At 34.9% G+C, this 143,844-nt stretch overlaps 15 protein-coding genes across 19 annotated transcripts in view; 6 read left to right on the top strand and 9 right to left on the bottom strand.

Annotated features, from left to right (window-relative positions):
* LOC124536331 (mitotic checkpoint protein BUB3) overlaps positions 1-287 on the bottom strand; it is a 3,917-nt gene extending 3,630 nt beyond the window's left edge. Inside the window, exon 1 of the mRNA XM_047112856.1 lies at positions 1-287. This exon is cut by the window's left edge and continues 67 nt beyond it. Coding sequence (XP_046968812.1) covers positions 1-146 — 146 coding nt within the window. The 5' untranslated portion in view covers positions 147-287.
* A 342-nt stretch (positions 288-629) lies between these two features.
* On the top strand, positions 630-8,386 carry LOC124536138 (brefeldin A-inhibited guanine nucleotide-exchange protein 1). Its single transcript, XM_047112596.1, has 3 exons — positions 630-1,010; positions 1,426-6,302; positions 7,679-8,386. The coding sequence occupies exons 1-3, from the start codon at positions 887-889 to the stop codon at positions 7,817-7,819; spliced, it is 5,142 nt and encodes a 1,713-aa protein (XP_046968552.1). The 5' UTR covers positions 630-886; the 3' UTR covers positions 7,820-8,386.
* On the bottom strand, positions 8,154-9,959 carry LOC124536139 (actin-related protein 2/3 complex subunit 1A-B). The gene is made up of 3 exons (XM_047112597.1): positions 9,745-9,959; positions 9,531-9,612; positions 8,154-9,444 (listed from the first exon to the last, which is right to left on the bottom strand). Exons 2-3 carry the CDS (start codon positions 9,601-9,603, stop codon positions 8,402-8,404), a joined length of 1,116 nt encoding a protein of 371 aa, XP_046968553.1. The 5' UTR covers positions 9,604-9,612; positions 9,745-9,959; the 3' UTR covers positions 8,154-8,401.
* Positions 9,960-10,390: 431 nt separating this feature from the next.
* Positions 10,391-12,246, top strand: LOC124536140 (translin-associated protein X). The gene is made up of 4 exons (XM_047112598.1): positions 10,391-10,550; positions 10,621-10,846; positions 10,997-11,415; positions 11,955-12,246. Exons 1-4 carry the CDS (start codon positions 10,538-10,540, stop codon positions 12,137-12,139), a joined length of 843 nt encoding a protein of 280 aa, XP_046968554.1. The 5' UTR covers positions 10,391-10,537; the 3' UTR covers positions 12,140-12,246.
* A 1,555-nt stretch (positions 12,247-13,801) lies between these two features.
* Positions 13,802-20,693, bottom strand: LOC124536362 (aprataxin and PNK-like factor). The gene is made up of 8 exons (XM_047112893.1): positions 20,518-20,693; positions 17,522-17,593; positions 17,114-17,441; positions 16,553-16,834; positions 16,135-16,139; positions 15,689-15,774; positions 14,926-15,089; positions 13,802-14,030 (listed from the first exon to the last, which is right to left on the bottom strand). The coding sequence occupies exons 1-8, from the start codon at positions 20,611-20,613 to the stop codon at positions 13,834-13,836; spliced, it is 1,230 nt and encodes a 409-aa protein (XP_046968849.1). The 5' UTR covers positions 20,614-20,693; the 3' UTR covers positions 13,802-13,833.
* Positions 20,694-21,082: 389 nt separating this feature from the next.
* Positions 21,083-24,707, top strand: LOC124536409 (oxysterol-binding protein-related protein 11). The gene is made up of 5 exons (XM_047112945.1): positions 21,083-21,391; positions 22,052-22,213; positions 22,752-22,849; positions 23,200-23,278; positions 23,589-24,707. The coding sequence occupies exons 1-5, from the start codon at positions 21,206-21,208 to the stop codon at positions 23,697-23,699; spliced, it is 636 nt and encodes a 211-aa protein (XP_046968901.1). The 5' UTR covers positions 21,083-21,205; the 3' UTR covers positions 23,700-24,707.
* Positions 24,708-26,831: 2,124 nt separating this feature from the next.
* Positions 26,832-30,037, bottom strand: LOC124536180 (cytochrome c oxidase subunit 6B1-like). Of its 2 annotated transcripts, XM_047112659.1 has the most exons (4): positions 29,915-30,037; positions 27,696-29,690; positions 27,478-27,561; positions 26,832-27,091 (listed from the first exon to the last, which is right to left on the bottom strand). In XM_047112659.1, the coding sequence occupies exon 2, from the start codon at positions 29,635-29,637 to the stop codon at positions 27,736-27,738; it is 1,902 nt and encodes a 633-aa protein (XP_046968615.1). In that variant the 5' UTR covers positions 29,638-29,690; positions 29,915-30,037; the 3' UTR covers positions 26,832-27,091; positions 27,478-27,561; positions 27,696-27,735. The 2 variants fall into 2 exon arrangements, with proteins under 2 accessions (XP_046968615.1, XP_046968616.1); XM_047112660.1 differs by lacking the exon at positions 27,696-29,690.
* Positions 30,038-30,775: 738 nt separating this feature from the next.
* On the top strand, positions 30,776-41,281 carry LOC124536144 (histone-lysine N-methyltransferase E(z)). Of its 2 annotated transcripts, none has more exons than XM_047112605.1 (15): positions 30,776-30,988; positions 31,062-31,245; positions 31,398-31,613; positions 32,713-32,849; positions 33,264-33,424; positions 33,487-33,650; positions 35,573-35,673; positions 36,111-36,225; positions 37,066-37,158; positions 37,956-38,232; positions 38,890-38,996; positions 39,500-39,689; positions 39,755-39,945; positions 40,459-40,624; positions 40,780-41,281. In XM_047112605.1, the coding sequence occupies exons 1-15, from the start codon at positions 30,914-30,916 to the stop codon at positions 40,838-40,840; spliced, it is 2,238 nt and encodes a 745-aa protein (XP_046968561.1). In that variant the 5' UTR covers positions 30,776-30,913; the 3' UTR covers positions 40,841-41,281. The 2 variants fall into 2 exon arrangements, with proteins under 2 accessions (XP_046968561.1, XP_046968559.1); XM_047112603.1 differs by having other exon boundaries at positions 33,261-33,424.
* A 73-nt stretch (positions 41,282-41,354) lies between these two features.
* Positions 41,355-43,305, bottom strand: LOC124536145 (FAD-linked sulfhydryl oxidase ALR). Its single transcript, XM_047112606.1, has 3 exons — positions 42,947-43,305; positions 42,342-42,535; positions 41,355-41,848 (listed from the first exon to the last, which is right to left on the bottom strand). The coding sequence occupies exons 1-3, from the start codon at positions 43,055-43,057 to the stop codon at positions 41,686-41,688; spliced, it is 468 nt and encodes a 155-aa protein (XP_046968562.1). The 5' UTR covers positions 43,058-43,305; the 3' UTR covers positions 41,355-41,685.
* Positions 43,306-48,434: 5,129 nt separating this feature from the next.
* Positions 48,435-57,793, bottom strand: LOC124536450 (cytosolic Fe-S cluster assembly factor NUBP1 homolog). The gene is made up of 9 exons (XM_047112997.1): positions 57,633-57,793; positions 57,469-57,549; positions 57,065-57,225; positions 52,973-53,074; positions 51,398-51,488; positions 51,222-51,293; positions 50,366-50,559; positions 48,694-48,880; positions 48,435-48,622 (listed from the first exon to the last, which is right to left on the bottom strand). The coding sequence occupies exons 1-9, from the start codon at positions 57,661-57,663 to the stop codon at positions 48,585-48,587; spliced, it is 957 nt and encodes a 318-aa protein (XP_046968953.1). The 5' UTR covers positions 57,664-57,793; the 3' UTR covers positions 48,435-48,584.
* Positions 55,854-61,269, top strand: LOC124536449 (tektin-3-like). 2 transcript variants are annotated; one of them, XM_047112994.1, is made up of 11 exons: positions 55,854-56,067; positions 58,206-58,345; positions 58,490-58,741; positions 58,810-58,900; positions 58,960-59,101; positions 59,174-59,271; positions 59,696-59,815; positions 60,025-60,157; positions 60,226-60,356; positions 60,623-60,777; positions 61,029-61,269. In XM_047112994.1, exons 1-11 carry the CDS (start codon positions 56,023-56,025, stop codon positions 61,237-61,239), a joined length of 1,518 nt encoding a protein of 505 aa, XP_046968950.1. In that variant the 5' UTR covers positions 55,854-56,022; the 3' UTR covers positions 61,240-61,269. The 2 variants fall into 2 exon arrangements, with proteins under 2 accessions (XP_046968950.1, XP_046968951.1); XM_047112995.1 differs by lacking the exon at positions 55,854-56,067 and adding an exon at positions 57,994-58,131.
* A 593-nt stretch (positions 61,270-61,862) lies between these two features.
* Positions 61,863-64,100, bottom strand: LOC124536147 (cytochrome c oxidase assembly protein COX11, mitochondrial). The gene is made up of 4 exons (XM_047112609.1): positions 63,750-64,100; positions 63,258-63,413; positions 62,550-62,717; positions 61,863-62,071 (listed from the first exon to the last, which is right to left on the bottom strand). The coding sequence occupies exons 1-4, from the start codon at positions 63,981-63,983 to the stop codon at positions 61,928-61,930; spliced, it is 702 nt and encodes a 233-aa protein (XP_046968565.1). The 5' UTR covers positions 63,984-64,100; the 3' UTR covers positions 61,863-61,927.
* A 4,167-nt stretch (positions 64,101-68,267) lies between these two features.
* Positions 68,268-79,699, bottom strand: LOC124536146 (longitudinals lacking protein). Of its 2 annotated transcripts, XM_047112608.1 has the most exons (7): positions 79,461-79,699; positions 78,744-78,950; positions 78,087-78,341; positions 76,380-76,620; positions 76,220-76,291; positions 72,293-72,983; positions 68,268-70,411 (listed from the first exon to the last, which is right to left on the bottom strand). In XM_047112608.1, the coding sequence occupies exons 2-7, from the start codon at positions 78,915-78,917 to the stop codon at positions 70,042-70,044; spliced, it is 1,803 nt and encodes a 600-aa protein (XP_046968564.1). In that variant the 5' UTR covers positions 78,918-78,950; positions 79,461-79,699; the 3' UTR covers positions 68,268-70,041. The 2 variants fall into 2 exon arrangements, with proteins under 2 accessions (XP_046968564.1, XP_046968563.1); XM_047112607.1 differs by lacking the exons at positions 68,268-70,411; positions 79,461-79,699 and adding an exon at positions 79,095-79,323 and having other exon boundaries at positions 70,958-72,983.
* Positions 79,700-82,570: 2,871 nt separating this feature from the next.
* On the top strand, positions 82,571-100,000 carry LOC124536507. Its single transcript, XM_047113063.1, has 11 exons — positions 82,571-83,060; positions 83,151-83,249; positions 83,582-83,671; positions 92,277-92,411; positions 92,733-92,844; positions 94,272-94,420; positions 95,120-95,297; positions 95,371-95,547; positions 96,282-96,384; positions 97,704-97,803; positions 98,082-100,000. Exons 1-11 carry the CDS (start codon positions 82,989-82,991, stop codon positions 98,277-98,279), a joined length of 1,413 nt encoding a protein of 470 aa, XP_046969019.1. The 5' UTR covers positions 82,571-82,988; the 3' UTR covers positions 98,280-100,000.
* Positions 100,001-101,796: 1,796 nt separating this feature from the next.
* LOC124536108 (frizzled-2) lies at positions 101,797-126,979 on the bottom strand. Its single transcript, XM_047112556.1, has 3 exons — positions 126,574-126,979; positions 103,530-103,724; positions 101,797-103,395 (listed from the first exon to the last, which is right to left on the bottom strand). The coding sequence occupies exons 2-3, from the start codon at positions 103,698-103,700 to the stop codon at positions 101,938-101,940; spliced, it is 1,629 nt and encodes a 542-aa protein (XP_046968512.1). The 5' UTR covers positions 103,701-103,724; positions 126,574-126,979; the 3' UTR covers positions 101,797-101,937.
* Positions 126,980-143,844: the final 16,865 nt, after the last annotated feature.

The raw sequence follows: 143,844 nt of genomic DNA, 5'->3' as shown, positions 1-143,844 counted from the left end.
TCGTATAACCTCACTGAACAGTCCCAAGATGATACTAATAGAAATTGATTTGATTTTGGTGCAAATTTTACACTGGATATAGCATCTTCGGGCAGACTCTTTAATTTAAATTCCGTGCGGGACTCCGCCACCCGCGTAACAGTCATTGTGGAAGCAATTTTGTTGGTTGTTACAAAGCGAGTCCAAAATAAAACAGCCCTTTATTTTAAATGATATTTGCAAATTGTTATTTTGCGTCAAAGAGACGGGTAGCGGGAGGCCATCACAAATTTCCAGTATGACAGATAATAAAAAAATAGTAGTGTTGAGTTGATTTATTGAGTTGCTTGAGATAAAACAGAATATTTATTTAAAAATATTATTTGTTCTAAATTAAAAAAATAATAGCGTAAAAATTATGAGACGTAAAAAAAGAAATTCCGCTTGATATTACACAAATACATTTAGGTAATAAAGTAAAGACTAGCAAATTATCATTATCATTAATATATTTTAATCATACACAATTATCATTTTAACACTTCTAGTAATTCTAGGAACATTTTTTGCTTTTCATTATAATACGATTGAACTAGTAATTAACTTGAAAATAAATTGTCATTAAACTTACAACAAAAATGGTAAAACTGAACACAACTTTATAATTGACATGTTTGTGATGAGGTGTGAGTCGAGAGATCTCCGTTTCGCTGAAATGAATTCAATCAAATCGTTAGTTGCGTAAAGTTTTGTGATGTTACATTGTATTCTTAAGTAAATCGAAATTAATATTACCAATAAAATATACCAGTGCCTCAATGTGAGCTATCTAAATGTCTACGAAGTCACCGCGCACATAAGTCGATTCCGATTGGAACGAATGGAGTGATTAACATATAAACTAACGATGCAAACCAATCTTAAAACTAAAGAAATGTTTATAGTCAGAGCTTTGGAAAAGATACTAGCCGATAAGGACATCAAGAGATCCTATCACAGTCAATTGAAAAAGTCGTGCGAAGTTGCTTTAGGTAAGGCTCCATTTTGATATATCCAATATAGTATAATATTGTGACATTTAATTTGTATAACTTCACTAATTAAGTTACATCTGGAACCGCTAAAATCGTTAAAAGATCACATGAAATGGTGACTGGGTTTTGACCTTGAAGACTTGTAGTGGGGATACCTACTTTGTATTATCATGTTGCTTTGCATAATAATTGGTAGAGAATAATAATTAACAATAAATGAGTTGATGGTCTCAATCAAGCATGACATTATTTTATCTGAAGTAGTAACTTGAAGTGTATAATTTTATGGCCAATTAGTAAAATTTAAACTCAACTAGAAAGCAAGGATATTTGCATATGTTGCAATAAATTAAATATGCATTTTGATATTTTGATGATATGTGAAATTAACATTGTGGGTAATTTGTTACAGAGGATATAAAAGCTGAATTGAAAAATGGGGGTCAAGTTGAATCACCTGAAAGCCCAACATCTGGCACACTCCCTTTACCAAAAAATGACGCTTCCAACATTATTACCGCAGAAAAATATTTCCTTCCCTTTGAATTGGCTTGCCAAAGCAAAGCATCTCGTATAGTTGTAACAGCTCTGGATTGCCTCCAGAAACTTATTGCTTATGGTCATCTCACTGGTAACATTCCTGATTCAACCACACCTCGCAAACTCTTAATTGATAGAATAGTCGAAACCATTTGCAGTTGTTTCAATGGCCCTCAAACAGACGAAGGTGTCCAACTTCAAATAATCAAAGCCCTCCTAACTGTGATAACTAGCCAACATGTTGAAGTGCATGAAGGTACAGTGCTCTTGGCTGTTAGAACCTGTTATAACATTTATTTGGCAAGTAAGAATCTTATTAATCAAACAACTGCACGAGCTACTCTAACTCAAATGTTAAATGTTATTTTTACCAAAATGGAAAACCAGGCTTTAGAATCAGAAGCAAACAGCTCTAATCCTATTTGTGATAGTTACCATAAAATACCTAATGGAAATGTAATAATGGAGGAAACAGCCAATCAAGTCCACGAAGAAAGTAAGGAAGTAACACCAGTAACTGAAGTAGTAGATGAGGTGTTAGAAGCAAAAATTATAGCTCAGCAAATAGTTGACTCTGTTATTGATAATGCAGTTACAATTGCTACTAAGAAAACTTCAGAAGAACATAGCCAAAATGGTCCAGACAATAATGAAAATCCATCAGATTCACAAGATAGTGGCAGTGTTTCTCAAGAGAGCAACGGTCAAATTAATATTGAATCAACAATGACGAGGATTCCATCACAAGAAAGTGTTGATGTTGCATCAGAAAATGATAATTCAGTGACAGCTAAGTTCACACATGTTTTACAAAAGGATGCTTTTCTTGTTTTTAGGGCATTATGCAAACTTTCAATGAAACCTTTACCTGATGGTACTCCTGACCCAAAATCACATGAATTGAGATCCAAAATTCTCTCCTTACATTTACTTCTATCCATACTGCAAAACGCTGGTCCTGTTTTTAGAAATAATGAGATGTTTATAACTGCAATAAAGCAATATCTATGTGTTGCTTTATCTAAAAATGGAGTCAGTTCTGTACCTGAAGTATTTGAACTCTCCCTAGCAATCTTCTTGGCCTTGCTACAAAACTTTAAAGTTCATTTAAAAAAGCAAATTGAAGTATTCTTTAAAGAAATTTTCATGAACATTTTGGAAACCACTAGCTCATCATTTGAACATAAATGGATGGTGATTCAAGCTCTGACAAGAATATGTGGTGATGCCCAAAGTGTAGTTGATATTTATGTCAACTATGATTGTGATTTATCAGCTGCTAATCTTTTTCAAAGGCTTGTTAATGATGTTTCTAAGATAGCTCAAGGAAGACAGGCTTTGGAACTTGGAGCGACACCTAATCAAGAAAAATCTATGCGAATTCGAGGACTAGAATGTCTTGTCTCCATATTAAAATGCATGGTAGAGTGGAGTAAAGAATTATACATCAATCCTAATATGCAAACTACATTAGGAGAACGACCAATAAAAGAGGATACAGATCGTCAAAGCATTAAATCACATGGTGGGTCAAGCCTTAGTTTGGTTTCTACGGGATCCAGCAATATTGGGAATAGGGAAACCCTGGATTCACCAGAGCAGTTTGAAGTTTTGAAACAGCAAAAAGAAGTTTGGGAAACTGGAATCGAGCTCTTCAATAGAAAACCGAAAAAAGGAGTTTCGTTTCTACAAGAGCAAGGCTTACTTGGAACATCAACTAAAGAAATAGCTGAGTGGCTATTAACTGATGAAAGGTTGGATAAAATATTTATTGGTGAGTATTTAGGTGAAAATGATGATCATTCCAAAGAAGTAATGTATGCGTATGTTGATTCGATGAAATTTTCTAATATGGATATTGTTGCTGCATTACGGCATTTCTTAGAAGGCTTTAGACTGCCTGGTGAAGCTCAAAAAATTGACAGATTGATGGAAAAATTCGCTGCTCGTTATTGTGAATGCAATCTTACTAATACATTATTTATGAGTGCTGATACCGTCTATGTATTAGCGTTTTCCATTATAATGCTAACAACAGATCTGCACTCACCACAAGTAAAAACTAAAATGACAAAGGAACAATACATTAAACTGAACAGTGGTATAAGCGACAATAACGACTTGCCGCGTGAGTATTTATCTCAGATTTATGATGAAATAGCAGGTCATGAGATTAAAATGAAAAACACGAATAAGCCTGGTAAACATATGATCTCTAACGAGAAAAAACGTAAACTGATATGGAATATGGAAATGGAGCAAATATCAACCGCAGCTAAGAATTTAATGGAGTCTGTTTCTCACGTACAAACTCATTTTACTACAGCTAAACATGTTGAACACGTGCGACCTATGTTTAAAATGGCCTGGACACCTTTCCTTGCGGCTTTCTCTGTCGGTCTCCAAGATTGTGATGATCCAGAAATTGCTTCATTATGCTTAGATGGCATACGATGCGCTATTCGAATAGCCTGTATTTTCCATATGTCACTCGAAAGAGATGCATATGTTCAAGCACTAGCCCGCTTCACTTTGCTAACAGCTAATTCACCTATTACTGAAATGAAAGCAAAAAATATTGACACAATCAAAACCCTGATAACTGTTGCACACACTGACGGTAATTATTTAGGCTATAGCTGGTTCGACGTAGTGAAATGCATTTCGCAATTAGAGTTGGCACAACTTATTGGTACAGGAGTAAGACCACAATTCTTGTCTGGATCAGGAATCAAACCTCAACCTGACTCTTTGAAATTCAGTCTCATGACGTTGGATCCAAGTGTGAAGGAGCATATAGGCGAAACAAGCTCACAGAGTGTAGTTGTGGCCGTAGATAGAATATTCACAGGATCCACAAGACTTGACGGTAATGCAATTGTCGATTTCGTCAAAGCTCTCTGTCAAGTATCATTAGATGAATTAAGTCATCCAACAAATCCTCGAATGTTCTCTCTTCAAAAAATCGTTGAAATTTCCTATTACAATATGGGCAGAATTAGGCTGCAGTGGTCTAGGATATGGCAAGTGCTAGGTGACCACTTTAATAAAGTAGGCTGCAGTGCCAATGAAGATATATCATTTTTCGCTGTGGATTCTTTGAGGCAATTATCCATGAAATTCATAGAAAAGGGCGAATTTGCTAATTTCAAGTTCCAAAAAGATTTTTTGAGACCATTTGAACACATCATGAAGAAGAATAGCTCGCCGACAATAAGAGACATGGTTGTTAGATGCATCGCTCAAATGGTCAACTCGCAGGCGCCGAACATAAAATCTGGTTGGAAAAACATTTTTTCAGTATTTCATTTGGCAGCAAGTGACCAAGATGAAGCAATCGTTGACTTAGCATTCCAAACTACGGGCAAAATTATTACAGAACTGTATGAAAAACAGTTCCCCGCTATGATAGATTCCTTCCAAGATGCGGTAAAATGTTTGTCTGAATTTGCTTGCAATGCTAAATTCCCAGATACGTCCATGGAAGCTATAAGGCTAGTCAGATCCTGTGCGTCAGCGGTGGGAACATCTCCACAGCTGTTTGCTGAACACGCCGGGCTCGAAGGAGAACAAGGTGCACCCGAGGTCGACAGGGTGTGGCTGCGTGGATGGTTCCCCCTTCTCTTTTCGCTGTCATGTGTCGTCAGCCGTTGCAAACTTGACGTCCGCACTAGAGGATTAACTGTCCTCTTCGAGATTATTAAGACACACGGTGAATCATTCCGTCCTCATTGGTGGAGAGATCTATTTAATATTTTGTTTAGAATATTTGACAATATGAAGTTACCTGAACATCAGTTAGAGAAAAACGAATGGATGACTACAACTTGCAATCACGCGTTGTATGCTATCGTCGATGTCTTCACGCAGTATTTTGACATTCTTGGTTCGCTTTTACTCGAACAACTCTATGCACAGTTACATTGGTGTGTACAGCAAGACAACGAGCAGCTGGCGAGATCGGGAACTAATTGTTTGGAAAATCTAGTCATATCGAATGGAACGAAATACGACGAAGAAACCTGGAACAAGACTTGTCAGATAATGCTAGATATATTTAACAGCACTTTGCCTACAACATTACTTACATGGAAACCTGAAGAGGGTGAAGACGGTGAAGCACCTCAAGTGCGTCATGGTATATTAAAGAAGCCGCAAGGAGGAGATGAGGTGAAATCATCGAACCGGATTTTTAACAGTCTTCTCATCAAGTGTGTAGTGCAGTTGGAACTTATACAAACAATTGATAATATCGTATTTTATCCTGCTACTTCAAGGAAGGAAGATGCTGAAACATTGGCACTGGCTGCTGCCGAATTGACCGGTGGCACTCCAGGGACTGAACAGGAATGTCAACGTGAAGAACAAGGCATGTACAGATTACTTAGCTCACCGCATTTACTACGACTCGTTGAATGTCTTATGTGCAGTCATCGATTCGCTAAAACCTTTAACACGAATAACGCGCAAAGAAATGTACTTTGGAAGGCGAATTTCAAGGGCTCTGTCAAACCTAACATGCTGAAACAGGAGACCCAGTCACTTGCTTGTGTGCTGCGAATATTGTTCAAGATGTACAGCGACGAAGCGCGTAGAAGTCACTGGCCGGCTGTACAAAAAAGCCTAATAACTATTTCTTGTGAAGCACTCGAATACTTTGGTTCGTTGACGAATGAAGCTCACAGAGACGCGTGGACATCGATACTTCTTCTCATTCTTACAAGAATACTCAAGATGCCCGATGAACGAGTAAGTTTTTTTATATTATTTAATTTTAATTTCATATTTGAACAAGTGTGGGACATCGAGTAATACGTACGAAAGAAACATTTCTAACCATTTCCCGTGAGTAACATTTGATTATGGTCATGGTGATTGTTTTACTATTGTGTCCTGTATGGGCAGGGAAGTTGTTACTTATTGACATTGTAAAAATAGTTTGTTAGAACATTTGATAGTTTATCTTTTCGTTGTCTCAAATAAATACAATGACTATTATATATAAATAGTAAACACGTATGACATCATATGCTTACAAAAAATTTAATAACAAATTCCTAACAAACAGTTGTAAACAAAGCTGCCGGTTACGGCATCGGTTCATTGAATAACATATAATAGTCTACTCGATTTCAACCGCAAACGAACGAAACTATTTATTATTCTATAAGGATAGATCATCTAACTGTTTGTATAAAACCGACGCTCCATAAATTAAAATCGTAGCTAACGATTATTATCATATCTACATGTTGTGTACTGATAAGATGATACAGGATATCATTAAATACTTTACCGTAACTACAACGAAGTGTATACTTCAGATTAAATTTAAAAATGTAGTTATAATAGTTCCTTTTTTACACGTTATGTGATCAGTACGTTGAACGTGTACTATCAATATTGTAAATGATGTTGATATTCTATACATGAATCATTTTGCTAATCCTATGATAAGCATTCCAATAATATTTGCAATGTTATTTCATAAACTCAAGAAATCTCAAATTTCGTTGTCATATAATAAATGAATAAACATATAAAATCTGTAACGTCTGATTCCAAATTAGATAATAACATGAATTATACATTTCGCGTGGGTATTAAAATGCCTTATTTGATTTCATTTATTTTAATACAATATTATAATTGGTAGAATAAAAGGAAGTTATGAGAATAGAAAATGTTGCTGTACCTAATAGATTAGATAAGTGAAGGATTCTTCAGAAACAATAATGATAAAAATATATCATGTACTGCACAAGTATTAGCTTGAAATAGTTTCGAAACTATTGGAAACCCTCAGCCCAGCTTACCAACTTAACTTTATTGTTAATCTCAAGAGGCGAGATGGCCCAGCCACTAGAACGCACGCATCTTAACCGATGATTTGCTTTATTTATGTTTATAATTCATCTCGTTCTCGACGATAAAGGAAAACATCGTCGAGGAAAACTGAGTGTCTAATTCCATAGAAATTCTGCCACATTTGTATTTCACCAACCCACATATGTTCCAAACCTTCTCCTCATAGGGAGAGGAGGCCTTAGCCCGGCAGTGGGAAATTTATAGGTTGGTGTAGTTTTGTTGTCTCAGGGGAAATAAATGTACTTTCTCATTTGCAGTTTGCGGCGCACGTATCGAGCTACTACCCAGTGCTCTGTGAAATAACTTGCTTCGACCTCAAGCCGGAGCTGCGGTCGGTGCTCAGACGAGTATTCATTCGCATCGGACCAGTTTTCAATATTATCTCTAACACGCAATAAATTGCTTATTATTTACAAACGAAATGGCCTTATAGTTTAGTAGGTTAAAGTATGACTTTGATGTTAATATAACTATTTATAAAGACGAGCCGACCTCTACGGGAAAATATACAATAATCTGTTATAAGCTAAAGTCCCTAGGAGGAGGTATGTCTGTCGATGAATAAAAAACATTTGTTAATTTCATAAATTTTTAATGTTATGACAGCATCAGTACTTCAGTAGTATTAAAAGTGATCTATTATACATAGAGTGTAGTAGTCTTATTGTCTAATTTATATAAATTATTTGATTATCAAAGTTAAAATTTAAATTGTATAATAAAAATCATAGATGTTGTAACTATTATAGTTTATTCTGTATATTTGAGGTTTTTACAATATGGGGAGCTGAATTCACTCACCACAGATCGCTTTGTGTTTTCTTTCTTGCTAGACTGATCAAACTGTGATTGTGATGTATTTCACAGCTTTCCATGCCTTTTCATTTTCTAATTGAGTGATTTCAGAACTCAAAAGCAAACTGATTATATTATCACTTATAAAATAAATAAAATGATACATTTAGCTTATGCGTTTTCTTTTAGTGAATCCTCAGATCCTCAAGCGACTCGATAGACCTGAGGTCCCAAATGACTAGCTGACCATCTAGTCCTGAAGTACTAAACTTGACAGCATCTGCCTTAGTTCCTTTGTAAAGATTAATGCAAGTGATAGCATTTTGGTGGATAGAATCCAAATATGTGTCACTTGTCTCAATACGAGCTTGACGATCAAGCGATTGGAACTTCTTCATGGCAGACAAACCTCCCGACTCTTTTCTCTGAGTATTGTCTAATTTGGCAACAAATTTAATTTCATCGCCTTCATGGCAGTAAAGTAAAGGAATGCAGCTATGTCCTGCCACAATGAGAGTATTATTAGATATCCAAATACACCCCAAGAATGGCAAGTATTCAGTCTTGAGTTTAATTACAGTTTTGCCTTGAGTAGCATCAGCAACATTGATGGAACTATCATGTCCCACCCAGGCCACTTTATTACCATCAGCCGAAAAAGACACACTGTGCACCCAACCACTTCCAGCTGAAGGGAACTCGGCTAAAAGCTGACCCAATGGAAGTTTGGAACCCCAAACATTTGGTCCAGGTTGGTCTTCAATATCCTTAATATAAGCCGAGAATACCCTGACCTTAAAATCGGTAGATCCAGCCACTAGAAGGATATTATTTGGATGCCAGTCCAGAGTAGTCACAGTGGAGCGAATAGGTTTTTTGATATGCTTGGATACCCACCAGTTATTCTCTTTCTCAAAGTAGCAGATGGAGATCAATCGTGCCCCCGACCCTACGGCAAACTTATTTTCCATCGGAGACCACTTGACGCAAGTAGCGGCGCGGTTAATACGCAATAAAACGAGAGTTGTCGTCCACTTTCCATCATCTCCTTGAGTCCAAACATAAGCATTACGGTCAACAGAGCAAGTAACAATTCTATTGGTGTTAGGAGCCCAATCTATACCCATCACTCTCATATCATGCTCGACAAGATTATCTGTCTGCTTCCACTCACTTCCTTCTTTCTGGTATATGTGGACTTCATTGTTGTTAGGCGAGAAAGCTATTTCTGCAAATAGAGAAATATATATTAAATTCATATTAGTCATTAAGAAGCGATAGCTGTTTGACATGATGGAAACAGTCAATACTCACGGTTTCTATCCTTATTCCAAGCATGACATGTTATCGGAGCGCATGAGTCACCGAAAGTGAGGGTTTGAGACATGATGGAAACCTAAAATATTTACAATAAAAAGTTTTATAGTCTATAATAAGCAAAGAATGAAAGAAAAAAAGATATGGATCAGTGAATCTGATATGAATTTCTAGTTTACACGTAATTTAATTCGCTAAGTATAATGCTTACCCGATAAATCAGATGTTGAAAGTAAAAAGAAATTACTCGAAATTCGCGGACTCTGGGCAGTCAACACGAATTTCTTTTACAAATAATGAACAAGTATTAATAAAATCAAATCTCAAAGTATTATAATTATTAATATTTTTTGTAAATAGTAAACGGAATACCGACCACCAGCAACAAGAAACTGACAAGTGACAACTTTTTAACAGAACCTGAAGTATCTTAATTTTTTTATAAAATGTCAAGTAGGAGTTACTTCAAAGGAGCGGTTTGAGCTTAACTCTATGAGTTATAAAAAATGTAAATTTAATTCAATTTATTTGAGTCATTTTCAAAATTAAATTACTTTTATTGAAATTGGTATTGATCAGTGACTAGAAAATATTAATATTTATTAACTAGCTTGTATTAACTAAAATAGATTATCCGATTGCGCTGATCATTTGTCACAATGGTGTCAACCATTTAATGGTGGTAGGTATGAATTATGTACACGTAGATATGCCCGTAGCCACGTCGATAAATAACAAGGTTATTACGTTTCTAAGACTAAGTGAGCCAGTAATTCACATGCACATTCAGGGGAATTATTAAAATTTATAATGATTGTCTATGCGTAGAGAGCACTGACAAGCTAATTGTCAATGTCAGTTAGATTATTGTTATTTATCTATATACATAATACATGTAGTAAATACTGTAAATAGTTGCTCAAGTAAATAAATAATACTTTAAGAGTTTCTAATATTGCGATTAAAGGCAAATAAAGCAAATTATATAAATAATAATTTAAACCATGTCTGGACGAGGTAGATCGGCCACTCTGAATTGTATATACATATTTAATTTGTGTTTGTACTAAATAACACGTTTTTGTAGGTAAATATCGTGGCAACCGGCAAAGGCATTCCCAAACAACATTATCCAATGTAGCAAAAGAGACTGCTATATCTTTGCCAGCAGATAGTCCGGTTTTGGCGATGTTTAAAGAAGCAGCTTTGAAACTTAATGAACGTCAAGACAGACATGAGAGACTGGTTAAACTCTCTAGGGATATAACCATTGAAAGCAAGAGAATAATATTCCTCTTACATTCTGCTATTACGTAGGTTTTTATTATTTAATATTTACTCTTTTAACAATGAGTTCGAACTTTAATCAACTATTTCTATTTAAATCTTTCTTTTTTTTCATAAAAATTATAATGAAAACTACACAAATTTCAAATATTAATTTATCTTTTTTACTACTTTAGTGAAGAAGCTGCAGAAAAAGCTGTTAAAGAAGCAAAGGAACGGCTTGATAAGCTCACCAAAGGACCAATAAGGAGTATTGGTCTTGAGCTTGAAAATATACCAGCTTACTTGCATTCCCGAGCAGTCACAGCTGGGTTACAAGAATTTATCGAAGCTAGGACATTCTGCTCATTAATGGAGAGCAAAGTAATTATCACATGGTCAGAAGTACAAAAGGAATTTCAGTATTCGATAAAAGAAGGAGATGAAGATGAGAGGATTGTGGTCACATTATTAACTCAAACTGACTACATGCTAGGCATTGCAGATCTCACTGGGGAGTTGATGAGGAAAGCCATCAATTCAATATCAAGTGGTGAAAGCCAGGCTTGCTTTCATGCTTGTCAGGTCGTTAGAGATCTGTATACTGGGTATTTAGGTATACAATCATTTATTTTTATATTTAACTACTAATATAAATATATGGGGAGTTTTTACATACTATTTTTGAATGGAACATATTTAGTATGTTAAATGTATTATTATTAATAACTTTGGTTTTAGTACTATAGACATTTTATCCATACAAAATGTTATAAAAATGTTCATGATAATTATGATAATATTAGTATTGCTATTTTCTAAACATAGAAATACATATTACATGAATGTATTTTGTGGCCAGATTGACTTTATCAGATACATAATTGTGTTAATTTAAACTTAAATTCACATATAATTTTATCCAACCAAACAGATTACATATGAGCTACAAATTTAATAAATAAAATAGTAACAAAAGCTATGCATAAATTTCTCTTAGTAGCATAGTAATGATTATAAATTCAATTATAATATATGATCCAAATAAGTCTAAAAAAAATAAGACTTAAACCACAATTCACAGATAAAATCAATTTACTTCATCATACAAATTTGTCCCTATAGTTAATATTTATATTTTTTTATAAATTTCAGGACTGTTTTGCATGGGTAAGGAGCTAGCTCGTAAGATGTCCACAACTCGCAACAATGTCGCTAAGGTAGAGGCAGCAGTGTATGCTTTGAGAGTGCGGGGTGGGGAGGCGCCCCCACTGTTGTTGCTGCCTGTCAAACCTGAGTGGGAAACAATTGAACACTCAGACGATGAAGGATTTTATTAAATTATATATCTTTGACTATAAAACAATTGTTTATTTCGGTCCCTCAATGATTTTTTTTTAATGAAACAAAAAATATATGGCGTGAATAACTTGATAAGGCAACTTAACACGTTCACTGCCACCTAAATTTTTCCTATGCTTATAGCGATGCCGGCATACATAATGCCGTGAACACGCTAAGCGTGTCCCCGGCATCGCTAGATAAATTGTATGGACAAGCGTAGCGTGTCCACTGGCACAGGAACAAAAAAATTATTATTTTTTTGTTAAAACGGTCTTTGTTAGTTAATATTTCTTGTGTTATGCAATAATTAAGGTGTTTAGAATAATGTTGTCAGTGTTTTATCCTGGAATTATGACAAAAATCCGCTTTTATGTAAGTAAACATCATAATGTAATCAGTGGTTGTAAAACTTTTTAATACCCACATATCATATTTATATTAGTGTCGAATTTGATATATACTTTTTATCGCGTTATGATTTAGTTCGTATTTCAATAAAAAAAATGATATATACTGTTACCTGTTATCTACTGTTGTATCCCTGCAAAGGACGCGGGTCAGTTTGAAAGTAGCAAGGTATAATCAAATAAAATAAAATAGAACTTTCAATACAAATTAAAACAGAGTTTAAATTTCGCTTCATAAAGTGTCCATAAAAATCCACCTTCTTTTTTTGTTTTCTCAAATACATACTTATTAATTTCTAAAATCATTTTTTATCCCACTTGTTTCGTTCACTTTCTTATTAGTTGCTAGAAATGTTCAAAGGTCATAGGATATCGATTCGGTGCACATGTCTTGATACAACAAATAATTAAAAAATAATCAAGCTTCTTGTAAGCTAAACTCGTTTTATTGTTTCATTACTTCAATTCTTGTAACACGAATTTGAAGTTGACATGAGTTTACATTTTTAAGGTAAATCAGCCTTATTTAGTGTTTAATTTTATATATTTGGTGTATGTATGTGGTAGTTAATGATTAATCGAACTAACATATAGGTACTTGTAATACATAATCAGTATCAGTATCAACATAACACAAAGTAAGACAATTTAGTATAAACTTTGTCATTAAATAGGAATGGCAGAGTTACGGCTTGTATAGTTTTACTACAAAAGTGTATAAATTTTTATAATAATAGATATTTATACAAAAAAAAATGTAACAAAGTTCCGCAAATTTGAGAAAACAATAACAAAATTAGTTCAATTGTCAACAAATTGGTAATAAGCCATAAATAAAATGTGGTTTGTTGAAAAAACAGTTTGACAATCTATGATTATCCTTAATAAGTGAACAAGCCTAGCGTGTCGCCGGCATTACAAAAGACATTTTTTTCTAAAATAAAAAAAAATATTATTTTTAACGGGCCACTTAAAAACTCAGTAGCTTATCGCTTGAAGATTGCACACAATTAGTTTGAATGAATCATTTAGCCTAGTTTTTAAGATATCACTGAAATTCTTAGAACAAGCCTAGCGTGTTCGCGGCGTGGCTATAGAAATTCGCATGAACACGCTAGGCTTGTCGCTGGCACTGAACGTGTTAAAGAAAATTCTCTTATTCATTTTGACGCCCAAAACTTCATTAAATAAATTTACCTCCTTAATATTTTATCGTTAATCGTTCTTCAATTTGAAAAAAAAAAATAATCATAAAATAAAAACAATTTTATTTAAAACCAAATTTAAACATCTTCTGAATAATCAATACTGCCTGGCTCCCATTCGTCCGATTCGTCAGTACCAAACGGATCGGGTTCAGAGTCTGAGCCGGTATCACACCAATTTTCCTTCTGAACAGTTTTTCGAATCCTCTTCCCCGTCACTATATTTTGAACTGGCAACACATCGGGAACATTTTTCTTTTGTCTTTTCTTTTGACCTGTTAGACAATTTCTTCCCGTGAATAATAAAAAACCATTTATATAACGACATATTTATTGTTCAGGAACATGATTACTATAATATATTACACGTGCAGCTTAATAAGAGACAAAATAAATTAGAATTCGTAATCGTAATCGACGCTATCACCATCGTTATCTTCGACTTGAAAATGATCATCGTAAAAATTAACTGTATGTGCATTTATGAAGAATACATTGCCATGTCGTTCCACGACTTGCATACCTAAAAAAGAGAAAACAAAATAAAGTCCAAAGTCAAGCCAAAGCCTTGGGTACAAACGTGATATTACAATAATAACGTTGCAAGTACAGTGGACCCCTAATAAACCGACAAACGTTTTGCAAGGCAGCGTCATACTACTGAAATTATCGGATTATGGAGTACTCCAAGGCCTGAGAGTAAAACCTCCAATAGTCCGGAATTTTTTACAGAGAGTACCTTATAATCCGACAAATCAGTAATTATATAATATATAATGATAACATTCTAAATGTTATAATCAGAAGTATAAGCGAATAGTCAAAAAAAATATTTAAAAACAATAACCGTGTCGGATTATAGGTAGTTCACTGTAATAATATAGCTTTATTTATTCTATACATTACAAATAATAATAATAATAACAGAAATTAACAAATAGATCTTTAGTGATAAAATCAACTGTAAATACATTATAATAATAATTAAAGTGTAAAAAATTAGACATTTCATTTTCATGATCTCACATTCAATTTAATAATAAAAAAAAAAAAAAAAAAAAAACAAAAAAAAAAAATTAGTGAACATTAAAAAATCATTATCAAATATTGAAATATTGTCAAATTTTGTCCACTGTACACGAAGTTAAATCTGAACGACCGAAGGCGTACCTGGTGGCGGCGGCGGCAGCGTGCCGGGCGGGTGGTCGTGGCAGCGCCAGTGGCGCGGGTCGGGCTTGCGGCACGCGGCGCCGTACGGGCACGCGCCGCGCTCGCCCGCACCCCAGTCCGCGTCGCGCGGGTGGCTGAACTGCGACAGGTGCTGCGGGTTGCGTCTGCGAACACACATCGGTACTGGAGATGAAACGGACTCCAATAACTATCCGGTATCCCGCCGAATTAAATATGACATTCTGGATAAAAGAAACATATTTTTGAATAATAATTGGGTTTATTTAGTTAGTCATAATATCACTTGACTTAAAGAGTTTTAGTTTTAAATTTTTAATCACACAAGAGTACCTAAATTGATGTAACTCAAAGAAAATGAATGAATTAGTACTCGTACTGCACTGAAAGAAAATGTTGGTGAATAAATAATAATTTCTTTGCATTGAGAGGTAGCAAGCAGTTGCGTTTTTCATCATAAATAAGGCTAACTTCCGAAAACAGTCTTTCGGTTTTTTTTCCGGATAGCTATCTAGCCATTCGATTACCGGATACCAGCCGTTGGATACATATATACATCTCTAATTTTTACACTACCCTGACCCAGCCCACTAATTATACATATAAATTACAATCCTAAAAAAGAAACCTGAGCATTAAATATATATCATATTTATGTTCAATGGCGATAGGTTCTTTACTAATCTATGTTTAGAAATAATTTTAAATAAATTTAATGACATTTTTACTTATGACAATAACATACCTGTAACAATTCACACCGTATATACACCTTTCCCTCGGTCGATTTGGCTTATCTTTTGCAGCACCATCATTTTTATTTGCATCAGCCTATAAGACAAATAATTTTAATTCAAACTTCTTCGGAACATTCTCTTGGTTTAAAATTTTAAGCTACCCAATTTTTATGTAATGTCAGAGTAAGGAAACCTTCGTTAATTTTCAAATTCATTCCTTTATCAAGTCTTAAGCTCTTAGTACCTTTTGAATCATTGCGACGCAATATGTCATTCTCAATCGGTAAAGCATATTATCGCTCATGAGCACACGAAAGTAGAATTAGAGATATAGACCGAATCGCAAATAGAATTGAAAAACATGTATTGATAGAATTGAAAAACGGCTGAACGACAAACAAAGTATATCAAAAATTTTAAAGTGATTGACTGACATATAACGAAAGCCTAGAACCCATCCTGTAGATATAAAATAGGAAATGAAAGTTGAAACGAAATTCGTAACATTACGAATTTGGAAATCGGTATTGAGTTAAAGATAGTTAATTTCCCGAAGTACACGCGGATGCGTGTATCCGTTGTGCCGGGATAATTAGTGATTTAAATCTACATAAAATTTAATTTTGTTAAGTGCTTATTTTATAATTGTAGCAAATAATTTTTGTAATATCATGGGTGTGACGATGTAGTACTCTCGTCATTAAAAAGTTTAAAACTTAGTAAACAATCAACATTGGAAGTATTCAACCATTAAGCAATAGTATAAAAATTATATATTTTTTTAAATTGGTACAATTACAGTTTTGGCTAATTAAGGTAGTTAAAAGGGGAAACAGAACTGCCACCTTAAAACAGCTAGGTATGGGGAATACTAATTAAAAATATTATTACCGCTAGAACACTTGGTCCAGGTTTTACATCATCAGGATCTACTTTCACTGTTACATTTTCTGTTTTAACCTTTTTCACATCGAAACTCTCTGCGCTGTGTGACCGTTTTATTGTTGGACTTTTCTTATTTGACTCCTCATCATTGTTTATTTCTTCTTCATTAGATTTATTTTGTGAATTTGACAAGTTAGACTCACTGACTTCAGGTTGAACTAATCCTGTTATGTGTTGATTTATTTGTAAAGTGTTTTCATTGTGTGTACCTTGAATGAAGAAAAAATATCACTTTCCAAAAGATTAGGTTGTAAAGTTAGTGATATAATATTCATTAATATGCCAGCGTCTATAATCACAGTTGAATCAACAGTAGATGGGAAATACGCTGAAACTGTTTGACAATACAAAAAAATATAATAATTAAATGAATTTTAACTTATTTGTATATAACACAATTAAAGCCTGTATCTAAGCCACCAAACTTATTACTATATAAATTTCTCACATTTCTTTACTTATTTATTACAACTTTAGTAAATACTTACTTAACAAGGAAGGTGATTCTGGTCTGCTGTTATTATGAGTGTCATCATTATTGCAATTAGAGACACCTGAACTATCAGTATTAACTTTATTCAAATTTAATGTATTACTCTCACTAGAGACAGTTTCTGTAAGCGCATATTCTTCTGTATTTTTTTCTGACTCTGTCTTAGAATCATCACCATCTGGGCAATAAATTACTTCATACCAAAAATCCTCAGGTAAGAGACCAAATCGATCTCCACTATTCAGTGTTTTAGAAGATCCTAGATTTAAGATTTCTATTGCTTTTGAATCTTTTAGTTTAAAAAAGCAAGGATTTAGATGCAACTAAAAAAAAGTTACTATTCTAATAATTCTGTAAATTCTACATTAAATATTTGAAATAAAATATTACTTTTTTTTCTTACCGCTTTTATAGTAATTGTCTTATCGTCTACTAACAATTCTCCATGTTCACGCGATATACGTTTGTCGTTGCACTGTAAAACACAAACTGATTTCTGAATACTTCATTTTGGAGATTAATTTATATTTATTATGCAGAAATTTTTATTTTTTTAGAAATGATAATATTTTTTATAATGTAATCGAGACGCGCACATTGTATATTACTTTTAAAATTATAATAATAATAATAATAAAAGCCTTTATTCGCTGACCAAAATACTTACAAATAACTTACAACACTATTATAACTAATAACACTATAAATAATGGTTACAATAAATATGCTTAATTTAAGTGATATGTTCAATTCTTCAGCAACCAGTTCGTTGGTCAGGTTGTCTTTCGACATAGGCCTCCCCTAGTTTTTTCCATTCGTGTCTGTCACGAGCAAGTCTTCTCCAACCTTTTGGTAGGTCATCCTCCCATCTTTTGGTTGGACGCCCCTTTTGTCGTTTCCCATTCCTAGGATACCATTCCATTACGTCTTTCGTCCATTTTTCTTTGTTTGTTCTCATAATGTGGCCAGTCCAGTTCCATTTCAGGGTTTTGATCTTTTGTAAGATATCGCTCACTTTCGTCTTTTTCCTTATTTTTGTGATCGACCATCTGTCATGTAGCCTTATGCTTAGCATACTTCGTTCCATATTGCGTTGGCAAACTACAAGTTTTTGGATATTTTTTACTGGTGGCAGGCCAAGTTTGACACCCGTAGGTGAGACATGGGAGGATACACACGTTGAACAGTTTGCTTTTCACCGAAATTGGTATTGTTTCGTTCTTGAATATTTCTTGCAGGGACCAGTAACGTTTCCAAGTGTTGTTAATTCTTCTGTCTATTTCTTTTGAATATTGGTCTTTTATTGATATTAGTTGTCCTAGATATACGTATTCATCGACATATTTGATAATCTCCTGTCCTATTTCTATGTTTTCTTTTATCGCATTCGTCATTATTTTAGTTTTCTCTGGATTCATTGATAAACCAGCTTTTTTACTTTCTTTATCTAATTGTTGCAACATAGTTTGTAGTATATCTGGCCTGTCTGAGAATAGTACAATGTCGTCAGCGAATCTTAAGTGATTTAGGTTTTTTCCATGTACATTAATTCCAAAATCTTCCCAGTCTAAATTTCTGAATATATTTTCTAACACTGCCGTAAAAAGTTTTGGGGATAATGGATCACCTTGTCTGACACCTCTCTGGATACTAAATTCTTCTCCCAATTGTTCAAGTCTGACTTTTGCCGTTGAGTTTTTGTATGTTCCTTTTAGGATTTGTATATATTTTCTTTCTACGCCCTGTTTTTCTAGAGTTTTCCAGATATAATTATGACTAAGAGAATCAAAAGCCTTATTATAATCGATAAATGCTATGTAGTAATGATGGCCATATTCATTAAGTTTTTCAATAATTTGTTTAACCACGTGAATATGATCAATGGTAGAATAATCAGCGCGAAATCCAGCTTGTTCTCTCGATTGGCTTTCTTCTAAGCGTTTTGTTATTCGAGCAAGTATTATTTTAGAAAACACTTTGTATATATTGGACATTAGACATATGGGTCTGTAATTATTTATATCATTTTTGTCTCCCTTTTTATAGAGCAAGACAATAGTTGACTTCGTCCATTGAGTTGGTATTTGTTCAGTAGTAAATATATCGTTAAATACTTTCGTCAACGCTTTGGATATAACGGGTAAAGTGTCTTTCAGTAACTCGTTCGAAATATTATCGTCTCCGGGTGCTTTGCCGCATTTTTGTGTTTTTACAGCTCTTTCAACTTCGGCTTCTAGTATACAAGGCAGTGCTTCTTCATTAGTATATTTCTCTGTTTCTGTGGCTATTTTTTCTTCTGTCTCCGTGTATAGTTTCTTATAGAATTCAGTAGCCACTTTAGCTATTGATGATCTCTTTATAGCTACTTTATCATTATTCTCCTTATGTTTTATTTTTATGTTAGGTATCCATTGAGTGTATTCTTTTAGTTGTTTTAAACCTTTTTTAAGTCCACCTGTTTTCTCTATCTGTTTAATAAGTACTTTTAGTCTCTCTGCTTTCTTATGTTTTCGTATTGATACTTGAATCTTTTTGCTGATATGACAGATGTTATGACGGTTATCTTTTCGTTTCTTTAACATTATTTTCCTCTCGTTCATTAGTTTAATCGCTTCTTCTCCTAGTTTACTTTTCTTCTCTTTTTTAGTACACATTATTTTTACATTTGTCAGTGCCTTTTCCAGAAAATCATACTTTTCTTTCAGTGTATTGCATCTTTCGATTTCTTCTAATTTATTTTTTAACTCTTTTAGGACATCCTGTGGTATAGGCGATGTTATCATTGTATTATGAGTTGTTGAGGTAATGTGTTTTCTTGATTTCTTTTTTCCACATAATATAACTCCTCTTACCATTCTGTGATCTGTATTAAAATTTAGTTTATTTACTACATCGATGTCATTAAATATTTTCTTTTCTTTTGTTAGAATGAAATCGATTTCATTTCTGTCTCTACCATTTGGAGATATCCATGTCCACTTTCTTGTCTTTCTCTTTTTGATGAAGGTATTTATGATTTTCAAATTGTTTGCGAGGGCGAATTCTATGAGCCGTTGTCCATTCTCATTTCTTTCTCCACTACTGTAATCTCCTATGACAAATTCATCTTTATTTGTTTTCTTACCTACCTTTGAATTGAAGTCTCCCATCAAAATTGTTTGTTTGTTTGTTTTTTGCATTATTTCTGTCAGATCATTGTAAAATTTATTTTTCACCACCATAGTGTCTTGTTCTGTGGGTGCATGGACTTGGATGATCGACCATGGTTGTTTAAATTTTGGTAATTGTATATTAAGAATTGCAATTCTATCTGATACACCTTGAAAACTGATTATTTTGTCTTTTAAGTATTACTTTTAAAATTACTGGACATTAATAATAAAACAAAATATGACTCACATCTAAAAGTTTTCCTCTTCCTACAATGTGTTCACCATGAACTAATTGAACTTTTGTACAATTAGAGGCATCAATTCTTACTAACTTTATAGTCATTTTATGACTTAAATTTTATAATTCTATTTCTAATTAATCGAGTAACTAAAACTATATCTCAACATCAACTGTCAATAATAACAAAGTGTGGGATAAAACAAGTTTAAAAACATAGGTATTTGGATTTGAATTTGACAATTAATTGTCAAATTATAAAAACGTCATATTCAAAACAAATATATAAGAAAAATAAATAATAGTTTACCCAAAATTATAATATATTTATTAAACAAAACACTTCACAAACAAATTATAACACGTCTACTTTTTACGATAAATATTTCTCTAAAAGATACGACAACCATAATTAATTATTAACCATATAATTAAATCTAAAATTGTATATATTATATATATTTTTACAAAAAATATCAATTTATTTCTAACATCGTGTATTTTTTCAACTGTCATTGTATATTAAAATATTTCTGGGTTTTTTTTTTCAGGATTATAAAACTATTATGTTGTCCAGACTGTCGATTTGTCATTTTGTCAATAATTCAATACTCAGCAATTAATGTATTTTATGTAAATATTAAATAATGACACTACTTAGAAAAATAAAATCAAAATAAAATTTATTACACAAATCATGATTAAAACAACAAGCTTAGGATCAAATCGTCCGCTGTCGGGTCAACTATACAAATACACAAATGTTGTAAAAGGATGGCAGCAGAGGTGGTTTGCAGTAGATCCAGAAACTGGGGTGTTGTCCTACTATTTGTTTGATGGCCCCGGAGACACTGTTCAACCGGGCCAGCCGGCAAGAGGAGAGGTGATACAGTTACGACATATTGGTATAGTGATTAGTTCAGAGAATTATAATACAACAACAATGAAATATCAATTCATTGTTGATGTGTCAATATATCGAGTCAATAATCAATTATTTACTTTAAATTCAATTGCTATAGATGTGGTCAATTAATGGTTTTTTCTCATTACCATATACTTATATTACTAGTAAACCTGGTCATATGCTGTGGCTATCTAATATTTTGAATAATATTGTACAGCCTAAAACCTTTGAAACATGCAGAATATATTTGTAGTATACATTGAACTAATAGAATGAAAGGAGATATCATTATCAATTACATGTAAATAATTATCTTACCTAATTACAAATTAAACTATTTACCCCATTTCAACTAATTTTATATGCACCTATTTGTAATAGTATTTGTTGACTTTTATAACCTTTATTTAAATGATAATTTCTATGATTTTAGTTAAGTGTACATACAAGTAACTTATGCAATTGACAAGAATTTTAATATATATAATAAAAGAAAAATCAAAATTATAGGAACATGTTTGCTATGGTTTTTGAAGAGTACATAAATATGACGTCACTGTTGGCAGAGTGATTAGAATATTGTTTTACATTAAAAAGGCATTTATTTAATATAAAATACAAGTTCATAACTTCCAGGCACACCTAGCCGCTGCTGTGATATGTCCAAGTGATGAAGACTCCAAAACATTCACTATTAACTGTGCATCTGGAGACATGTTAAAACTGAGAGCTACAGATGCCAGGGCCAGGCAAGAATGGGTCAATGGACTAAGGGCTATAGCAGAGATACATACTAAGGTATTGTATTAATTATATGTTATTTCTACATAGAATAAAATTGGAGTGTCTGTTTGTAATTAAAAAAAACAGCTTTTCACTAACATAATACCACCAAAATAACTTTTTTTTGTAATTTTTTCTGTTTGTCTATCAAATTAATCTGGATAATTTCTGGATGGCTGGACAGGTTTTGATGGGACTTTTACTGACAGCTGATGTAATAAAGAGTAACTTAGGCTTCAGAAATAACTTAGTTCTTAAATTCAATTGTGCACATAGTCAGGCACAGCTAGTTTAATTTGTATATTTGTCAATTTATTTATTTTCACAGGATGGCAAGAGGTCGTAGTAGCTTGGCCCTTATGAACGTCTTACACAGAAAATATGTTGATGATGATATCTGCCTGGCAATATAGGACTCTTTTATCTGGCCACTGGATGAAAGAAACAATCAAATATTTTATTAATCATGCAATCTAAAATCTAAAATTTTTAACATAAAATAGAGCATTTGACGTTACGAAAAATTTAAGCAGATGTATTCATAATTTTTCAGGCTATGGGAGCAAATCCACCCTTGCAACCTCGTGAGCAGCTCGCTGTCCACGATGCCATGGCGTCAGCTCGACAACAATTGCAAGCTACTGAACTAAGGTAATATGGAACTTTAGGTATTTTAATCGACACACCTCTTGAGAGACCAACCATGCAGGATATATTACAGTACATAAATTGTACAGTATATTGTCAGTAATATTGTAAATATAAAATGATTATAATGTTGTATGATTTTGAGGTGAATTGAAAATATCTGTTTCTGTAGTTATTAGAATTTTTTTTTTCACATTATCACAGATTAAATATAATAATTGTAACTTATAATGTTTAATCTGTGTATTTAATACTTCAGTGTAGTTTTAAATAACCAATCAATGCCCATCAACTCTCGCTAGCTCTTCCTCACCTCACTACACTTTACTTTATTCTTTATATTATGCTTATAGTGATGCAGCATTAGCAAGATGCATCGAGTCAGCGGATTCTCCCTTTCCTCATACAGATCCAGATTTACTGCTTCTAAAGGTATGCATTTTGATATGACTACACAGACATAATCTTTGTGATTTTAGAACCACTTCCAAAATCAATTAAAAAATATGTTGATATCTTAGGTCACATATCTGATATTTCGATATTAATAATAAAACTAAAAATGTTTCACATGTTAAATGTATCGAACTTTAAATTAGTATAATGCCATTAATAGTGCCCACTTTGAGGCAGTATTTTCTTCGAATGAAATATTGGTTATAGTATAGTTAATTATTTAGACATCCATTATTTGTTGGAAACAGTGTGACTGAAACTTAATAATAAAAGCATATCTTTAAAGGCGACGTCAGCAGCCAGCATGCAGTGCCTACTGCAGTGCCTGGGCATATTACTCCGACAACAACAGTACGCGACTCTAAGCATTTCTAAAAACTCTAACAGTGACCATTAGTCCAATTTTATGTAATTTTATCACAATGAAAGATGAAAAAAGGAAACAAACCTATATATACATGGTAAATCAATTTTCCAATAGATCTGATATATTTTGTAAAACCAACATTTTAACAATAACATTTTTACAATAGCACACAATTTTAGTACAATTTCACTTTTAAAGTTCCGATTAAAATTAGGCACCTTTTTGCGCGAACTCAAATTTATATTTTGTATTAAACATTTCTGTAAAATAAATGATAATGTTTATTAATGGTAATCAGTGTCATCAAAATTTTCGTATAGAATAAAAACTTTTATTCCATACTAAATCAAACAACTCATTCCCAAGACTAAAACATTGTAATCTAAGAAAAATTCAAGTCGTTATTTGCGCCTTTTTTCCTCTTTCAATTGTAAGTAATGATAAAACATTATTTTAATTGAAATTCATTTATAATTCAATATGTAATTGCTAACCGAATATATAATGTCTAAAAAAATAGCAACCCTAAAATAATCTTAAATGATTCTAAATAAATACTGTCATTATTAATGACAGCTTAATATTTTTATTAATTTGTAAATAAAGGTTATTTAATTGTCATTAGGTAGTGTAATCATCTGATTTCATTTTGTAAATTTTATTGTTTAAGACATCAGAATTTATATAACAATTACGTATATCGGATTTGTGCTCGAAAAATCTATATTTTTTTATATTAGCTAGGTTGAAATTAATTTCATATTTTTGTATCTGTATTTGCTTGTTAATTTTAGTAAAATGAAAAAAAAACGAAATTCTAAACGGTTTTATTAAAATACGATTAGTTATAAAATATGTGCATCCATGTTTGTACTTGTGCACTACTATATATTGTTGGCTAGTCTTGAAAACGACCGCCGTGACTAAAATCGGTCAGGACAATTTATTATTAATTTTAAAATGTATAAATATAAATATATATTCCATTTCCTATTCAAGGTCATGCTTGTAAGTAAAAATAAATATCATTCAACAGTATTTGTTATTGTTTTAATTATTTTATTTTAATTAACCTAAATGTTAAATAGTTATTACTACTGAACTCGTACTGAACTTAGGTTCATTTTTAACCGACTTCAAAAAAGAGGAGGTTATCAATTCGTCTGTATTTTTCAATTAGTAGGTACTAATATCAGAAAAAAATATGTTCTTCAAATATTCTCTGGTGATTGAAATATCGGCATCTTATAACTTATTTATTAATTGGAAAATATATATGATTAGCAAAACTCGGCAATTGTGTCGATATTATACTAATATTCATGGAAGTAGAGAAGTATTTGTACTGTAGCGCCATCTAACGGCACCATCCACTGCTGGACATAGGTCTCTCCAAATGGAGTGATCTTTCTTCGGCTATTAGCATCCAGCCAGCCATCTTGCGCAAATCGTCAGTTCGTCACCCACCGTGAGAAATTTAACGTATACAAAATCTTAACCATTAAAAAAATTCTATTTACAAGGTAATTCACTTAAGTAGTGTCGAAGTTTACAACTTTATCTCAAACAAATATAGCGACACCGACATTAACTATACATATAACATTATTGTTATGAAAATATTGTAATATTTATTTTCACAAAAAATATTTCATTTAGTAGTAATAATTAATTAAACCTGTTACTACGGGATATGTCGAGTGTAGATGTACACGATCAAGAAAACATTTTTACAATTAGTGCCTACTATGTAATTTGAAAAATTTTAATGTATTTTATTTGTTTCTTTATTATAATAGGTTAAAAAGACGAATTAGAAGCCTTAGAAATGACAATGAAACAATTAAGATCTTTAGCTGCAGAGCTAAGCTCCGACACAGAAATCAATATTTACTTGGAACCGAGCCAAAACATCTGCATTATGACAGCATTTGTTTAAGTTTACTTCAACAAAAGAAAGGCTATATATAATCCTTGCCTTGATAATCATTTACGTATATGCAAGAAATATACAGTTTATTCTGTCGAAGTAGGTCTTATCAAACCAAATGTTTTATTTAAATTCATTTTGTTGGATGTTCAAGATTCTTCATAAAAAAAAATTATTACTATTTTTAAAATCAATGAAAGAAAACAGTGTAGAGGTTTATATAATGGTGATAAAATAATAAAAAAAATATTAAAAAAAGGTTTTATTTTCAGTAGTGTCGTCATATCGGCCATATAGATAATTTTATAGACTGTCATTTTATATTTATTATTTCCTTTTATGTATTGCCGGCGGCATAATTTTTTTTATTTTATTTATTTCTACATAAAGTTCTTGCAAAATGTGTGACGAAGAGTTTAGAACATTACGCATGGATCCACGATACCCGTTTCAAAATCAAACTAAGTTAGTACCTACTTAACTTAAATTCTATTCATATCGTGTTAATCATCCGTTTGCTCTTATTAAGAGTACTTAACACTACTTCCCGAGAAACCTTTACAAAAACTACCGTGTATTGGAATGGGTGAAATCTATTCTGTACAGCATAGGACTTTATTTTTGTTAACCTTTATTGTATATTTGGATTTGCCCTACATTAAACTATTTTTAAAACTGTAGTCTATATCGGCTGATTATTTTTTCACCCATTAAGTAAAACCCAAATTAGTTGTGAAATATTGACACAAAAGCTTATGTCTTAACTTCACGGGGAACATTTTAGGGCGTGTTACGACAACTACTGCGATTTCTATAAGTGCACTCGTTTATTGGGCGAAGTTGATGACTGTCAAATATTCAAGAGATATTTTCAAACCATTTGCCCCAACTTCTGGATCGAGCATTGGGACGAATTGCGGAAAAAGGGAGCATTTCCTGGACCAATTTAAGTTCTAGAATTACTGATTAAAAATTTTAAAGTTTGCATTTATCAACTTGTTTTATTTAGATGTCATCAAAAATCCAAATCCTTTATTACGAGATCTAAAGTAATCATAAATATACATAAAATTATATCAAAAATTATATATGTAGTAGTATAGTGTATAGTAAGGATTATAATAGTAAGTTTTAGGGGTAATATTTTTTATTATTATTTATATATATTTTTTTATATTGTCAAAGTCAAATAAATATCCTGAAAGACTTTTTTTTTAATGAAACATCAGAAATTTTAACTGTAACTCATTTAATCTATATCACGCAGCCTAAAGAAATTAAAAATATAAATTAATTTGACTGAACCGCTAGTACGGTCTAGAATTATATTCTGCCGGGGAAAGTGCCTTCGGCGCGTTGTCCGTCCCACTTCTCAACCCACTCATTGGGGCAGAGGGACCGGTACACGCGCTTGAAGTAGTTGCAGGGCTCGTACTTCTCGCCGCGGACCTTCTGGCATCGGTGGAAGTCTAGGTAGCTTTGATAGCAGTGCCTGGAATAACACGAATGAAAATTTAAAACATAAAGCCTTTAATAAAAACTCAAGTACATTTAAACATTCCTAAGATTATATTAGTTTATAATCCCTAATGTATAATACTTATTATATATTATAAAATTAGGTATAGTGTATAAATAAATGTTCATTCTTATCAGATTTTGTAAAATTTGATAAATATTTTTACGTCAATGCCATGTTAAATTAAGTATATAAGTTAAGTTAGTGTATATTTATGTTATTGTATTGTCATTTGCAATTAATTAATTGGATATAATATGTATATATATATACATTTTATTCCGCTATAGACTTACTGTCATATGTATCGAAGTCTGTATGATTTCTTCTTTCCTTATAAATAATAATAAAATTTTTACCTTGTCTGGTTCTGGTTAGGGAACCGCGGATCGAATGGAGCGGTTTTGATGTCGGCTGGTGATTTGATCATTTCGGGCATTTTACTGCAACGAAAGAACAAACAAATCATTCTCATAATCCTTTATTGGAAACATTTCTTCATATTAAAATATACTAAGGGATTAGACAAACATATGATTACATTATTCGTGATAAAATAAAAAATAATAATAATAACATTTATAAACTGTACGAATGCAGTGTTGGCGATAAGCTATTTATTTGACCAGTGGCCTCGTCTTTCTCTCTTCCTCGCATGATGTTTCTCTGTATTTTTTCACTTCCTGCATATAGAGGGACCATGCATCCTTTGGCGTATTATCTACAGTTTGTTCATCAATTGCCTTAGCTTTCTTAACTAGACCAGTTTTCAGTACTCTCCCACCACGTCGTTTGCCAATGAAAGGCAGAATGGGTTTTTTAATTACTGGTTTGTCTTCTACAACTTCGGCTTTTTTAGTCTCTTCCTGCATCTTTTTAAACATTTCTAGAAAACTCCCATCATTTTTTATAGGTATTGGTATTGGTTTGGACTTTGAACTTGAGGGTGCATGTAAAATTTGTTCAGGTGTTGGCAAAAGCTCTGCAAAATTGGGGCCTTCCAAATCAGGTGGATCACCATATTGAACATCATCGACAGTAGTAGATTCCACAGCCCCAGGTGGAGGCCTTACTTCTTTTGGCGGACTTCTACATCTTTCTGCCTTTTCTTGTCTACTCCTATGCATCTTCCAAAATCTCTTTCTGTCTGCTACCGTAAATTGCCCTCGACATTCATCTTCGCTCGGAGACGCACTGCGACTACGGCTATGTGATCTAGAACTACGAGATTTCGATCCCTTTGCGCTTCTTGACCTTCTGCTTCTAAATCGTGAACTGGAATGATGGCGTAAAGGCGATCTTCCCTTACTCATTGATCTGTCTCTTGACCGACTGTTATTACGAGATCCGTGTTTAGTTATTGATTTACGTTTTAAGCGTCTTTTGGCACCAGACCTAGAAGATGATGATCGACTAGAAGACGATGATCTACTTCGCCGTAATTTCGGAGTGCAAGACCTTTTATGCTTAGCCTTTGGAGTAACTGATCGAGAACGGGAACGAGAACTAGAACTCGATGAGGAATGCTTCCTGGCATAACAACGAGGTGGGGTAACAGAACTGTCTTTTGTTTTTCTAGGTGGTGTTAAAGATTGACGATCACGATATTTATTTTTTCTATGTGGAGAACGTTCTGATTTCTTATTGGTTTTAGGCGAAGATTTTGAAGACTTTTTATGCGGTTTCGGAGAATCGGAATTCTTTCTCGGTGGAGTATAAATATCTCTTGGTCGTCGTTCTTTTGATTTTGACCGTTTCTGGTGAGATCTTCTGTTGCTTTTTGATTCTTTTTCGAGACTAGAAGACCTACTTTTCAACCTTTCTTCATTATCATAAGATCTATTGCGAGAATGTGATGTTCGACCTTTTAATGGTGGTGTATGAGATCGATCGACTCTTGCATTAGTAGACTTCTTATAAGATCTGCCGGACCCTGATGACTGTGATGATTCTGATTGCCTGCGATTTTTCGTTTTCTTAGAGGGTGATCTCGAGTATGATCTAGATCTGTAACTCGACCGGTCACTGGATGAATACTTAGAGTGTTTTTGATTTGAGGCACTTCTTGACTTACGCCGTCTGCTACCTTCGTAACTGCTTTCTCTTTTCTTAGAATATTCTCGTTCTTCTCTATCATATGGTGACACGCTCCTTGATTTGGATCTATACAAAGTACGAGGACGTTCGTAATCGCGAGATCCGTGAGTAGATCGCGAACGTTCACGAGTGGCATCGTAAGTGCCGAGCTGCTGTGGGGGATACGCATTCCTAGAACTATCATAGTAGCCACCGTCAGGTCTCTGATAATACGTGGAATCGTAATTATAACCGTAACCGGGGGCACTGTAGCCTTGGTAGTCGTACTGAGGCGGCCCGTACTGACTGTAGCTGACCCCCGTCCAGGGATCGGTGGTGGGCAAGGGCGCGGCGTGTGGAGGCGCGCGCTGCGGCGCGTAGTCCGCCTCAGCGCCCGGAGGACCGCCGTCCCACGCGCCCACCTCGCCACGATACGAGGACATACTTATACGAGCCTCTTCGCATAACCTGCGGCAGTTTGTAGGTATGCACACACCTACAAACAGAACAACTTTTTGGTGTAGACAACAACTCTACGATCCCCGTTCGTGATATCGCTCGTACAACGTTAGTCATGTTTCGTTGTAAATAATTTGTGACGAGAAACAATAATTACGTAATACGCGTCCGTATTTGCAGATTGTGATTTGATAAGGCATGCGTAACAAAAAAAGCGTAATAAATAATAGAAATAAGAAATACCTGACTTTTTATGCTCACCTTTTGGCTTATTTCAATTTATATTTTCTTCAAAATTACTCAATAGAAAATGGCAGCGAACACATTCGCTTCCCAAATGTCATTGACAATGTAGAATGTATTCAAAGATAATTTACCCCTATAATGCGGATAAGTAAGAATGACCACTTACTATAAAAAATTGGGTCGTTTTTTTAATAAAGTTGGAAACAATATTTTATATTACAAATTAAACTAATAATTTAATTAGATGAGTAAGATTGGCTTTAAGTTAAACAATATGAAAGTTAAAAGTTATAAGCACCATTTGCTATGGTCTTTCTTCTTCTTTATAATCATGTTTTGATGCTTGAAGATAACTTAAGATCATTGAATATGCTATGAAAACTAAACACAAATAAACGATTTGTTTTGTCAATTACAGTAAGCGGCACGTTGTTAAAAGAATTGAATAAAAATAAAGAAATTACATTTTAGCTTACTTATTGCTTAAAATTGGAACACTATGAAAGCTATGCGGATAAAGTTTTCTCTTTTTGGTCAGCATTACCTATATTTGTGTCTTTAAAATACTGAACCATGGTGATAAATAGAAAAAAAATCTATACCCTATGGAAAAAATAATGTATGGTAATTGGGACCCGTTATAGAAAATCATATCTTTTTTTCCATAAGGAGTTGCTTTGAATGTATAGAATTCAATATTTTTTTAATAATAATAATAATATCATCTTTGATAATGTCATAGTATAACTCAATAATAAGTGTCATTATTTAAATAAATAATAGTCTGTGTGTGTAAAGCTTGTTAAATTTCAAACAGAAGTTAGAAATCAAAATATTTTTTTAAGTTATCTGTATTTTATAAACTATTATTCTTACTCTGTAACACCGGGGCGCGCAAGTTATTGTTTAATCAATAAATCATTAAAATAATATTTTTAAATAAGCGTTTTTATGTATAGTTGGGTAAAGCAAAAGTTTATTATAATTGCCAATTGATAAGAATAAATTTACCATATGAGCAAATCTAAAGTATCAGCAGAATGGAAGAAACGAGTGAAGACGGAATACATGCGCCTTCGACAAGTAAAGGTATAAATCGCTTTTTTTATTGTTATTAGCCACTCGTGTTTTTGTTTTTACTGATAAATGATAATTATTTTAGAGATTCAAGCGGGCTGATGAAGTGAAGGTGGCATGGGCTCGGAATTTGCGTTTAATGTCCGAGGCAATAGAATCTCGCGAAAATGAGTTTTCAGAGCGTGGACGAAGACCATTCTGGCCTCCTCCTGCACCAAGCTCAAGCCATGAAACTCTTATGAAGCGAGCTGAAATTACACATACTGATGGTAACATTACTTATTTTACATAAATTGAACTATTGTCTTTTAAAATTTGCTGTCAGAACTCAAAAACTTTTCCAGTCAGTCTGAAAACTAGCTATTTTAATTGGAAAAATATATATCAGGAGAAAAATTAAAACTAAGTCACATTTTCACAGGTACAGGAGTGGTAACAACACAGCAAGTGCCAATCAGAATCATTAATTCTGTTAATCCAATACCAACTATGTATACCTGGGCTCCAACACAAAAGAACTTTATGGTCGAAGATGAGACTGTACTCCACAACATCCCATACATGGGAGATGAGGTGCTGGACCAGGATGGTACATTCATCGAGGAGCTCATAAAGAACTACGATGGGAAAGTGCATGGTACATCGGCTTTGCATCATTTTACTATTTGTTTGTGGATTGAACCAAAGCCATCATTTTCAGATAACTCATGAGAAACAGTCTGTTTGCCATCAGAAATAATTATGTTGGTGTGTTTTGTCTCATTTGTTTATTTCCATACATATGGGAACACTTAAAAAAAATCAAATCAAAATATATTATATTCAAGTAGTCTTTTACAGGCACTTCTGAATTGTCATTTAACAAATTATATTAGGTGAAGTGACCACCAGTTTGGAATTTAGATTCTACCTAAAAAAACTGGCAAAAAACTCAGTAGTTACCCTAGTTAACATCATATAACAATACCTTAAAATATAATTAGTCTATTTTGAAAACAAGTCATAATTTTGTTAATAAAAAGGAGTTAAATCAATAAAAATATATTGAAATTATTTTGAAGTTATAATATATAGCTTAGTAGATTATATACAGTTATTTTTACATATATACTACTAATATTTATAGTAATTGAACTAATGAATGTAATATTAACTGGTAATACATTCAAAATTCTAACTAGGTACTTAATAAAACATTCATATTTTAGTTACTTTGATTACTAATTAAGTTATTGAGTAATGCTATAATATCTTAAAAAACCTAAATTATGTTTTGGTATAGTTGTCAGTTAGTTATATAGTGGTGAATTAGTTATAGCATTAAATTGGTCCCGTCCACAAACTTTACTGAAATAATCACATTGGTGTGTGGCTCTCATAAATGCTTCGGTGGATATCAACAAGTCAAATAATTGCATTTAGTGAAAAACACTTCAAGATCACGCTTACCGTGCTTCTTATAAACCCTTCGCAAAGTGATGTAAATATGAAATTTATTAAGATTATTTAATTTAAACTAATAACAATAATTTATGCATAAGCCATTTGATTAATAAACACATTCATCACAATTGTATGGAATAATTTAATATATAAAAAATGTTATTGGCCCAAATAATGATCAACACATCGTTTTCAATAAATGAAGTTGTACAAGATATTTAGTAAATGAAATAAATTACGCCAGTAATATTACTTCTGAAGAAAATTATTGTTAAAATTTCAATATATTTCAGGTGACAAAGAAGGTGGTTTCATCGATGATCAGCTGTTTGTAGATTTGGTTCATGCACTTGTAGCTTATCAGACGAAGGATGAAGTCGACGAGGAAAGAAAGGAGAGGGAATTGCGTAATTCAAAAGAGGAGAAAGAGGTAAATAGTTGGCTTAATAATATTCAATGAGATGTTTTGTTAATATATGGAGCTTTACTAGGTCTGAACTATAAAAATCGGGTTGCATATCTGATTTTTTTCTTCATTTTCTTCCATTTTGTTCACAATGCATGTGTTAAATGGTTCGAAATATGAAAAAAGTTATAATGATATCTGTAACAGAGAACTTGTATTATAGTATACTTAACAATTTATAATAAAATACAGCGTCAATTAAAGGATTTCAAAAGAATATTTTATTAAATTATAAATGAGAATCAAAAAAATAAATATAATGTGTGATGAAAACTAGAATTATACATTAAGAAAATCTCAATATGTCTTTTCTAAGACTTTCATATAATACCAGCATTACTTCCTAAACTGAAAATTTGATTACTATGTTTCCAGAAGGAAGCCCCTAAGGACCAAAAGGAAAAGGACAAGGACAAGGAGGAAGTCAAGGACGGCGAAAAGAAGATTATACACGAAAAGCAGTTCCCGATATTCATCATCTTCCAGGCCATCGGCTCCCAGTTCCCGGACAAGGGGACCGCCCAGGAGCTCCGCGAGAAGTACGTGGAGTGAGAGTGAGTGTGAGTGTGGGTGGGCCGCGCTGATGGGTGTGGTGTCCCAGGTACATCGAGCTGACGTCACGCAGCGACCCCAACGCGCTGCCGCCCGAGTGCACGCCCAACATCGACGGGCCGCTGGCCGAGTCCGTGTCGCGCGACCAGACCATGCACTCGTTCCACACGCTCTTCTGCCGCCGCTGCTTCAAGTACGACTGCTTCTTGCACCGTGAGTACTGCCCTGCATCCGCTTCACGTTTACACTGCATACACAAAATCAAAATCAAAATAAACTTTATTCAAGTAGGCTTTTATAAGCACTTTTGAATCGTCATTTTACAATTAAGTGAAGCTACCACCGGTTCGGAAAGTAGATTCTACCGAGAAGAACCGGCAAGAAACTCAGTAGTTACTCTTTTTTAACATTTAAAAAATACAACGTCATGTTAATTAAATACAATTATTTCAATTAATGTTACATCGACTATGTGCTACTTATTGTCAGAACTAATTTGATTATTTCCCTTGTGGTAATTGTATTGACTCATTCTCTACATGAAATATTTTTAGGAGTAAAGTGATTAAAATATATATGGCAAAATAAGTCTATTTTGAATCATCACAGTAAATATATTGATACATCAGTCTTGGCATCACAGTGTAGCACCAAAGTATTAACATGATTTCATATCCATATTATAGTGATATAAATATGTCTTCCCATATTTAGTTGTAATTGTAATGGAAATTTTTATATCTGGCAGGAACAACGTGGAGCATAGAAATCATTTTTGTTATGGATATCATGTAGTGAATATTCGAGTGCAAGCAACATTAGCCCAAATTATATATATCTAAATATATGTATGCATCTTAATAGAATCATTGTTAAATAAAGCATTTTACTCAGTACAAGATTATATAGATGATAAAATAGTGTTTAGTTATTGTCCATTTCAAGAAATAAGCTCAGAAATTTTCCCTTATTAGCACATTTGTTATTGACCATTATTATTATGACTAAAAATTGCCTTGGATTGTCTTACATGCTGGATTTGTCTCGCTTTTCCACCAATCAGTGAATAATTAGTTCGATAGCAGTTCAACTTGTGGAATAGACATTTGTAATTTCAAGCATAATCATTGAATTTAATTAACATTTGATAAAGAATAAACATTTGGTTTTCTTGCTACAATTAAATTCAAAACCTTCTATGTAACATTTTTTTTGGTGATAATAGGAGCCTTAATTATTGAGATATATTTTTATTTTGGTTATATAATTATGTACATATTTGTATTACCTTTTAATAGTTGAGTCATAATATTATGTGTATTATAATGATGATTTGAGTATATCATACGCCTTACCAGTTTATGTTATTCTGTTTGGCTGACAGGAAGTCAGGCCACAGGTAAGGTTAAATATATGAAAATTTCATCTTTTATTACCATTATTTTTGGCTATTTCGCAATTCCAATATCAGTAAATATCATCCAAGAATGATATTATATGATAAGACAATTGGCAGAAATAATTATATGATGAAAAAAAAAAAATAGTTCAAATTAACTTGTTTTAAATATAATCCTAAACAATTACACCTATTTTGCAGTTTATTTATGGTATATTTATTTATACGCCATTTTATTTTAATCATTGTGTAATTATGTTTCTTATTAAATAATTTTAATTGTTCATTTCATATGTTTATTTTATTCATATTACTTGTAATTCATGTATAAATTAATGTTTTAATTTTAAAATTGGGTCAGCTGTATGTTTTAGTAATTGGAAGGGAATCATTTAAAATATATTTATGAAAGGGATTAGGGTTGTCAAGTTTGCCTATCCACACTTTTTGATTTGTGACGTGTTTGGGCTTCCTGTCAATATTGTATTTTATAGTATGTGTATTATATCCATTTTCATAAGGCAACATTAAATTTAATTACATAATTATATTTCCAGTTAAAAAAATGTATTACCTAATTGAGTATCAATTCTAGAATTTGTACTTAAAAGCCTGGCAACCCTACTTACAGTAAAATCAAACAACTACTATATAAAGTGAAAATTTCTTAAAGACACTCTCGTTTGCACATATTAATTGCATGTGTTCTAATTATAATTGTAATCAACCCATCCAGGTCTCCAAGCGTGTCACCCGCGACCGAATCTGACAAAGCGGAAGGGCCCCGACCTGAAGCCCTTCTCCGAGCCCTGCAGCCCGAGCTGCTTCATGCTGCTGGTGAGCGAGAGACACACACACACGCCGATGTGTGGCGTGTGAGCGTGTGGGTGTGTATGTGTGTGTGTGACGTGACGTGACGTGACGTGTGGCGTGTGGGTGTGTATGTGTGTGTGTGACGTGACGTGACGTGTGGCGTGTGGGTGTGTGGGTGTGTATGTGTGTATGTGACGTGACGTGACGTCACGTGGGGCGTGTGGGTATGTGTGTGTGTTACGTGACGTGACGTGACGTGTGGCGTGTGGGTGTGTATGTGTGTGTGTGACGTGACGTGACGTGTGGCGTGTGGGTGTGTGGGTGTGTATGTGTGTATGTGACGTGACGTGACGTCACGTGGGGCGTGTGGGTATGTGTGTGTGTGACGTGACGTGACGTGACGTGTGGCGTGTGGGTGTGTATGTGTGTGTGTGACGTGACGTGACGTGTGTCGTGTGCAGGAGGGCGTGCGCGAGCAGCTGGCGCGCGAGGCGGCGGACGACAAGCCGCTGGCGCTGGACTCGCCGAACGACGCCTCCTCCGAGGACAGCAACGACAGCAACCGCTACCAGAAGGGTAACTATCGCCCCCCCCCCCCCCACACCTTTACTCACTAAAGTAACTTCATTGAATATCAATTTTAATATTTTATTTTTATTTTTTTCTTTAGTCCATGTAATCAAATTTTATTATGTTCTTGATATACCTACTGTTGTTATTGTTTAATACTAATACATAGTTATCCCCTGTATTGGAATTTGTTAACTGTAATAATTGGCAATCCCGTCATGTTGTGCATGCACCCTCAGGGTTATAATCTGTCCGATACCATTAATGTTTATGAAAAATTATCTATGTGATTGTAACCTGTTGTGTTTGCCTTAATAAATAAATAAAGCTGTCTGTTCGGTACCACCATTCCCACCATAATATATTCTATCACGAAGCAGCAATACTAGCAAGTATTGTCGTTCTCCGATTTTAGAGGCTAGCAACCCAGTGTAGCTACAGACAGTATTGACATAGTATCTTAGTTCCCAGGATTGGTGTCAATGTGGCTGAGTCATCTGATTTAAAGAAGTATCTAGATTGATACTAGATAATAGGAGTGGTAGAAATTCTGAAAAATCAATCACATGGCATACATGATCCTGGAAGTTATATATCTATATTCAAAACAAACTCTCTGATATATTATATATTATACTCGTTGAGAGTTTTTTTAGTTGGTAATTTCTGTTTAATTATTTTTTTGCTAACGCTCCTTCATGTGATAATCGAGACCTGACTTTTTCGATTGTTTACCTATAATATATAAGTTGTCAATTTAATTTAAAACTATAAGACCTATTTTAATTATTATTTTTTATTTTCTTTCTAGATAGCGATGATGATACGGTGATAAAATGCTTTCAGGTAGCAACAGTAACTCCAGCAATAGCAATTGGAGCACGAATGGAATCAACAAGCCCGCTGACTCTCCGGCGGAAGCCACCTATAATGCCCTCGGTATATATTTATACTGTCAATTTATTTATAGGAATTAAGTAGTAGGAAAGTCCAGCAGAGCTTTTCTGCAAGAAGTTCTTTTTAAAAAATATATTCAATAAATCATTAACGAAAAGCCCCGATTAATTATTCAACGACTTTTATAATATACCTCACATGTTTATAATATAAATAAATAAATAAATAAATAAATATGAGACAACATCACATACATTACTCTGATACCAATGTAAGTAGCTGAAGCACTTGAGTTATGGAAAATCAGAAGTAACGACGGTACCACAAACACCCAGACCCAAGACAACATAGAAAACTAATGGTAATCTACATTGACTCGGCCGGGAATCGAACCCGGGACCTCAGAGTAGCGTACCCATGAAAACCGGTGTACACACCACTCGACTATGGAGGTCGTCTAAAATATACCTGTAATGAGAATAAGAAAAAGTAAAATTTCAATAATACTTTTTTTTTTATGGTATAGGTTGGCGGACTAGCATATGGGCCACCTGATGGTAAGTGGTCACCATCACCCATAGACAATGACGCTGTGAGAAATATTAACTGTTCCTTACATCGTCACTGCGCCACTAACCTTGGGAACTAAGATGTTATGTCCCTTGTGCCTGTTACACTGGCTCACTCACCCTTCAAACCGGAACACAACAATACTGACTACTGTTATTTGGCGGTAGAATAACTGATGAGTGGGTGGTACCTACCCAGACGGGCTCGCACAAAGCCCTACCACCAAGTAAATTTAAATATGTACTAACAATTTTTTTTATAAATTGCAGGTCTGACCGTGGGCGACGAGTCCGAGTGGACTGGCTCTGACCAGTCGCTGTTCCGATCGTTGCACAAGGTGTTCCCAGCAAACTACTGCGCCATCGCGCAGGTGATGCTGTCCAAGACCTGCCAGCAGGTCTACCGCCACTGGACGGAGACGGGTCGCGAGAGCTGCGGCGTGCTGGCCGAGTGCACGCCGCCGCGCAAGAAGAAGAAGAAGCACCGCCTCTGGTCCGTGCACTGCCGCAAGATACAGCTGAAGAAGGATTCCGCCTCGCACCACGTGTGAGTCACTTCAGACCTTGAGACCTTGAGACCATTCATTATGATTCACTACTCTACTACTGACCTCGACTAACTTCATACAATATGATTCACTGCTACTTACTTACAAAGGACTTTATACCGTTTATCGACGGTATCTCACTACATACGGACCCCCAAAATATACAAGTGATGACCGAAGTGACGGCAAGATACACGTAAGCAGGTTGTGACCTCGGTTAACTTCATTCATAATGATTCACTACTCTACTACTACAAAGCACTTTATACCGTTTATCGACGGTATCTCACTACATACGGACCCCCAAAACGTACAAGAGTAATGACTGAATTGACAGCAAGATAAGGTAAGTAGGTTGTGAACGAAATGCCTATTCCAATGGCAGGAGGAGTAAAATTTAAATAATGTTAGGTTTTGATGCGCTGTCTTATTTTTTTATTTTTTTTATTAAGTTCGGATTAGAATTATATGTACTCTATAGAAAGGTTGTATAAAGTCAAAGAGAAGATATAATTCCTTTTTCTATTAATAGACATCTGGATTTAGTTTTAATAGTTATCTAACAGTTATATAATGGTAACAAATGACAATATTCATATAATGTTGGTAAGTACAAAATAACATTCATACATTAATTATTATTAAAATGTCTGCAGATACAACTATACACCTTGTGATCACCCTAACCAGCCCTGCGACAACATGTGCCCCTGTCTCCAGTCACAGAACTTCTGCGAGAAGTTCTGTCAGTGCAGTAGCGACTGTAAGTTTCTGTTACATTATTTTATACAAGTAGCAAAAATAACATACTAATACAATACATAATGTACATTATGACACAAAATAGATGTAGCATCGGAAAATGCAATGGAATGAAAATAAAACCGATTACTGCCGATTTACACAACCAATAGAAATAGCTCCCTATCGCGCCATTCGACGCTATTCGTCGCTATAGATTCACGCGTCAGAGAAAACAAGTGCATGTAAACCGATGCGTCAAATTGGCGAATATTTGTCAATTAGGTCATATGATATTACAAGTTATTACGTTTGTGCAAAGATCATATTCGTATGAGAAAATAAATATTGATAATTTTGTATAGCGTACTCAATTCGGATGTGATCGGTTTTACGAATTTTGCCGATGCGACATCTAAGTTGTGTCGTACTATACATATCTCCATTAACTGAATATCATATCACTCATATCATTCAATATTATACTGAGTAAATAACATTGAGCACTCGACTCGCCGCCCGCAGGCCAGAACCGCTTCCCCGGCTGCCGCTGCAAGGCGCAGTGCAATACGAAGCAGTGCCCGTGCTACCTGGGCGTGCGCGAGTGCGACCCCGACCTCTGCACGGCGTGCGGCGCCGACGCCCCCGCGCCCCCCCTCGCGCCCCCCCTAGCGCAGCGCCTGCCGCTCTACTGCCGCAACGTGTCCGTGCAGAGGTGCGCCGCCCCCCGCCAGGCCCCGCCCGCTATCGGGGCCCCAGCTAACGCCCCCTCTGCCGCAGGGGCCTGCACAAGCACCTGCTGCTGGCGCCGTCGGACGTGGCCGGCTGGGGCATCTTCCTCAAGGAGGCGGCCCACAAGAACGAGTTCATCTCGGAGTACTGCGGCGAGATCATCTCGCAGGATGAGGCTGACCGCCGCGGGAAGGTCTACGACAAGTACATGTGCTCCTTCCTGTTCAACCTTAATAATGGTAATGTAGCACTTATATACTAATGTCATTTAATTAGTGGATTTGTAGTCACTGTTGCAGCTATTATCGGTCTTCTCGATAACTTGTATATTTCATTTTTTTTCATTAATATAACCACTTCATTTATTTTGATAAAATTATTTTGTATGTCAACTCTACTGTCTCTCCTCTAAGGATGTTTTAAGGCTAATAATGGAATAAGGAGACTTATTCTGCAGTGCAGGTTGGTGCATACTTATTTGGAATTTCATCTCACACATTTAGGTCTTCTTACAAATATCTTTTTAACAGCAGAAAACCGAGATTAATTATATTTTAGTTATAAAAATTTTGTGAGCTTTACTGAGTTTCAACTTGTAATCCTCGGTAATACAGGAGGTATTTTAGTTACAGCCTTAGACTTTTCAGTATGACAAAGTAATAAGAATTTACAAAAAAGATGTCAAAAATGTTATGACTAATAATCAAAAGAATGTATAATTTATCAAAACTTTCATTTCATGTTAATATTAGATTTCGTGGTGGACGCGACCCGCAAGGGGAACAAGATTCGCTTCGCCAACCACTCCATCAACCCGAACTGTTACGCCAAGGTGATGATGGTGAACGGCGACCATCGCATCGGCATCTTCGCCAAGCGCGCCATACAGCCCGGAGAGGAGTTGTTCTTCGATTACAGGTTTGTTGTTTGAATTTCTCTCAATTGCTAATTGTCAATCTATGGGTATAACAAGTAAACTTGTGTTTGCACTTAACCTTTGCACCATATTGTCTCAATGTGTGATTTAGAAGATTTAATTATGGCAAGTTTCTAACCTGAAATTATTGTTTTAGATATGGACCAACAGAACAACTGAAATTCGTTGGTATCGAAAGAGAGATGGAATTTTTATGAGAACAAACCAAACAAAGACCAGAGTGACCTAAATCTTGGTCTAAAAGTGACTGATATGTCGTCTGGTTAAACTGTTGTGGTGAAAATTTCACAGTTGATTTGCATTTGTTTTCATGGACTGTTACTTTCAAGATTATAGGTAGACTTAACTATTTGTTAATCTGCAATGGGAGTATAGTTGGGATGTTTCATTATAAGGATTATTTCTTACTGATGTTGTATTGTAACTTATTGGATTATATAGATTAAGTTTTATTGTTAAGTATATACTGATTGTTATTTGCAATTAAAAAATAATTCGGATTTATCAACCTTTCAAATCTCAGAATTTTGTATGTAAATATTAAATCTGATTTTTATTAATTTGTCATCATTACTATCATTTGTCTTATAATCAAATAACTTGTAATGTAGTTTTTTTTAATAAAATTTAATAAAGCAGTTGGTTTTTTATTTTTTTTAATTTAGTAAATGTCAATTATTACTCAGTTTGGATGTATAAATAAAATATCAATAAAGAATCAAAATAGTTCTTGTAACATGTAAAATATTTATAATTCTAATGTCATTATCACATTTTAACTACAGATGGCATTAAAACAGACAAAATAGTTATATCTTCATATTAAAACAATGCTTAATCTTTAATATTAAAAACGTAAGGCGTCACAGTGAAAATACAACCTATGTGTATAATATTAGAAAGGCAAATTGGGTTATATAAATGTTTTAATTATATGGATAATTTTAAAAAACTTGGTTGTACAATTTGAGTATATTTAAAATATGGAACAGTGTGATCATACAAATTCATTTGGCAATATTTTCACTGTGATATTGTATTGCTAATCACAAGAGCCGTCCAGCCAGCCGTCTCGCCACCTCTCGTGAACTTTGCTGCAGTCAAACACTGGCTTGCCTAGTTTAACATTCACTGTGTTATGTCTCTCGCACAACCACTGTGCGAGTTCATCTTTGGATTTTGTTTTTGGTGGATGCTTTTTAATGCTGTTAACAAAAAAAATATATTTCAATTATCATTTTATAGTAGTAATAGAAGTTGTGGAGATTGAAACATTATGGAGGGTAAATATATAAATTGATATTCATTGTCTAATGTGTTTTTTTTTTAAATAAATAAAGAAACTGTTTAACTGTGATCACTTTTTTTTTAATTAGACCTGTGATTCAACAGAGTAGCAATCGTTATGAGAAGATGTGCAGTTCTTTACTTCTGACATTAATTGATTTTCTTCGTCTAACTCAGAAATATTCTTATCATTATTTTCAATAACAAGGGTGTGAACTTGTATGTCTTTGTGCAAGCCCATCTGGTTAGGTGCCACCCACTTATCAGATATTCTACCGCCAAACTACAGTACTTGGTAGTGTTGTGTTCGGGTTTGAATATTTTTATGGTCTTTTATAATCAATTAATGCTGCTAATAAATGTTGTCAGGCAAAACTATACAAATTCTATATATATTTGCTAGTTACTTACTCTTCTTGAAAGTCCAGAGCGCAAGGTTCACATGGGTAGAATTGAGCGAATATATTGAAAAACTTAGTCATGTTATCAGATTCAGCTTTGGTGGGCTTATCTGGATAGTATGCAGTCATTGAGTGGAGAAAACTCCACGTGGACTTGCCCAGCTCATCTTTATCCAGTGGACACTCCTTGGCTTGTTTAGGTGGCTTAAAAATAATAAAAATATACTGTTATATAATGATATTGATACATAATAATTAACAGTTAATGGTCATACATATCATCATACTGTTGAAATTTGTATATGGAGTTTGCAATTAATAATTACATGGCTCGGTTATTGTAACAAATTATTTTTTTTATTATATATGATAATTTTGGACGATTGATAACGTTCATTCTTATTGAATGATATCTAAAAATATTACAAAGATGATTACGATGTATCGACCTATATTTCGCGATATGAAACTTTTACCCATGCCACAGATTTATAAATGAAAAAAATAAATTTACAAGTACTTAACTGTCTCGAAGGGACATAATTTTTCACTTTACGAAATAGTTATCTAGTCGAATCTTATAAGTAATGGTTATGAAACTTAATATAACCTTACCGGTTTACTCGGCGTAGTAATTTTTGACTTATTCTGCAGTTTTGTCCAAGTCTTGAAGTCTGAACAAGCTCTGCAGGGTTTGTCTTCTTCTTCATCACGATGAGCAGGCATTAGGATAACTTATACTTCAAAGTTTTTTATCTTTGTAATATGTTATATTAATTTTGCAATATTGTTTACAACCTCTATCTGACATGACAATTCAATTTCAATTTTTTCGATATATAGATATCGAGTCTTTATAAAAGTTTTTTAGTTTATTAGACGGGCAAGTGAGTATTTATTAATTTTAATTATTATAGTATTTTTAAATTCTTTCATATTTGGACACTAATTTTCTGCTTATTCTGCCAATGTCAATATCATGTGACAGTGACAAAGATAAAGAATACGGTCGTCTGGAAATTTTAATAAAAAAAGAAAGAGGCCTTTTTTCAAGGCAACGTTCAGCAGTATACAATTTAGTAAAATATACGATCTGCATGTTTTATATTTACATATGATATGATCATTGAAACATCTTCGAGCTTCCAAGCATAAAAAAAAACATCACAAACTTAGTAATCTAAATAAGTAAGGTAAAGATTAAGGTAGTTTAATAACATTGAATTTTGTTTATGTAATTTATTTGTTTTTGAAATTTGTATTTTATTTTATAATATTGTAATTGGTCTTAGAAACATACGACTAAATAACTATGTATGTACGTTTGATAATATTCAGCGAGTCAGAATCCTATTTATTTTAATTCTGTAGGGTTGACCTAAATGGATTTGGCGTTTTCAGCTCAATTTTTGGGTAAAATGTGAATCTATTTACACACATTTATCATTCGTTTCGATATATACGAAGAATGAGGACCTTGATATCAAATTTTGTAATTAGATGAATGTGATACCATAATAAAATCAAATACAATTAGAGTAAGAATGGGTATTACCGGTCACTTAAGTAGAAATAATTACAAATTATATAATAATGAATATTTCTTTATTAATCTTTTCGATAGTCAAAGCATTGGTATTCTTCTTACAAAATCGCATTAATTGAGATGTATATATATCGCAATAAGTAAAACAATTTTGGTCTAATCAGTATTTAAGAAAAAAAAACTACTTTGCTTGACAGGGAAGTCGCAACAGGAACACTCAGCATGTGCCCAGAGACCACACAGCACACATCTATACCATAGCTCGTTGTTTTGCCCGTAATCATCACAAATGATGCATTTATTTTCACAATCCCCATCAGCGTCAGTGTCCTCATCTTCACGCAAATCTGTCATTTCCACTTCCGAGTCCGACGTACTCTCATTACGCCTGTTTTTATCTTGAAATACTCTCTTGATAGCCTTTTCCACTTCGATCGATTTTCCTTTTCTTTTAATTGTCTTTTTTTTCAGATTTTATTTTAAGAGTCGGTGTTTTCTTCTCCTTCGTAATTTTTCTGTTTTCTTTCTCGACTAAAACTTGTTTGTGAGGAGTAATCCTGTGAGGAGTAATCCAGTATCCTGTAAGGATTGTTGCGTGTTTAGGTTGTTGTGTTTGCTCTGGGGTCTAATTATCTCGGTCTCGTATTTCTTCTGCCGAAACAACCACTTCGTTGCTATTTAAAATGTCGGCAGCCACGAAATCTTCGTCAGTAAATACATCCGGGTTTAAAGGACATATTCCTGTAGCAGCGAAATCTGCTTCAGCTTTGGGAATAGTTACTTTTTTTTTGAAAAGCTTTCCTGAACAGTGACGTGAGATCATTTTGTGTTATCTTTTGTCCCAATTGATTCTTTATAAATAGGTTGCACTCTTGTTTATAGGCTGCTTTTAATGGACCGTAAACGGAAACATCTAAGGGCTGTATTCTATACGAGCCATGTGGTGGTAATGATAACATCACAATATTGTTGCTTCTGCAAAATTCTTAAGCAATATACAATTTTACCAGGGTCTTGTACTGCGGAAGTACCGGCCTTGTCGACATTCCATATGCTTCTTGGCAGAACTTGTATTTTTCCATAAAAATAAATAAAAATAAAACATACCGACTTCTTTCTTGTTAAAAGCAGTTGCTCTATTCAGGCTCACGCCTTGAGCTTTCCTAATAGATAAATGATTTCTTTTTATAAATCCTGTGAGCCAATCCTTGCCTGCTAGTGCAAGTGTATTATTAAATTTGTGCTTAATCTTATTTTGTACAGCATATTCATAAGCCATCTTCCTAATTTGAAGCGAAGAGCAGCCGTAAAATATTTTACCAAGGTGATTAACTTGAGAACCATTTCATCTTCTTTCTCCCTTGTGAAGACTGTGTTTCGTCCCAGTTGCGGCTTGCCACGATTTTGGGTTTTTAGTCTTTCTTGAAGCGTTGAAAACGGCACACCACAAGATCTAGCTTCATCTCTAATAGTTTTTCCTTCCTACACTAGTCTAAAACCTATGTGTAGTTGATCTTGACTCCATGACGCCTTTGAAAGTGGTTGGTTTCTTAGGTAGACATTCTGAAATAATAAAGAAATGTTAAAATGAACATAAAAATAAATAGGTTTATCAATTTTACTTGCGGGTAATTCCGGTCGACGTGACCGGCATTTCTCGACTAGGAAGATTTCTGTAAATTAAATTCTAAGATAGAAACTTGTCGAAACACGTTCAAAAACTATTATTACTTTGAATGTTTAGTATTTATGCTACAAAAATATCAAATAACATTATAAGAAATGTGAAATAATAAACACTCACCTCTTATTGTAAAGTAAAGTAACAGCCAGTAAATTTCCCACTGCTGAGATAAGGCCTCCTCTTCCATTACGGAGAGGGTTTGGAACATATTCCACCACGCTGTTCCAATGCGGGTTGGTGGAATGCACATGTGGCAGAATTTCGATGAAATTAGACACATGCAGGTTTCCTCACGATGTTTTCCTTCACCATCGAGCATGAGATGAATTATGTACACAAATTAAGCACATATACATATATAGTGGTGCTTGCCTGGGTTTGAACCCGCAATCATCGGTTGAGATGCACGCGTTCTAACCACTGGGCCATCTCAGCTCTCCTCTTATTGTATTACTCCAAAAAGTTACTTCAGTTAGGCGCGAAAACAATAGACCTGCGTTCATCATAAACGTCAGAGAGGGAAAAAAGCGGGAAGTGGGGACCGGGGCGTTGGCGCGCGGCAACACCGCACCACGCTCTGTGTATGTGTGCGTGCGCGGAAACGCAGTAAAATGGGAGATTTCGCAATGACCGGTAATACCCACTGACCGGCATTACCCGGTTCTACTCTACTCTTTTAAAATTGCTTATTCTCTTTTTATTGGCTGATAATTGCTTTAAAGAAGTATAAGATATTATTTTCATTATTTAATTTAAGAGATCAAACAAAAGTAATAGCCATTAACACGTTCAGTGCCAGCGACAAGCCTAGCGTGTTCATGCGAATTTCTATAGCCACGCCGCGAACACGCTAGGCTTGTTCTAAGAATTTCAGTGATATCTTAAAAACTAGGCTAAATTATTCATTCAAACTAATTGTGTGCAATCTTCAAGCGATAAGCTACTGAGTTTTTAAGTGGCCCGTTAAAATTAATATATTTTTTTATTTTAGAAAAAAATGTCTTTTGTAATGCCGGCGACACGCTAGGCTTGTTCACTTATTAAGGATAATCATAGATTGTCAAACTGTTTTTTCAACAAATCACATTTTATTTATGGCTTATTACCAATTTGTTGACAATTGAACTAATTTTGTTATTGTTTTCTCAAATTTGCGGAACTTTGTTACATTTTTTTTGTACAAATATCTATTATTATAAAAATTTATACACCTTTGTAGTAAAACTATATAAGCCGTAATTCTGCCATTCCTATTTAATGACAAAGTTTATAGTAAATTGTCTTACTTTGTGTTATGTTGATACTGATACTGATTATGTATTACAAGTACCTATATGTTAGTTCGATTAATCATTAACTACCACATACATACACCAAATATATAAAATTAAACACTAAATAAGGCTGATTTACCTTAAAAATGTAAACTCATGTCAACTTCAAATTCGTGTTACAAGAATTGAAGTAATTAAACAATAAAACGAGTTTTAGTCCAAGATTTTTAGATATCCGCTCTGCATAAAATCCTTCTACGTGATTTTTCGATTGGATTATGTCGGACAGTGCCCCCCAAGTATAAAACCGAGTTTCTGTCGTCCGAAACCGCGAGCGTTAGCCGCCATATTGGAAAACGTTTTTTTGCATATATCTCGGAAACGGTAAGTTTTACGTCAAAAACCGAAGAGATCTTTTTTGTAGAAAACAAAATTTCCCACCTCTTTCATACCAAACTTTTCCTTCTATTGTTGATATTTTCCGAGATATTTAAGTAAAAAAAAACCAAATTATTTGTTTTTGTAAAGTAAATCAATAATTTTTGTATAAAATTAGTAAAAAAAGTGTGTACAAAAAGTTTTATATAAAATTAGTAGAAAATTTCATGCTCTCCGACCTAATCCAATCGAAAAGTCACGTAGAAGGATTTTATGTAGAGCGGACCGATTTTTGGTGCTAAAATTCCTGGACTATTTAGCTTACAAGAAGCTTGATTATTTTTTAATTATTTTTTTTATTAATTATTACTTCTTTAATTGTTCTTTATTATTATATCAAGACATGTGCACCGAATCGATATCCTATGACCTTTGAACATTTCTAGCAACTAATAAGAAAGTGAACGAAACAAGTGAGATAAAAATTGCTTTTAGAAATTAATAAGTATTTATTTGAGAAAACAAAAAAAGAAGGTGGATTTTTATGGACACTTTATGAAGCGAAATTTAAACTCTGTTTTAATTTGTATTGAAAGTTCTATTTTATTTTATTTGATTATACCTTGCTACTTTCAAACTGACCCGCGTCATTTGCAGGGATACAACAGTAGATAACAGGTAACAGTAGAACAGTAGATATCATGAACAATTTTTTTATTGAAATACGAACTAAATCATAACGCGATAAAAAGTATATATCAAATTCGACACCAATATAAATATGATATGTGGGAATTTATTAAAAAGTTTTACAACCACTGATTCATTATGATGTTTAGTTACCATAAAAGCGGTTTTTTGTCATAATTCCAGGATAAAACACTGACAACATCATTCTAAACACCTTAATTATTGCATAACACAAGAAATATTAACTAACAAAGACCGTTTTAACAAAAAAATAATATTTTTTTTGTTCCTGTGCCAGTGGACACGCTACGCTTGTCCATACAATTTATCTAGCGATGCCGGGGACACGCTTAGCGTGTTCGCGGCATTATGTATGCCGGCATCGCTATAAGCATAGGAAAAATTTAGGTGGCAGTGAACGTGTTAACATGGGGTTTTTAACATCGGCAGTGGTGCGCAATACCTATAAGGTTTATTTCATAAAAATATCACATTATAATTTTAATCCCACTGGAAATAAAACATCATTTGTAATGTAAATATATTGATATACTTATATTATAATTTACAAATCATAAACTTCATCGTGTCATCTATCGTTTGTACATCGACTAGGCGTAACAACAGCTTCGGAGCGGTCGCAGCGCAGCCTCGCGCAGTGCCGCTCGGGATCCGAGCTCCCTACGAACTTTTAGGGCCTTCGCACGTGGCGACGATTTCTGGAACGAGAGGGGTCAACGGTTACGGTATAGAAGCAGGGAGGAGCGAGCATAGACCAGACCGCGCGTACCGGCCACGATGTCTCGCAGCGCGCGCACGGCGGGCGAGTGCGGCAGGTCGGCCGCGAAGTCGGCGCCCGCGTCGCAGCAGCGCGCCAGCAGCGGGTCGAGCGGCAGCGCGCCCAGCAGCCGCGCGCCCAGCGCCGCGCACATGGCGCGCGCGCCGCCCGTCGTCGCCGGGAAGATCTCGCTGCGCGCCTGCGCACCAGCGCCACGCGTGTGATCATTTATCAAATCAAAATAAACTTTATTCAGGTAGGCTTTTATAAGCACTTTTGAATCGTCATTTTACAATTAAGTGAAGCTACCACCGGTTCGGAAAGTAGATTCTACCGAGAGGAACCGGCAAGAAACTCAGTAGTTGCTCTTTTTTAACATTTAAAAATACAATTATTTAAATTAATATATCCTGCCTGGAAGTCAACGGGTATTAACTCCACGCTTTTTTATCATATATAAAGTCTTGTATCGAATAATATTGCTTTTCTACCAATGTATTTTTTACGAACGATTTGAATTTACTAAACGGTAAAGTTAAAAATGTCTGCGGAATTTTACTATAAAAAAGGATACCTTGCCCCAAGAAGAATTTATTGACATCACTTGTCTCATCCTCGGTAGAGTAAGAACACCTTCGTCAGTTTTCAAATTCTTTCCTTTATGGAGTCTTAAACTCTTAGTACCTTTTGAAGCTAAAGTACTAAACTGACGACAGCATATAAAATTAAACTTACATGGTATGATGACTTGGTTCAAAATAGCGTAAAATTTTTGGCCTACGTCTAGTTTTATATCCACATGAAATCTTTTTAATGGTGTAATTAGTCATTCCAAATTTAAATCAGATATGATATCCTCTACTGAATTTTCAAGATATGTCTGTCAGTGTCGTATTATCGTATATACTCGATCGGTAAAACAGATTATCGCTCATACTGAGTAAACGAAAATAGATCTTAAGGTGCCGAATCTTTTCTTACCCCGACTGTACATTATTAATTTATTTTAATATTAAGTTTTCAACCATCTTGGTTCGTTCTTATAGACCGGGAGATGATAATGACAAAATATTTGCTCATTTGTACCAGACCAGTATGGCGGTTCTTCAGGGGTCTAATTACGTAAAGGCAAAAAGGAAAATGATGGTCATACCGATCGCACCGGCGGACAAATCGTTTGGCCAAAAAAAAAAATTACTTCTTTGCAGTGGTATGGCAGCCATTGGGAACTGTCGGAAAAGTATGGCAAGGTGATTTTCGTGAATGGCTACTCGACGATAATTAGCCAAAAATTTGCCTTGTACTAATGGTTGAACTGTTCTATTAAAATTAAAGTATTCGCGTCGGTATGGCGGGCTGTAAGCCACACCCGAGAAGTATGGCATTACGCTACCGCCTACTTCATTTTTTTTCGACTATCTGAAAACACAAGCATTTTTGTGAAACAAATCGTTCGACACTCGTTATTTTTCCGACGCGTTCGATAATCGCGATTGGGCCGCCGGTGCGAACGGTATGACCATCATTTTCCTTTTTGCCTTTACGTAATTAGACCCCTGAAGAACCGCCATACTGGTACCAATGACCAAATATTTTGTCATTATCATCTCCCGGTCTATTAGGTTATGCACAAATCGTACGAAGAATATAATATGGACCTGTTTTCGTTGGAGCGGCACGTTACCTGACAGTTGGGGCACACGAACAGAGACATGTTCTCGACGACGCCGAGGACGGGCAGGCCGACCTTCCGGCAGAACTGGATCTCCTTGCGCACGTCCAGCAGCGCCACCTCCTGCGGGGTGGTCACCACCAGCGCGCCCGACGCGCCCGCCGCCGACAGGTACTGGATCACGGACAGGTGCTCGTCCGACGTGCCTGATATGATACGGCATTCGTCTATCACCTACTCAATACTAGCCTTGTTTCAATCATACGTTTGATCCTCGATTTATTTAACAAAATTAACATATTACAACGCATACTTATTTATTGAATGCACAGATTATAAATGATTTCTCACACTTTTTTATTAATATGGTGAATTAATTCTAAGCTATTTAATATTACATATTAATATTTATAAAACTCTAAATAAAAATTACAGTATGACCTAAATATTTTTGAAAAAAATAAAAAAACTTTATGATAATTGTTCTCTCGTTCATAAATCTTTGTTATTTATTTTAAGGTAATTCTTTTTAAGAAACTGGTAACTACTAGATGCATATATTTGTATGTCAATTTACCAGCCTCTCCTAGTTATAGGACTTCTTATTATTATGTATTGAAATAAAACTAGTTTTAACGGATTTGAATCGCGTATATGAATATATAGACTGCCCGTCTACCCGTGACCACGAACGCTGTAAAGTGCTCGAAATGTCGGGATGATAAAAAATAATTAATATACGCGATTCAAATCCGTTAAAACTAGTTTTATTTCAATGTGTAATAATCGAGAAAATTTAAGACAACATTATTATTATGCACTTGATAATGTGTGTATGTGTCACTATAGAGTAAAAACGTGTTTGTACCTGGCGGTGTATCGATTAACAAGTAATCCAAATCCCCCCAGTCAACTTCACTTAAGAACTGCTTAATCATACCTGCAGAATAATTAACATTTATTGGTAATAATTGTATTTAAAACAAACTACTTACTAATGTTTTTATTTTTAAGCTTCAAATCACCGAATCCATATGTACTTACCATTTTTCTTAGGCCCCCTCCAAATAACAGCGTCATCGGGACTACCCAATAGGAACCCGATAGACATTAATGACAAATTATCCGTTACATACTGTAATATAAACAAAAAAAAACTATATAACTACCGGTAATTAAATGAGATTGAATAAGTAGGAAAGAGAAGAATTAAAGAAAGTTAATAAAGTAAATGATATATAATTTATTTCTAACCTCTCATAAAATTAAAGTTGATATTAACAGAAAATTATAGTAGGTATTGTTCATTGCTCGGTGCGGTTTCGCCGATATAAAGTCGCAGCTTTCACCCCTATGGGTGAAGCTTGATAGTGTATAAAAAAAGTTAAGTATTTTAGCACCTAGAAACACTGCATAAGCGTCTAGAAACAACTGACTATCAAAAATTCTAATAATAAAAAAATATAATTAATAAAATATTTATTATATAATTTCAAGAAAAAACCGAACATTGTACCTAAATAAATTAATATTTATTTAAAGTAATTTATTGTTTATAATAATACATAACATAAATTTAATTAAATGCAATTATAGATTGGTTTGTTGTGTTACGTTCGGGGCGAGATTCAACACTCTCGAAGCCATTCAACTTCGAGGGAATGGACTTTTATCTAATTTCATTACAATGTAAACGATATAAGAAGTGAGCAGCAATTCAAAAGCTACATATAATTATATTACATCATCGCATGACATTAATAATGTAGACATACAGTAATACAGGACAATAATATACAGATATAATATTTAAGTAGTTTTTAAGACGGGTTTCTTATGAATCAATGGTTTTTAGTTGAAATTTGGACTAACAACGTTTTGAGGAAATCTTAAAACATCGAAACTTTTCCAAAAATTCTCTTTGCTAGTTTCAGATGAATCGTTTTATAATATTTTTTGCTCATTAACATTTTGGGGATGCTTTTTGTTGTTTCATATGCTTAAATACTTGATCGGGGCATTATTAAACGATCATTACATTATTAATATTAAACAAGGGCCTTTTCCGACCACAAGAGTCAAGGCGAGTAAACAATTCTGACATTGACTGACGAAATATCTTAAGTCGAGATCTTGAATAATCATGACATTGAATGTCGAGGAAGTTGCTAGCGGAACTTTCGAATTAATTTAATGTTATTAAAGTAATGAATAATTAAAGATATACAACAAACAACAACAACAACAGCCTGTATATTCCCACTGCTGGGCTAAAGGCCTCTTCTCCCTTTGAGGAGAAGGTTTGGAACATATTCCACCACGCTGTTCCAATGCGGGTTGGTGGAAGACACATGTGGCAGAATTTCTATGAAATTTGTCACATGCAGGTTTCCTCACGATGTTTTCCTTCACCGCTGAGTACGAGATGAATTATAAAGACAAATTAAGCACATGGATCAGCGGTGCTTACCTGGGTTTGAACCCGCAATCATCGGTTAAGATGCACGCGTTCTAACCACTGGGCCATCTCGACTCTTAAAGATATATTAATTAAATATCTAGTCGGAAGAAACATGTAATTTAAATAATTATCTCGGAGGCTGTCAGTGGTGTACTCACGACAGGTGACCAGCCTGAGCCGGAGTTGTGAACTTGCTCTCCGCTGACGCCGAGCACGCGCGGCTGACTCGGCCCACATATATCGGCGTCCAGTATACCCACCTACAAAATAACAACTCTATATTTATAAATATATCAATTACAGGAGCCGTTATGTATTCCTAATCAATACATTTTATGGAGCCCTGTATATGCTAAACGATTTTCTAAGCAAGTTTATGAACAGTCACCGTGACATTCCATTTATCGGTGTTTTATGAAAAAAATAAACACAAATAACTAATTGTAACATTATTTTGTGGTTTTGCTGTGGACCTACCTTTTTTATTTTGTATTTTATCTTGTTGTTATGGTATACTTTTAACTTCATATGTGTTGAAAATCGGTGAACAGATAAATACAGTAGGGTTTTTGTTACATAGTTTTTATTACGGTAGAACATTAAATGAAATATAAATTTAATAAATAATAAAAATTAAGCAATAATAATTAGTGAAACTTTACAAAAACAAGCAGTAAATATCACCCATTGAAGAGAGATAAAAATGAAACAATAGGAATATGAACATCAGTAGTATCCTCAATAAATAAACAATGGTCAAAAAATTAAACAATTCGATTTTTAATTGGAATTTAATTAAGTACCTGAAAAACCACAACTTTTTCTCCAAATTAAACATAACCAGAATTTAGAACCACATTAAGAAACTGATTACGATAATCTTAAAATCATGAATATAATCAATTTACCATTCACAGAATTTAAGAAGATTATTAAGACTAAATTAATAAATAAATCATATTATTAGTCAAAAGAGTACTTTTTAGAAAGAAACGCTTGTAGTTAGGCTCGGGTTCCATCATAGGACACTAATTACTGTAAATTGCACATTTATAACAGCATTGTAAATCCGTTTATTTAAAAAGAGCAACTATGCGAGTTTCTTGCCGTTTCTTCCCGCTAGAAGCTGCTTTCCGAAACGGTGGAAGTATTTAATTGTTGACGATTCAAAAACGTTTCATTGTGAAGTTTACTTGAATAAAATTGATTTGATTTGAAATTTGTAACGAAAATTTTCCAATGGCTGACAAAACTGTTTCCAAAAAATGACCATATCGACGCGAATATATTTATTATTCATAGACGCAACTTAGCATATTATAATTGGTACATAATTAATTACCAAACATGACTGACACGTTTAAAAACTAGTTATATGATAAGGTCGCACTTCTATGTTATTCCTGGTGAAAGCGAAATAAGTAAATAAACTTCTAAACGACTTTGTATTTAACTTCCTGTGACTTCTACAAAATCTTCCGGTTTTGTTTTAACATTTACAGACATTTTTATCTTCTCCGTTTCGTAAATTCAAATCTTTTATAAAAAATACAATAGTAAAAATGACTTTGTATTTTTTAAATGTTGAAAAAGAGTAACTACTGAGTTTCTTGCCGGTTCTTCTCGGTGGAATCTACTTTTCGAACCGGTGGTAACTTCACTTAATTGTTAATTGACGATTCAAAAGTGCTTGTAAAAGCTCACTTGAATAAAGTTTATTTTGATTTTGATATACTTTTCATAAAGTTGACCACTTAGACTATTTACATATGTATATGAATGCAATATGAATAGATTCGGAATTCAAATAGAAATACCTACTTAAGATTTTCTTTCTTTAACTATACAAAACTCTACAGAGGTCCTTTCGATATGTATTTTATTACGACTGGCCAAAAAGAGAATAATAATGAAATTATTTAATTTTGATGGGTATCAGTATCCTATCCCGTGTATAAATAAGTTTTTGCTATTGTTTATTTTTGTTAAATGTTGTTATATCGATTGAGTTTATTTGATGTATGTTCAAGGCTTGCTATTTTTAGTTTGTCTAAAACATCTTTTGTTTTGTAAAAGTATGCTTTTAGTCTAAATAGTGAATGTATTACCACATATAATAGCATCAGAAGACTGTATTTAATCAATCAATAATAAGTATGTTAGAAGCAACCTTAACTTAAACACAACTTTAATGAGCATGACGGTGTTCCATTGTTTCATTTCAAGCTTTCAGGTTTTATACAAAATATACAAACGATAAATACAAATAACCTTATCTGTTACGGATTATGTAAATGTTTGCCTTTAGGTTGGAAATCTATATCAATATTATAAATGTGAAAGTTTTTTTTTATGGTGTAGGTTGGCGGTCGAGCATATGGGCCACCTGATGGTAAGTGGTCACCATCACCCATAGACAATGACGCTGTAAGAAATATTAACTATTCCTTACATCGTCAATGTGCCACCAACCTTGGGAACTAAGATGTTATGTCCCTTGTGTCTGTAGTTACACTGACTATCGCTCGTCTATCGCTCTTTCACGACCAAATTGCTCAACTGAATTTGATGAAATCTGGTATGAAGTAAACACATGATATCCAAGAAAGGAAACAGGCTGCTTTTTTTGCCTGACACGTGACAACCAACACCCTAAAACGCGAGCAAAGACGCGGGCGACTACTGGTAAAAGTAAAGTAACAGCCTTAACATTTCCCACTGCTGAGATAAGGCCTCCTCTTCCATTAAGGAGGGTTTGGAACATATTCCACCACGCTGTTCCAATGCGGGTTGGTGGAATGCACATGTGGCAGAATTTCGATGAAATTAAACACATGTTGAGATGAATTATAAACACAAATTAAGCACATATATGTAGTGGTGCTTGCCTGGGTTTAAACCCGCAATCATCGGTTAATGTTCTAACCACTGGGCGACCTCAGCTCGACTACTAGTGTTACATAATATTATAAATATTTTCAAATTAAATAACTTAATATAAAACATTCGTAAAAATAAGCCGAATGTCTGGTGAAACCATTTATTGATTGATAATAATACTTAAGGCGGGTAATGAAATCCATGTATTATAAGGTGACCTATATAGGCGGCTGTGCCAGGCGGTGCCGCGCCACGAGACAAGGCCTTGCGAAATCTCCCACCAGACATCGGGATCGATACACGTCTCCGGTATTTTTAAGGCATCGATATGGAATTCGGCAGCTCATACGAACGCCGTTCGAGATATAACAGGGTAAAGTTGCTGTTCCTATTTATTAAACACTATAATACACTTCAAATAGTCCCATTATCGTTCATGCTTAATTAAGTATTCTAATTATCTTTGTCGTATATATAATATACGTGTAGTCATTGATCTAAAGCTGTGCATAAATACGTATTCGATACATTACTAAATTATAAATCGATATGAAATTTTTTTTTAAACACATCCTCGTGGTTCGATATAAAATAGAGTAGCATTATTTGATCAAATAGATTCGAAGTTTCACACACGCTCGTAAAAAGATAATCTTTATTGGATTCTAATTAGTTCAAGGGCTAGAAAAATGGTAAATTAGCCTCCCTGATGTAGGTGGTCACTAATGCCCCTATATCTTGACGCCGTAAGAATTAAAATTGACAATCAAAGATGAAAAACATTTTGCACTGTTTATTTTGCGTATCTATAATACCACAGTGACTGCAATATATCAGTATGTATTTTTCATAATATGTGTCATACAATGAATATAAATTTTTTTGCTTACACGATCAAATATTTTCACAAAATCATTCTGTACACATCATGTACAGAATGATTTTGTAAAAATATTTGTAAGTCAGCGATGAATTATAAAAGTTTCTCACATATTAACCACAATGCTAAGTGTGTATTTATATGAATCTCAGTAGTACAGGAAAACTATGGGATATCAATAGTAAAAGTGTAGTTTCAATCAAAATCAGATTTTTTAAATATTGAAAATAATATTAAATTTTATTATTTATTGTGTTAATTTGTTACTTTCTTTTTCTTTATTGCTGGGTGGTAAATTAAGTGCCTATTGATGTTCCCATCTCGATACATGCACACAATCATAGCACACAAAAATATTATTTTAAGTCGTCATAATAAAATTTTTTACTAATGAATGACGAAATTTTATCAAAAATATTGTTCAAAAACAACTGTATTTTATCAAATGAGATAAACATTTTTGCTGTGAAATGATGATAAATGGACTTACATTTGCATCAGGATTGAGTTTAGCCAGTGCGTGTCCCAGAAGTGAGGTAACAGTACTTTTGCCCACCCCACCTTTACCGGAGAGAATTATGATTTTGTGTTTCACATTGGCTAGGCGCTCTTTGATTATTTCAAGTGCAGGATCTGGTCCAGCCGGTACTCCTTAAAATTTGTTTAAGCAATGTTTTATTTTTATATTTCATAACCATCATCAACTAATGATGAGTTGCAGCTTTGACCAATATTATTATATTAAAAGCTTTATTTTGTTATTTTATCAATGTTATAATAAAGTTTTTATTTATGTTTCAAGTGGTAGCATTAAAATCTTTATCTGGTGTCTGTGTGTTTTGTAAATAAATCCTGATTGTGTATCTGTAATATGAGTAATGTTTTCTACTATACCCGATGCACAGATGTTCTGGTTTGGACACCCAGCACACGCTGAGGCTTTGCCTGCATCCTCGCTCTGAGTACCAGGGCAATCTGAACAAATTAAATGAATTTATTTCAATTTTTCACGAACATTCAAATAGGTCTTGAGTAAAATCAAATTATATGTAACTTACGATTAGGTGCGTTTTCAGGAACGCTACTCATTTTATTTTACTTTTTCAACGGTGTAACATTTATTAACCAGAAGGTTGAAATATCCACTGCAAAAAAAAATATTTTGTAGCAAAATAGTGTTTTCGAGTTATTCGTATGAGTTTTTCAGTGACACTGGTCACTGTCGTCTGTCACAGTAACTTGATGTCACAAACTTGACATTGACTTATATTTTGCGTTTGGAAACAAAATCGATTGATAGCACAATAAACAACACAACATATTAGACCTATTTAGAATTACGTATAATTATTTAATCACTATTTCAACTCTTTAATACCAACTAAAAAAAACAATGACGTAACTTGAAAAAAAAAATGTCATTACGAATGAGTAACATGACACCGAATAGCAATTTGAATTTCTAGTTTTATATTGAAATTTTACCATTAATTAATTTCCTCTAAATTTTGGCTATCAGTACCCACAAAAATGGCTAAAGAAGTTTCCATGTGTACAGTAAATATAGCATTATTAATATGCATATATTATTTTTTGAAAAATGTTGGTAATTTAATTACTTTTATTATTAGCAACTACAACAATGGAGTCCCGTAAAAGAAACTCCAGGGTCTCCAAGTGTACCCCCACAAGTAGGGTACTGTTTCCACTCGCCAAAAAAACATCCGTGGAGACCTATCATGGGTTACGAAGAAATTGAAGTTACACCGATGTAAATATATTTTTTATTTAAATAAGCTTTAGCATAGTTTATATTAATTTCACAGTATGTTTGGTTCATTATATTTGTAACTTTGGCTGCTTATTATTTTTGTATATTTTATTTTTATTCTCATAATACTGTTTGACGAAATAGGCCATCCCAACCAATTACTAATACAATGGTGGATCCGTGCTATACGCCAGCTGGGATGGCAACAGAACCTCTGCGGTTTCCTAACCTCGTCACAGGCTTTGACCGAAGCCCTGAACATGCAGCTCGAGCAGCGCTCTATACTCGATACACCCAGAACGAATGGAATCAGACCAGCATCAAAAATTATAACGAGTCGGATGCAAAAAGAAACTTCTCTGAGCGTGTAAGAAATGACATTATGCGGATGCTAAGGTAAGACTTACTGTTATTTAGAAAAAAAAACAAACTCAAAAGGTACTCATAGACTAAACAAATTACAGAGAGACTGACGAAATTGGAACACAGGGGCAGAGAGACTCTGGTAGAAGAATCGGCGAAAGAATAACAGATACTACATTTTGGCGCAATGAGGTAAGGTGTTATATTGCCTGTAAATAAAAAAGGAATATTAGACGCACATCCTTTTTTAGGTTTCGATAGAAATGGAGCGGTTAGTGGCGACCTGTGAGAAACTGAACGATACGAGGAGGCAGCTCGAAAGAGCTATCGCTGGTATTGAGGGTCCTCTTCATATTGTACAAGAATGTTTGTACCATCGTGAGAAGAGACAAGGTTGATGTTTTTTCTTGATGTATTGATATTAAATAATTTTATTATATTTTAATTAGTAATGTTTTTGCTCAGGGATGGAGCAAGTTCACGATGCAGTGGAGCAGTCGCTTTTAAAGGAAGTCGCCACACTTCGGGAGTGCCAGGACAAATTTCGAAATATGCTTGAAAAGGTAAACCAACAATCAGGGCCGTATTTAGGGGAGGGCAACCGGGGCAACTGCCCTGGGGCCTCCACATTAGTGGGGGCCACAGTTTTCAGCAAGTTAATAAATACCGAGATATAGTCAAATTATAATAATTTTATTATTTAATATTTTAAAAGTTACGGATACAAGTAAATAAATCATAGCTTACTGATTGAAATAAAAAAAGTAATTAATTCATGATAATATAATTATTAGGTTGTTCACGCTTCTGTTTGTCTAGGGCCCCCATTGCTTTGTGGTCCGGGGGCCTCTAGACCTTTAAATCCGGCTCTGCCAACAATACGCTGAATTAAAGGCAGTATTTAAGACTGATGATAGCTTATTTATGATGACCACGTTATTTATTACTAAGTTATACAGGCGCTAGAATAAGTTGTATGTTTTGCAGGTTCGGCAACAGTCTAAGAATTGTCGCGCTACCCAGCACGAGCTGGAGACCGATCTTCGTAACAAAGAGTACGCCCTTGGCATCGACTCCATGTGCCATCAACTCAACAACTTTTCCAAGGCAAGCCAGCAGTACCTTCAAATTTTATCATAAAGTCAGCCCTATTTTTTGATATTTTTTAATAAATGTCGATAAAATATGGAATCCACAGTCATTCTGGTCCTTTATATAACATGAATCCTTCTTACTTATTTATTTCGTTGCGAATGTTTATGGAGCGCATTTCAGTCCCGAGAACTCATCGATTTGAGCGCGTGATCGCGTTACAGGGTCTGCAGTTCTACGCGGGCATCGAGCGCTACGACCCCACGGTGTGCGACGGCGCGCGCTGGGCCGCCGCCAGCGCCGCCACGCTGCAGCGCTCGCAGTCCGAGCGCGCCAAGGCCGTGCAGATGCTCTCCGGTGAGTGCGGGCCCCACCACGCCGCGTGTGGCTCCTCTCGGTGCGTTCTAACGAGTTTCGATCCGCAGATGCTGAAAACTTGATCAACGTTTCGGCGACGGAGATTTGGGATCAATGGAGTAACACGAACAGCGCATTTACGCGTCGTATCGCGGAGACCATCGAGATCAAGAACAAACTACAGCTCCATTTGCACAAAGTGAGTAAAGTTACCATAAAGAAAAACATTGATAAATTATTCACCAGAAGATTATGTAGATCGTAAAATACTTGTTAACATTCAGGCAGGATATATGTTATATATATAATTGTATTTACTTTACTTGTACTGAGTTTTTTGTCGCTCTACTTCACATAGTTCCGTAAAATTACGATTGAAAAGTGTCTCTAAAAGCCTACTTGAATAAAGTACCCATATTTTGATTTTGGATTTTAGAATAGTACGTGAAATAAATTTGACTTCAGATTCAACAAGAAATGTTCGACGTGGAGAAGACGCTCGAGCTGTTGAACAAGGCCATCGAGGACAAACTTCAACCCATGAAGGTGGCGCACACGCGGCTGCAGGCGCGCACCAACCGCCCGCACCTCGAGAAGTGCAGGGACGAAGCGCAGAACAGGTGCGGTATGAGTGAGTGTATGTGGGGTATGGTATGGTGTGGCCTGTGGAGCGACTGACGCTGGGCGTCCCGCAGACTAGAACAGGTGTTGTATGAGTGAGTGTATGTGGGGTATGGTGTGGTGTGGCCTCTGGAGCGACTGACGCTGGGCGTCCCGCAGACTAGAACAGGTGTTGTATGAGTGAGTGTATGTGGGGTATGGTGTGGACTGGGGTATGGGTATGGTGGGACTGACGCTGGGCGTCCCGCAGGCTTGTGCGCGAGGTGTGCGAGCTGCAGGCGGCCATGGAGTCGCTGCGCGGCAAGCTGCACACGGCGGAGGGCACGCACCAGACGCTGCTGGGCGTGCGCGCGGGGCTGGAGGCCGAGCTGCGCTACAAGAGCAGCACGCTGTTCATCGACCGCGACCAGTGCATGGGCCTGCGGCGCGGCTACCCCGTCACGGCCGCCGTCAAGGCCTGAGGCCGAGGCGCTTGTGGATATTAAATTCTCAGTTCCAATATCGCCTTTCATTGCACCTCGCATGCGACCTAGCTGTGATTATTCACAATAAAGAATCACCTGTTCAAACGACGATTGACGACATTTGACGACCTCCATGGTCGAGTGGTGTGTACACCGGTTTTCATGGGTACGCCACTCTGAGGTCCCGGGTTCGATTCCCGGCCGAGTCGATGTAGATTACCATTAGTTTTCTATGTTGTCTTGGGTCTGGGTGTTTGTGGTACCGTCGTTACTTCTGATTTCCATAACACAAGTGCTTCAGCTACTTACATTGGGATCAGAGTAATGTATGTGATGTTGTCTCATATTTAAAAAAAAAAATTGAAAAAATTTAAAAAAAAAAACGACTGAAAAAAATAGGCTTATTTTTTGTCAGTAATTTTTAATCAAGAGGTACATACTGAGATGAACTAGTGCATATGCGCTCTTTAGAAAGTATTATTTGGGAAAACTGACGTATCTCGAGTTCTTAGAGAAACTTACGCAATTTTTTTTCTTCCAATTCATAAATTAAACCGGGGTCTTTGCATTAATTTGGATTGGAACACAATAACACAAAATTTACTAATCTTATATTTTAATTTAAAACAACAACTACATAAATTACATAATCTTGTGCTAACAATTGCTATTATTTACATTATATTTATCTAGCATAAGTAGGAACAGGTAACTTTAGTCCCTCCTTAGCTTCAAAGAAAGTATAAGATAGTACTATTTCGTCAACATATTCCATTTTGGGATCTTCTTGAAACTCTGGATCTATGTAGAAGAACACAGGCATATCAACCTGTAACAAGTAAAAAAAAAATAGTTTTAATCAAATAGTGTTGCATATACTCGAAATTATCTTTGATTATGCAAGACATTAGTGGCAATAAATAAATTATTAATCATGACAAAACTACAGAGCAGAAGTTCAGTTTTGGTGACATTCATTCAGAAGTTTCTTGGAGAATGGGTTCACATGGGTTGATACTGGAAACATTTTTTTTTATTCAGCTTTCAAAGAAAACAGGAACATATTAAAAAAATGGATCATATTAAATGAGAGGGAAAATATATTGACAAAACATTACAAATAGTAGTAGCTTCATATAATTTTAATGACATGTCATAACATTATGTAATAAGTAACTTGTGCAATAGACATTTTTTCAATTTTAATAATTTCTATAAGAGATTGGTGGGTTAGAACATATCTGAACAAATGGTTCAATTGTTTTGAGGGCATTTTTTTGAATGATATATCAATAAACGTATATTACCTGTTCATGAGGATTTAGCATTTGTTCCTCAAAGCAAAAGCACTGAATCTTATTGAAGTACTGTCCCGCTTCAAATGGGATCACATTGTATGTGCTAATGCCAATCACTGCCTTATCTGTGGGGTTTCGTGCTGTGTAAAATGCAAGTGCAGTCTCACCAGGCACCACCTGCAAAGTATCCACTTTTAAATATTCTATCCTAAATATGTAGAACATTTAGGATATGATATATAATTATAAAGTGTTGGTTGTTATTTCTTTCATAGTCTTATATTCTGAAGCATTTAACTTTTGGGTAAGGCTGAGAAAACTTGTCTGCCTTACCCTTTAAGATGTTTTTAATAAAGTAGAAATTCTTATACATAGTCTCTTCCAATGTCCTAGTCAGTACTTGTGTGACATATGCACTCACACAGTTCACAGATGAACATTAAATGTATTTAATTCTAATAACTTATATTTGATTTAATAAATACCCACACAGAAGATTAGGCTGACCATCATTATCTTTGCAATATTAATAGAATAATTATTTTTGCTTAGATAGTGATTTGCAAAAATATTTAAATCAAGTAACAGGTAAAAGTACAGGTATATCTATAACTTTTTCTAAAAAGCTTGAAGAGCTAAGAGAATGAACAGGTAAGTAAGGACACTGCATAATCTTCATATATTAATATATACAAGTTTAACAAGGTAACAACTTACAGTGATATCTGTTTGTTGTGGTTTAAAGTTCCACTGCATAGAAGATGCAACATCGGCATTAAAGCGAATCTTTAGTGGTCTATCTTTGATTGCTTTCATCTTACTAACAGACTCATCAGCTTCCGCTTGTCCAGTAGTACCTCCATAGCTATATGCCTGTAAAACACAAACATTATCACTGTATTATTTTTATATACATATTGTTCATGGAAATTGTATTCTTATATTATAACCTCCATGAAATATAAACCATTTGAGAGTCAATAAGTCTGCTTAGTGAAATGCGTCTAGTGTTTAATAGTTTTATATAAGAGGGGTTCGCATCTTGTTCAAAATTAATTGACAATTCTCTAATATAATAATAATGTTATAAAAGACAATAGTAAGATTGATAATTTTTATTAATTAAGCCGTTCCGCTTCATTTCAAATATTCTTACGATATCGTCTATTGAATATGATAAGAATATATTTCCTAGAGGGTTAGACTCACCTGGCAAAATATTCTATATAATGGTACTGCCGCATAACTTAAACCGACTGTCATCACACCGAGTGCTATCATATAATTAAGAGTTGACCGGATTTTCTTTTGCTCGTGTGTTCCACGAAGAACACAAACATTTGGTAAAACATTTTTAGAAAGTAAAATAACAGACGAAGTTCGACTTATATTATTCCTAAATGTATTAAGGTAACACTTATTAATAGAGAGTAATCTATTCATATTGTTAAATCACTAACTGTTAATTTTTTAATTCAAATAGAGTCATATTCTACTAATAATAGTCGATTGATTATTTTTGCCGAATTTTTCTATCGTTCTTATTGACATTGACATATAGGATACTACAAATAAATTATGACAGTTGTCAGACAGTTGACAGAGTGCGTTGAGAAATATAACCAATAAGATAAGTAAAGATAAACATAAATGTTGTATATGTTAACTAAATAAAGTATATTTTTAATTTAACATAATTGAAATGGTTCATCACCTATTACAAATAGGTGATTCTCAGATAATATTTAATTTTTCATCACATTTGCTCAATTACACTTTTTCAGTAATCATTGTACAAATACTACTTAGATTGTACTTCATATTGTGTTTTTATATACTATTTTGTTATACCTTTGCCATATTAAAGAATTAACAAAAAATATTTTCGAGATCAATCAATTAACTTTCGCGCCAATGTTTAAAAATAAATTATTTTGTGGTATTTTATAACGTAAACGTGAAAAATAGACTAGTAAGCCTTGTAATCTAATTACCTAATAAAAATGAAATTACGACGTAAAATTTTACCTTAACTTTAATCAGAATTAAATTTAATATCACATTTTTTATGTTCATTTTGAGCGATGCATCATCCTTTGTATTCTATAGTCATAACTTTGTGTTTCGTCTTGATATGAGCATCCGTGTGAGTCTTTTGATAAGCTTTGTAAGTGCAATCCAGAAATGGACAGCGAAACATCGGCTCCTTTCCACATTCGTAGGTAATATGCCTTCGGTAAGTGCTTTTATGTCTGTACTTCCTCTTGCATTTTTCGCACTCGAAACTAGAATCGAATTGCGACCAGTAGTTTTTAGTCTTCATAGGCATGATGGGTAACATATTTTGCATCATGTTTTTAAAGAAATCCAGATCACCTGAAACAAATTGTTTTCTAAAAATTTATAAGAATTTAAAACAACTCTTATATATCTATGTACTATACACATATTACTGAGTTTTTATGTCATAAATTTAAGGCGGAAGATGGGTCTAGATTATTAAGACACATAGTATTTATTAAATAAAGAACATTTATTCTCATTCTTAAATCAATCAAATTAAAACAAACCAAACACACTCCACTTTAAAATAATTTATAAAATACAAAACAAAAAATTTTGTTTTTAATTTGTGCAGCATTTGACTAATGAATTTATTGTATACATTAAAATATAACAGTATTTTGAAAAAAAATATAAATAAACTTGACCTATGTTTGTTATTCTTATGAAAAATTTGGACGCATCAGGGCTTGAATTTGTATTTTTCGTGGGTCGCGTTCAGGAGATTGCGTTTTTCGTCCAAGTTCCTGCAGCGTCGACAATTTATACGATGCAGCGAAAATAGCTTGCAATGACCGTTTCGCTATATGTAGTCAATCTTTACGAACGAAAAAATAATTAAGTCATTTATATCCGGTAGTCCCTAATAATCCTTATTTTATTATTTTGTGTTAATAGACATCAGATATAAAGTATATTTATTTTTGATATTTTCTATTTAAATTTTATTATTTTATCATTATTATAAACATTAACACAAAGTAATAGAATATGTAAAAACATTCTATAACTGTTGAAAAAATATGACCAGATACTTTAATAAAGACTCACATTAAAAAATATGAATCCAAATGCGTTTTAGGTCGAAGTATAATATTATAGGTTTTTATTTTGTTTGATATCAACAACACTATAATAAAAAACAATTACAAAGTAAATTTAATTAAAATGAGTGTGTTTTACATTTAAAAACACTTAATCAATATTACATAAAAACTGTTTCAAGACAGAATGTAACTCTTTGTTAAGTAATCATGAGTATATTATATTTTCAATCGTTCAATTTTTTTTCTAATAATAACGCATTTGTTTTTTTAACTTAACGGTAACATGTAATCATTTAAAAAGATCTGAATATTGCGTTGATACAATTGTTCGTTACAGAATTTTCCATCACAAAAATAATTGCTTAAAATTTACATATGTATTACGTAGCTCTCGACATCAAAACAATAATAAATTCGCCCAAATGCTAATTTTTAAAGATAAATCATAACAATACTTTAAAGTAGTATGCATTTGTTCTGGGCATGTGCATTATTTTAAAACAGATATTAATTTCAAGGAGCAATTTATTTAATAACTGAGTATAATTATTGATTTGGTCTAACTTTTAAGCAGATAACGATAAGGTAAAAATATATTCCTATTAGTAAACAATGTAGTCAGTCCACGCTGAAAAAAAACATTATTATGAAAGATTATCTAGGACGAAATGTAATCTTACACAATATAATATATCTTAAATTTAATAAAAAACTCTTAAGAATTACGTCGTAACAATAGTATTACATATTTCGTATAAGGCACTTATAAAGGCTAGAATCGACTGGAAGATTCTTTGGTTTAATATATTGCGCGTTTTCTTTGAACTTTAAAAGGTAACTTAGTTATTAACAGTAACAAATGCAAATATTATATACAATTTAACAAAAATACTGAAACTATAATACAATTATTTGGCTTGATATAAATTACTTTGATAAATTTCTTTGGCAACAAGGAACACACACTAAATAAAAATTAATAACAAGAACAAGAAAATTTAACAATCTAAAAGTAAAATTATTTTTAAAAACATGTCTTACGTAATAGCTATATTCTTAAAATAACGTGTATTAGTAGGTCAACATTGCCACCATAAACCAAAACTCAAATTTTATATTAAAATCTCGGTGGTAACATTATTATATTGCTGCCATTAATTATCTCAATGATATAAAAACAATCTTTTTCTTCGCCATTCTCATATAAAGTACTTTTTTTTTTTAATAAAATGCAAATAAATTGATTTTATTCATAATACGAAGATTGACTAAGGCAATATTTACTAGAAAAAGTTATTTATATAAATTTATTCGCAAGAACTAAGCTTTAAAATATTTTGATCATTTATGCACTTGGACTGCGAATTCTTCTCACAGACATCCTCATGGTGAAATCCTTACTCCTTCTTTTAAGTATTATTTGAATTTCTTCAACTGTAACAGAAACAATAAATGTGTTTTTATTTCAATGTCGTTATGCAAAACAAACTATTCAAAGGCTGTCCATCTTAAAGATAATTACAATGTCAACAATTTTGGCAAGCGATCCTATAGGCTGTCTACTAACATGACAATTATTATATATAATATTGTTAAATTAAATTAATATAATAATATGCAAAACAGCCGATAAGATATGTGCATTTTAGATTAAAAAGCGACATTACTGTTGAAACGAAATAATAATAAAAATATGGCACAAAAAATAACTAGAGGCGAGTGGGTGGTGGTTAAGAAACTTGTATGACTTTTTAAAACTGTGACTTCGTCAATGTTTCGTTCGCAACACGTTAGTATAATGATAGGCAAACTCAATCTTCCGTTAGTCCCCCTTACAGCCGGTTAGTAGTTATAAAAAAACTTTTACTGAAACCTTGATTCTTGGGTCATTCCGACACGAAATCCACTTTCTCCGGCAAATCTTTGTGCAGATGTCGTTCGTGTAGAAGCAAATTATGCTTTTGATAGGCGCGATACACGCAGTAGGGACACTTGAAACTCGGCTGTTTTCTACATTCGTATTTAATATGTCGCTGCAGAGAGCCCTTGTGCTTGTATTTGTTCCCACAATCCACGCACTCATACAGCGTCCACCCGACTTTGCCGCTACTCAGACCGGCGGTCCCATAACCCAATATATAAGGTGTGTACAACTGTGCAACTGAAATTAAAACGCAAATAAAAATGAATACGTGCAAATAATAAGAAGCTTCCACCGTAATATGTAAGCAAAGCCACCTCAAGATGTGTGCACTGACGTGAGAAGCGTAGGATAATGCACCATGTCTCCCATTAATTTGTTTCACTTTTCCTAGTTATACTATTTATGCTACTTTCGTAATTACCCTTTAGGATAGCATGCGACCATTTTTAAGACAGGGTTAAAAAGAGGATTCACCGAAATTGGAAATAAACACAAGTTTTTCCAATTTAAGTGAATTCGAAAAATCTCTGAATATTAGCAGTTAGAATTATTAATACAAAACATGCAATGTTACAAACTATTACCAATATACAAATACCGCAGTATTAGTTATCTTAACAAGTTCACTTAACCAAATTATTAATTCCGATATAATGTAACAGGTTAACAAAATTGTAAATTGAAACTATAAAATATCAAGAATAGCAACTTTATTTAAAATACAAAAAGGTTATAAAATACAATCAAATGCATTTAATCACTGTAACTTCTATTGTCAGATTACACGCTACAGCCCGTCAACACTCTGGGTAGCAATTCTAACTATACATCGGCTAGATTTGACCGGCTCTCTTAGATCTAGGCTTGTTATGATTTCAATAAAATAACTTTAAATTTGTTCGTTCCGAATACGAGATGTACTCAAAACGTTTGAGAATATTCTTATCACAGCTATGTTGTACTGGGTATGTTCGATAACGGTTCTAATAGACGATTTGATCCTTAGCAGTAATATTGTCAAAATTCACAACCTAGATATTCGCAATAACAAGTTACATTACGATTGATTTGACCGAAACTCTCCATTGTGAAATATTTTAAATCCTAATGACTAACTTTTTGAAGGCACTTAATGTTATATTGAAATGACTTGTATGGTTGTACTTAACGAGCTCTACATTTTGATTGTATGATGGTAACTCCTGCTGATTATTCTAATCACGTATCACGGAAACAAAATCATCCGAGAATCTTAGACGAGTCCTCTCCTGCTTTCGAACGAACGAGGTAAAGTTTAGACGCGAACAATTCTGCTTGCCGTGGTATCATAGCGAACTTATAATTTCTAAATGGTAATGTATAGAAAGTACTTATAACCTAAATGGAAGATTTCGATATCAACCAATTATGACATGATTCCTTTGTGCGGGTCACTCATGCGATAATCCCTCAATGGCAGTGTCTACAATTTAACAATCAATTTAATAAGGCACTCATTTCCACTGGTCTGACCTAATCTAAAGTAAAAAACAATTGGCCCCAAATATAACATCGAACAACGAGTCATTACACCTCATTCATCTCCAGGAACTTAAAATTAATACCACTTAAACAATATCTGATCTCTGCTGTCGTCAGGACAGACTTTACGTTCTAGATTAATATAAAATAAATGCATTACACGTAAAGAGATCTAAAATAATCGAAAAAAAAATAATATAAAAAATTAACTTATATTGAGTATTACAAAAATAATGGAACATGCATTATGGCAAAGACCTAAAACTTGCATACTAAGCGACAAAATAGCTTCATTTTAACTAATAACTACGTAATAAAATAAAACAAAAGAACGCAAGTATTCATTACAACTTTTCCATTCTCACTACATTTAGGTACCCACTTATGTTGTACGTTAATCTCGTCAAAACAAATGAACCCAAATTCAAACTCGCCAATGAATGAATTCTTTTTAACATATAAAGTTAAATTTAGTCAATAGTAACTGTAACTGGTAACAAGGAGCTATACTTTCCTAAGCAACGATCTAGCGAAGCTACACGCCTATCTTCGTCAAAATCAGGAATGATAATTTACACGATAAATGCTGTATATAAAAATATATAGAAGCGTAACTATACAAATCACTTTTCTTAACGTACTGGATAAATGCAACAGTTGCTTACACCGTCGCAAATAACTGCAACCAGTGTGAATACTAAGAGAAATTCGTCATGAGATTAAATTCATACGGTATCTATAACACTCCACATTCCTCCGACCGGAGTAGGTAACGAGCTAAGGCACAATGCGGCCTGTCGAGGAAGGCGATTACTATCTAACGTGACCGTCCCACGTCACTATCACAAAAGAGATTTCATCACATTTATCACAATCGGCTAAAAACTTGAGGAGCCTGAACTAATCGTATGAGAAATGTAAAATATCGAAATCGGCGTCGCGCCCACTACGTGCAGGCGTCCACGTTGTCCTGCTTGATGTACTGCTCGTGCTTGACGTGCACCTCGCGGTGCATGCGCTCCATGTGGCGCGCGATGTGCATCTTCTGCTTGGCGCGGTACACGCAGTACGGGCACTGGAACTGCGGCTCCTTGCCGCACTCCCACTTCTGGTGGTTGCGCAGCGACGACTTGAGCTTGTACACGCGGCCGCAGTCGGGGCACGTGAAGCTGGGCTCGCCCGCCGCCGGCAGCGCCGCCGCGCCCACGCGCATGCCGGCCACCAGCGGCAGCGCCAGCCGCGCCGACCACTGCTCCCACGACAGCCCGCCCAGCCGCGCGAACGCCTCCTCGCCTGCAACACGCGCACGGTCAGTGCTCTGCCTCCCCGACCGGAACCGAGTGCCGAGTGCCGAGTGCTGTGCCAATCGAATGTCGAAGCGTTGCGAGAGGAAAGTAAAAAAAAAGAACAAAAAAGAAAATAACGTTTATTGCGAAGATCTGACGGTGAATGATTCTAGTAATGCTCGGGGGCCCTTCGATACACTATCCGTTATGTTATGTTCGCACACGGCGCGGACCGTGTACCGGGAGATTCGAGGTATCATTTGACCGCCGAGGTTTTAGTCACTGTGAGCTACTCTAACGAACGTTTGTTAATTAAGTGTAGTCTCCCGACCCTTGGGTTTTCTTGTCTACCTGAAATTATTAATTATATTAGTATGAACAAAAAGGGAAAAAGAATAACAAAAATGCCCTGCACGAGTCGAAAACTGTAAGCTGTGAATCATGCAATCATGCAAAGTTACGGGAAACACAAAAAAAAAAAAACAAACAAAAAACTGGCAGAACTTACCTAACAAAAACTTTGCGTAAAAAGCAAAACATAAAATGGGAGTTATTTCAAAAATAAAAATAAAAAAATCTAACATTGTATAATATATTTATATTTTATTAAACTTTTCTACCAAGTAAACCCCAATATATTCATATAAAAGTCACTCTATTAAACTAATTCAATCCAATAACATTAACAAACAATGTGAACTTCGTAACATCCAAATGATATTCTAATTCATACATCACCTAAAAACCTTCAACTAACATGATATGATGGAAACATTGCATTCGAAATTATTCATTATTCAATGCTTAGCAATGACTTGATTTAATAACAAATAACATACTTTAAGTTATACCAACGTTAATAAACTAATACTGACTTTGGTCAAATAGCTTTGTTATCCTAAGTTAACAACAAAAAATATCAACAGTCAATATGCTAAAAGAAACTTGAATATTTATTGCGAATAAAAATATCAGATAATATCAAATATATTTTTTTTTTCTAAATTTTGAACACATTATTATCCCAGTAAACCGAAATACAAAACCACGTAATATAATAAATATTTTTTATATTATCTACAGGTAACATTGTAGGCACATAATCGATGAGCTTTTGCTTACCTAATATTAAATGACCTCAAAATGGTCGGGGATCTTATAGCTATCCCCGAACCCGAGGCATCTAAAAGTGGACTTTATAGTCCTAAATCAATAACCTAATAAACAATAATTATTAAAACTATTAAATAAAAACTTTGGATCGTCTACTAATGGGAAGACAAGTTAATGGTCCCTGACAAGTTGTTAAATAATTTAAAAAATATAACAAGAAAATAAAAACAAGTCAAACTTTAAGGTGGAGAATATTTAAAAAATTTACCCGTGACGAAAGTAACCTTTCCGCTTTCGATTTATTTTAAAATTGACTGAATATCAACGTTTTATATAATATCAATTGCACTAGTTTTACTATTTTTTGGAATTATTCCGTAACAGGAATGTTAGAGGTACTAAAACTAAACAAATTCGAGTTAATACATTATACTTGAATTTAACAAACAGCATTTTCGTACGAAATGCTAACCTTATAGGTTAAACTTTTCATTTGGAAGGGGACTTAATGGTCGTCAAATTAAATATAATAAAAAATGTTCTCCAGAACAAAATACTTAAGGTCAGTCTTAACTACGATAATAAACTCTAAAACAAAAAACAACAAATTAACGCTAATGCCGTTAGGGAATGTGCACATTACAACTATTATCTTTAGTGTATATTAATTAATATGTCTTTAACAAAATAAAAGGTAAATATAAATAATATTATTGCAGTACCGATTTGGTTAGGTATCTACTTTGGTCTAATGTGTTTTTCTCTAAATAACTCTATATCGAGGTTTTTTTGTTTCGCCTCACTTTGTTGCTAGCGTATATGTACCACTCGGTGTTATGGTGCTTTCGAATGTGGACTCCTAGGTTTCCCCTCTGCTTGGCCTTGTACGAGCAGTAGGGGCACTGGTGCGACGGCGCCTTGCCGCCGCACTCCACGTTCTCGTGGCGCCTCAGAGTGGACTTCCACCGGTAGCGCTTCCCGCAGTGCCTGCACTCGAACTGCCGGCTGGCGTCGTCGGAGCTGTTGCCGTCCCGCTTCATGTGCCCCTTGGCGTCGTGCTTGGACTCGAACAGGTCGCCGACCGAGTTGAGACTCCCCGAGTTACTCGAGTAGGCGTTGTCGTAGAAGGCGTCCGTCTCCTCCGGCAGCACGATATCGTCCGTGTCGTCGTACTCGCCGTCCGAGTCGGGCTCGTCCTGCTTGCCGATCGATTTGAAATCGACGCCCTGGCCGACGGTGTTGTTGTTCTGCATGAAAGCCTGCTGCAGCAGGTGCGTCTTCAGGTCGTCGGGGATGGCGCTGAGGGTGTCGAGGGGCACTTTGGGGAGGTGCAGGGGCGGGAAGGGCGCGATGTCTTTGGCGAGGTTGGATTTCATGACGTTGGTGACCTGGATGCAGGACGGCACGAGCGCCGCCAGCGACTGCGACTGCGCGCGCGCCGACAGCAGCGACAACAGAGCGGACGGGAGGTGGCTATCCTTGTGTAACTCTGAAATACAACACATCGACGGTATTGCAAATAATAAGTCAAGCGATTCTACGGACGGACTCTTTGTTAATACTACCGGAGGCTAAATAAAATTAAGGAACCAAAGAAATGCGTTATGATTATAAAAATATAAAAAAATAATCTCTGTTAGAAATCATAGGAGGCGAAGCTTCTAATACATGCAGACATGCACGGACCGACCGGCGGTCGGGTCGACTTATCTTCCCATAAGAGCGGAAAACGGGCCGGGTGGCGGTGCGGGGCGAATGAAAGGCCGGTGGCGAAGTTACATCGTTTAATATTAAAAAAATACATCTGGGGCGAGCCGGCGCTCACTTGACGCCGAGCGCGGGCGCGGGCGCGGGCGGCGCCAGCTCGGGGTGCTTCTTCTCCATGTGCTTCTTGAGCTCGTTGCGGCGGTGCTTGCTGTAGGCGCAGTGCGGGCACTTGTACTGCGGCTCGCGCCCGCACTCGAGCGTGACGTGGCGCACGAGGTTCTTGCGCGCGTTGTAGCAGCGCTGGCAGTTGGGGCAGCGGTAGCCCTTGTCCGTCTTGTACTGCGCGCAGGGCAGCGAGGCGTCGGCGCGCGGCAGCAGGAAGGCGGGCGGCGGCGCGGGCGCGCGCGCGTTCTCCTTGGCGTCGTCGGCGGGCGCCACGTTCTTGAGGATGGCCAGCGTCGTCGTGAACGTCTCCTCGCTCACTTTTTTACTACGCGTCATGATACTGTGTCGCGGGGTCGGTCTCTTACCTGAAATGAAAAATTCCGTACAGTCCGGATTCCGAGTCGCCGGTCGGGCCGTGATCTTTCGATAACCGTTCGGCTGGATAAAAAAACTAAAGGTAGCAAATAAAAATAAAGTATATTCAAACAAAACTGCCTAGCTACAAAAATCGGTAAACAAAAGTAACGCTCCTCGATGAGTAAACATAAAAAATAAAATAAAAAAAACAAAAACAAAACTTTGTCATGATCGACGGACTAGCTATGACGTAGCTATGATTAAATTTTAGAACTAATTAACGATGGTACTACTAGAGATTTTACATGATTTTTGTTGTCAGAAATGTCACTTTCTTAACAATTCATGTTTCTTTTATAACAAAATAAAAAATAATATAAAACGAAATCAACAATACAAAAAACAAAATTAAATCGGTTTCGAATTATCTTTTTCGTCCTTGGGCTTCTGATGTTTTTGGGCAATGTGCATGGTCAGAGTCTTTTTCTGAGAATATCTCTTTCCACATTTTTCACAAGTGAATTGCGGACCAGTGATACATTCGTACTTTTCGTGTCTCAATTTGTTTCTCCTGTATTTATATTGCTTCTCCTTACATATTGAGCAAAGATATCTTCGTTCGTTACTTTGATTGTCTTTGGTCACAGTAATATCATGATTTCTTTTAAATTTTCTTTGCGCTTTTAAATGACCTTTCTTCCTATAAGGCTTTCTGCCTCTAATCTTTCCTCTTTCGGATACATTTTCACCCTGAGTGACTTCTCTCTTCACATCGCTCGTTTTAAGGTACCCTCGAGTTAGTGGAAAAGGGGTTTTGGTGTAATTCAGGAGACTTGTTAGATCTGTGGGTTTGTCTGGAAGGCGAACAGAATGAAAAGCGAGAATGAGGTAAATAAGCATCAGAAATTAGTAGCACAGGTAAATAGTAATGCGTGAACGTTAATGCGCAAGTAGAATGTTACAGGATATTTTTTTTCAAAGCATGAATCAAATTATTTAACGGAAGTATTAAAAGACTTTTATGAAAATGTATTATGGTCATGCTGCTGATTATCTTTAGCAAAGGAATGGCGGAGAAGGATGAAATGAAAGGTTTTAAATGGTCTGGTCCTGTTTTGTCCCTACAAACTTTCAGTAAACTGACTAGCTAATATCATAAATCATTTTCAATAAATGTAAGTGATGAAATGAAATGCGCATCCACTAGGAAATTTATCATGCCTTCATTTAATTATTTAAAAAACATCTTTTACCTAGTGAACATGCACGTTGGCAAATAAAAAAAAAACTTATTTATTTCAAACATGAATTGCTAAGAAGACATCTGCAGTGAAATCACATGTGAATGCAAATAAAGAAAAATAAATAATAAATAAATAAGCCACATAACCAAACAAACTACGACGACAATGAAAATAATAAATTTGGATTTACCTTAAATCATTCTGGGTCATCACGGTTAATCCACGAGTCTTCTACAAACAAACGGTTTGGTGAAGTCACACAACTGGCATAAAACACGTTTCTCCGGTAGCAACGATAACGAAATACTTTTAATAATAATAAATAATGTTATGTTTTCTGGCTTTAGTTGCTTTGGATTAGATTGCGTGTGGTGCGTAACAATGTTATAAAACTTTCTACGTATAACTAAGGCATAATTGGTTTAAAATACTCACCGAAGTAAACTGTCTGCTCCTCAATGTTAATAAAGTTAGCACTCATTAGAACCGTAAATTACCATGTTTCTAAAATATACTAAAATACAGTAACACTAATGAAGCATGCAGTGATCTACGTTTCGAATCCCAAGTCACAAACAAAGCAAATACACAGTAAATCAAGTGGTTTCTAACACAAAATAAAAGTGAAATACATACTTACCTTGTATCTCATTACCTCGCCTTTAAAAAGGCTACATAAAAATAAAACAATACCTTTCTACCGTTACCTTAACCGGTCGATCTGAAATCTTCTAAAATTTTATATATAGGAAATATAAATTGCAATAAGATTAGTATTTAATAATATTAATATTAGATAGTAATTATTAAAGGTTGAAATTTCACATGTGAAAACACTAGCACTCTCGTATCCGCTGTTGTGGTATATAAGATTTATGTATAACAAGATAAATAGATTATTTTAAGCAATGACTGTTCGTCTGTTTTCAAATTATGGGAAGACATTGCGCATTTCATCCGTTCCTTGTACGTCTGGAGCAATCAACTTTTGTTATTTTTGATAGAAAGTACATGAAATAAATATTTAATTATATAATGTAAAGTAAAAAGTTCATTGTTCCAGAAATATCCATCTCGAATCCCACATAACATCTTGTATCGTAGGTACACATATCGATATCGTTTACGAGTGAACACTTAAAATAACATTTAATAGCAATACAAGATGTTCCGAGTACAGATAGCTCTCACAGGGCCGGCGTACGAACGGACGGCGCCTGTAACAGCATCTCTACAATGCACTGGGGCTTACCTTGACTCTCTCGGACACTGTCATTCGAATTCATAATTTCGTCTTGAGATCTTTCCATGTGCCATTGAAAATCTGGAACAAAGGAAAACGATTACAAATGCGATTCGGTAGCGTCGCGGGCGTCGGGGCGCGGGGCGGGCGGTGGGGGGGGGGCACTCACTGCGTACGACGTCGTTGTGGGCCACGGCGGGCTGGTCGTCCGGCTCCTCGTCGAGCGTGAGGTCCTCGACGCCGTCGCGCGACAGCTCTTCCTTGAGCGGCGCGGGCTCGTCGCGCGCGTCGGGCGGCGCGGGCGGCGCGGCGGGCGCGGGCGCGGGCGACGCGGACGCGCGGCGCGCTTTCTTCCGGCGCCGGCTCGGGCTGAGCGAGCCCTCGCGGCTGTCCACGCTGCCGTCTCGCGTCTGCGGAGCGCCGGAGTCACGGTTAGTGCCCACTCAAATCATGTGACCATGTGCCACCGATCTTGGGAGCCGACTATCTCTCCCCTTAAACCTAAATCGATACTATAGTCTGTTCGCGTTAAGAATGCAGTGAGCTGTCATTCTTTACCGGCCTGACTCCGCCCCCTTTGACCAATCAAATATTTTCAAATTACAAAGTCAAGTTCACATTTAATTAATTATTAACTGATATTTTTATTTTTATAATTTAAATTTTGTTTATTTATAAATTTATATTTAATTTATTCAAGCTGTACACGTAATAATAAATGTAACCTATAGCTACTAGATGGCGTTATGTCAAAATATGTAAATTTCTCCATCGCGATGGCAAGATTCGCAAACGATTGTATATAGTGTTAAGAATTTTGTTGATTATTCACCCTGATTCGATTTTTTATTTTAATGTGTATTTTTTTAAATTCATTATACTTAGTCTTTAAAACAAATATAATTTGTTGGAATTTTAACACAAATATGCATACACCTCCACCCTGCTGTTAAAAAAGATTTGATTGGTCAGGGGGCGGAGTAAAGCCGGTAAACAATGACAACTCACTGCATTCTTAACGCGAACATACTATAGGTATCGCTGGTTGGCAGTGGATAATCTGATGAGCGGTATCTTATGATATGATAACTTCCCAGATAGGCTTGCACAGAGGCCACCGTGACCACAGGGACGAGTGACTAAAATAAAGGCCATATGCCTTATTTTAGTCACTTGTCTGCTTACTATTTTTTAAAATAGCATATCCGTAACCAGTGATGACTTTCTTACAATTGGGTAATATGCCTCCCTATCAATTTGAAATCTACTTTATGCAATAACAAAACATTTTTATATTTATTACAAATATTTTTATATATTATATTTAACTTACAGCAGTTAGTAGTTCAAGAAGATTTTACTAAAAAATACATAACAAATATCTGCCAGTAATTAAAAAGCTGAATGTAAAAAATAAATAAAAAAACTGATAAAAACTTTGTACAAATACAATGAAATTTAGTTATATTTAGTAGAAATCCTATTATGACCTTCTTTAAGTTTCATATGCAAGCATATAATGAGATTGTTTTATGTTTTTCCTTAAATATATACTTTATCATTGACATACTACATACATACTCCATTAGATTTCAATGATATATGTATTTGATTTTGTCTACTTTAAATGATTATCTGTGTAGTTGCAGATTTGAATTTGAGATTTCTTAACTAGTTTAGTATGAAATATTATAAATAATTTAATTTGTGACATTGTCAGTAAATAGTATATATTGATAATGGTAGCATACTGTCATTTAAATTGTTGTTTTAGATATATGAAGGTTTTATGAAATAATCAGTCAACGTATAGAAAGAATAACTATCATTGATGGTAATAACCAATCATTTTAGATTGGAGATTTTTTATACTTACTTGTGGTGGAGGAGACGGCGCACGGGGCGGGTGTGCAGTTGCCTGTGGGGGGCGCGACGGTGGTCTTGATGGCTTGTTATCTGAAAGACCCTTGATTTGCAGAGACTCTGCTGCTTTCAACAGAGCCGCCAGTTGGTCTTGTGATATGTTTACTTCACCACGGTACATGTAATCCATCATAGCTCTTAACTCAGCATATTTTACGTCTTTTAGAATTATTATGGGGTGTTTGTCATACTGTTGAGATAATACGCTCTGAAACAAAAACACAAAGATGGTTTTATTTGTGTTTGTAAATAAAATTCTGTTTAGTCATTTGTGTTATGGTCTGGGTATGTTTTGTTTACAAGCTTGGTTTTTTTTATTAAAAAGAAGAAAACTATTATGCAATGTGACATGCTATTAGTTCATTATTGACATTATGATTGAAATTGTCATTTGTAACACATTAGTAATAACACGAAACTTGTATTTAGGAAAGTAGTTGTAACAACTTTCAATTGCCAACTCATCTATACATTAATCTAAACTAATTGCTAACATATGAAAGCTAGAACGAAACAACTGGAATGTTTATTAGAGCAAAACTGTGCTGCCTTGCAAGTAAGTTAAACACGATACCAATTGACCTAGATAACGAGTTAACATTATACCAACCTCGAAATAAGGACTGCACGCAGACAAAACCACTTTATGTGCTTTGAGTGTTTGTCCTTCGGCAGCCAAGGTGCAATCCACGTGAATTCCTTTCTCTAATAATGTATCAAACACAGACACCAGCGTCGATTGGTGGTTGTTCCATCGCAGGCAGAACTGCTGGTCATCATCCATGGTTCCTTCTTGCCACGCGCCGCGCCCTTCGTCCTACGATAGCGAACACTTAATTGACACTATGTATGTATCTACGTCTAAACACCACGCAGTAATTAGGCCATCATGAAAACTTTAGTCAGCTACTTATATATTCCATTCAGGGCATTTATCACAATACAACGCAAATTATCTCACCGATTTACTTCATATGATGAGATCACGCCTCAACTTAACTAAATTAACTTTATGGACCACATACGAGTCGTCGTAAGCGACGCGGCACAAAGAAAATGGCCGCTTTTCCAGCGCGACAAAAAATAAAATGGCGACGAAAATTCTAAGTTTTACTATTTTCTGAACAAAGTTTTCTTGACACATAAACGAATTCAAGTTGAATTTGAGCAAAGGAGTTCAGGAACTTCAAAAAAGTTTGTAAAGTCGTTAAAACTTTTATAAACTTTACTTCGAAAGTTCACTAGTGGAAATTTTCAAGATGAAAAGTCGTAACAGTAAGCACTTGTAGGATTCATTATGTTTTAACAGAACTTCATATGAACTCACCTCAACTATTTCATTCACAATAGTATTGTTAAAAACTAACGCTTCTTTTAAAAGTTACTTTGACACAGTTGTTTTAAAATTAACACATTTGCTTTGCACACCCGCCAGCTTTCTTTGAATGAAAATACTAAACTATGCTATGTTGCAAGTTTAGCGAAGCGAAAGGCACCTCTACCTACTAAAATCCAAACGAAGTACAAGTTGGAAGCGAGCAACGAATGACCCAAAATAAGCTCTAATAATGTTGCCATATCAAATATTATTGAAAGCTTGAACGTTGTTTATTTTGAAGTATACCATTAATTTTGAATTAATTTCATTTAAAAATGGCGTGGTTTAATATTTTTTTTATGAATTTGAACATTTTCTACTTCAATTTTATTCAGTGTAATGTAAACAACGTTATCTATTCTCTAACACTATTCAATTTGTTAGGCCTTGACCTACTTATGTATGAAAATGTCTCGTGATTTATGTCATGTTTAAATTGTTACCAAAAGTGTGAAAATCTTTTTGTTATTACTGAAGATTTTATTGTTGCTTTTATTTTTATATTTAAATTATAATTAAATGAGTAAGTTTAACTGCTCTCATAACTTTAATCCGAGCATTTTGCATACAGCGCCATCTACAACATAATATTTGAACTCAATCAAGCAGTACCAGTTCAAAGTAAACATAGTAGTAGGTAGCTATAAAGAATGAATGAATAGATATTCAAATTGTTGCGAGTATGCAATTTTGTTCAGATTGTACTTTACTAATTTAAATGTATGATCATTATAGTTTTATGTTATTAATTTACAAGTTACTCTGTTTTTCAGTACTTAAGTAAATATTTCTGTTATTTTATAATTCTTTCCTTAGTACAATTTAATGAACAAATAAATGTATTATTATTATTATTTTAATTTTTAATCACTAATATTAATTAGTTTTCGTGTTTATATTTTTTTTAATTCTGTTCGTAACTATGTATTTTGTGTTTGATATTAGTGGAAACCTGATTGTTTTTTTCCCGAAAGAGATTCGATAAAAATAAAATTGCATTTAAGAGGTTTAATTTCGTATTAAGATAATATTTTAGAAAGATATTGGTTACCCGTATACATCTTGTTTATTCTGTACAGGAAGAGTAATTTAAATACTTTCACCTTCTCTAATTATTTTGTGAATACTTTATAACTAAATTTGTGGTTTTTTTTAAACCATATACCATTTTGAGGTTGCCACTTTGGCATGTTTTTGTGATTTTTGTGTGTGATTGTGCGCGCTCGCTACATAATATTACAGAAGTTATATAAAATTATGTAACTCATATTTTACTCGACAGTCCTCAGATGAGGGGCTAAATCTGCACAGGTAAATGTTCATACAAAAGCATAATGATAAATGAAACTTATGATCTCAGTTTTTATTGAGTACCTTTATCCAAAAAGTACTTTACTTACGAAGATAATGTGTAAGTAAGAAACTGTATTAAGTGGTGCTTTTTAATTTAGCTAATATTTCATCATTTGAAAAACATTGTATCATTGTATCTACTTGTGACTTGTGGTTTTTATGGATTGGAGTTAGTATGGATGGATGCTGAATATTGGCGAAAATATTATTGAGTTTGTGTGTGACAACACATGTGTGATAGTCCACTGATAATTAAAAATGCTATCAAAGGCTTAAGCTGAAAGCTAGAACATCTTGGCCACATAAACCGCACCAAGTATTAATGATCTATAACTAATTTTATTTTATTCAAAATTTAAAACGCAAGGAATATGAGTGCGTCTAATTAATAAATTGACTGGGCCACCAAGGCTGTTGTCTTGCATTACATAGAATAACCAAATGAAACATTTATGTCAAGCAAGAACCGAAACCAGAAATATTCACTTTAAAGGTAAGTGTCGCTTTGAATATTGTTAATAGCTTCAAGAATCTATAAAACGTCTTAATTATTTTAGGATATAATTTTTAAATACCTAAATTATTTTACAAATCAAAACATTTCTTATTCACCATATATACACATACGCACACAGCGTATGTCGTATTTTGAAACGCATTTTGTAATTTTTTTACGAAGCTTTTTACTCAAAACAAGTATGTAGATTTATTTATAAAAGTTAGGTAAAAGAGAAGGCGCAAGTTTTTCAAAGATTTAAAGTTGAATATGCATCGTTCAATTGCGTTTCCGTGTAAATAACCAAAACATAAGCCAAAACACGGCTAAAGCAGCAAGGAAGACAGCCGCTTAGCTATAAAAATCGATAGCATTAGTGAGTCCGTACAAATGAATTATACGATTCCCATTTGTGTGCGTCTCTCGGCTTCTAGTGAGCGAGAAACAAAAAAATACAAGTGAAATTCTTGTAATAAAAATCAATCGGAGCGGAGAGAAGGCGCCGCGCGGGGCGCCGACTGGTCGGGCGCCGAGAGGCCACCCCCTGCCTCCCCTCTTTGCATACCTACACCATCTATAGTGCATCTACCCTCATTAAAATAAACCTAATTTCAATACAAGCGTTTACTTCCTGGACAATCGTATAATGTCTGAATTGTTATTTTACTGTTACTCGAGCCCTAGGTTTGTTAGTTTCATACCCATATGTATGTACATGAGTCAGATTCACCGACCGAAGGGGCCGAGTAGAGCGCGCCGCTCAGCCGGTTCCCGGCAAAAAAGCGTTTGTTTTTATTTCTTTGGCGCGGAAAAAAATCAGCACGCGCCCGCCCTGCACCTCCTAAACATGCGCCACGCAGCGACGCAGACTCGGCCGGGTGTGTGCCGAATTCACTTTCATTTGCGACATCTCATCGTCTCCCGAAGGTCACGGTGCAGCGGGCATTGTTTCGTGTGCTCCTCGGTGCATGTGAGACGCGAGCGGGTGCTTGCGGCGGCCTCCGCTGACCGACTAGGTGAGTTGAACGGTTTCGCGCCCTCGTCTTCCTCGATCCGTTTCCCTCACGTTTATCGTCTCCGCTTTACGCCGTCCTTCGTGCGGGAAGACGTTAAAAGTGAGCGTTCGTATCTCGCGGTGTCGGTGACGCGCAGCCGTGGCGTATGTCCGTCGTGTCCTCGAGTGGCGAATAGAGCGAATAGCGATATGAGCAACGCGAGTCGCGAGAGGGTTAACCGCGCAACTTTATATTCACTACTCGTCTCCACCTCCGACAGGTGATGGCACGCGAATATCTACGTTAGCGCGTCTCCTCTAGACTGATTATCGCATCGGTTGCTACGATCTCGAGAGACGATAAAGTTTTGAATTTCATTCGGCGGGAATTCAGTGTTAACGAAAAGTTTTGAAACGACTAAAAATAACGTCAACTTTATGGTTATGCTTGCTATAGTGAGCGACTCTGAATAATCAAAAATAAAAAACCTTATTCGAGACGGTTCGCTTGCGGATGGGGGAAAGAGAGGGAATTGAGTTTGCACTCCTCATTTGTGCACCAATCGAGAAAAAATTCAATAAGGCTCGCTTCCTTTTGTCTAATTGCTTATGTAAACCTACCTAAAAGTATAATATGCCGACTGTCCAATTCTCGCGATATTTTGAGGAAATTGAAAGCTTCGTCATCGGTTCCCAAACTTTAGTTGTATGTGTCTGCTCTTAACAATAATAATTTGCACTATTTCCTTTACAAACTCTTAACACTATTTAAATAATATTATAATTAAATTTTTAGGAAATGCCTGGAACAAATACATTCCAAGTGAAATGCGAACCTCTATCGGATGAAGAAGAAAACACCGCGCTTTACCCTAAAGCTTACTTTAGTGACCACGTGAGTATCTTGAATCTCAAAAAAATATGTAATAATAATGTAGTATTAAATCGAATATAAAAACAAAACATCATTAAATAATTATAATATATATTTAATAATGAGATGTAATCTTTCGCTCGAAGTTTGTATATCTCTAAGTTAATTCACCTAGAGAAATATACAAACCATACCTAAGTAATATTCTTAACATTATGTAATATAGGTGTTATAAGATTTTTTTTTCACGTTTATTTCGAGTATAACATTTAAGTGTAGATGATACAAAAAACTAATATTTAAATGCATCTTATTAAATATATCTCTAAAAATATAATATGTCTATTTAAAAGCAGTCGACGCTGGACTACATTCCAATAAAGTTAGAAACAAACCCGAGAGTTGATGAGAATGCCTCGTCCAATCTGCTGCATCATTTACAGGTGAGTCAGTCAAATACCTCGTGTAAGCGTTCATTTGTATGTTGTATTGTTTATATCTCGTTCTTGTCTTTCGCTCGTGTGGAAATTTGTTTGAAATATCACTTGAGTGGGTTAATCGTCAATTCGTCAAAATGCTTTAAGTTAGTCCTGTTGGGTGCGATTCGTGCGCAGAATCAGATATACCAATATCTTTAATGAGTTGATTCAACGGGAAATGCCGCTAGCATTCTTGTCAATATTCAACGCTCATAATTTATTCAGTAACAATTTTTAATTCATATTTGTATATATTTAAGGACTCAATGTTATGTAAATAAGACGTTTACAATATGCCTGTGTATAAATTTAGGCTACGTTTATGTTTTAGGCAAATTTTTCTCCAGGCCCATTTCTCTTTTGTTTTGTTATATTAAATTACTTTGTCAATCGTGTCTGAATATCACATATATGTATTATTTAAATGTTCCTTATAAAAATGTCCTCGTAACTTGTAGTTTAAAATACATTTTAGCATATATTAAAACAAAAAACTAATATAGAATGGCCATCTTGAACTCGACTCTGAATGTTTAACGTCTCGTTCCTTTACTTCTTTTCTATAAATAGAATCTACCAACAAAGTGTTTAGTCCTATTCATAGGACGCTACTAGAAATTTATCTAAAACAGATTAAATATCCCGATATTAAAAGCGGTTTTTTGGAAAGTTCTATCTCGTCTTAATTTAAACTCATCATTCACTGAAAATTATTGAAGACAAGGCTTTTGAGAAATGTGTAAGTTCTTTTTTTGAAGGTTTTGAACTTTCTATACGGGTTCGGTAAAAACACCGGCGAAAGCTCAAAGATAGCACCATTGTGGATTTTCGGACCTCTATGTGATGAGGATGAAACTTCGAATTTAGCCGCGGTGTTCGAAAGTGAAATTCTACAGACGGGATTATAAAAAGAACCTTGGTGTACCAAGGAAGTCAAATTCTCCGTGAATAATAGGGTTGAAGAGTGATCCAAGATATCTATGCAAAGCCAAGGATTAAGCAGGTCAGAATGGGCTTGATTGTTGATGATTCGAGACGCTATGCGTTGGATACGGACAATTGGAATACGATAGTATTGGGAAGCACAAAGTGCTGAGACCAGTAGTTCATATGAGATCGAACATGCACCTTGTATAGTTTTAACCGATAGGCCGACGTGAATTATCGTCTTGACCTGCTGAGCACACCAAGCTTTTTAGATGCCAATTTGGGTTCACCAAAATCAAAATAAACTTTATTCAAGTAGGTTTTTATAAGCACTTTTGAATCGTCATTTTACAATTAAGTGAAGCTACCACCGGTTCGGAAAGTAGATTCTACCGAGAAGAACCGGCAAAAAAACTCAGTAGTTACTCTTTTTTAACATTTAAAAAATACAACGTCATGTTAATTAAATACAATTATTTCAATTAATGTATCCTGCTTGGAAGTCAACAGGTATTAACTCCACGCTTTTTTATCATCTATAAAATCTTGTATCGAATAATATGCTTGTTCTACCAATGTATTTTTTAAAAACGATTTGAATTTACTAAGCGGCAAAGTTAAAAATTTCTGCGGAATTTTATTATAGAAACGGATACCTTGCCCCAAGAAGGATCTATTGACTTTGCGGAGTCGGAAACTTGGCGTTATAAGCTTATCCTTACTCCTAGTGCACATACAATGATTATCACTGATTTTATCAAAGTGATCAATGTTACTGTGAATATACATAATATTGTTGTAAATATATTGCGACGCAACAGTGAGTATTCACACTTTGTTAAAAACATCCCGAAGAGAGTCTCTAGCTCCAAGATTATATGCCATATGATATAATACTGTGAAAATAACCAAAATAAACTAAACGAGCGGTATCAATATCAGTTAGTTGTCTAACTTTTCTAAGCGCGTATGTTGCGGAGCTGAGTCTTCTGTTTTCTGAGTTGTCTGTTAGGGATGATAAATGAGAAGTCCACTGAAGTCTGGAATCCAATTCTATTCCTAAAAATACCGTTGTATCAGCTACTTCAAGAAGGTCACCATTTAAAGATATATTATAATTTTCCTTGCTAACATTAGGTAGGGTAAAAACTACACATTTTGTTTTTTGAGCATTCAAAACTAAATTATTTACTGTAAACCAATTGTGTATCGGTGATAAAGTACCGTTCACATCGTCATTGTCTTTTTTTTCCTGTCAACCTTAAAAATCAGCGAAGTATCGTCAGCAAACAATACTATATCACAAATACCCTTAACATAGAAAGGAAGATCATTTATATATACTAGGAATAGAAAGGGACCCAAAATTGAACCTTGTAGAACTCCCATTTTTAACGTAGATCCAGAAGACTTTATTCCATTAATGAAAACTTTCTGGATTCTTTGACTTAAATATGAAGCGATGAGATCAAGAGCTTTACCTTTAACACCGTAATATTTGAGCTTATAAAGAAGCGTTTCGTGTTCTACGCAATCGAATGCTTTAGATAAATCACAGAATACTCCAATAGCGTTCTGTGATTTCTCCCAAGCATCGTAAATATGTTTGAGAAGCGCAATCCCCGCATCAGTTGTCGAGCGACCTCTTCTAAAACCGAATTGCTCACCATGAAAAATAGCATTTGTACCGAAATGGACGAGAAGTTGATTTAAAATAATTTTTTCAAAAATTTTATTTAAGGATGGGAGTGTTAAAATAGGCCTGTAATTACCGGGATCGCTTCTGTTTCTAGTTTTAAAAAGTGGTAAAACTTTACTACATTTTAACAAGTTAGGAAATGAACCCGTGTCCAAGCTCTTGTTTAAAATTACTGCTATATACGGAGCATTATCGTATATGATGTTATTAAAAAAAATTACCGAAATGCCCCATATGTCGTTAGTTTTTTTAATATTTACAGTTTTAAATACTTTTATGACATCTATTGCAGAAACCGTTTCAAATGAAAAATCAATAACGCATTTAGAAACACTATTATTTAATAACCTAGCTGCATTTGATGTAGATGATTTTAAATGAAATGTTATTTTATGGGGTACTTTATCAAAAAATGATTCAAATAAATTAGCAACCTCTAATTCAGAACTCGTGTATCTACTACCTGTGTTCAATTCTATTGGTATCATTTCCTTTTTGGGTTTTCCACTAACACTACTAATAACATCCCATGTGGCTTTAATTCTATTATCAGAATTCAGGATTTTTTTCTTTAAATATAAGGACTTAGCAGAAATGCATACAGTTTTAAAAATTTTGGAATATTTATTGACGTATTCTAAAAAGGCTACGCTTCGATTCCACCGCCTCATATCATATAAGTCGTATAATTTATTTCTACTTTTATAAATACCAACAGTAGTCCAGTCACTAAACTTTAATTTTGTGTTACTATAACATGATTTCATTTTAAATATATTGTTAAATTCTTCTAGTATTACTTCAAAAAAATAATTATAAAGCTTATTTGGATCCTATTTCGTAAGATCTAGATTAGACAATTTATACGCCACAATATCTTTAAAACAATGTAATTTGTTAGCCGTTATTGGCCTGTATGTTATTTTTTTTAAATGATTTATTTATTTGTGTTTTAATGAAAACTTCTGACCACAATGGTCAGAAGTTAAATTATTTATAATTGATATTTCATATATTTCACAGTCACAAAACACATTATCAATACACGTAGAAGTATTGTCGGTTATTCGCGTCGGTTCATTAACTCTATGGGTTAAATTAAATGACATAAACAAGGCGACCAACCGAACACTTAACGTAGTTTCTTTAAGTAAGTCGACGTTAAAGTCTCCACATACATTTATATATTTATTAGTTTTACATAGCTTTTTAAGAATGTCCTCCATAGTGGTTTCAAACAAATAATAATCTCCCGATGGGGGCCGGTACACGCAGACTATAATGTACTGTGGAAATTCCACGCATGATAGTTCGATAGTACGTTCGATAGAGAAGGCCACGATATCTTTTCGAGATTTACAAACGATATCATTCCGTACTAATGTTAATGAGCCACCACGAATAGCACTCCCTCTTACGAACGCACTTGACAGTTTAAAATTTGAAATATTAAATATGTCAAATTTTTTTACCCAATGTTCCAATTGACCGCGGAACTGAACGATTTTGAAACGCCAACTATTCGGATACTGGCTGTGGCAGCTACGGAAATGTTGTTAAATTGTGAATATAACAAATTGACTTTAACTTTTACTTTTTCGACTTCGAGTGACTTTTAGCAGTTAACCCGCAAAACTTTTCTTTTTGGAGTTGAATTGTTCAAAAAGTTTAGACGTCACCACTCCGATACTATACAAAGGTTCGATTTCAGGCATTAGTTTATTGTACTGCCTAAATTAACAATGGGCTCGATTATTTTAGAGAATAAGGAGAAGATGGCTTTTGGCCTATAGTTGAACGGCACCAAAGCAGTCATCCAATAGTTCGGTCGACGAGCTTAATCCGTAGGATTGCCGGAACCGACGAATTAAAACTGCGGCATCATGGTATGACACCGCGGTTGGTTTCTTCGGTCATCACAGTTCACTCATTGAAGATGGAAAAGAAGGCTGCCAGAAATTCCCTGAGACAGTCTTAGCAAGAACTAAACCCTAACCAGAAAGCATGTGTCCTGAAGTGATTTGTACTATTTTCTTACGAATTCTGCCAATCTATTTCGCCTGACTGATATATGGGTCTTGGTAAGGTAAGCTAAGAATTCTGACTTCACTGTCTCAAGGTGAAAGTGTTCAATTAAGAGTTGTATTTGTTGTAGAAGCATATTTGTTCACAGTAAGGTTGGAAGAGGATGTCTTACGATACTGTTCCGCTTGCCCTGAACAATGACGAGTGCAAAATAACCCTCCTGCCAGTATTCGGAGGACAGATTAAGCATGATTGTTCGGGTGATTGCGGGTATGGATCGCCAGAAATAGATTCTCCACCGCAACCGTAGATGGTACTCTCCTGGGGTCATAAAACCAATTTCGGAACAACAATAATGTTAAGGTGGGAGGAGGGTCGAGCCTCCGGTACTTTTATGTACCAAACGAATGGTGAATAGTACTTCCCCGTTTGTGGGCCCTATTTAGAATGGCACCACTTGAAAATAATGCAAACACCGCAAGCACTGTTTACAGCGATTGTTCTTAGAACATAATTTGGTATCGTGTTTGAGTAAAAGAGACGATATATCTTACTAAATAGGAGCTTCCTGCCCCTCATCATCACTTGCGTTATCACATTATAATATTAATATTCAGTACTTAAACGCACTCCATTTCCATAATAAATACAATATTTAAGAAAAAAAACAAGAATCTATGGACATAGATTACACCGGACAAACAAAACAAAAACCAAATAGACTTTATTTTGAGTAATCACCCAAAACTCTTTACCAGCATATAAGTACTAAACAATCTCTCCTTCTCAAGTGATCATAGACTTGTGAGAGAAACAATTACTCTAAACACATAAAAGAAAGCTCAACTACCTTCGATTCACTCCCACGCGTCTTAACAGTGCTGCTACAAACTTATCTGACGAGAGAAATCACAAGAAATATTCCTTCATGCCCTAAGGACAATAGTTGAATGACTCAGCTGGAAAGACAATGATGACATGGAGTCATATTATTTCAAGATAGAGTCATCCATACAAGAAAGTTTAAAGAACACTACGCCTATTAAAGCAAAGAAAGAAATAATATCAGATGAAACTGAAAACTTAATAAAAAGACGCACCGATCTACAATATAAATCTTCCAAACCAAAAGAAGAGAAAAAAGAACTTTCAGAACTATACAAAATTAACAAACTATTTAAAAAATAAATAAAATTTTAACAAAAAGAAAAACCGACTTCAAACAAAACACTATTTTAAAACAAATAAAAATGTACTATAAAGTAATAAAAATAATTGCATATTTAACATATTTTTGAGAGTCCTCCTAGGTAAAATGAAATGAAAAATATTAGACCACTTAAAAGTCGATTTACGATTATATAACGTAGTTATAGTTATTGTTATATTTGGAGCTCCAAGAAATTCTGCCCCAAATCGCACCCTAATTGTAAGCCGTTTAGGAGTTCCGTCAATACATAGTATAAAACAAAGTCCCTTTCTCTGTCCCTATATCTTTAAAACTACGCTACGGATTTTGATGCGGCTTTTTTTAATAGATAGTGTAATTCAAGGGGAAGGTTTGTGTATATAATAAATGAACAATATAGTAAAGAAACACTGACAATTTTAGAAGTTTGCAATGTGATGTCGTAAATTAACAAATTCTTTACTATATTTAGTATCAGTATTGCACCCGTGAGAAGTCGGGGCGGGTCGCTAGTTGATTAAAATATTCGATTATGACAATTACATGAACATAACCACGTCCCGGAAGGTGATTCAAATATCCAAGTAACCCATAAATAAAAGATTCGACCGAGTATTGCTAACGTGCTCCTCAGAATTGTTCCGTTCCCTCTCGTTCCCTTAATTTCTCATGGATCCTATGCTCAGAACCTTACACTAAACTACAAACTTTCACCAAACTACCCTTAAAGTATATCTTTTATAATAAAAAAAGAATCATCAAAATTGTGCCAACCAATTTTGAGTTATTCACCCATTTATCGCGCACATACATAATGCAAATTTAAGACTTATGTCGTTTTCATACGGATACCATCATCGGAAAAAAATAAAATTAAAATGGGACCCACTACCTTTCAAACAAAAAAAAATTATCAAAATCGGTCCACCCAGTAAAAAGTTATGAGGTAACAAACATAAAAAAAAAATACAGACGAATTGATAACCTCCTCCTTTTTGAAGTCGGTTGAAAACGATAAGTATAGGATGAAAATAATTGGAAAATATTTGTGCACCACTGGAAGCCAAAAGAAAGCATATATACAATTAAGTACAGGGAAAAAATAGACTCCAACATTGAAGACAAAAACTAAGCCAAAAGAACAACAAACGAAGAAATGAACGATGACAAATCTGCCCATAATAGAAGCTACGAAAAGTCTTCAAAAACTCCTGTTTTTTCGATGTTCTACTTCCTGATAGAACATCGAAAAATTTAAAAAATAAAAATGTCCTGGGGCCGATAATATACCAAATGGAACTTTTACAATTGGAAGGCACCTATTGCTAGGTCCGCTCATTACTCTCTTTAATAAAATACTTAAAGAACAAGAAATAACGAGCAATTGAGCAAGCTCACGGAAAATTCTTTTATACAAAAAAGGAGATCCAGAGGACATAAATAACTGCCGAACCATTCGTCTACTGCCTACAATATATAAGATGTTTGCTACGTGCCTAGAGAAAAGAATAGAGCCAACTATAGAAAATAATCAACCGCTAGAACAGGCTGGCTATCGCCAAGAGTACTCATATAGCGTATGTTGACTACGCGAAATTTTTCGATTCTATCTCGCATCGACTGTCTGGTACTCGAGTATCTGGGAAACATTGGAGAATCAGAACCTTCAATCTACATACATCAATATTATCGAAGATATATATAGAAAAAACACAAGTCAAGTTAAATTGGTCAGACTAGGCCCAGAATTTTGACCCGCTATCACTAAAATTCGTCATTGCCGTCCCACAAAATATAATGAAAGACCTTAACTGGGATCAAAAAGCAATAAATATAGATGGGAATAAGTTCAGTAACCTGAGATTAGCCGACGATATAGTACTTTTGGCAAAGTTATCAAAACAACTTCAGGAAATGCTGATAGAACTAAGCGCTGCTAGCAAAAATATTGGGCTACGACTAAACACCGCAAAGACAAAGATAGCTATTAACGGCACTAAAGATACTATAATAACAAACTGAACAATAATGGAACACGTAGAGAGCTATATGTATTTTCGGAAAACAAAGTTCATTCCAAAACACCTAGACGAAATAGAAAGGCGTATTAACATGACGTGGAAAAAATACTGGAGTAACAAGGAAATACTAAAACCTGGATCTTTAACAAAAAAAATATGTCGAAAATACGCGGTACAAAAATTTTCGATAAACAAGAAAACGAAAAAATTAAATAAAAGAACCAAGTTATAGACTGAAACACGCACTACGTTTAAAATGGAAATGGCCAGGACCCATTGCCCGATCATCTGCAGACAAGTGGATCAAGCGAGAAATCAATTGGAAGGGCCTCGGAGGTCTTGGAGCAAAAAGGAAAAAGGGCAGATCAACAGCTCGATCGCTTGACGACCTACCAGAAGTAGCAGGAAGAGACTGGATGAAAACAGCTACCGATAAGAAAAAATGGCGACAACTGGAAGACCTATACCCGAAAGGGGCCGTGACATATTTAGCTTGTAGTGTTTATTTAGCTTAACGTACTTTTTTTTAGTGTAACCTATGTCTTGGATTAATAAAGGGTTCGTATAGTATTTTTGTCACATAGTGCCACCATCTTCGTACACCACTAATTGGGCACTGCAATATAATATTGTAATAAAACAATATAATAATGGTCTCCTTGGCCGATATTCGTTCAGGGACACTTTCATACTAATAACTGCCTTCAGCAGTGCGTGCAAGGCTCGCTGGAGGAGCTGGCGCCCGCCCCCGCGGGCCCGGCCGCGACGCCCGTGTGCGAGCACGTGCCCGCGCCGCGCGACGCCTCGCTCGCCACGCTCGAGCCCGCGCACGCGCACGACGTGGTGAGTCCCTAATTGACACATAAACGCATACTTCACACACGTTACAAATGTAATGATTTACCGTCATCACAGTCATCATTGTCTTACATTCTAGAATAGTTTTGTTTATTACGGCAATATGTAATATGATCTCTTACTAAACTGGTAGGTTTATTTGTGAACCTAGAATTATAAAATGTATATACGTTGTATTGTACTTAGTAATTAATATCCAATAATCCTAAGCCTTTAAAATATTTCATGAGTAAGGTACAAAGTAACCTTTTACAGATGTATTGCAGATGATAAACGGTAGTTTTTATATAACGAAATGATTGCCAGGGCTCTTCGCTCATAAGTCGCCACATGGAAATGATGAATACGACGGAAGTTGCGGATTCGGCCGAGTTCGTTCCGCTCATGTCCATCAAAGACGAGCCCACATCTGAAGGAGGTATGACGTGTACTTTTAATATTAGGTCGTTACATATGAATTTAACGTTTTTGGGGACGTTCAAATATTACGTAAAGCAATTTTTGAAGATTTTTTATTTTTAATGTTGTTTGTCATCCTTGCTTGGAGTTCAAGTTTGCATTTTTTCCGGAATTTATCGATCCCTTTATTAAAAATAAAACATGGGGTTAAGAATCATCGCATTATTTTCCTTGTTTGAAGTTATCCAAATTCCGGAAAAAATTAAAATCTGTTGCAAGGTCCGAGGAGTACCGTGGACATCCACGGTATACTTCGGACCTTGCTCCAACAGAAGATATTCCAGTTGTAGATCATCTTAGTGGTTGTTTGTTGTGCAGTGTGTTGTCTTGCGTTGTCGTGAAGTAATTGACCAATTTCGGTTGACTCGTAGCTAGTTCTTCCTTCGCGGTTTGCTAACAATAGATATCTGCCGTAATCATTTGCCAGATTTTAAGAAGCTGTAGTGAACGACGCTGGCGCCACCAAACACTCACAAGTAACTTTTTCAGAGACTGAATTCACGTTTTGGTAGGATATTCATTTTTCATAACAAGTCATTACTTGTGATGAAAACTGGATTTCGCTTCGATTCAAAATCCCTTCATTATTATGTCGGTTGAGAAAAGTAATAAAGCAGTCGACACGTGTTTGCTAGTTCGATTCACTCAATTCATGAGGTACCCATAAATCGTTCCAGTTTTGTCACTTTCCCGATTTGTTTTTATTCAGTTTTATCACTTACTCCAAGGTCTGCAGCTATCTTTGAAGTGTTTTGTGGTGAATCCGCTTTCACAACAGCCTTTCCACTTTCTTTATTTTCCACTTTGGGATCCGGTCGTCCACGGGGTCAGTTCTGAGGGTCGAAATTTCCAAAAAGAAAATATTGAAACTAAAGTACAATGACAACGCGACAACAGCGCCATACACGTCATTAACCTTTCGAGCTGTTTCTGCAGCACTGGTGCCACGTTAGAACTTGTACTAGTATATACCGATATTTCATGTTTTCTACTTAAAGGCATTTTTTATTTAGATATATTAATAAATCACGCATATTTTTAAAAACAACAACAACAACAACAACTGCCTGTAAATTCCCACTGCGGCACTAAAGGCCTTCTCTCCCTTTGAAGAGAAGGTTTTTTGGAACATATTCTACCACGCTATTCCAATGCGGGTTGGTGGAATACACATGTGGCAGAATTTCTATGAAATTTCTCACATGTAGGTTTCCTCAGGATGTTTTCCTTCACCGCTGAGCACGAGATGAATTATAAAGACAAATTGAGCACATTAATCAGCGGTGCTAGCCAGGGTTTGAACCCGCAATCATCGGTTAAGATGCTTGCGTTCTAACCACTGGGCCATCTCGACTCATTTTAAAAAAGTTTTTGTTAATATTCCAGAGCAGCCTCAGTTAAGCAGCGACGACACGAGTGATTCCAACGGGCCTCCGCAGGAGACGGGCAGTCGCGGGAGCCCGAAGAGCTGGACTCAGCGGGACATGGACCAGGCTTTGGAGGCGCTTCGCAAACATCATATGAGTCTCACTAAGGTACATTAGGCTAAAGCACGTTTTCCCATGAAATTTATAGAACATGTTTTCGACATTTGTTTCAGTTTTTACAAATAATGATACTATGGCTAAAAATTATTTCCATATAAATTTCCTTACAATTAATCAGGTGATTTGAAGATATTACATCTTTTCATTTGTTTGGGTATTGTATAAATGGGCATGTTATATTTTTTTAAAGTGGTGATGAGTATTAGATAATCCATTTTCCAATTTGCCAACCATCAGAAAAAAGACTTACAAATTGAGCTAAGATATCTCAATTTGTATGACTAGTAATAATAATAATTAGAAAAGTTCTCAGTATCTCTAAAAGTAGTGTAAAAAAATGAGCAAATACTTCCTCACTCTCGTAATTCGCTGGGAGGGCGAGCGAGGTAAATCGGTATTGTAAATCCGAGTTAGGTCCTAATGTCTTACGACCTCACGGTCTGCGGTCTCACTAGACAGACGAGGTAGTCCTTAAATAGCTGCTCTTTCGTGTTGTCATCCCCCGAATTGATGATGCTTAAGAAGATAGATATGAAATATCATAAAGGACCACGTAAATCTGGTGCCATACAGTCCTCTAGTGAATTTGTCCTGACCTTACGAAGAAAGACTAATACCCCGCGTAGTCATCAGCGACGTCGGCGTAGTCGTAGCGATCGTTTGAGTCAGTGAGGCGTGTGCGCGCAGGCGTCGGCGCGGTTCGGCATCCCGTCGACGACGCTGTGGCAGCGCGCGCACCGGCTCGGCATCGACACGCCCAAGAAGGACGGCGCCGCCAAGTCGTGGGGCGCCGGCGAGCTGCAGCGCGCGCTGGCCGCGCTGCGCGCCGGCGCGCTGTCCGCCAACAAGGCCAGCAAGGCGTACGGTGGGTGCCGCGCCGCGCCGCCCGCGCCGGCAGGCAGGGCGGCGCGGCGCGCTAACGGGCGGGCGCTGCGCAGGCATCCCGAGCAGCACGCTGTACAAGATCGCGCGGCGCGAGGGCATCCGCCTGGCGGCGCCCTTCAACGCCGCGCCCACGGCCTGGCGCCGCGCCGACCTGGCGCGCGCGCTCGCCGCCATCCGCTGCGGCGCCGCCTCCGTGCAGCGCGCCGCCGCGCAGTTCGGCATCCCCACCGGTACCCAAACCACTAAACCCACAGCTGTTGCCAGTCTGGCAAACGTGCAACGGTTACTTCGGTATTACTGTATACTTTTTTTGTTGAGATTCCTCTCAGGTTCGAGGACTTAAATTCCGAACTGGTGTTGAATTTTTGACTATCAATAATCAAGTGTAATTACTTCTATGTTGCATAAAAAAAATTTTAACGTACGACATATTTACATGACTAATGCATATATTATTGTACGGATTCTACCAAGTAACCGTTAAATGTCTCCGAGTATATATATAGTATCCCTTAATAAAAGAAATTCAAATCGGCAATATGTCGACAAACTTATCTTATGCCTAAAGCAAAGAAACGGGTGCTTATTTTATACTTGACCTTATTTGGAGAAATGTCTGTGTCGCTTGATTAAGCAAATAACTATTTTTATATGTAATGTTAATGTTTCATATTTGCTACTACTTAAGTCTAGACTTTTTCTCATATTATTAGTTAGGATAACTAATGGGTTAAAATAAAAAATGAACTCGTTTATGAAGGAAAAAGTAACAAAGATTTTGACAATAGGGTAAAGGTACCCAATACTTGTCTCCATTTACTCACACTCAGGCGAATACACGGACAAAATCAGTTAAAAATAATTGATGAACAGTTTATATATTTATAGACCAATATAGATCAATACAGTAAAATGGCTATTTATATGTATTCGGAAGCTTATTTGTCTAAAATATTTTTTTCAGGGACGTTATACGGGCGATGTAAGCGAGAGGGGATTGAGCTGTCGCGCTCCAACCCCACGCCATGGTCCGAAGACGCCATGGAAGAGGCTTTAGAAGCGGTCAGGTACGACACGGTTATACCTTGGGTACTTTTATAGTATTCACACTAATACTTATATTTACAAAAGAAAATACTGTTGCATTTCCTGTTTGTTACTCTTCATTGAATTTATTTTTGACGCTTGATGAATGTTATGCTGTGATATTATTATCTTCTTTAATGTAAGTATGATGAAGATAACAGTTCCTAGTGAGAAATACGCGGAGCATTCGTTTAACGTTCGGTATTGAGGTATTTATCTACTTCACTGAACGAGTAAAAAGTTATTTTTTATTTGAAAAGCAAACTCTTTTATTTGTTGAGTCTTTTACATTGGCCCGTGATATAGTAACAGCTCTACCTTTATATTGGGGTAAATCAAAATTATCTATTGGTACCTATTTTACCTTTTTTTTATTTTAATATAATTAATGTCTTAAGTTATTTGATTGTTTAGATATTAATTACAGTATATACTAATTAAAATTGCAGAATCCTCAGGCATATCCCACTTATGCATAGCCTTATGGTGTACTAGCCTCAGACATAGACGACTGTACTACCTTCAAGACCAATGTGTCCTGGGCTCAGGATATCGTGAGATACATGATCAAGATACTTAAATTCTCTACAGTGTCTAAACCATATATTCAATTGATACCTTTGCTCCATACTACAAGCGCTGTTTTGACAAACTCAACATTTATATATTATATATAATACGTAACAATCTACCATTTTAATATTTAATATTACTCTTTGTCACGTATACATGGTCGTCCGTCACCTTCACATGGAGGCTTCTGAAAATCAGTGCTGGGTTAATATTATGCCAGCTTCAACTGAGAGGTTGTCCATTTTGGATGCCACACCACTTTACAGTTCATTTTTCTTAATTTTTTTTTTGTGTTACCATAATAATGCAATTCTCATTTTACATCTAATTATATTCAATAGATATAGATTAAATACAATTAGATGTAAAAAAAATTTGTAAATTTTTTTGTTAGTTTTGTTTTTTTTTTGTTTATTTTTATTTATTTTTCTTTCTACGTCATAAATTAACTTAAATTCTGTGTTACTTTTGTCATTTCTTTTTTTTCTTCTTATTTTTACTCATGTGGTGTGATCTAAATAAAGACTTTATCTATCTATCTATTTTACCAGTGTATCGGAAAAGAAAGTCGAAATTTTGTAATGTTTATTAACTCATTCAGTAACAAATATCTGGTGTTAATACAGCTTGGTGAAATCGTCACCGATTAGGCCGATTTTACATTTTTAGAGGAATCCATTATATAGCAGAGGACTTGTTTGTTATATTTTATAGTAAACACTTTCAGAGTCGGTCAGATGTCCATTAATCAAGCTGCAATCCATTTTAATCTGCCATATTCATCACTGTACGGTCGTTTCAAGAGGTGCAAATATCAACCAGTTCAGGTTAGTTACGAGGTAACTTATTTTGCTCATAATTCTATAAAAAAAAATCTTACTTTTTTTCTGCCTCTTAGGTAAAAATATTATACAGATTATGATTAGGCAGATTTTTACACAGATGGGACTCTACTGCGTTTTGTATCCATAAATATCTATTTATCTATTTCAATTATAGTTTTTATATAAATAATTGGTTTTGTTTTTTAAGGTAGCGACATGATAACTAAATCTACGGCTATTTAATGACAGTGAAGTGAAATATGATACTCTTAATGTTCCAGGGTCAACCTCCTCAACAGGAGCTTCCGAAACCCCCTGAGTCCGAGGGCCAACTACAGGACATGTACTACCAACAACTGACACACACACATACGGAACCTGAAGCACAAAATGTTTACATGAACGATATGGAATCCCATGGCCTTCAGCCCTTACACTACGGGCAGATGTACTATTCGCCGTGTCACGTCACCAGCTGAGACTACAATCCCTCTGAAGAGGGACAATGACGAATGATATCATGAGACTATTAACAATGAATAATAAATGTTTTTAAGGAATTGTTTAAACACAAAACACCATCTATTTTGTTGTTAACTTTTTTACACAGGTACTTTATACAAAAAAAAAAGTAAACAAAGGTTAGTAATATATTTTACTAATAAGTAATATTTTTCTGTATTCATTATAATCTGTATTCAGGCATGCCAATAATAGCATCATATACCCTATTAAATGCTATTCTAAATTAGTAATTAAATACTTATTTTATTCTAAAATGTCATTTACTTATAATAGTTATTTGTAAGTGAAATAAAACTATGGTGTGAGATAAAAAACATTTTGGGCCGATTTATTAGACACCTATTAGGAACTAAGGATAGGTTTGACAGCTTGATAGTTTTGTTTAAATCTTGTCATAACGTATAAAATCGTACGGTTGTAATAACGAGGTAAAAATAATGTCCAAGACTTGATCTTGAGATTTATTTAAAAAAAAAAAAAACTTCGAAAATTCTTTTTTTTTAACGAACTTTGGTATCATCATTTTTATTACATTTAATAACTCATAACAGTTTACATTAATACCTACTTTGTAGAAAATCACCGTTATAATGTGATATATTGTTATCAGGGTTAGTGATTTTTATATTAATTTTAAATATTTTCGTATAGCTTGTAAAGTAGTCTTAGCGTAGAATGCTAGAAAAAAACTATACTGCCATAACTTGAAATATAACGAAAATTTTATTATTATCTGTATCTTGATAACTGTCATAATTATTGAATTTAACAGTGGAAAAAAGGAATACCTTTTGTACTTATTGAGGTTTCAAACAATTTAAACATGTAACGAGTACCTTTGTATTAATAATAATATAATAAAATATTTAAGTAAAATCTTTAACTTAACGGTAAGTAACGACGTAAAGTTAGCAATAATCTTGATATACACATCTGTCCATGAACTATATACGTAATTAATTATGTGATAGAATATAATGAATTAGTTTGTAAGAGTTATCGTGTATATTTTACCAGTATTTTCACATGATTACTGCTACAATTATAAAAAAGTAAAATAAGAAAAAAGAAATGGGGATTTTCGTTCAACCTTGTTAAAAAGGTTCTGAAAATTTGGTTGTATCTTAAGTTAGTTTTCTTCTCGAGTAGATACTAGATTATATATAATTGTAAATCTTGGGTTACACGAGATGAATTGGAGATATTTTCGGTTGTCAGTGGCTGCATCACTTGTGAATTTAGAGTGTTTTTAGTAGATGGTGTGTGTAATATTATATTACAGCGCCATCTAGTTGAAGTTGTTGTTTAGGTCCGTAGATTGAGAAGTAAATAGTAGTGAGTATTAATTTTTACTCGACAATTATGATTATTCTTTTCATAAATGTTACATGTCTCATTTATTAGACACTGATTAAAATACCGTATTACACTACTTTGTTCCTTGAAAAATCGAATTCGGACTTATTTATTATATGTAAGGCTAGTTCACTGCTGAATCCTCCATACTGACAATAGATTTAACATTTGTTATCACAACACGAGGTTATGTTATATACAGACGTCCATAGTTCTAGGTGTTGACTCACTTTGGTTTAACGGCGCTGAGTCGGCCGAACGATGTTCAAATTAGCAATAATTATATTGTATCCAGTGTAAAAATAGCGAGTCTTTTAAATAAAATTTACAGACTGATGTACTTGTTTTATTGTTTGACTTCCATACACACCACACATTTGACATTACAAATATTTAAATTAATATATAACGGCTTAATTTATCAATGAAATTGAGAGTGTACTGTAATAATTAATTAATCTTATGTATATTACATACTCCTGCTATCAATGTAAAAATAATTCTCTATCACGCTTTCTAAAAACTAGTGTAATATAGCTTATATGTTGTTTTACTCCATATTAGCGCTAATAAGTGATTATTAGATGCCTGCATTGTCACTGTCAAGCACTGATCGAAGTATAAGTCTGTAAAGTGGGTATGTACGTAAGCAAGCTGATCTATAACTATCAAACCTTTGTAGTGTAATTGTGTCGTAGTCTTTGATTATTAAAACTGACTTTATTTTCTTGTATACCAATATTTTGTGGCTTCGTCTCAGTTGGCAGGTAATTGTCAATATATAGATACTGTATCAATGCTCAAGTGTCGTTAAAGGGCGGTTAGGTTGAAAATATTAAACAAACAAATTTGGTACATAAAAAAGTCACTTTATTTATCTACAGTTACAATATAAAATAAATTACATGATGATTTATCGGCTGCGGTGTCCGTGTATACATAAACATCCCACTTCTCGTTAGGGTACATTAATATAGAAAGATATACAAAATTATTGCACATCATGCGACGTCGAGGGTACAATTTTAGACGCCATCACATGAACATTAGTACTACTACTAAATAATAGATGGCAGTATAATTGGTTATTGCTATTCACTCCGAGATGGCGTTAATATTATGAAACAGAGCCATCTACGACCTACGTAACGCACCGACAGCGGCAGATGGCGCTTTGAACAGAGCTCGCGTTACAATTTACAAACGTATGTTAAAGTTCTCGTGATCATAACATGAATCATCAACTTATTACAATATTTACAGAAGGGTGACTTAGATTATGAAAACTTATTTTATTTTCTATACAAATATTAGGGATTCTGTTATAAATATAGTTCCAAGCACATTAGTAATTAACTGATCGGGTATTATCGCGTGTATTTTTAATTTCAACGTAACCACTACTTCAAATTACCTTCAAAGAAGTATTTATATTAGGTTTACTATATTTAAAAATGAGATTTATAAAATTTTAGTCTTATATCTTATCTAAAGGCAATTTGAATAGCGGATTTTTAAATAGATTAATCACTAACGTTCGTTCTATTCTAGCCTTTCTCTGGGAACATGGCGCTAATCAGGTAATGCCACTTAATACCTCCTTCCGTTCCTAAACAAGGTCGCGAGTTCCCGCTCCATTTAGGTCGCAGCAATACTTGACGTTAAACGCGTAAACGTGATCGTCGAGGTATTGAGTGACACTAGCCCGTCAGGCGTCAAATCAGGTTTATTGATATTTAAACACATCGGCATCGGCTTCTACAAGCAATCGACGGCAGTGGAACTACAATTCTGTAAATGTCGAGAAGCGATGCGGGCTCGGACGCCACCGCCGGACTTACTCACTATTACGTATATGTGTGCGCGTGCGGCGCTACGACTAGACTACGCGCACTCTCACTCACTCGGCACTGCTCCGAGTCCCAACACGTCACGGCGCCGTCGGCGGGACGGCCCGCCACTCTACAGTCTTCTTCGCATGGCACAAGTCACGCGGCGCACCGCGGGGCCGCCCGCCCGACCGCCACGAGAGTTCCTCGATCGCGAGGCGGGCGATCACTGCGACCGACACGTCGGGCGGCGGGCCCCGCGAGCGCGCCGGCTCGGGTCCCCGGAGGGAAGCTACACCGGCCCGTAGTCGGACAGCGGCTGCGCTGAGCGCGCGGAGGGCGCGGTGGGCGGCAGCGACGCGGGCGGCGCGGGCGGCGCGGGCGGCGGCAGCGGGGCGGGCGCGGGGGGCGGCCCCGCGGGGGCGCGTCACACGGCCCCCTTGACGAGCGCGCGGTGCGCCGGGGGCGGCGCGCGCCCTCCGCGCCACACGCGCCGCCACGACTCCAGCGTCTTGCCGGACCAGATCCACACGCCGGACGTGATGCCCACGGCCAGCGCCATGAAGTACTTGAGCATGAGCGCGGAGTAGAGCGGGCGCGGGCCGCACGCGGCGCCGCACGCCACGCGCCGCAGCCACGCCTCGCGCCCGCCCGCCTCGTACGCCAGGCAGCCGATGACGACGCCGGCCGGCACGGCGTACAGCACGCTGAACACGCCGATGCGGATCATCAGCTTCTCGAGCTTGTCGGCCTTGGAGCCGGCGCCGATGCCGCCCTGCCGCTTGATGACCGAGCGGATGCGGAACAGCGACACGAAGCCGGCGAGCAGGAAGGTCGCGCCGAGCGCGAAGTACACGATGAGCGGCGCGAGCACGTACTTTTTGAGGTTCTCGGGCGAGGTGTTGCCGACGTAGCAGACGCCGGCCACCGGGTCGCCGTCGACGGCGCCGGCGAGCAGGACCGCCACGGTCTTGGCGGCCGGCACGAGCCAGGCGGCCAGGTGGTAGTACTGCGCGTGCCCCGCAATCGCCTCGTTGCCCCACTTGAGCCCCGCCGCGAGGAACCACGCGAACGACAGCACGACCCACCAGATCGACGACGCCATTCCGAAGAAGTAGACCAGTATGAAGACGAGCGTGCAGGCGCTCGGGCCGTTGGCCGAGGTCTTGAGCAGGGCGCCGTCGCAGGCGACCTCGTCGTGGCCGATCGCGAGGCGCGTGAGGTAGCCGAGCGCGACCATGAAGTAGCAAGCGGAGAGGTAGACGATCGGGCGCTCGGGGTACTTAAAGCGCTGGGAGTCGATGAGGAAGGTGGTGAGCGTCATGAGGGTGGAGGCGGCGCAGAGGCCGCCCCAGAGCGCGACCCACACGGCCGCGAACTCCTTCTCCTCGCGCGTGAAGAAGGCGCCGCGGCACGGCAGCGCGCAGGCGGGCACGCCGGCGGTGGTGGCGCTGGCGTTGTGTAGCGTTCGCACGCTCACCAGCGGCGGCCGGCACGCGCACGCGCACTCGTCGCTTGCCGCCTCGCCCGGGCTTGCAGCCGGGCCGCTTTCGCAGTTTTTTGGATCCTTGCAGTCTTTTTTGTAGGGCCGACGCGGCGGGGGTCGCGGCGGCTCGGGCTCCTGGGCGCGATCGTTTTCATCCATGCACAGGTTTTCGGGGTCGCCTAGGCGCGGGAGCTTCTCGCACGCCATGCGCTCGGGCCACTGGAAGCCGTACTTCTGCATGAGCGGCGCGCAGCCGGCACGGGCGCGCTCGCACACGCTCCGGCACGCAGGCAGCGGCTTCGCGTAATCTTCTATACATATCGGTGTGTAGACGGAGCAGAGGAAGAATTTCAGATCCGCCGAGCATTTGATTTCGACGAGGGGCCAATACTGGTGAACCTGAAGTCACATAAACGTTCAGATCAGTAAAAGTCGACGAGGCAAAACAATTTCTTACTTAACAGCAAACATAAATTTTATTGTTGTAAGTTCTGCAAGAAATATTTCCTACACTAATTACAATAGGTCTTTACCTCGAGGCCGGCCTCCTCCTGCGTGTCATGGTCGAGTGCGTTGGGGAAGGAGGTGAGGTTGTACCCGATGCCGCGGCACATGGGTATGGTGATCTCTTCGCAGCGCGGCTGCAGCGCGTCCGCCGCCGCCAGCGCCGCTAGCGCGAGCGCGCATCGCCACGCGCGCCACATGCTCAGCAACTACGCTAATCGCATCTGTAACAAACGGACACAACATATAAGTTACGGAGACGCATTATTTTAGTATACAGGTGTACTTCTTAGACAAATTTGAATAGTAAGTGCATTTATACAAAAGACGTGTTCGATTTTATGAAACAATACAATTTAATAATAGCAATTATAGGAGCCTTAATGAGAGCCAATTCTGGTTGGAATGTGCTTTACAAAAGCACTTCGTTAGCATTCATTAGTCAACATTCAGCATTAGTACAACAAACGAGACATGAATCAGAACCAGAAAGTGATTAATATTCGAACGATTCCCGATCGAGTACACGACGCCAGGCGAAATCATTCCTTTTCATGAAGTTTCACTATCTCGATGGACCGATATACATTGACAAAAAATTAAAGCACTGAACATTTCACTAAGTTTGAAGTCCAGTAATTATTTTTGATTTCTTCCACTACTTATAAATGTATCGTCATATATTGAAGGAATTAATTATAATTCAAGTTTCTATGAAATGGAATGTGGCGACCACAGACGCGATTCTGGTTCAGTTTAAATGGCATTATTTATTTTAGTCAGGCCATGTGTCTTTATATATAGACGATTAGCCGATTACGGTGGCCCAAAAGCATGGCTTCGAGAAATGGCCCTTAATATTAAGATGTAAAGGTCGATAATTGAGTCAAATGGAGGTCGGTGCGGATCGTGCGGTAACTGGTGAGCATGCGGTGGATCACTCATATAAGGATCGGTTGCAACGAGTGCCACTGGTTTGTCGGTTGCTTAATTGAATTTTAATTAGTTATTTAGCGGAAATATGGAAATACGTACGCATTTTTCTTAAAACATACGAATAAATAGTAAGTAGAATATTTGGTATGTCGTGTTCTTATTGAACTTAAATGATTATTATTTGTTGAAACTTGATTTATTTATTTAAAGTGTGCAAGTATTTAGTGAGACACGACATACATTTTAAGTTGCCTTCAAATCACGTTTTATATTCACATCGGATGATATACAATTGTTTTGAGATGCAACTTTTCACAACGTATATTCAAACGTAATATTTACAGTGAAGGTATTCTGTAGTGGTTTTAGTGAAACATCATTATATCGTTTTTGAAATTTCGGAAAATGTGTTCCAGGGTTATATGATCTTTCATGAGGAAAAACAATAATCATTACTTGATTGTAAATTGGGGAAAAACAGTATTTTTGTGAACTCCGTCATAGATGCTTATGACGGATTTCCTCCTATGATAGTTATCTAATATGCGTCCTTCAATCAGCACCCGACAGGACAGGCGTATCTTGGCTGTCCCGTCGGTGCGGCGGCAGTTAATGCGCTTTTAACGACACTACGCATCGACACGTGGCCCGTCTGGGGTGTAGCTGACGTGAGCTGTTACTATTTACAAAGAAACAAATCTTATTCTTCATTTACGTGCTTCGTGTTAAATAGCTTAAATCTGAAATCCTACCCAATATTAAGGGTCACGACATCCAATACCAGTATTTCTTAAGTATGTTTTGTTTATGAGGTACGTTTATATAATAAAAAAGCTACTATCTTTCGAGTTTGCAAATCCATTGAAAGTTAATTAAACTTATTACAAGTTTCATTAATGTTCATCTATTTAATTGTAACGCTTTATGTATTTCGTCTTTTGTTGAAACGGAGCTTTAAAAGCACTTTTGAGTGGATTATTAATTTAATAAAACTTTAAGTAAGATTTCAAGCGACAATAAAAGATTCTACGTAAAATATTATTAATGTAGGTAATTTGTAAATTTTTGGAAAGTTTGGTAATTCAATTATTTTACCGCGAACAATCAATACAAATCGTTGTGTATGGTATTAAAGTCGATCCAACGTTAGGAGGTATAACATTTTATTTCCCATAGTGCGAAGCCATAACAGAGGCCAATGGTTTGGATCTCACGCTTCACTGACAGCGACGGCGCAGTGACGAACAGCTTGTTTAAATATCCAAAAGCATCGGAAACTTCGTCTGCATTATTATTCAATACGAGCACGCAAAGCCTTCTAACACAGCATCGTTTAGAAATGGCCTGAATGTTCCCGATACTAGTTATTCTCGTTGGAGTTTCAATAGCGGCGCTGGCATATCGGCGCTCGCACAATAAACAATGCTTGTTATCGTGGAACAGTGCGTGTGCCGGCACTGCCTGAGTCGTGAGCGCTTGTGGTTGCTTTGTGAGCGGGACGCGAGCGCTTCCACGTGAAAACTATGAGTGTCATCTCTGTTCGTTCATCACCTGTAGTTATATCCGAGATACTCTTGTTATGATCATCATATAAAACTAAGTATCGTAAATCATTAGACGTTTTAATTATTAAAGTAGAAGCCTTAATTATTGCGTGATATACCAAAATATCCTTTTTTATATTTTTATAAGTCATATAACAATTCGTCAAGTAATTAATCTTTACAATGTTTACGTATTATGTAGATAGCGTTAATGATGGCTGATAAATTCATTTTACGATTCTGTGTCTCGGTCATGTCAGGGGGAAGGCGTACCAAATATTAAAAAGACGTATCTTCCTATGTATGTACATATATTAATCATATAGTTACAAACCGTTAATGTCCCGCTGCGAAAACACAGGCTAGTATCATCTTTAAGAAATGATGTATGGTGCTTATTTCACATGCAGGTTTGAGCTTTGACACAATGTTTTTTTTTTAAATAAATACTGGTGTATTGTTAATCTATTATGATAAAGAAGCAGTCGGTCCGCTATCACAGCGACCACCATTTTTCAGTTAAAGGCACAGTTTATTCCGGTTCAGTGGAAATACTAATAGGCGTCGGTTCGCGAGATCTTATTGCCTCGACGTGTCGCAGGCCCGCTCTGCGGCACGTTACGCTTGTTTTATTCCTATACACGTCGAATAGCTGACCAATAAAGATATTAATAGAAGATTTCCTACACAAAGCTGAGAAATGTGTGTAAATTAAATTTACTGCTCGCATTATTACAATAATAAAACGTGCAATAATAAATTGCGATTTATTTTAATACCGTATCGAGTAAGGTGAACGACATTTCGCTCGAAGTCATTAAATTTGCCATCTCAATTTCATTATTAATACATTCTAAAAAAAGAATTCGGCAACGTGTAAGTTTTTTTATAAAACTATTATTAAAAGGCATAGGTGATGATAAATAGGCCTAGACTTTTTTATCGTTTGATAAAACTTGGCATTTTTATATTTTATGCGTCCATGATATTTTTATATGAAAATTAAATTATTTTTGGTAATTATAATAAAATAAAAGCTAAGGACATTGCATGTTCATCAATAAATATTGTCACATTTGTTTCTTAATCGTTCCGTTCTCGGTCTTGACTCGGTTTTTTTTAAAGGATGTGACAAGCTCTTGAATGACATTTTGGGTAATTTTTCATTCTCTCCGGTGACAGCGGTCATTATATGGTGGGTGGGTGTATTTGTGTTTTTAGAAGGTTGACGTCCGATCCGCTGGCGTTCAGCCAACTTCGGGCTGGTTATAGCTTTTAGCTGACTACAGATTGATCTGCAGATGTGAATTACGAGGGATTTAAGATATTATGCTAATTGCGACACCTGCATTACGAATTGATTCCGTTATAATTTATGTTGATTCGTTCGATACACGACACGTAATTGAATGGCGCGGGCGTGGAGAAGATTTTTGATATATTTTCATAGGGACGTTAATTATTTTTACAATCACATAAATAATTTTATTATTTGGCATACTGAAATGGTTCCTTTGCCTCAATAGAAACGATGAAAGTGAAATATCTGTGTCGGTTTCGTGTTTTTAATCTTCTACGTTGATTCTGGTTGCGTGACGCCAGGAAAACATATACATAAAATTCCTTGTATACATATACATGCATTGAAATTATGGCTAAATCAAAACATTCAGATTCCATTTTACGATAGTAATAAATAATAATACATCAATGTGTATGCATATGATATTAAAAATGGCTTTGGCTGAGCCTTTAGGCTTGATGTGTTTCTATCGAACCGGTATTCGATTTTTGACAATTAATTAGTGTCAATGGTTACTTGTGCTTGGTAAGGTTTTGCTTTAAAATACGAGTGATAGGGATGTGTAGAGAAATCTAATCAATTATGAATTTTGAGTTATTTTGTAAACTTTTTGCAGTCTGACGAGAATAAATATAGCGATGTCGTGGGTAGAACAATCAGGCCGTGACCTTGTACCTGAGACCGAACGTTTGCATTTCGCTTTGATAATGAAAACAGGCTGATAACGCGAGTTGCCATGATTACAGTAAACACACAAAACCTTTCTTATATATTGATGCATTGAATAAAGTGTTCTCGAGTTCGCGAGGTTGAAAGATGTCGCGTTGCTAGCTACGAGTGACTCGTGTATTGTCGCTAAATAATGAAAATTTAATTTTAAAAGCAAGGGAACTGTTATCTGCCCTGCGCCTGGCCGCTTAGTCACCAGAATTTCCATTACCGTCGCAAGTTCGAGTTGGGGTGAATATATTTTTGATGCGTGAGACGAAATATTCTAGCAAATAATCGCGTGTAACACTAACTGGTCCGCCTCATGCTTTCCTCGGTCTCCGCTTTTATGAAATGTATTAAATTCAACGAACTGTGTATACAGTAGAAGAGGGAATGGTGATATTGTTCGCGTGTAGGTACTTGCTTTAATTTTTCTATTTCAGTTGAAGGGTTGGGTTGTGCTTTATTGTTATTTGCGGTTCAACCCACATCGGAAACCGCTTCGGAGTCGTAAAGCTTTGACGCTATCGCACGTTTTACGGCCCATGGCATCCTGCGACACCTCCGCGCTGCTCCAGTGGTCAATGCCCAGCTAGTTCGCTGGGAACATAAAATCTGTGCAAACTCAGCGAGATTTGTTTTATCGCAGCAGTAGGGCGATCGTTCAAATGAGTTTCTTTGATATGCAATATAGAATGAGAATTTTTTTTATAACCTGGTTTTATTGCAACGAGTAAGAATATTTTAACATAACGTTAAAGAAACATTCGTCAGATTTAATATTATTTTTATTTAGAGAAATACGAGCGTAAAATTCCATTCTTTTGTTTTCGGAATCCATTGTAACAGTATTAATTGTTGGCCAAATATTAAACAACATGGTATGTGAGTTCAAAATATAATTATTCCACAAAATATAATATTGCAATGACATTATCGATTTATCGTTCATATTATTTAGATTTCTCATATTTATATAGATATTTCTACGACCATGGCAAAATAGAAATTTCGCGTTAAAAGAACACTTAGCAATCCAAGCGAATCCGGGGCGCGGCATCATGTACAAATAAATATAATGCAAGTCGAGCCATTAGTTATGATTGAATTACAGCGATCCAAACAAACGACTGTGTGAAATAGATTGAATGGTGTTTATGAATCTGTGCATTGAACCCTACAATTAAACTCTGCAATTATCCATTGTTTAACGCTTCAACGGCTCATTAAAGACGCGATGCCAATAAAACATCTCCTCGATATTAAAACTACATGTCTTCGTTTACTGAGTTTGCCATTAATTAAAGGCGGTTCGTGTTTTTGTTCCCGGAAGGCAGGCGAGTGAGCCATCTGGAGCGAGCTTATGTGTGCATAATACATATAGACGTAAGGGACATTAGCCATGTCTTACGATGTTGAGGCATCCGATGAACAAAGTAAATGAAATTCCTTTTGCTTATAGACTGACTTACATTATACATTTTTCTGTTTATATGGTTTTATGTATCTCATTTCATATATTTATCTTTTAAATATAAACATTGATCTTCTGTTCTTATGTATTTAAATTTACTTCTAGATTGGGCCGATTTTTTGGTTTCTGGGTATGAGCTGCGGGAATAAACGAAATTCTTATTTCATCTAGACAAAATCGGGAATAGTAGTTATTTACAATAAATATATGAGCTATCATCCCGACCCGACGTTTAGCTACCTGTGTTTATAGAAAAATAATTTAAAATCTGCCGTGCATTAACTGCTTGAGTCCTGTGGAAGGACACCTAGCTAGATGAAGTAGCTAAAATAAAGATGCTTATAAAGAACATTTAGAATACAGAAAATGGCATAAAATTTACCACCTTTATTCAAAATATATATGAACTAAATTTTATGGTAAACGCGAAAATATTGTGGTAGTCACATCAATTTTTATCGAACATATACATAGATTTATACCCTACTAATGTTACCGACCTCTATTTTAATTGAATTAAGTAATCTCAAGCTGACATAACTTTTTGAATAAAATATTATCTAATCACATTATTATTATTACACAAACTTAATTACTAGAATAACTTAAAATAATCAATCTTTCTGACTTAAAAGGAAACACAACATTTGATACGTACACTTCTTTAAGGTTTAGTATTAAAAGTTATTTTATCATCAAGCGTTGTTAAAATGATATTAAAAGTATCACAAGCACTTGAATATTAAAGTAATAGTGTTTTTGATTCACATATATAATGATGTACGAATGAGAGGCTGCACCGGCCTTCAGCGAGCGTATACATTCTTCGTCCATGCTAATGTTGCCGACCTAGATTGTAAAATGTTGAACAGAAAGACCAAATAATGCGACGTCCTTTGTTAAGTTTGAAATGATTTGAGTGACAAAAAATAAAACAATTTTCAGCGCGGTCACGGGGACAGATCGCTCCAACTGCCTTTTGGGTCACGTTTCTAACTTATTGTACTTTTTATGTCGAATGCTAGTGACTTTGTCGTGTTAAACCATTTTAAAATTAAGCTAAATGTACGTTTTATATCGAAAAGTTTGAAGTGGAGAATTATGTATTTTCAAATCGTTTATAATATTCGTATATGATAAAACGAAAAATAAAAGTACAGGTTGATGCATTTGCAAGTATTTCATAAATTTTTACTGTAACAAAAATAATATGAATAAATGAATATTAATTTTTCTAATTTATTTATATTATTCACCAATCTCTGCAGAATAAGGCTTCATAAGACAGGAACTACAGCGGTACGTTTTGCCATGATAAATATTGTTAGGCAGGGTTGCCAATTGTACCTCGCAGTATGAGTTAGTTTTACTGTTCGGCAATGGTCTTCCCCTATTAAAGAGAAGAATTCAGAGAACACGAGTAAAAGAAAGAAGAGCACGAGTTTACTTCATGTCGGCAATGAATGCATTTATTAAAACAAATTAAATAAAAAAAAAACATTCAGCAATATCTGTATGACCCGTTTTCGGTTAATATTCACTATTACGTAGCAGTTAGAGCCATGTCGTATTCACTGAATTTTATGTCAAAATATTTATTTTATAGTTGCAAATATTTCGATGTAATTTCAAATAAAAAGTGAGTTCGTAGCGATAATATATAAATACAAACGCAAATAGGAGAATCAGTACTATAAGTTAACATACAAAACTAACTTGCGGTTAAAACTTAAATAACATAAAATAAGAACACTTTGAAGCAACAAGTTTTGCCAACATAACTGCCAGCCCTAGTTTGACTCGACGCCACAGTATCTTAACTAAGTGAGTCACGCGGTTATTCTCGTCTAATTACGTATTACTGGATACGTGATCAGCGTCGCATTTAAATTAACGATCAATATAAGACGTGCCACATAAAATTTACATCGCTTTAAAGTAATCGTTATTTAATTGCTGTTTCAGTTGTTTTGCATTATATTAATTCATATAAATAGTGTCACATAAACCATCCATTTACATTAACTTTTTAAGGATCATCATAGTTATTTTGAGTCTAAGTATCCTGTTAAAATTGTCCTATTAATTTGGAGCGATAATTTTAAATAGATCGATGTGTTTCGAACGCGTATGACGCACAAACCACTGGTTATTTTGTCTTTTATTTTGTACCATTATATTCAGAGTGTTTCAGATTATGGCTAAACTTTATCACGCGATATACATATATTACAACGTACAGCGTAGCCATAGAAACGCGTGCAATTCTGCAGTTATGTGTATATAAATACGACTATTTCCTTACTTATACATTGGGATAAGGGCAGGAGAAATATGATACATATAAGATAGGTAACACTGTATGAATGGATGTTTGTTATTGATAATACTGTAAAATATATTTGATAAGGCTTACTGATCTTAATCACTGTTCAAATTCGGTCATTGATTTATATATTGACCTACAAAAAAATAACTAAATATTTTGTTGCAATGATATGCAACAAAACATTCAGGTATTTGTTTGCGTTAAATATAATATAAAGTACGTTTTATACGTGTAATCAACAATATCACGGACGATATTTTGAAAAATCATGTATAATTATTGTGATTCGCATACAACAATCAAGGAGTTTTTATTGCGTGCTAATAACTTAATGTCGTTACTTTATTATGTAATTAGAAAATGACAAATGTACAACCCTCACGTCCCTCGGGAGGAACGATCGTCGAAATTCGATATAATGCCACTTTGAAAATAATTTACTGTCATGTCATGTAAGTAAATTATTTTCAAACTGTACAAATGCGTTTGTGGCTTTTGTTCTATTAAAATATATTTTTGATTCAATTATTGAAGTCATCTTCATTATAAAAAGACAGACTAAAAAGCGTCTATACAAATAACTTAGTACTTTAAAAATATACATAAATTTTATAAAGGTGGTGAGCAGCAATTGTAATATCTATAATCAAAGGATCTAATTTCCAAGTTACTTGTTAGAACTCGGTATCTTCGAGCAATGCTTTGAACACAAATAACTTTTAATAGCCAATCAAATACTGTCAAAACTGGATCCCTTTTATGTAAAGACCGCCTTCCACCGATTAATACAGTGCTTAAGCGTTATTTTGCAATATACAAAACAACTGAAATGTGAAAGCGTCTTAACTTTAAAATCGATTTATATTTAAGTAAGATTGTAAAAATACTAATGATTTTTTCAGAAAGATTTCAGTTTCCACTAAATGCCATTTGGTGCCGTAACAATTACACCGTCAATGGTCACCGGCACCACCGGTGGTAACAGCTACTATTATATTTTCTACATGGTTATTTTTATCGGTCAAACTTGTAACAGTAATTTAAACTAGTTCTGATCAAAATTTTTTACTATTTTACAAATACTAGTAATGATAAAGTTTATCATAATAATTGCCATCAACAAGCTTTTTAATACACTACTTGAAAAAAAATTAATTAATTACTTTAAAAAAAATATTAGTAAGTAATGTTGGATGTAGTCGTTGCGCAATTTTGACTTACTTATCGAGTACATTTGATACATTTTGTTAAGAGTAGTGTTATGAAATAAAAATAAACAATGTATTATAAATATGTCGCAACTTTGGTTTTGATCATGATGTGTGTAATAGATTTATCTAAAGCAGACAATGCGATTAAGGAAATATATTTAATACAGATTCGCAGCTCAGCGTCGGCTGGACAATCGGCCACAAGAGCTCGCTGTTTTCTCATCCACTCAATTTTCCGCTTCACAAATCCAACTCATCCGTAACGTGAAATGACTTCATAAGACGATTATGAATAGCCATTTTTATATTTATAATATACATAAATATTTGGACGTCTATTTCTTTAAATTTAAATGCATAACAATAAATTGGACAAAAGCTGTATCCGCCATTACTTAAATTGGCAACAAGTGATATTATAAACAAAAAAAAATTGCCCTAAAAGTAAATGTGAAGTAACAATATCGTTTGTAGTCTGCAATAAAACACTTTAAATAATTGCCTCTTAGGACACTTTCAATTCAAACGAGACAATAAAATCACATAAAACTAAGTCGGAGGCATTTAATACTCACGACAAAAAAATATAGTTGAGAAAATATAAAATATTTTATTACTTTCCTCGAAGATTTCATTGCATTGTTTTAAATTAAGAGAAACGAACGTGCATTGTGACGATTTGTAAGTTTATTTGAGGCTATTGTTTGTACAACAGTACGGAGCTGTCGGACTTTTTAAATTTGAGGGAGTTCGGGGGCAAAAAAGCCTTTATCGTCAGCCGAATCTCTGTACTGCCATCCACGACAGGTGCATCTGTGTCACGATAAAAAATACTACACTAATAAAATTAAATAAAAGCACACAGATGTTTAAAACGCTAGAAATAATCCATGATTATTCTTCTTCGAAATATCAAGGTTTGTGTGAAGCTAATTATAATATAATGTATAATTAAAGTATTTAAATGTCAATGATTCCATTTTCGGCTTCAGATCTTGAGATGTTCTGAAATAGTTCTAGATTTATTTTTCTATTTTGTGAACAATATCCATTTTTTATCATCACCGCAAATGTGTTAATGTTCAATGCACTAGTGACTAGGTTTTTGCATCATTCTAGAACACTTAGTTATGTGTTTTTTGTTCTAACTTTATTTAAATATAATTCTGAAATAAAACGTTTAACATATTCAGTTTTTAGGTAAATGTTAGTGATTAAAATTAACTGTAAACGGGAAACTGAGAAAGATTGTAAACAGATGGTTTACAAATAGGTCGGAACAGAAGGGTCTATAGCTTATTTGGTATTTCATCAAAGTGGTAAGCTTCTCGATAACCGGTTTTCACCCAAAACGCTGCACATGTCACGACGTTAATAAATTAAGACAAACTACATATCTACAACGAGACAGGCTAAGTCAGGTAATACCTCTATACGAATTGTAAGAGTTCATTATTACCTATTCTGGTTTCACTTGGGTTATTTGTCGAGCTCTTCTCGACATCTTTTCGAAGACAGTTTAAACTGTATGAATCAGAGTCGAAATCACGCCGTATTCTCTTCAAAATGTCGACTATCGAACATTTATCGACAAAAAGTTATATGAATCGTAATAAATAGTTAATAATGATAATACTTATTCCAAATATCACTTATTACCTTTTAAATGTGATTTAAACATTTGTTTAGTTTCCTCGGTAAAAATGTCCAATTATTTTAAATCTATAATAAAAAAAATTAAAAACGTAATTTATTTTATAACCAGTAATAAAAAATTCGAAGTGTATAAGTTATTAGAATAGTGAAATAGTGTTTATATGGTAGTTAATAGTTAAATATAAATTGTAGCGGGTCAAATGAGCCGTAAAACCGATCCTGTTCACGTGGACGCGCCGATTTAGTGCTGCGATAAATTCACATAGAGTTTAGTCCTTTTGTGAATATCGACACGTGGTATTTTCGTTATCCTGCCATTAGGCCGAGATGCGACCTACGAACGGCGGAAAAACGTCCTTAATATAATAATCTTAGCGTCGTTATTCTCTTGCGACTTGTCGAGGTAGGGATCGATTATTTGAACAAACAAGCGGGCAATAAATCATACGCTCCCGGTTACCTGCGGGGATCGATACGAACTACGAAAAAAGGGAATTTTGAAACAAAAGGGAGTGACATTTTGGCGACGCCGGCCCTTCGCGACCACCGCCGGCCGGGGTACGTTGTAATGCTTTGGCATCGCGTCTAAATCGCGTCTAAACGCGATCATTGTCTACGATTCAAAGCTAGGCTATATGCACCAGTAGATAGTAAACTAATTTAATAATTAAGTTAATTGAATTGATGATTGTACACAAAAAAATAAAATTAAAACTTAACAGCATATATTTACTCACTAATAGTCCTAGTGTTAAAAATATGAAGGTAACAAATTGGATCTATGTAAATTGACATTCGTAATTGTATACATTTAATTGATCAAGTCGACATATGTTTGCAATTGTATTAAATTAAGTCTTTTTATGAACTCCAATTTATAAGAAGAATAACGCGTAGAATATTTATTTATGTAAATGTAAACACAATAAGAGTTAAGTGTTCATTGTTAATTTATTACTGAAACCATATTACCAATAAATAATTATAAAAAGTTAATGTTGAACTATTTAAACAGCTGTTTAAATATGTAATTATTGGCAGTAGACTTCGCTTATTAGGTTCTGTACTTTGGAAATAGAGATACAGGATTCCGTTATTCCCCCGAGTTTTTTCCAGAGAATATTGAGCGAGTGATGGAAAAAAAAACACAAAGAAAGGAATGATTAATTTTAAAATACGCAAATACGCAACTTATCTGATACTCTGTGAATATCAAGACTTATAAAAAGGGACGATACCCAATATATATAGCAACATAGATATAAGTGTGTTTATTGATTGAGCTCGAAAAATATCTTATTATAATATTGAATGAGTATATAATATAAAAAAGTTTTTTTTTTTAATTAAATTTAAATATCGAAAATAATCCTTGTTGTTTTTAAATAATTGTTCAACTTTTTGTCAATTGAATTGTGGACCATATAATTACATGAACAAAAAGACAAATTTCAACTGGATATACCATAACTTTAATGATATCTATAATCAGCTATGTTAAATGTATTTAAACTACGGACAGCGACGCTGCAGTACATTAATAGAATTCCGTTACCATTTTTTACAAGTGAGACAGGTGCCTGATTAATTTAATTAATACAAATGTGGGCTGCAGAATTAATTATGAAATAGCTTATTCTTTAACTGGACTATCGAGGGTCAAGCGTGGAATAATATTAATGTAAGGGAAGGCCTTGGGGTGCTGTAATCACTGGGGAAAGCTCCCCCAGTAACAAAAGACGTGGATCTGAGTTAAGTCGCAGGATAACTTCTGTTTTATATATGTATATATAAAACACAATTAGGTATGTTCCTATTGCACGTGTAACAGAATCTATAACAAATTTGTGTTTTATATATACAGGTGAAATTATATCTCGAATTAATGTATTTTATGTTTCAAACATTGGCAGTAAAAATTGCCATCTGTTGTAATAATTTATTCACACTAGAAATCATGACGATCGTGTGCTAACTTTAATGATTTATTATTATTTACAGGTATTGTTATCTCCTAAATATACATATGTAAAGTCAAATATAAACACCAAAACATTTCTTGTTGTAATAATGAATAGATATTTCAAATGGTTATTAAAAAATCGATCGTATTTCTGTTCTGTTTTAACGTAAAAGAAGGTAATATTCCCAGTTTGCTTGTTTACATTAGTGCTGAGCCACTGAACCGATTGTAATGATATTTGACATAACGGTGGCCTATTACCTGGGTAAGGATAGACATAAAAAATACGAAATTCAGAGGAAAAAAGATACGCGGTGAGCTAACAGAAGATTCATACGCGTTTAACGAATCGAAAGCAGAAAGATATATCCAGAAATTCCTTAACAGTAGCTAGTATGTTATAACACGACTAAATAATATATATATAGGTCTTAAAACCTTGTCAAAATTTAATTTCATAACTAACTTGTTTCTTCCACTTATATTAGTATAACGCTTAGCAATCGTAGGTATAAATAAAATAATAAATTAATCGATAGCGTACGATCGCACTCGACAGTACGGTAGCTACGAATATCTTCATCAATATTTACCTGCTATATAAATAGTTTAAGATTGAACGGCGAGTTTTATAACATGTAGGTAACATATCGTAAAGTTGTAATAGTGTAGTTACAAGGTATAGCGTGTCGAGCGGCCAGATTGCCAGATAACCTGATACTCGCTGATAACATATCACGTACGAAAATATTCTTTATCAAACACTCCAATATCCACTGGACATTGCGAAGAATTCCTGTACAGTGATTAGCAGAGGATTTAATAACTATAGACATTTATAAAAATAAATATTACCGAAGAAGTCCTACGGGTCTGAGTTACTTTAGTAGATTGATATTCTGCCATGTGTACCAAGCCCAATTAGAGCAGTGTGCTGGGATGAGCCCGAAACATTACCAAGAGGTGAGGAGCCTTCCGTCCGGCTGTGAGCAATTATCAAGTGACAAATGCTTAATCGAAATAGGTCTAGTTTAGAATTTTAATACATTGATCAAAGAGAGATTAATTTGATTGGGTCGTGAATGTGACTGAGCAAGTATAGTTGAAGCAAATAGCATTGTCCACATCCACCCCTGGCATTCAATGCGAGGGAACAATTTACATGGCCTGGCCTGTCTTCATGGCTTCCATGAACGTGATTTCAATACAGTGGTATTGACAATTATACATCTGAATTTTATATTAAAACCTTGGACGAAATACTCAAACTTGAATTCTGTTTTGTTAGTTTCTTGATAACAAAACTTTTAAATTGTATGTTATTCAAGAATACAGTAAATTCTCTTTTTCACATCGTTTGAAAAATCTCTTTCTAAGCTATGAATGTATCATATCATACGTAGTTGTGGGTATCAAGAGATAAGTAAGCAATATGCGACAACGCTTGCTAGTGGGGAATTTAAATCAGATAAGTGAAATTGAGAGTTCTTTGATTTTTCTAAATCATTGTACCATTTTCTAGTGCTTATCGGAACATATGTAACGCAACACGACGAAAGCGCTGCTATCAGTGATGGATGCTCGCCCGTTTAATTACGAGACGTTATCGACTCGATGATTTATTGATATTGCCTAGTGCCTACTCGATATCGATAGTGTAATGTGGAAGTTGGAATCTGAATTACATATTGCTCTATTTTATTTAGCTACTGGAATTTATTGTGTTCGAGTGTTTGTGCTAATCTGAAACTCCGAGAAGGTTTTAGTTTGTAAATAGCGCCAAGTTATCTCATATCGGGATTGAACATATGCCAGTATATGATTGAGATTCCATTTATTTCATATATATTTAGATTTAGATGATAAGGAATACGAGAGAAAATGTGTTCAAATAACTTTTTTTTTTAAATAATTTAAAATATCTTAGATTATAGCACAGAGACTAGTTAATAATTAGAAGTACCTAATTGAATTAATTTAAAATAATATGTCTATACTATTAAAGAGACTTTCATTGTACGTTGCACATGAAGTCATAACAATTTATGCTGTTATGTAGTGTATTTACCTATATACAAATTATGAGTAAAGCAAAAAATAAGATTGTATAGCATTTATAACGTATTGTGCATGCATGACTTATACTATATTAGGTTTGTTATATATAACAACAAAGTTGTTGTTCGCTGTGAGAGATAATATAATTCTTTTGCTTTAGATAGTTCTTAGATAATACCATAACGATCAATCCATTATCTCATATCCTTTATCCAAAGGTTGTCTGGAAGACATCGCTCTCAACGATAAGAGATCTCCGTGATGTGAATATTATTAATAAGTGTATTTTTATTCTGTTTAGTTGGTAGTCAACACGTATTCCATTCTATCGCTGGCAATCGTGTCTGTTTAAGAAATCAAGACAATCACGGGCCTGTCCGGACAGCATTTAGTGTCCTAGTTTAGCATTATCGTTGTGAACATTCTCGTTATTGGTTCCAATGAACGGAAAGTTATCAGCGTTAAATTAATTATTATACGCTCCGATTGCATTTGTTCTCTAATCGTTACCTGATTCTGGTGTGAGACGGCTTTTGAATTCACTTCTGTCCTACATAGAGTTACAATTTGTTGTAAGATCTTTATTAAGTGATAAATAATTTGAAAATAGAACTTAGTTTAGTGAAGTGAAGACATCACATTATTTTTTTTAAATGACTAATTGACGTAGCACGATGTCGCCAGTTCAAGAAAATTTATGTCAGGAAACCTTTTTTTGTGTCAGATATACAGACGTGTACTGTATACATAATATAAATTATTTACTAAAGTCCAGTGATAGCGTTACTTACAGACGTTAAACACTATAATATATTAAGCATAGATGACGACAAGTTCATAATTAAGTAATGATTTTTTCAGGGTTGACACAGTAAAAACCCAAATAATCCCCGAATTAAAACAATGTCAATAATAATATGGACGAAAGATAGTTATCATTTTCGTGTTTTCGCAGATTATAATAAGTAAATCATAGATATTACAACTTACAGTATCTTTATTAATTATAAATTGATAACAAATAAGCAATAAAGAAGGTCGGATTACTTATAATACTAGAGGTAATTTTTTTTTTTTTTTTAATTTGGAACATACAATAAATATTTCAGTATTTTTAATTATTACGTATTTTTATCCTAAATAGTAAAGTAAGTGACCATGGACTGACTTATTAATAATAATAGTTACTCATAGTTTTCTGAAGAAATATACGACGTTTAAAATAAAAGTAAATGATAGTTACCAAGAAGCCTCTTTTAAATTTATTCCGTGTACGAAAATTTTACACTAGGTTGTATTTTCCCAGCACCATTTTTGTGTGCAAAATTTCTACTCAATCAGAATTGGAACTGGTTTAAAATTCCGATGCAAGACTTGGCCCATACACAAGTGAGGCTTAATAAAAGCTCGCCATAAAGATTTTTAGGTGCAGGTTAATAAACTTAAATCAAAATTGAACTGTTTTTTGTTAAATGGTTGGACTTTATGCCATAAAATAATATAATATAAAACCGAATATCTCTTTGATGATTAACTCCGAAATTGTTACCCTAATTAAAATAATTACTGAAATGTGCAAACTAGAATTACGGAATGTAGCGTAATATAGTTGTAGTATTTACTTAAATAAACAAAAAATCAAGTAATATTAAGAACACAGTGTATTAAGACACGCACATTTTTGTGGCAAAAATATAATTAGGTAAATAAAGAAATGCAATCCTGAAATGTTGAAAAGAGTAACTACTGAGTTTCTTGCCGGTTCTTCTGAGTAGAATCTACTTTCCGAACCGGTGGTAGCTTCACTTAATTGTTAAATGACGATTCAAGAGTGCTTGTAAAAACCCACTTGAATAAAGTTTATTTTGACTTTTTTTGATGGTGTTGGAATATAACATGCAACTATGTTATGTAGGCTTCAATTTAACGTAGCAATGTTGGTCAATACATAGTTACTTATATAGACTTATAATATATAATATTAGTTAAATATAAAACGGTTTTTTTTATTTTATTATACAAAAGGCGATGCCCTAATTGGATTTCAACGCAGTTTCGCAAAGTAATAGCGAATTAAGAAGTACACCCGCTATCTTCGACTGAATCAAATTCCTTCGTTCTATTTTTCTTTTAAACCCACTAAGATATGGTTAACAAATCAGTTATTTTGAGATGACACAAACACGACACGTTGAAAGCGACACACTTCTCAAGATTGATGAAGTTAAAGTTTGATAAATAACAAAATATCAGACCAAAAGTCCTACTAATATCAATACGAAAATTTAGGAGGATATCTTTCATGAAAAAACTACCGAACGTATTTGGATGAAATATATAGTAATATAGGTTATATATCAGAATAACACATAGGGTACAATTTGTAATGATTTAATGGAATTTGGTAATAATATAACGATACATATCAAGTACCCGTGCGTGGCGAGGCGGGTCGCTAGTTTATTTAAATATACATCATCGTATTTTAATCAAACATATAAAATTCGTTTTATAAGCGATTAATTTATAAAACTGACCATTCAATTTAATTTAATATTATACACATAACATAAAAACCAATGTATTAATTGTAGCTTATAGTCAAACACATTTTTTTCCAACGTTGTTTATTTTAAATACATGCCTCGGCGTCGATTAGCGGTTTATTATGATTCGAATATTTAATAAGCAGCTATTGTGAACACACGTGTTGATGAACCGAAACAAATGTCCGCTTATGTGATACTGTGGACCTCTGTTTATATAACGTAGACGATTGTCATGGAAATATTTAATAATATTTGGCTTAAGGGCACTTACGCGTCAATTATACGAAGCTTAATTATCAATACTTGTTTAGTGAAATACATTTATTGTTTAAACTTATTTATTTTATATGTCGAAGAAATTGGGACCTATCGAGCCTTTATATGTGGATTGATTATCATTTTGTTATAGCGAATATTTTGGATAGAATTATAGTTACGAGACTATAGGCGAGTAGCGTAGTCGTATAGTAACTGATAATAAATTATTAGTATTGTGTTCAAACCGTAATTTTAACCCCTGGAGAGTTGATTCGAAAAAAGTCTTGCCTTCCCCATGGATCAAATTATCTGCACACGAAGTTTTATCTATATCGATTCATCCGTTTAAGCGTGAAGATGTAACAGACAGTTACTTTCCCATTTATAATATTAAATACAATAGTGAGTAAACAAACGGACTGGCATTGTAATAAGCCAGAAAAAACTCTGGTCGACTTTTCTTCTGGTCGAAAATTTTTAATAATAAATGAATAGAATACAGAAAAATTAGATCCGGAGTTTAAAAGTAAACTGTGATAAAATCAATCAAAGTTCTTAATATATCGTTCTAAGTATACAAAGTGAGTTATAAAATATATTCTGTCGCTATAAAAAAATGTAAAATTCAATGCGCGTAGTACCGTAAGCTATGGGTGGCCGGTGCATGTATAAATAATATGATAAATGGAGGCCGAGACGCGACGGACGACGCCCAGCGGGCAGCCGACTGGGTATCGTTAGTTTGGTCCCGTGGTCGCCGCTTGTGTGAACCTGGCTGCACCGGAGAAGAATTGTTTTATAACTTCACGACAAAAACAAACGTTCCATGAAAGCCTCTAGAAAACTCAACAACAACAACAACAACAGCCTGTATATTTCCACCGCTGGGCTAAAGGGCTCCTCTCCCTTTTGAGGAGAAGGTTTGGAACATATTCCACCACGCTGTTCCAATGCGGGTTGGTGGAATACACATGTAGCAGAATTTCTATGAAATTTGTCACATGCAGGTTTCCTCACGATGTTTTCCTTCACCGATGAGCACGAGATATAAAGACAAATTAAGCACATGAATCAGCGGTGCTTGCCTGGGTTTGAACCCGTAATCATCGGTTTATCTAGAAAACTCGTTATTTATTTATATCAAAATTATGAAATTCACGCTTGTCAAGTCAATAGTATAAATTTGGAGCAGGAAACTAGGAAGCCCAATCTCTGTATTAATATATGATGTACCAAAACCTTCTCCGAATCGCGCTTTTAAGTTCATAAGTGAGGAAGTTTTATTTTAAGTTTTATTTATGGTTTTAGCAGTGTTATAGTTTAGATAGCAATTACAAAGGAGTACTTTTATATGTTTAGATTCAAATGACGACCTCCGTGGTCGAGTAGTGTGTACACCAGTTTTACTGTGGGTCTTTTTACTATGGGTCTGAATGTTTGTGTTGTGGTACTTACTTACATTAGGATCAGAGTAATGAGATGTTGACCAATAAAAAATGGAGACTATATTTTTATTATGTTATACAATATACTTATGTGCAATTGTTTGTCTCCTCGTAGAGAGATGTCTTTAGCAGGAGTACGTTATTTATATACTTTGCATACGTGTATTTCACGATTTTCTTACTTTAGTATAATTATCTCTTTATTATTTCCATCTAATACAAATAAGAGTCATTTTGAATAACTCCTAGTATGATTCTGAGCTACCTGTGTGCTCTACTCTGTAGCAGATAGTATTCATTTAAAATAAATGTACAAATTCTAAGGTAACAAATTGTCTTGAATAATTTAATAGATTATTAGAAACCAGAATTTAAATGACAACTTTAAAAGGTAGGTGTAGTACGTATATCTCGTTGGAGGTTCGTTCTGTGAATTGAACACTTTTTTGTTTGGAAGTGAGCAACGTTTCTGGCCATTAAACATCTCGTTATAGTTATGTATTCCACACATTTTGAGATAAAACTGTCGTAAAAAATTCCTTCCCGCATCTTGAGTGCGTTTTCCCCTAGACAATTCACCGTATTGTTGCGAGTCCGTAGTGTTTTAATTTGCCTTCCTGAATACCCATTGTTTATAGCCAAGTAGTTAATTTTATGCAAAACCGCTGCTTACGAGTGTTTTTATGTTGCTCAAATTACATTCATTACTTCGGAACGTACGTATACGGCTGCAAAAAAACTGGCTTGTCACGTGTCTCTATAACTAGCGCTGATATTATATCGTTGCCTTATAGAGAAGCTGTCGGAATAACTCGTTCCCTTTAACCATTCCCTTTAACGCGGATGTGGCACAGTGTGAAATAAAAAAGGGCCGAACATGCCGTATGCGAAATATTATTTCTCGTGAAGCCATTTTACAGTATGATGGCTATTGTATTGCGCATTTTTGAATAACAGCCTGTATCATAATTGAACTCATGAATCTTAGTCGAATTAATGTTGAAATTGATTGTGTTATAATACAGAATGATATATATGATATAGTAAAAGAATATATTTATATTTTATATACACGGCTATAAAGCATTTTTTGTTGTGAAATTCAAATTCAAAATATACTTTGTTCAAGTACACTTTTACAAGCAATTTTTAATCGTCATTTAAAAACTATATTAAGTGAAGCTACCACCGATTCGGATAGATTCTACCGAGAAACCGATAAAGAAACATGTGATATATCAAAAAAGGACTTTGTTAATAACTCCAATCTTTATCTTAGACAAAAACTCAACCTTTACTATGAAACGACGACAAGTGCGTCACTGGCATCCGCGTAATGGGTTAAAACTCCTGTTCACGTATTCACGTATTACGTCGGTGAATTTATGCGCACACTTTGTAAATGGTCCCATAATGGAGACAAAGATCGCATTGTGCTATGATAGCCATCGACTCCGGTCGCCGAACCCGCTTTATATCCGTTCAAATAAGCACTAACCGCGTCTAATGCGCACCTGTAATTAGAAGGTGTTAGATAATACGAAGCAGAGCGTTTGCCGCCTCGTGGGATTGTTTATTCGATAGTGCTTTATGAGGTGTTGTCATAGTTGCGCCCACGCACGCGATCGCAAACAGAATGAACAATGATTGTTGTTATTAGGTTTCAGGCTCACCCTCATTAATACACTACGGCTATGTGTTTACGATTTATTTATTTTTACGAACCGCTCCCGACTGAACGATGCGTTTCGCGTATTTAAAACGTGATTAGTGCCAAAGTTTATCGCCCGTATTTTTGTATAACGTGCGATGTTTAGCGAAATTGTTTTCAAATGAGAATAATTCGATGAAAGTTTGTTTTTATTATTTACGTATTTAATTCAGACTTCGATTGAGATTCATTTGACGGCGAGAATGTCTAATCAAGCCAGGTGAACAGCGAATATGACACGTGATTGTTGAGGTCGCGGGTTCAAATTCTGACAAGATGACAAGTACTTCGGAGTATTTCAAATGAGTTTAGGTATAATTCATCTTTTGTTCAGTGTTAGAGGAAACCGTCACGGAAATTATGCTTTCATTTCCGGAAAAATTCTAATAGCAGTCTCTTGGTCTGAGAGGATTTAAATTCGAAATCATTTCAATGGAACTGTTTAATCTATGTATTTATAAATATTATATATATTAACTTCATTTTAATTTATTATTAGATAAACTGACATACCTCATTGCCGGTACATAATTGGTTTTTAATTCGGTTTTAATAATATAATACCCACATAGCTTATCTTTAACATATCTTTTCTGCAGATAAAACAATGCACAAATATCTAGTTTCTTGGTGTCAATATAATGATAATGAGGCGAAAAACATGCTTAAAAAATATACATATATTATATGTTCTAACGGCCACAACGGGCGGGTTACGATTAACTTAGGTTTTAACAACCTACGAGGCACATATTGAATACTATTGCGGAGGCTGAGTGTGGGCGCGTTATTTCAACGCCGCCATAGTTTTTTTAATGGCAGATAGTTTAAAGACAATAGGCTGATTATTATGTGTTTTTTATAGATTTCAAGGATGAAGCAATTATTTTATTTATATTTCATAATAAACTCGCTTTATTTGTTATTAAATCAAAATTTTGTTTTTTAATAATTCGAATCTGAGTTATTGTCGTACGTATTGTTGTATATATTTTTGTTGACATTTTCAATACGATTACAAAATGTAATAAAATGTATTCTGTGACATACTAAATTCTAATTCAAGACTAATTAAGAATGTCGTTAACTTGTTCGATTTAATTAAGATTAACGTAATAATCTCGAAGGAAAGTAGTTCGAATAAGATTCTATAATTGTGGTATTGTACGGATATCCGAGAGATAAGTAACGATCGTTCATTTTAACGCCATAATCGACAGGAAGAATGGCATGGAAAGTGGAGGTAATCATAAATAAAGGCGTGAGTCAGTAACCGTGGTTATTTTCGACTTGCAAATGAGAAAGTGCATTGGTGTCGCTGTAGCATTATATCTGGTAGCTTGCTTCAGGTGCAGAGTGCGTTGCACTGTGTGCACCCCGCCTTAAGTTTATATCTTTGCTGCAGTATCCGGTTGTTTGGGTATAAACAATTTTATTTTTCTTCTCGTTCGTTCTCTCTTCAAAGGCCACGACCTTATTCCATAAAATTTAAATTTTAACGAAACGTTCCGTTGGTTTATTTACTTTTATAGTTTTGGAAAGGCGAATGCGCTTCGCATAATATTTACTATGGATACTTTAGTAAGTTTTTACGATATTTCACTAAACATTTAAATTGTTTATCGAGCAAACATTTTACTGTAAATTTTAGTGGCTCCAATATATTCAGTTTAGTAAAATTTTAAAATAGTAATACAAGAATCATCTTACAATTAGTAGATACGTCTGATTGTGTGTGTGTTTCACCTACGCGGTGAAGGACAAACTACCGGCCTTCTGATTTATATCGGATCGATTGTAATCGGTTTTGGAACATGCATGCAAGATATTAGTGGCGTATCTCGCTCCACGGCACTTATCGCTCAAAACAAATCCCGACACGTTATCACTAACGAATACGTCAAATCAATACGCGATAAACTCACCGCTATCCGAAACAGCCGAGTCCTCTCACAACACAACACTAATAAATTCACCAACTTCACCGTCGTCTTAAACAACACCTAATTGAATCCATGTTATCATTTAAAAGTATCGATCAACACGCGTTGGAACGGTCCCTGCGACGCGTATATTTTTACATTCAACTGAGAAGATTTCTACACAGTTCACGTTTAATTCACTCGGCACGAGGTAGATCTTCTTGACAATTACTTCAGTAGCACTTTTCCAGTCATGTAGTGTTAAGTCACAGTCAGCTGAGCGATTGTTTGAAACAAATGATAGCGGTAGTTACGAAAACAAACGCGCAATTTAGAACGTATTCACACGGCGACGCGCGGAGAGGGACTGATTCGCTAGACCGAATAGCCCGACGGAGACGAGTGAATGAACGAGGGAGCGCGGAATACTAGTGGGCGAGGGCGCGCGGGGGGATACGCCAGCGATGTTTGTGTTCGCCGCCGACAGATGGAGCGACGCGGCCGAACTCTCATAGCGTTTGAAATTTTCTCAACAATAATTATACCGGCATACAACTGTGTCCTCGAATTAAGGAAGCGTTTTAGAATTATCACCCTCAAAGGTTTGCTCGTGCCTCGTGTGCTCCATAGCTCTATTGAATTTCCTCTTAATGTTTGTAATTGATTTTTATAAATCACATTTAAATTCGTGTTCGGTAATTCCTGTGTACATAAGACTCCTGGAGCAATACTAGCAAATTCAAATTAAGAAATAAATTTTAATGAAATTCAGTGCAGATAATTTTAAAGATACTATTTGCTATTTATACTTGACCTTAAATCTTCAAGATAAGAGAACACAATCGTTTTCAAGAAATAATGTATACTAATTCAGATGTAAGTTTTCGGAAAAGATATTTTATTTATATAAATTCTTTAGTATTTTTTTATTTTAATTCCAATTTGTTCAAATAACTGGGAACAATACTTTGTTTCTAAGCTTTATTGGAGTAAAAATCACGGTAATCCTAATAAGTAAGATACATATATTTTTTTTAAATAACGGTTTTGATTATCCTTGTACTTCTAAAGAGACCCGTATCGTACATCGTAATTGATTTAGTCTATGCGTCCACAATAAATCAGTGCGTTATCTATGCTATCACCACTCTATTGTTTATGGTCGTTATCATGTGTCATATTCTATAGACAAGCCTTGTTATTTATGATCCAGTCACTACTAACGCCTTTTATTTATTGAAGTATTAATGTATGGCCTATTTTAAGTAGGACGACGCTGCGTTGTATAACTTTGTGATGTGATGTGTACCTTTATTGTTTATATATTTTGGGTACAAAGGGTACATTGCATACAATAAGAAATGTAGTTTCCAATTATTACACATATTTTATTTAATGTAATGCAACATTACAATAAAAAAATATAAACGAAAAGAAACGAAAAATTTTAAACGAAATTATAATACTCACAGATTAATAAGTAAAATATCACTGATATATTACTATAAGAATATAATTATTGGTTCTTTGTTTATAGATTATTTTTATTTATTTATGTACCAACAGAGTATACAGAAAATTATGTAAATGAAAAATGTGTACAAAGGGATAACTTATCTCTAACAAGAGATCTCTTCCAGAAACCCTGAATCTAGTGGAGATTATTTGTAATACATATTTATGGTGTAGGTACAATATCAATTATATTGTCTTATCTTCTTTAAATAATATAAAACTAAGCCGCTTGCCGCTGTGTATGCTTACATCATTAAAATTAAGCAACCGATTTTGGTGCGGATTGTTTTAATAGATAGAGTGATTCAAGAAGATGGTATTTGAATACAATACATGTATAATATAGTAAAGATTCACCGATAATTTTAGGAGTTTCTAAAGTGATGTCGAAAATAAACACATTATTTGAGCTTACATTGCAAATGCTGGCTCGACTGATCTACTACTATAACATTGCATCCGTGCGAAGACGGGGCGGGTCGCTAGTATTATAAAAAAGTAAAGCCTTAAGTAATGGATCGTAAATGTCTCGATCTTGGGCGAAGGCTCATTTTACTTCATGCGGGTTGGTTGGGTTGGTTGAGTTTATGTCAAGCCGACACAAGCAGTTTCCCTTGATCGGCGAATTATAAACACTAAAAGCACATGAAATATCGGTTGTACCCTTCCAGATTTGAGTCTGCGATGTTCGGTAAGATTCACGTTTGCTTTTTGTATATACTTCGGAACTTTCACTGTATGGAATTATTTAACGAAAATTTTGGTAAGTAGGTACTAGGTAGTCATAGTTTATGAAGATGTTTATTTACCGAATTCACTTAACGTAAGTATATGACTCTCATGCTTGGAAAATTACGATTACCGAAAAAAGTGTTTAGATAATAAGGATATTTATGTAAAAAGTATGTTCACTCGTACTGGCATTTTTTATGTAGTAATGCATCAATATAATATTGAAATTGTAGAAGATAGCGAAATATTTTATGAATTTTCGTAATTCTTTATCAAGGTAATAAAATTGTTATATATTCATATATTATACAGTAACTAAACCAATAGCAAAATTGTTTTTAAATTTAATCTTATTATTTTATTCCTAAACTAAAAATCCATGCTAAGAAATATGAAATAAATAAACAAACAAAAGATGAAAAATACTATTCAAAGATTTCCTTCATCTGAAGTACCAGGAGATCATAACCGAAGTGCACGTCGTTCGACGTACATCGTAGGTACAGTCGTAAACAAACAGCTCAGTATTATGCACACAATATACCTGTTGTGCGTGGCGAGACACAATGGCAGTGGGCGCTCGTTGGCGCTACAACTCCTATACATTGCCTGTACTGGTTACGAGAAAAGTGCTCCATTATTTTTCATTTCAATTAATGCTTTGCAAAGCTTAAAATGAACGTATCAATACATTTTATAATTTAACTAGCGACCCAAACCGACTACGCACGTGTGCAGTTCTGATACTGAATGTATTAGAAAATGTCTAAATTATCAGTGTTTCTTTACTATATTATCCATGTATTTTATACAAAAAACTTCCTCTCGTTAACTCTATCTATTAAAAAAAAAAGCATCAAAATCCGTTGTGTAATTTTAAAGATCTAAGCTTACATAAGGACAGACAGCGGTAAGCGACTTTGTTTTATACTATGTAATGATGTAATTAAATTTAATGTAAATAATCTGATAATAATAAGTAATAACTCCAGGACATGATACGTTTGTTACTAAGGCTGTGTTCTTTTTCAAAGATTATAGTCTTAAAAATATATATATAAACATGTAAAAAGCCTAATGATCTACAATAAATAGATAAAAAGACAATAAATGATGTTTAAGATTATAATATTCAAGTTATTGATAAAATAATACGTCTATTTGACATCTGAATGTGATTTTACTAAGCCTCCGTGAAACAGTGACGCCTTGATCCTATAATCCCTACACGGGCCTTGATTTTCTAATGTACATTATATTTGTTTTATTTTTTTTTTGTATTAAAGGACATCGTGATTGTTTTTATTTTGTTTTAAATATGTAGACTGACTGTCAAATAGCCTACTAATATTAAATTATTGAATAATATATGTATGTAATGTCTTAATAAAAAGCTAAGTTAATTTATACTTATAGCGATTTACTTTTTATAAATAACTAAATTACTTAAATATTGAAGGCGGCTGTTGTTTTCGAAAAAAAGACGGTAGTTATTTTGAAAAATCGTTAAAATGGGAGAACAGTATGAGCAATGATACACGAGTCGCGCGACATGCTTTTCTAACTTTATGAATATATATTTATTAAGCTAACCATTGTATATAAAGTATTAAATTTTAGATGTCTTAATAAGTAGTTCATTTTGTTATTTTTCTATGTAATTGTACGCAGTTGTGCGCAAGTTCACTTCAAATAATGTGTCGGTCTGACGGCACAAAAGAACAAAACGTACAAAATAAACACATAAATATTAAATAATGCCCTCTGAAGCCTTTATCAAACGGTGTCGTGTCCACTAACCCGTGGTTACTTACAAAAGATACGAAATTTTGGATGAAGTAATTTTTATTTTTTATAATAATATATTTACTGACTTCTTGTCTTTATGATTCTAAACATGTGTAATTGAACCTTGGAATATGTTTAGTTAATCTGACTATGCAGATATATGTGCTTCTGAGATACATGGCCCCTTATATATATATGTGGTTAAATAAAAAAGTATGTATATGGTTACAAACTGGTCGTAGTTTTAAGTTCAATTATATTCGTTTGCATTATAGTAGTGCACATACTTTACGTGTACTATTATAACGCGAAGTAGCTTCTCTTTGGCAGATAATATGGTTCCACTAAGTTACCTCGTTACTCGGCCCTTGGCATGCTTTAGTTGCTAAAATGTTTTACATTACCCAGTTTTAATTCGTTTGGCCTAAAATAGGATTCAGAATGGTCGACGACCTAATTGTGTTTAAAAATACGGAATTACATCACACATTTGATGTCTTTTTATGCCAAAAAATTGCATTCTAAACAATTATAATTGCTATACAACGCCTATGATACATCATTATTTTAAATTGACTCTACGATTAATTCTAAGAATACTAAATGAATTCCCTGTTCTAATAGTGGTGCATTATTCAAAGATATCTGTAGTAATTACATTTTTAACCGATAAAAAAAGAAGAGGAGTTTTGAATTCGGTTGTATTTCATTTTCTTTTTTTTTTTAAATGTATTGTTACCTCGCAGATCCGTGTTTGAGTTGAACTGATTTTGAGTGTCTTATTTTGTTTGTCAGTTTATACTTACATCTTGTTCGTTATATTTAGGTTAAAATTTTATAGCATAGATAAGGAAAAATAGAACTCAAACCTAATGAAAAGAAAAAAAAATATCACAAGGCAATTTTTACTGAAAAATGCTCGTACTTATATGTATTGAGGCTATTTACGTTTAATGAATAAATTTAATTTATTTTTACAGTTTTATTTTAAACTGTAAGTTAAATAAGTAACTATAACTTAAATCTGATTCGAATAATGTTTTGTTTACAATTAATTGTTTTCTATATCCAGTTTAGTCGTAATAAATGATTTGTGCCCAATATAATAACGCCTAATGAGAGTTGAGCGTTTATTTTCAGCCCGTAACTTTAACACTCGTAACTGTTATGCTTAAGCCTAGCAATTACTAGAAAGGGTTTAAATGTGTGAAGAAAAATTACGAATAGCGTTTTTAATTTTTATTCGTCGTTATAGAAGATTTATATGTTATTACTATAATAAAAATATTTTATGCTCAATCTTCGCGTTGGAACAGAATCGTAAAATAAACTATTAATCGTAGAGTCTCTAATTGTCAGTACTGTAAAGCATTAAATATATTAAGAGGATAAAAAAACAATACAATATGTTATTACTCAAAACTGAGTTTAAATATTGAAATTCATATGATGTTCGATGCGAGGTGTCAGGCCGTGTTCTCGGGGTCGATTCCTGCTCACGGGTATAGCGTTACATACATATGATACTGTTGTTATTTCGTTTCGTATCGTTTCGTTACTATTTATTTTTCGGTCACCTTCGGTAACCAAGCGTTGACATTTTTTTTCCACGCTTGAATATGTTTTAACAATTCACAACATACAATATTTATTTTTAATTTTTGTCAAAAAATATGTGTAAATTTTGTAGAAGTCAAAATTATTTATGGAAGTGACATCAACTGTACAAAGTTTCAACTCAATTGTATGAATGTTGTAAAATTGCTTACGGAACAAAGAGGTTTCATTTTTGAAGACAACAAGTATCCTTTTTTTTAATTTTACAAAATAAATAACGCTTGTCTATTTTGATATAATCTATATTTATTTTAACAGGAGAGGTTGTATGGTTTGTATGAGGTTCAATACGTTTATTCATTTTTTTTTGTAATTCATATATCATAGTCTGAATTAAAAATCAAATTTGTACGATAACTTGTTTTTATATTAGACTATAGATTATATAGATGCTAGGACTCCCAGAAGCAGTAACCATAAACGACAAGTAATATGGCTGAATAAAGCAGCATTAACTAAACTCAATATGTGTTAATTGCGGGTGCAATGTTATATACGACAAAATTATGCGCTGATGTCTAAGTATACGGGCGGAATTATCGCAAGGCTTAGCTATAATACACAGAATGTGCATTGTACCTGCATAATCCCCCGGCATGTTGTCACGCCGCGTCAGGGCAGCGGGACGCTTCACTTGTACCCTTTACGGTTTGTAAGTCCCTAATGCTTTTATGACGGGATTATATTTTGGGTGACGTGCTTTTTTAAGTTCAACGTCTTTATATGTAACGATTCACAATGTAAACTCGTTGAATCAAATTGAAGTTGCTTTTTGTACTTAAACTTTCGACAGTAATATTAACAACTTAATTAAGATGAAATGATATTAGCGTAGATCTTCATATAAAATAACTGTCTGACTATTTGACTTTTTCATTTCAGACATTGATAATAAATTTGTTGTGTTTCGAATTCAACGATATCATATGACAAGGCATTTTATTGCATGTACATTCTCACTAGTTAATTTATGTTTGTCGTCGCGCTGAATTGAGGCATAAATGAAATAAATTCAGATGTTAACCCAACCAATTCAATTATAACATTGTAAGAAAGTCTTTTTGTTACATAACTGAAAAATTTACTAAGCAAATTGAATAAATGACGCTTATAATAACTAAAAGATACGTTGTGGTTTTAATATCTTATTTTAGTATATCATATCATTCATTGTTCCCAGTTACCCCGGTTTAAATCTAGATCATTAATGTGACGAGCGATATCTTTGTATTGAAATGTTGCTATGTCATTTATATGCAACTAGTAGTCGCTCGCGGCTTCGCACGCATTTTAGTGTGTTGGTTGTCATGTGTTAGGCAAAAAAAGCCCATGTTTTTTCTTGGAGTTCAAGTTTGCGTCGTACCAAATTTCATCAAATTCGGTTAAGCGGTTTGATCTTGAAAGATTAACAGACAGGCAGACATGGAGAGTTACTTTCACATTCATAATATTATAATATAGAAGTATAGATGTAGCTTCCTTTCGCCAATGTCATAATAGTTGTACCCAAATGAATAAATATATTTAAAAAGTCCTTACAAGTTAATTTAAAAATCGATGATTCTAACATTAAAGGTATTTCCGAGATAACGGTTAACAGCCTCCGAGATGGCTGGCAAAGATTTACAAGCCCGCATCCTAGTAACATAAATCTTTGTTTTTTGGTCGCCACATTGTCTTTCTTTCGGTCCTAAGCAACATTGGAGAGGGGTGTTTTTTTGTTTTTCCAATGAGTTATTGTGTACGGGTCATTTTTGGATATTCAAACTAGAGTATAGCACATGTATATACGTCTGTTTTAGGTTTTTTATTAATTAAAGTAAAATGCATATGTAATTGTAATAGTTCCAGGGTTGTTTATTTGTATTGCTTTTCTTCGCATGCGATAATTTGAACACGTAATCTGTTATTGATAAATATTTCAATATAATAGAAATGGTCAGTCTTTTAAAATACCACCCTAATTATATTTACACAATTTGACTTTATGCAATTGTGTAGGAGTTTTGACATTTATGTTTAGATAGATGTCATAGTTTTTTTGTGGTGCTTTGTGGTGGGTCTTCCGGATGGTGACCCATTTAAGTGAACGACAATAGTAGGTATTGTACTCAGATGAATAACGTCTCACCAATGGTCCTAGTTATGTCGAGAAGTAACGTAAAACTTGTCACACTAACTTTTCATCGTATTCTTTTGGGTAAGGAGTTTTTAGTTAATTAAAAAATTTAATGTCATGTTTAACAAACGCTTATTACTAGATATATAATAGAATTGGTTGATTGGCATCACTACATAGTATAAAACATAATCCCTATTATATTACCCTTTGTATGCTTAAATCTTTAAAACTACGCAACGGTTTTTGATGCGATTTGTTTAAGTAGATAGAGTGATTCTAGATGAAGGTTTTTCTATATAATACACGGATGATATAGTAAAGAAACACTGATAATTTTAGAAGTTTGTTATGTGATGTCGTGAATAAACAAATCGTGTAATATATTTAGTATCAGTATTGTACTCTCGCTAGTGTAAGATAAAATGAATTACCAAATTTATGTTTTATCTGTGACAAAAGTAATTTGACCTGGTGATATCTTTAAAAACGATTAAATGTTTCTCAAAAGACGATTTAAGTTTAATTATAAAGCTATAATTGATACCATTGATTTATCAAAGAGTGTTGAAGCCTACTACCAACGGTCATACACAAATGACGATTCAAAAGTGCTTGTAAAAGCCTACTTGAATAAAGTTTATTTTGATTTGATTTTATTTGATTTTGTGTACTAGATAATCTAGGTCGACTGCTTCTTTGGTGAGACTAGATATAATAGGTCGCAGATCTTAGAGTCGTTTGTTCGAAAACTAGTCGAGCTGATGAAAAGTTATTGGGAAAAGCTGGAACTTGGAAGTACACTTACGTGTTTCGGAAAGCATATAAAGCTGTTAGACCAACACCCTTGCCGATCGGATTTTCCGTCCTTTCGGATTACTAGAGAATCTATATCTATGCACATACTTGTGTACTATAATATATCGTGTGTAGTCGGTATCTCTTGAGTTCGGTTGTGTCCCAAGGTCAGACACCAATATCCGGTTAAGAGTTTTACACACATTTTATTTACATACTAACTTAAATCCGATATCAACAAGCTATATAAATAACATAAACAAATTAAGTCTTAACAAATTACACGTACAAATAAAAATGTATAATTGGAATGTGTTTTGACTCGATCACACGATGTCAGAGCATAACAAACCTTTTCTAAAATGTCACACATAGTAATTATTAAAAGACCTTTTACAACACACCGCAAAAAATAGAGGATACTCTTAACTCTGTAAAAAACATTGTAATTACTATTAAAACAATTCAACAACTTATAAAGTGTGTATATGCTAATTTATTCCTTAGTTTATATACAAGATGATATATATTAGATACATAGGTATCATTTTTTTAATGTGTCACACCGTAATTGCTAAAGGACAATTTACAAAACACCGCAAAAAAATAATTATGATACCTTTAACACATTATTTTATGTTAAAACAATTCAACACGTTATATTATAAAAATCGTACATGGTATTTTAATCTTTAGTGTTATGTGATAAGTGTGTTTTCCGTACGACAATGATACCAGCTGCGTTTGGTGAACCTTATACGGTGAAACGTTTAATGAGCTAATGCTAAGACCAGATGTGTTATAATGTTCAGTGTTTTAAATAACCTTGAATTACGCAATTTACTTTTGTATAATTTTTATATTAAAAATATACAACGAAATCAAGTTAAATTTAAAGTAGTAGTTAACTTTGTTTTTGGCTTGAATAAAAAATGAAACAACTTGTAGTTTTGATTACCTATACATATAAAAAAATTGGAGTGTCTGTTTGTAATATTAAAATAGCCCTTTTGTACTCAATGCATATTTATGTATACACGCTACATATACCAAAATAACATTTTTTATAATTTTTGTTTGTCTGTCTGTTTGTTCCGGCTAATCTCTGGAAAGGCTGGACCGATTTTCACTGGACTTTTACTGGCAGTTAACTGATATAATAAGGAGTAACTTAGGCTACAACAATATTTTTTTTTGTTAAATTCAAACGCGTACAAGGTCGCGGGCACAGCTAGTATTGTATATATTTGTCAGTTTTATCTAAGTAAGAAATAAAAATTTCATTTAATTTGTATGTAGTTTTTCTACATTTGCTTTTTTATTGCCATTTTATTCATAACTATGTTGCGTTGGGTTTCATTTGGGTCTGTAAAGTAATCTACCTTTTGAATTATGTCAGTTTTATGGACTCCTTATATTATATGGATACTAAAAATACAGATACACAGATTTACATATAACAAGATGAAAATTTACTTATGTTTCGTGTGAATGCGTTTGCAAACATACATTCTATAACTTGTATAACATTCAAACGAGGCGTGATGAGGCATCTTGCGGGCCGGCATGACGAGGGTGACTGGTGCTAGTGCAGCTCATTCTTGCTGTGCGTACTAGTCGTCTTCGCGTTTGGATTCCACTTCCACTTATCAACAGGTGAAGTAGAGTCATATGCCAACCCGGACAATATATTTAAAAAAATAAAATGTACTGCTGCTTAGAACACGAAATAATACATTTAACATACATATTGTTTGTCAGTTTAAATATCAAAAAAAGTGCAACTGTACAGCTTGTTTAAAAAATAATTTACGGCTGTAAATTTTCCTGTTGTGAATAAATTATAAAAAAGCCTAACACGGCAGCGCAGCCTACGCCCGAGAACAAAACATAAATCCACTTTTATTTAGCTATAAAAACTACATTCCGAACAAGTTTGATGATCAATTTCACGAGGATTCGATGACATCTAATTCTTTTACATCTGTTTTTATTTTACTGGTTTTATAAAAACGTTATAAAATCTTATAAACGTTTTAAAGTTCATCATGAGCAACACTTAGTATTGCTTTGTTCCGGTCTGAAAGGTGAGTGAGCCAGTGTAAATCAACAACAACATAGTGTGGCTTGTAACAGCGCCATTTTCTATGAGCGGAAACAACTTACCAACAGGTAAGTACTTACCATTTGTCGTCAGCAGCGTAACTTAACTGCCAACTCCTTGTATTATCCGCATTTATTTCTTGCGTGTAATGCAATCTGTCAAGTTCTGGGTGTAAGTTCTCCATTAGATGGTTAGCGTTTGTGTTTGCGAATCGAACAACTTTAATACGGCAACTGTGTTTGACGGCTCGGTGTAATCGTTCAATTACTAAGTTTCCTCCTGAGATACGGCTATTTGTTTATAAAGCTGTCGATTGGAAAATTGGGGATTTCGGTCTTCAAAGTCTCGTCTGATCGCCTTACTCCTGTTTAATTAGACATTTCTTTGTTCATGATTTGTGGAATACTGCAAATATTTGAATTTAATACAGCGAGCGGTATTCACTGTTTAACGGCTACAACTTATGTTACTGTGTCAGTAATAAGTTAATTCTAGATTTAATAAAGCCAAGCACGTTTCGGACCCATTTAAGGTCCTGTATTGTTGGGTTATGGTATTTTCTTGACTCAAAATCTTAAAAAAGCTTAGGTTAGTCGGTAAGATGCCGGTTTAAAAAACAATTGCAATATTGTACACACACAAAGTTAAATAAACGTGTGTAAAATATACGACACTAATTTGAAATTACCGTAATTACTCGTGCAAAGTCGAGGCGAGTCGTCGTATATAAATATACACAAGCATTGACCATCTGTTCGTCACAAAAAATGTAACGACGACGAGACGCCTAGGTATATATTTTTCCAGTAATTAGAATGTGCCTGACACCCACGTAGCTGTTTACATTGGCAGGACACGCGCATTCTGAGGGATCAAGTTACGGACACTCCTGCGCATGCTCGGGATGCTGTTTCTATCTGTTATGATGTGTCTTGCTTCTCGGAAACTTTATCAACAATACGAATATTCTATTTCATATATTTCTTGTATCGAATTATGTTTTAAATTAACATAAAGCTTTAATGTTATGTTCTGTTTGAATTATGTAAATGATATCGCTGGACGAGGCACCGCTTCGGTTAATTTTACACGATCAGTAATATAATCAGAGTCGTTTATTTTTGAATCTTTGTCAGTGTATCATTGATACGACAGAATTGTCTCACGCTTCGTTTCTTGTCAGGTAACCATGGTAATGTGAAACAAGTTGCCCAAGACCTTAAACAACATTACTTAAAACATCTTAGCTTTAAGTGAAACTTAGTAATTTGAGCTCGATCCACCAATCGGTGTATAATCGAAAAAAAAAATCTCTCGTTGTAAAAATGCCAAAAATGAAATGAAGTAAAATTGTGCGTGATTTTAGAAATACAAACTTGGTACTGAACTTCCTGTAACCTAATCGAGAAATGTAATCCACGGATTCTTAATTCGTGATTATAATTCATGTCGCGCTTTGAAGGAAAAGATCGTAAGAAACAAGCTCGTGTCAGATAAAAATTCTCGCACGTTTGTCCAGCCTTCGGTGTATCGGCGTGGTGGAAATTGTAGCTTTTTCTCAACACTAACACATGTCTGGTACATGCACTCTACTATATAACGATAAAACTCGCGTTCCTCAAAATAATATCAATAAAAAGCCACTCCGAAGATATCGAAGACCAATAAGTTAAACTCGCAGCGGGATTCAATAAGATTTTTGCAAACAAACATAATTCCGTTGGAATAAAATAAAAATAAGTACAATTCTTATGATCGCCATTAAACGCCGAAATTTAAAGAACATCGCGCATGTTTTTATGAAACTTTTAAAATTTCCATAACATAACTCCAAATTGAATTATTTAACGATCAAACGACCGGTCGGTTATAGTAAATGTGGGGAATAATTTAATTTATTTATTTAAGTAATTTGCCTCATAAATAATTAAAGACATTTAGATGTTACGACATATTTTAGTACCTACAAAAAATATTGATTTTATGTCTACCCACAAAAAACATAAAATATAATAATCTTAAAAATCTATTATATATTTAAACATTTTATAATTTGATATTATAAAATAAAAAACTTTATTATTATAATTTTACTTAAAGGCTTACGAATATTAAACAACTAGACTCTATTTTTTTTGATAATTCGTTCGGATATAATTGTCTTGTCTATTGAGGGTACAAATCTCTTTTATAGACAAAATTGACGATAGGTTCTACAAATATATCTGTTGTTCGATATTGATGCGTCGTCGCTGCGTCGTAGACTTGTCGTGAGGTCAGAGTCGGTCCCCCAGACACATGTCCCAGCGGGCGGCGCGAGGGCGCGAGGCGTCCGATAGTAATCGATACCTGCCGTATTCGCTTTCTCGAATATTTACGACTCGTCGTCTCGATCCGATGATCTTTTGTTTTTATTCGCGCTGCCTACGCAGTGGCGGACGGCGGACGATCGAGACATCACTCGAATATATTTTAGTTAACTCAACTTTATAATATTAATATGTATTCATGTTATACTTTAAAGCTAATTTCCTTAGATTTTATAGATATTTTGAAGTAAATTGTTATAAAATCACAATTTTTGTCCGTTTCATCCCTGCCATGGATATCTTAAAATTCAATAAAATGTAATCATATAATAATTGTCCTGTATAAAAGATGGATCAAGTATATGGATTTGTAATCAGGTAAACACATTGAGAAATGCAAGTTAAAACATATTATGAATATTTTAATGAGGTTATTATCTAAATAAATTTAACACAAAACACGATGTAAGCATGTCCCGAATTCTGTATAGGGCGTCAGCAATAAACAGGGCTACGAACGATAAGACTAGGTTCGACAAACGTAGTTTTCTTGATTTAAATTAAATTTCTAACACTAAAAATTCACAGTAAATTTATAATGTTTACGTAATATCGAAATTTAAATAAACCAATAAATATATTTTGAAAACTAACATACGATCTTCGAAAAAAATAAGTGTGTGTCACAGATAAAATAAACTACTTACGTTTTTAAAAGATTTTATTTAAATATCATTATTTACGATAATGACATACTGCTAAGCAATCTCTAATATGTTAAATATGAGCATAATTTTCCAATCTCGTCTGTCCGTGGTGCGTCTTAATAGCGCGGAGCTGGTTTGCCTGTCGATGAACTTTGACGTTTTAATTGAAGCTATTGTGTTTTTGTTGAATATAATGGTTATATGGATTGTGTAAGATTTTCGTCAAATTCTAGAAAAATTGTATTAAATCACTCTCAACGTCACCAATGTCAAAAGAGATGGGGTCTATACTCCTATTTCGAAACCAGTTTTTAATGAATTAGTAATGAAACATAATATATGGTATGTATGGCACATATAAATTTAAATATACATTCAAGAAAATAGTAATAGTTTACTTTTGGATCGGAGGTAGATTACACCTTGATCAGTAGTGCACGTATATCCTGTAAAAATTACATTATTAGTGATGGCTCATGCTCAACATCGGGTTAGACCTAATGACGTAGGGGATGTCCCTGGAACAGCTAATTTTATCGATGATCTTCACAAGCTGCGGTGAGAATGGAAAAGTCAAACTTTTTAGGCAACAAGGGTCGAAAAACTTATCCGCATGATATTAACTCGCGAAGAGTTAACTCGTATTTTTGGCGAGTACAGCATGACGTGACAATAAAGATTGATTGTGTGCCTCTATGGCACTACGGAGTGGATATCGACAAAATATGACACTACGCTTTTACTGTAAGGTAACATAATACTTTTTAATAATGCTCAAGATGATGTATATTAATTACACATCCATCATTCAAGCCTGTGTATTAAATAACATTAAACAGTGACAAAAAACCTCATAAACGATATTTTTTCTCAATCGTATATGTCGGCGCGGAGCCACGAATTTTAAGAAAAACACGTGTCCAGAAATGATTATTTTAATAATTTAAAACTATTTCATTGTTAAATGAATAATTTTTAGTGAATTTTGAAATGTTAAATTACTCTGAAATATTTTAGTGTTTGTAAACAGATTGTATGTTGAGTGAATAAGTCTACCCACCTATTCTTGTTATAAAAGATCAAGCGCCCGCCGGTATCGACAGACTTGGTCGAGCCGTCGGAGCGATCGGACCGTCTCATATTGGAATAAATCAGAGAGGATTATTTCCTGAGTTTTATTTCATACCACCGAAGATGGTTAAAGATCGAAACTCTGACACTCGTGATGTCAGCTATGCTGACGTCATGTTTTTTAAAAACGCGCTCGGACATGCTTGCTCCGTTATCAGAAGCGGGATTGGAACAAACTCCGATCTTTGCTACGTCCTCATCAGCTTCGGTTCCACCTGTCACATAAGGATCGCTACAAGACAGAACCATATTGCGAAGTGATAAGAAGATCTCTAGGCACTTCAAACTAACTGCCTGCAACTTCGGTGTAATGGGGCCCATCTATGTGGGAGGACCGCAAAACATGGATCCGATAAATCATTCATCAGCTCCAAGGCCGACAATTGCGGGAGGACCGACTTCGTTAACACTTCAGGCGGCTACAATCAAGAATAATACGCTTCAAGGACATACGCAGTAGCCATGTTGTTTATGTGTGTGGAACATCTAAAGGGATCTCAGGCGCGATACGAGCATAGCTTCATCTAATTCAAAAATCAACAAGTGATCACGTGGATCACGGAGATCATGGATATCACGGGGAAATGAGACACACTAAGATAAACAACACGTCAGGAAACAGCCGAGCAAATGGCCAAGTGGGAAGAATTATAACTACCCTCAAAAACGAGTTAATAAAAATGAAGAACTATGAGACCGAACTGTGCATCTAGTATATGGAGTTGCACCACTCACTTATTACACAAAGAAAAACATTGCATACCACAATTACTTGATGTGATTAATTAATTGTGTCTTTCGAGATTTACAGGTTTCATAAGAATAACGTCGCATCGCATCGCGAAGGGGGTCGGCAGAGGGCGCTCGTGATCAGCTACGTCGTGCACCGCAGCCGGGCGACCAAGAAATGCGACTGGTGCAGAGCACGCACCATCCCGCAGAATGGCACTAATAACACAACTAAAGCAACGAATGACTCTTGTTCGAAATATAACAGTCATCGTTTCTATTCTCAGAAAACTAAAATTAATTATTTTCAACGTAAAGATTAAGATTCCACGTAACTACTATTACTTGATATGACTAATTAAGTGTGCCTTTCGAGATTTACAGGTTTCATAAAAATTACGACAGCGGAGAAGGTGGTCGGCAGAGGGCGCTCGTGATCAGCTTCGGCGAGCACCACAGCCAGAAACACGACTGGTGCAGAGCACGCACCGTCCCGCAGAATGGCCGTGATAGCGGGAGTTGCCATCCATATCACGAGCTGGTCAGTCAGTCCGAGTAGTCAACATCGACGAGAACTAATCATCGCATAAAACTGTGAGGCAAAATTTACTTATCTTACCGCTTATAATCTAAAAAGGAAAAGCTTAAAATCTAAACAGAAAAAGAAATAAAAAAAAAGAGAGCAATAACAAAAAAAAAAAAAAAAAAAAAAAAAAAAAACTTTGAATATTAATTACCATTGAGATTCCTCATGCAACCATAACTAGACACGTACACTCTGGTTTGAGAGTGATACCTCTGAGCTAACCACGTGTTACCCTCGTACTACTCACGGATCCTTGATGTATCCAAAAGTGAACCATGAGATACCGTTGGGAGGCGTTGTGGAGCCGTGGTAGCCATTTATATACCGTAATCTGGAGAGTGATACCTCTGAGCTAACCACGTGTTACCCTCGAGCTACCCGCGGATCCTTGATGTATCCACAGAGAACCATGAGATACCGTAGGGAGACCTTGTGGACCGTGGTATAGACATGTATACACCACAGATCTACGAGAACCTTTAACAGTTATTATGACACAGTTATGAGCATAGTATGCGTAAAATCTGCCCATATTTATTACGATAAAGGTGCATGAGAGATTTCTTTGTGTACTGTTTTACAAAACAATTATCAAAGGTCAACATGATGTGTTGCTTACAGATACCTGCTTCAAAAATATTTTTGATTCGCAGATTTCCAATCGCACAACTTAGGCAGGTGCAGAGCGCGCACCGCCTGTCAGAATGGCCGTGTCGGCGCGGAGTCACGAATTTTAAGAAAAACACGTGTCCAGAAATGATTATTTTAATAATTTAAAACTATTTCATTGTTAAATGAATAATTTTTAGTGAATTTTGAAATGTTAAATTACTCTGAAATATTTTAGTGTTTGTAAACAGATTGTATGTTGAGTGAATAAGTCTACCCACCTATTCTTGTTATAAAAGATCAAGCGCCCGCCGGTATCGACAGACTTGGTCGAGCCGTCGGAGCGATCGGACCGTCTCATATTGGAATAAATCAGAGAGGATTATTTCCTGAGTTTTATTTCATACCACCGAAGATGGTTAAAGATCGAAACTCTGACACTCGTGATGTCAGCTATGCTGACGTCATGTTTTTTAAAAACGCGCTCGGACATGCTTGCTCCGTTATATATTTAGGATGAAATCCTAACC

This window comes from Vanessa cardui, chromosome 16, assembly GCF_905220365.1.
Source record: "Vanessa cardui chromosome 16, ilVanCard2.1, whole genome shotgun sequence".
NCBI lineage: Eukaryota > Metazoa > Arthropoda > Insecta > Lepidoptera > Nymphalidae > Vanessa > Vanessa cardui.
The sequence above is the reverse complement of the archived record's forward strand: the minus strand, read 5'-3'. Positions and strand labels throughout refer to the sequence as shown.

Bases quoted from the DNA above. Each gene is read 5' to 3' on its own strand.
- LOC124536139 (XM_047112597.1), bottom strand. From the start codon at position 9,603: ATGTCTCAAACCCTCACTTTCGGTGACTCATGCGCTCCGATAACATGT. The intron at 9,445-9,530 runs GTGAGTATTGAC...CTCTATTTGCAG, and splicing joins TTGGAATAAGGATAGAAACC to AAATAGCTTTCTCGCCTAAC.
- LOC124536144 (XM_047112603.1), top strand. From the start codon at position 30,914: ATGAGCAAATCTAAAGTATCAGCAGAATGGAAGAAACGAGTGAAGACG. The intron at 37,159-37,955 runs GTATATATTTAT...TATAAATTGCAG, and splicing joins AGCCACCTATAATGCCCTCG to GTCTGACCGTGGGCGACGAG. The intron at 40,625-40,779 runs GTTTGTTGTTTG...TTATTGTTTTAG, and splicing joins GAGTTGTTCTTCGATTACAG to ATATGGACCAACAGAACAAC.
- LOC124536108 (XM_047112556.1), bottom strand. From the start codon at position 103,700: ATGTGGCGCGCGTGGCGATGCGCGCTCGCGCTAGCGGCGCTGGCGGCG. The intron at 103,396-103,529 runs GTAAAGACCTAT...ATGTGACTTCAG, and splicing joins AGGAGGAGGCCGGCCTCGAG to GTTCACCAGTATTGGCCCCT.
- LOC124536146 (XM_047112608.1), bottom strand. From the start codon at position 78,917: ATGGATGATGACCAGCAGTTCTGCCTGCGATGGAACAACCACCAATCG. The intron at 78,342-78,743 runs GTTGGTATAATG...TTTTTGTTTCAG, and splicing joins CGTGCAGTCCTTATTTCGAG to AGCGTATTATCTCAACAGTA. The intron at 76,292-76,379 runs GTGAGTGCCCCC...CCTTTGTTCCAG, and splicing joins CCACAACGACGTCGTACGCA to ATTTTCAATGGCACATGGAA.
- LOC124536147 (XM_047112609.1), bottom strand. From the start codon at position 63,983: ATGAATAGATTACTCTCTATTAATAAGTGTTACCTTAATACATTTAGG. The intron at 63,414-63,749 runs GTGAGTCTAACC...TGTGTTTTACAG, and splicing joins TATATAGAATATTTTGCCAG to GCATATAGCTATGGAGGTAC. The intron at 62,718-63,257 runs GTAAGTTGTTAC...GATACTTTGCAG, and splicing joins CACAACAAACAGATATCACT to GTGGTGCCTGGTGAGACTGC.
- LOC124536450 (XM_047112997.1), bottom strand. From the start codon at position 57,663: ATGAGTAGCGTTCCTGAAAACGCACCTAATC. The intron at 51,489-52,972 runs GTGAGTACACCA...TTTATATTACAG, and splicing joins GCTCAGGCTGGTCACCTGTC to TATGTAACGGATAATTTGTC. The intron at 48,623-48,693 runs GTACGCGCGGTC...CTCTCGTTCCAG, and splicing joins GCTGCGAGACATCGTGGCCG to AAATCGTCGCCACGTGCGAA.
- LOC124536138 (XM_047112596.1), top strand. From the start codon at position 887: ATGCAAACCAATCTTAAAACTAAAGAAATGTTTATAGTCAGAGCTTTG. The intron at 1,011-1,425 runs GTAAGGCTCCAT...AATTTGTTACAG, and splicing joins GTCGTGCGAAGTTGCTTTAG to AGGATATAAAAGCTGAATTG. The intron at 6,303-7,678 runs GTAAGTTTTTTT...TCTCATTTGCAG, and splicing joins TCAAGATGCCCGATGAACGA to TTTGCGGCGCACGTATCGAG.
- LOC124536145 (XM_047112606.1), bottom strand. From the start codon at position 43,057: ATGCCTGCTCATCGTGATGAAGAAGAAGACAAACCCTGCAGAGCTTGT. The intron at 42,536-42,946 runs GTAAGGTTATAT...ATTATTTTTAAG, and splicing joins TTACTACGCCGAGTAAACCG to CCACCTAAACAAGCCAAGGA. The intron at 41,849-42,341 runs GTAAGTAACTAG...TTTTGTTAACAG, and splicing joins GCTCTGGACTTTCAAGAAGA to CATTAAAAAGCATCCACCAA.
- LOC124536140 (XM_047112598.1), top strand. The intron at 10,847-10,996 runs GTAGGTTTTTAT...TTACTACTTTAG, and splicing joins CTCTTACATTCTGCTATTAC to TGAAGAAGCTGCAGAAAAAG. The intron at 11,416-11,954 runs GTATACAATCAT...TATAAATTTCAG, and splicing joins TCTGTATACTGGGTATTTAG to GACTGTTTTGCATGGGTAAG.
- LOC124536507 (XM_047113063.1), top strand. From the start codon at position 82,989: ATGCCGACTGTCCAATTCTCGCGATATTTTGAGGAAATTGAAAGCTTC. The intron at 95,298-95,370 runs GTGGGTGCCGCG...GGCGCTGCGCAG, and splicing joins CAAGGCCAGCAAGGCGTACG to GCATCCCGAGCAGCACGCTG. The intron at 96,385-97,703 runs GTACGACACGGT...AAACACTTTCAG, and splicing joins GAGGCTTTAGAAGCGGTCAG to AGTCGGTCAGATGTCCATTA.
- LOC124536409 (XM_047112945.1), top strand. From the start codon at position 21,206: ATGATTAAAACAACAAGCTTAGGATCAAATCGTCCGCTGTCGGGTCAA. The intron at 21,392-22,051 runs GTGATACAGTTA...CATAACTTCCAG, and splicing joins GCCAGCCGGCAAGAGGAGAG to GCACACCTAGCCGCTGCTGT. The intron at 23,279-23,588 runs GTATGCATTTTG...ATATCTTTAAAG, and splicing joins CAGATTTACTGCTTCTAAAG to GCGACGTCAGCAGCCAGCAT.
- LOC124536362 (XM_047112893.1), bottom strand. From the start codon at position 20,613: ATGACTATAAAGTTAGTAAGAATTGATGCCTCTAATTGTACAAAAGTT. The intron at 17,594-20,517 runs GTGAGTCATATT...TGTGTTTTACAG, and splicing joins GAAGAGGAAAACTTTTAGAT to TGCAACGACAAACGTATATC. The intron at 17,442-17,521 runs GTAAGAAAAAAA...ACTTTTTTTTAG, and splicing joins AGACAATTACTATAAAAGCG to TTGCATCTAAATCCTTGCTT.
- LOC124536180 (XM_047112659.1), bottom strand. From the start codon at position 29,637: ATGTCCTCGTATCGTGGCGAGGTGGGCGCGTGGGACGGCGGTCCTCCG.
- LOC124536449 (XM_047112994.1), top strand. From the start codon at position 56,023: ATGGAATTCGGCAGCTCATACGAACGCCGTTCGAGATATAACAGG. The intron at 58,901-58,959 runs GTAAGGTGTTAT...ATCCTTTTTTAG, and splicing joins CTACATTTTGGCGCAATGAG to GTTTCGATAGAAATGGAGCG. The intron at 60,357-60,622 runs GTGAGTAAAGTT...ATTTGACTTCAG, and splicing joins TACAGCTCCATTTGCACAAA to ATTCAACAAGAAATGTTCGA.